General features: G+C 47.3%; 2 protein-coding genes across 2 annotated transcripts in view; both read right to left on the bottom strand.

Moving 5' to 3' along the window:
- Window positions 1–8,753, bottom strand: part of LOC108500713 (claudin-8-like) — a 12,444-nt gene extending 3,691 nt beyond the window's left edge. The window contains exon 1 of the mRNA XM_017821889.1: window positions 8,662–8,753. The gene's annotated coding sequence lies outside the window, so the exon portion shown is untranslated. The remainder of the gene's footprint in view (window positions 1–8,661) is intronic.
- A 15,534-nt stretch (window positions 8,754–24,287) lies between these two features.
- Window positions 24,288–106,985, bottom strand: TIAM1 (T-cell lymphoma invasion and metastasis 1). Its single transcript, XM_017821954.1, has 26 exons — window positions 106,851–106,985; window positions 100,882–101,864; window positions 87,936–88,383; window positions 85,776–85,948; window positions 82,020–82,239; window positions 80,502–80,692; window positions 77,773–77,919; window positions 75,641–75,715; window positions 74,467–74,637; window positions 68,553–68,657; window positions 66,433–66,514; window positions 61,588–61,674; window positions 58,262–58,486; window positions 49,031–49,134; window positions 40,117–40,296; window positions 39,617–39,685; window positions 39,205–39,330; window positions 37,012–37,120; window positions 34,469–34,648; window positions 34,245–34,363; window positions 33,108–33,216; window positions 31,407–31,465; window positions 30,511–30,613; window positions 29,610–29,697; window positions 28,590–28,762; window positions 24,288–26,688 (listed from the first exon to the last, which is right to left on the bottom strand). The coding sequence occupies exons 2-26, from the start codon at window positions 101,851–101,853 to the stop codon at window positions 26,225–26,227; spliced, it is 4,779 nt and encodes a 1,592-aa protein (XP_017677443.1). The 5' UTR covers window positions 101,854–101,864; window positions 106,851–106,985; the 3' UTR covers window positions 24,288–26,224.
- Window positions 106,986–144,057: the final 37,072 nt, after the last annotated feature.

Raw genomic sequence — 144,057 nt, 5'->3', positions numbered from 1 at the left:
TCCCTTCCCTTCCCTTCCCTTCCCTTCCCTTCCCTTCCCTTATTTTCCTTTCTGCCCCTAAAGGGATTTTGGAATAAAATGCACCAGGAAAATACATTTTAAGCACAATGTCCTTCCTGAGCATGAAGCAATTTTTAATTTCAGACTTATGAAGTGCCAACAGCAGCCACTGATGCCAAGGGGGAGGTGGGGAGAGGAGGAAGAAGCGGTTGCTCAACACCTCCAAAAATCTCACCCTGCATGAGCAGCAGAGTGAAAAGAATCCTGATTATTGATGCTGCTCTGGAAAAGCAGAGGAGTGTTGATGTCAGACGAGTTGTTCAGCATTTTGTGCCCCGGCAGGCTGTCATTACTGTGTCAGTGATGTGCACTCTCCACGGCTTGCCTCGGGTACGCCAGAACCTGGCACTTACTTTTCTCCAAGGTCTTGTACCTAATGCAGCAGAACACGAAAAGCCAGTTCCACATATCTGTTGCAGGCAGGAGGAGTCACAAACACCCCTAACCAGCTCCACTGGAGAGCCACTTCTGCTCCACTGAGGCAGCTTTCACTCCTGTTCTTTCTCTCCCCACTGACCATTGTCCAGATGGCAAAAGGGACAGTGACAGAACTGCAAAAATAACAGTCCTTGGCTGGTCATGTAACAGCAGTGCAGGGAATCTTTTTGCCTAATATCCCACATAACTTTACACTTTTGCTTCTCTTGCTCCTCACTCTTTAAATCCCCCCCTGCAAGAGAGATGACAATGTGATGATGTTCCCCTTGGATTAACACCCCGGGCAGAAATTTCAGTTTCCCCTGCTTTTAACCTCTGCTTTTTTTGTGAGGTGTTAATGTAGGAAATTTGCCTAACTTGGAACTGGGACACACAGTTCAAAAGTAGGATTTTTGAAGATAACCAGAGGCTAAAGAGACAACAACTTCCCAGGGACTCTGGCTCTGTACACCTTGAGAGGCAGCTGAAGCCTAGGAGGGATAAAAAGAACTGCCAGAGCTCAAGGAGCCTTTGGACAATGCTCTCAGGCACAAGGTGGGATTGTTGGGGTGCCCTGTGCAGGCCAGGAGTTAAACTCAATAATCCTCGTGGGTCCCTTCCAACTTGGGGTGTTCTGTGGTTCTGTGATTCCATGATTCTAAGGGATGGAGAGGTCTCCACGTGGTGGCTTGAAAACTGGACTACATGAATTTCATAAGGAATCATTCTGCATCAGGACAGATTCACCCTGAGGAGGTTATAGGACATTTCTAGCCCTGGGCTCAAGCTTTTGGTGTGTGGGAGCTCCCTGTGTGCTGGAAAGGGTCAGAGCAGGAACATCTGACTTCACATACCCAGTTCATGCCCATGGAACCCACCACCCCTCCACTGAAATGAGCAGGAACATGTAGTATGTTGTATAAAGTCACTTTTCTTCCTCATGCAGAAAGAGATGGGAACATTAATATGAAGGTCTGAGATTAATCTGTTCCTTCATTGTTTTAGAAGAGTTTTCATGACTCGTGTGCTTGAAAGAAAATTTCCATCCCAGTTTATCCCACTGGAGTGGCTGCCTCAGTAACATCCTCCAGCAACTCCTGCAATTAGCCACGAATTTACAGGTGCCAGACCTTCTCTAAAATGAAATTCCTGGAGCTGATTTGATGAAAAGTTTTACATCTCCAGACAAAACCTATAATTTGTGGCACTTCTGCTCCAACCTATTGGAGGTTCCATCACCATATTACACTTAATTTTCTTTTCTAAAAAGTCCCCAGGCTTTTATTTTTAGCATTCCTGACATTCCTGCTGTGAAGAGCTGCCCATCCTGAATCATAAGAGTTTCACAAAGGTGACATGATAGTTCATTAAAGATAAGAACAACTGGGCAATAATTGTCTTCTGTTATACCCCAGGTGCCTAAATGACTCCAGCAGGATTTCATAGGTTGGAATTAAAGCAAAACTTCAGTTTTACCTGCTTGCCTAAAACCTACATTAAGAGTTTAGCAGAGAAAATGCTCAGAGGAGATAAGGGCTGCTTTCAATTCAATTAACAATGTTTAATCTTTTGCTGTAATAAGATCATTGTGGTTTATATTGTAGAAATAGTCTGGCATTTTTGAGGCATAACAGTAAATTTGCAGTTAAGTTCTAGTAATTGAAGGGGAAGGAATGAAAGGGGGACTCAGCCAAGCAAACCCAGAAATTCAAAATCTGTGCTGAGTTAGAACCAGACTGAAGGGGAAGAATGGTTTCTTTAGCACAGCAGTTAATCCGACCCACTGAATGGGCCTTCTTTAGCTCTAACCCCTTCTCTTCCCTCCTCTGCAGTGTCCCAAATAATCCTTATCTAAATATTTTATTCTGAGACGATGTTGCCTCTTATCTCATTACACCATGTTTTTGTATTTGATCTTAATCTTCTTCTATTTAGCTCGTACCAGCCTCTGGCCTTTTCACATTTAAGGATTTTCTGTCTGCAGAAATTTCCCATTAGGAGTAGGGGAAACAAAAAAACATTTCTGTGGGTAAATAATCACAGAAGATATAAGGTTACATTTGGGGGGGGGGAAATAAAAGATAGGGACATTTTAGCATGAATTCATTGTCCTAAAACTTAAAGACAAGTAATATAATTTATCTTTCTTATAATGCTATTTTCCATGGGATGAAAGCAGGATGAAGCCAGTGCAGGGAAATTACACCAATTTACAATATTGCAACGCATCAGATTCCAGCCTCCTTCCTCCAGAGTGTGCCTCTAGCCCCCCATAATCAGCTCTGGAGTTCTCTGGAGGAAACATTTACTTTATAATTTCACCACAAACTGGAGAGTCAACATCAGCTCTAGTGCTGCTAAATTATTCCCCGCTCACAAAAGCAGCTGTGCAAGAATATTATCATTACAGATCTCAAACACGCTTTTTTTGTGGTTGTTACAAATTCTCATTTAAGACTGCTGATGAATATTAATTCTCATTATCCCAAAATACCACAGAATGTGCACTCAATCATGAATTCCTCATAAAGACAATCAGATTTGTGGCCTTCCAGGACACGAAGGAGCAATGAGATGGAGAGACATTATTTACAAGTGCCTGGAGGGACAGGGCAAGGGGGAATGGCTTCAAAATGACAGAGGGCAGGGTTAGATGGGATATTAGGAAGAAATTGGTCCCTGTGAGGGTGGGGAGGCCCTGGCACAGGTTGCCCAGGGAAGCTGTGGCTGCCCCATCCCTGGAAGTGTCCAAGGCCAGGTTGGATGGGGCTTGGAGCAACCTGGGCTAGTGGAAGGTGCTGGATAATCTTGAAGGTCCCTTCCAACACAAACCATTGTGTGATTTGCCATAGCCACTTGAGTTTGTTTTGGTGGAGGAGGAGCTCCTTCTCAGAGCTGAGTCTGTAACTGGAGGTAACTCACCTCTGTGCCTTGCAGAGCAGAGGCAAAACCCTGGGGTTTGTGGTGGCCCTTCTCCGCTGGAAGACCAAGACAGCCTGTGTGCCAAACTGTCCTTTTCATCACGCTAATCAGAGCAGGGAGTGGGATAAATAAATACAAACACAAGAACACATTTTCTTTAGCAACTGTGTATTTACTCTGAGCTTATCACGCTGCACAAAGCCAAGCTGGACTCAGAACACAGGTCCACTGGACAGAGCTGCAGCTGCAGAGCACGTTAGGGAAAGTCAGGCTTTGTTCAACCTGGCTGCCACACGTAACAGCAGGACTGCAAGCACGGGTTTGGGATGTGTGTGGGATGTGTAGGGAGCTCGGGTTTAGTTTGGGAGCTCATCCTGAAGCCCAAGCCACTGATGGGCCATTACTTTTGCTGGCTAAGTGAAAAATCAGGATATGTCCTGGTGCTTTCATCGTGTTTCTCTTTGAGCAGAAGTGGCAATTATTGTACAGAAATATCTGCAAAAACTGTGCAAAATATTTACTGTGAATGATGAGTCCTCGGGCTTTTATTTCCAGGATCTTGGCCTCAGGTTTCATAATCAGAGACCTCCTCCCACTCAGCCACCCTCACACCAGGCTCCCTGAAGTTGTCTAAACCCAGAGAGAAGATGAAGACACCGGGGTCAGGCATAGCTGGGAGAGAAGAAAAATCTGCTCTAATGAATTCTGCCCGGCTATTTCTTCATTTTCCTCTTGTAAAACAACAAACAAACCCACTCAGGGCGTTTGCTTCCAACCAGTGCAGGCTGTGGAATTTAATTAGCCAAAAGCTGCACAGACTGAGCCCTGCTGAGTGTGCAGTGCTGCAGTTGTGACCCAAGTTTTAAGAGCAGACAGATGATTCCGAGTCTAATGAGTGTTTAGTGGTGATGTGGAAGCAGGAGGAGCATGCTGAACGTGTTCACTGCTTGATTATCACCCCCTGTCCACAGCAAAGTCAGTCAAAAGATTGTTAAACCCTGCTGTGGTCTCAGGGACCCAATCAGCCAAACAAACAACTCCACTGCTTGTTGTTGACACGTCCCAGAAACAAAAGGTACAAGCTATGTGTTGCTCCCCTCGCTAATTTTGGTTCTGCAGACCAGGTTTTCCTCATCACAGATTCATTACAACATGGCAACAATAGAGAGGCAAAGCCAAATGAAACCTCCGCATCTCCCTGGGGAAGCACAGTCCATTTCCAACTCCCTTTTTTTTTTTCTTTTTGTGTTGGTGTTATGCAGACAACCAGGGTAAACAGCCATGGCAGAGCTACAGGCTGTTCCCAAATTGTGGTTAAGGAAGGCACAGTTTATTGTGCAAGAAGAGGGAAAGAATGACAGCAGAGGTGGGTAGAATGACCACTCCTCTCACAAAAGATGGACAATCTGTTCTCTGAATTATGGAAATATCCGGCTTAAATATAATAATTAGCAGAGAATGGAAATGAAAGTTTCTTTTGTAACAAATAGTAATTACCAGGGAGGCCTGGCTTTAGAGGTTAATGGGAGTTTGTAATGAATGGAGAACTCCAGAGTGGATGTACAGAGAGCAATTTAATCAGCCTGGGGGGGTCAGGGGTCATGGTCAGCTCCAGTCAGAGCAGTGGAATATAAAACACATGTATTAAAATACCAATAAAGGAAAGAATGAAGCCAAAGTATAGGCTAGAAGTTAGTCACTGTGTTTCTCCAGACTGCGTGGTGCCTCCAAATCAAAACCTATTCAGTCCACTTACCCAGGAAGTCCAAACAAAAAGAAATTACTTGTCTATATACTGGAAAAGCAGGGAAATTCTAAGGCAGGCAGGGAAAAGGGATGGTGGGGGAGGCCAGGATATGAGCAAGAAGAAGGTAAGGTTTGGCAGAAAGGGAGGAGAGGGTTAAATCTTCAGGGGAAGAGAAGAGTAAAGTAGAAAGCAGAAAAAACCAGTCCCACCGAGTGGGAGGAGGAGGGTGGTGCTCTCACGTGTTCCAAAATCCCAGCAATGTGAATTAGTCTTGCTCTGAGATTTTTGGACTCGATCCACTTGTCTGTTAATGCTTATCAGCCATATCTCATCCCTGAGCACCTGCAGAAACATTAATCCCAACACCAGCCTTCTCGGGGAGATTTGTCATGTTCTTGTCCTCACCTATAAATAGGACAGCAGAGAGGTGAGAAATGAGACCAGGCAGAAGGTCCTAAACTGTGTCTAAACAAGGTGTCAAGTGGTGTTTTAATTCATGTTAGGCAACGCTGAGGGGTTTCTAAACCTTTTTCTCCCAATACAAACAAGTCCCAACAAGCCATAATTTCTTCTCCTCCTTCCCAGCATAAACTGACATTAAGGCCAAAATTGCAATTAATAGCTGAGGAGGAGGGATCAGCCTTAATAATATAAAGAGAGAACCTTATGAAGAAGTATCAATCTGGCTGAGTACTAAAAAGGAGAGGGGGATGTCACTGTGAAGCCAGGGGTGTGTGACACAGGGTTATTGCAGGCTGGAGAGTATCCAAGGAAAGGGGAAATGAGGAGTCATCCCTCAGCTGCAAAGGGACACCTGTGTGGTTCAAGGCCCACTGCAATATGGATGTGGGAGCTGCTGATGAGGAAGAGTGACTTCCCCTGCTGCAGCTGAGCCGTGGGCAGCAGCAGAACTCACACTTCCATCCAAATATTTCACTGCATTTCCCCAAAGTGCTTCCAATATCTCATCGCTTTCATTCTGAGCTGATTTGATTTTCCCATAGTGCCACCAGCTGCTTCACACACAAAAACAGTGGCTGTGAACTTCAAAGTTTAACACTGGTTCTCACTGCACTTCCATGCCAGGGTTCCTACAGGGGAAGGTCGAGAAAGAAAGTAGCTTGCCAGGGACACATATCTCTTACATCTCTCCTGGAAAGGTCCTTGCCACATGCAATACATTCTTCTGCATGTATAAGTATAGGCATAACCCATCAGACCACAGATCCACCTGATCAACTGCCCTGTTTCCAAAGCAGCCAGTGCCTAAGGGATGTAGTACTGTAATGCTGTGCCAACTGATATCCTTCCCTGGGATATTCCCAAAAGCCCCCCTCGTGCAATTTTCAGCTTAGAACATTTCAGTATTATTGTATTTAATAGCCCTCAATGGATTTTGCTCCCAATCATTTGTCCAAAACCACTTTGAGCCAGTGTTAACCAGCTGTAACGTGGTACAGCTCCCAGCCCTACACCTGAGCTGCACCTGGATGAAGGACTGGCTCCTTCTTCAGCCAGCTCCAGGGATGGATGGATGGTTCATTCCTCCTTCAGCCAGCTCCAGGGATGGATGAATGGTTCATTCCTCCTTCAGCCAGCTCCAGGGATGGATGGATGAATGGTTCATTCCTCCTTCAGCCAGCTCCAGGGATGGATCTCTCATTTGACTCCTCTTAGCTCGTTTTTCTGTAAACCACCATTCCCTGTTCCCCCTTTCCTTGTCACTAGTGATTTAACACACTTCTCCCATATCCCTCTTTCTTTCTCAACCTGGGAAATCATTGCTCATAATAATCTATCCCATGTGTCTGATTATCCTTCTTGTCCTTCTTGGTATTGTTTCTGTGTCAGTGCATCCCCTCCAAAGTGAGAGGGCCAGATGTGACAACACATTTGGGATGCAGGCACAGCATGAGTTTGGGTGACAGCAACATTCTGCTCTGTGTTTTGATCCTTCTGCCTTTCCCAGTAATCCTTGGTTTTCACTGTGTCAGTGTGATCAACAACAAGCACTGTGATGATGCTTCCATGCAGCAAATTATTAGAAACCTAAGAGCCCAATCTTGTGGGGTAGCAATCATTTAGAGGCCATCATTTCATATATGAAATTAGGATTGTTTCTCCCAGGGACACCACTCCACGTTTCCCTGCAATGAATTTCACTGACCACTTCATGGTCACACCTTCACTCTGATGATGTCCTGCAGTTCTCACAATCAGCCTTGCATTCACTGCTCTGAATGACTTTGTGTGATCAGTGAATATTGTCACCTCGTTTTCCCCATTTTTGGGTTAATTAGGAGCACACTGAACAGCACGAACTCCCTACACACATCCCTGCAGGACTGCACTCATAACCTTCTTCTACTGTCAAAGCTGACCATTAATTTTTGCCTTCTGTTTCCCTTCAATGAATCCACGCACAGACCTTCCTCCTGACCCTTGGCTGTTCAGTGCTGCAACAGCTGAAGGTGAGGGACCTTGTAAAAACAACCTTAAAACACTATCAATTAAAAGAATCACCCTTTACCTATGTGCTTGTAAATAGAAGTGTGTAAGTAGATACATTTTTTTAGTCTTCCAAAGACACATCCCAAGGCAGGGAAGTTTCCAGCAGTGATTCACCGCATGTCAACAGCGAAGTTCTCCCTGTCCCCATGTGTGAAGCTTTACAGCTGAATTATTCTGTAATGGTAGAGTGAATCCCTGACCTTCAGCACAGTTTATGCTGGTCTGGGCACTTCCAAAGAGCTGCTTTCACAAGAAATGCAAGAATAAAATGTGAAATAACTGAATGGGTGTTGAAACCTGCAAAGAAAACAAAATTTTATGCCAAATTTGATATTTGGTATTTCAGTTTTGGTTTGGCATTCCCCTTTGGCAAAGCATTGTCTCTTTGCAATTATTTAAAGATACATATATCACAACCTTCTTACTGCACTGACGGTGGTTCATTCGTGTTTTAATTAACTGATTTTTTTTTTGTCGGTTCAATAAAACTCCTGTAAAGTCTGGGTTAGTGTAATTTAATCAGCTGCCTCTTTTTATCCAGCTTTTGGAAAATAGCAAGTAAAAGTAACACATCAGTTCTCCAAAGTACATAAGAAGGGGATCTGAGCTGGTGATTTGTGGTGCCAGCACTCTGGGGATTTTAAAGGCAAGGCATCACAAATGCTGGGGTCCAGCTCCTACCCTTTATTAAAGAGTGGAAAACAAGATTTTCTGCTTCTTCCAATACCAACTGACTGCCACGTTGGGAGTGAACCAGACATTGGCCTGAACTAGCTGAATAAACTAAAACGAAAAAAATAATCCCTCTACTGTTGGAAAAGACTCCTCTTGACAGGGATTATTTGGAACCTCAGCAGGTTATTTGGAACCTCAGCCACCCCCCGGCTCAGCTGTCTGCCTTTGGCCTAAAACCTCGGCACCAAAAATGTGCTGCTTTGTATTATCACCTTAAAATCTGGTCTGGCATCGTGAAATAAGCGTTTAAAACGTTCCTTAAGCTTTACCTTGCCACTGATTTTTCAATCAGTATCACAGAGTCGTGGAATACGCTGAGTTGGAAGGGACCCACGAGGACCATCGAGCCACCCTGGTGAGGTCTCACCTCAGGCTCTTCTTCTCCAGCTGAGCAAACCCAGTGCCCTCTTGTGGCCCCTCCAGACCTTTCTCCAGCCTCATGTCCCCCCTTCGGACACTCTCTAATAGCTTTAGATCTTTGTGATATTGTGGTGCCCAAACCTGCACCCAGTTGTTGCAGTGACCAGCAGCAGACAGGTGAATAAACTTGACAGAAAACAGAGCAAAAAATTCTTTTCAGTGCTTATTTCAGACCAGACAACACTTAAAAACGTATTCTTGCTTTATACAAGTTCTGGGCAAGACCAGCAGAGGTGATGAGCAGACATGGAGCCCTCTCAGATGAGTTTGACACAGTGTCCCTTACACTCCTCCAGTGCAGTATTTAAATGTTTTATCTCTTCCCTGCACTCAGGATTATGTATTAGGAGAAGGAAGGATCTGGAAGATTGTTTTCCTGTGTTCTTGTTAAGCTTCTCTCTCTGAAGCCCGATGCCCATATGGCCTGTTAATAATGCAGCACCATAATTTAACACAGTTTGCCTTCAAATAAATCCCAAAGTAAGGATGGTCTGGGATAATGCCCAGTTAATATAAAGTGCACGGCCCAGAGGGAACAGAGAAGCAAATCAAACCATAAATGGGAAAAGATGAAGGAAAAATACAAGGCACCCCAAGCACTTTAGAAGTATTGTTATTATTATTATAAATAATAATAATAATAATAATGTTATTATTATTAATTTTTATTACTATTTTGAGCTTTCATCCTGTCAGCTTAAATTAAAAAGAATTAGATCTTAGTATCCTCCAGCAGTTCCAGTGGCTTCCAGTGAGGTGCAGAGTTTTAACTGGAAAAATAAAGTGGGTGTTTTTTTAAAAAAAAATTTGTAATTTGTTCTAATAGATTCTGGGAAGATGCCTCAAGGCAGGTGGTGAATCCTGAAGTCCACAGGGTTTAGCCCACCAGGGCTCTTCCACAGGCCTCCAATTTTTCAAAAGAGAAAGCAAAAAGTTTTACTGAATGTGAAATTCAATTCCCTTCATGTGTTTCCAGGGATTAGCCCCCAACAGGAGCACTTTTTATTTGGTTTCTGCCCACGGCACCCCAGGTAACATAAATGCTTAAGTATTCCAGAGGAGACAGAAATAATTATGTGACTCTGTGATATCTAAGCAGTAATAATAAAAAAACTCCCTTTCTATTACCATTATAGAAAAACAAGACCTATTACTCACATAACATTTAACTCTCTTTCAATGTGGCATAAAGCTCTTCTGTCTCAGAGCATTAATAAAATGTAACTGCACTGCAGATGCTGTTGGGAAAGCAGATTTCCAGAGATTTCCTGAAATATCTGAACCTTTCTGCTGAAGCAGGAAGAGGTAACTGAAATATTATTGCAACAATGAAACTAATGGCTTTCCAAAAAAACCCTCTTCCCAAAGAGCACATTTGGCCTGAGAAACAGATTAAAAAATATGAGGCTCAGAAACTCAATATCAGTTTTAGTTCCTGTTCAAGAGAAATAAGGTCATTCTCTCCCTTGAAGGACAAATGTAAGGAACTTTGCCCTTGTTTTTTGTCCCTTTTTTGGGAATTACACTCCAGGAGTGCCATAGGAGGGATGGAGGGAGCACAGTGGCAATGCCTGTAATAGGTTGTTTGGTCTGCAGGTCTTTGTGAGGAAACAGTAAAGGAACCTACTTCTGCAAACCTATTTTTTTTTGTAATTTATGTACTTGTACACACACCCCACATGTCTGTTTGCTAAGAAAGTGCCTCAAATCAATGGCAGTAGTACACAGCCCAAATTTGGGGCCTCCTGAATGCCAGGAAACAGCTCACATCCTAACGAACCAGCCCAGCACTTCACTGCAGCTTTCCTGATGAACCATTTGCTGTATTGATTACATGGCAACCTATGGAAAAACCTACATTAGCTATCCACAGAGAAGCTTAGGTTTGGGCTGAGGATTAATTTAAGAGTTTTTATGTGATGCAGGCAAATCTACTTTAGCTTTGCAAGACTATAACATTCCCAGGTTTGAGAGAATTTACTGTACAAAAATCCGCTTTTCCCCATACTTAGAGCGTGTACAAGAATATTATAAAGCATAATTCTTCATGATCTACTCAATGCTGTCGTGCCCCAGTTACACCAGATTTCAGAGATTTCAACTTTGCAGTTCCACCATTGCCAATGGACATATTTATTTCTGTTTATCCTTCAAAGTTTCTTCTAAAAGAAGCAGTGGCAGCAGAGCATCGAGACAGTTGACTAGGGAAGGAAGTCTCCTGTGGACTCCCACAAAGGATTTGCACCCTTAGCGTTTTCATGGCTGCTGACTCTTCAAGTCTCACTTTTGCAGATTTTAACTCACTGAACTGGAAGAACTTCAGGACAGGATGGTTTGATGCAGACACTGATTTTTTTTTTTTTTTTTTTTCTGAGTACTTTTTGCAGAGAACAACAAGGAGAGATTTTAAAAGTACCTACAAATCCCTCAGATGGGACTGTATTCCACAAAGATTTCCTGTGCTACATCTACACAGGAAAGCAGCTAAAGGGGGTTTACCCATATATAATTAAACACTTTTGAGGCACAGAGGACATTTCACACAAGACAACTACCAGATGCATGTTTCTGTTAACTACATTTCTGTCTAGTAATGGCTTATGGTTTGTAATATTTATGTGTTCTCTTGTTTGCATTCACATCCAGTGGCTGTGAGCAGCAGAGGTTACAGCACAGCTGGAATGAGTGTCTCTTCTGGAAGACCTCCACACCAATCCCATGAGGTTTGGTAGCCCCTTGCCCACGGGGGCAGGTGGTGGAGTCCTCATCCCTGGCGGTGTCCAAGGAAGGACTGGATGTGGCACTCAGTGCTCTGGGCTGGGGGACAAGGTGGGGATCAGTCACAGCTTGGACTTGATGGTCTCAGAGGTCATTTCCAACCCAAATGATTCTGGGATTGTGAAATCCTAATCCCAGCAAAATGGATCCCACTTCTTGCTTTCCTTTTATCCATCCCAAGTAACCAATTTGTGTGTGAGTTCTGGGTGGGTTTCTGTTGCCTCCTGTGCACACACAATTTTCCTCAAAACACATGTTTCTGCTAGGTCTGAATAGAGGTTTTGTTAGTGAATAGAGATACTTGAATTACACAGTTTAAAGTGTGTAGGTGTTGCATGTGTTAATTCATGCTTGTGGTATGTTTGGTTTGTGCCTTCAGTGTAGGGTTTGTGAATACTCTTTCCACTGGGTGCATTCAAAACAGGGCACTGCTATTTGCAAGCCTTCTGGAGCTCCATTACATTGATTATTGTGCATTCCCAATAAATAGCACCATATTTTAAATGGATCAGAAGGCAGTTGTGGGGTTGTTTTGTTTTGGGTTTTTTTGCTTGCCAGGAAACAAGTTTAATAGAGATGTTCATTAAAGGCACAAAGCCAGAGCATGTTGAGGTTGGTGCCAGATGTTTGTTGCAAGTTAAATTCAGGCAAAGGACACAGCAAAAAAACCAAAAGATTCCCTCATTTAAATACACCTGCAAAGAACTGCTGTTTCCCTCAAACCCTGACTGGCAAACACTATTGGGATGCAGGACCCAGTGATTTTACCACTCCTCACAACCCTAGCTATTGCTCAGGGCATGCCCCAGTTGCTTTCACTTCTGGTTATGACCCAGCTAAGAAAAAATGATGGTCGTGGCTTTCTGAAGTTGCTTTCTCCATGAGCCACTAATGATGGCTTATGTGCACTGCCTTTTTATTTTATTAAGAGGACTGCATGTAGATTCTCAGGCACTTTCTCTCTTCATGCTGCACAGCTCCACAACAATGTAAAACCCTAACACATGGAAGATTAAATTAGATTTGAGAGATGCAAGGTCCCCAAAAAGAAAAGGGAAGAAAAACCCTAATCAGCGTATTGTGGTCATGGAAGGCACTCTAAAGAAATTTAGTGCCGTGCAATACATATTTATAAGGCAGCATTTTACAGTCACACATTTTTTCCTGTTTGCTTACGTGGGATAACAAGTAGCACTGAGACATAAAATGCGTTAGGAGACACCACAGAGCACAGAAATGGCAGATTCCTGCAGCACCAGCCCGAGGCAGCTGCTTGTCCTGTGTCCCTTCTCTCCTCCCACTGGGATCTACTCTGCTTGGTCGTCACTCTGATGCTTTGCTTAATCCCCTGCACTTTTCTTTCTCTGTGCTGGTAAAATAATCATTGTTTTAGGATGCGCTTTCTGTGACAAGGCAACCACAGGGGTGTAAATGTAGCTTCTTCCATGAGTCAGGGAACTCTTTCTGTTCCTGGTTGTTAAGAGAGGGGCTGACCCAGGGCCAATGTGACCAAATGGTGTTGGTGACACAGTCCTGCTAATAGTGTTCAAGGCCAGGCTGGTACTAAACCCATGCAGTCCTTCCAAATTCACGTTGTGTGGATACCAAACCCCCAGCCCTGAGTGTTTTCAGCTGCACATCTGTTCCCACTGGACCACAACACTTGCTGATGGAGACAAAAGCACCAGCATGATAATCCAAGCTGTTCAGCCACATTATCCTCCCTCTGGGACTCAGGAACCCCGAGCTGGTTCCTACACAGTCCCTTCACTCACGAATCACTGGCACAGACAGGGCTGTGAAACAGCCACAGGTCTTTCACCATCTTTCTCCTGAACACCCAGTGCCCACTGGGAAAGCCACAGGTACACAGGAACTTTAGATCACCCCAGAAAGGTGAGCAAGGAGTTGGAAGGTTTATTTTTAGCTATTCATGGATCTGTTTCCAATACAGAAATCTCCTTATCTCTCCAAACTGAGCTCTCCCTTCTGTGCCTTGATACCACTGGTGTGTGTTAAGCTCTGGGAGATGTTACACTCTCTCCAAGAGACAAGAGCATTCTGCTCACAGTGAACAGTATTTCCAAAGGAAGGCCAGGCTGTTTCCAAACTGGATTGAGTCCAGTGAATTGTACTGTACTCTGCCTTTGCAGAGCTTTGCCTCTAAGTGGGTAAAAGATCATGTTAAAAATTCATTTCAGTCCCTACATCCACTGTCAGTGAGAGCCAGGAAAGTCATGCTTTGGAAATTGTGAGGACTTCCATCAAATCACTTACTGCTGCCAAATGCATAGAGTAACTTCATTAAGGCTGAAAAAAGAGAGCAATCATATGCAATCAGGGTCCTATTAGTATGAGAGAAACTCGTTATTGCAGTGACCCTACACCTTTCAGAAGGCACCAAAGTTTTTTCTGCAGAGAGATGGAAAAATAGCCTTTAATGAGTCACCTTTTGGCAATAAAGAACGAAACCTATCTGGACTTCAAGAATTCTGAAAGTTTTTTAAAAAATGTTCCAGTTTTAGAGAGTTTCAGACTCAGAATTGTTACCCATACTTGCTTGTTAAAGGAACAGGGTGGAATGGGCTGAGTGAGTAGGCTGGGGCACCTCTCTGAGTTCTTCCCAAGAAGCTGTGGATCTTTCTGTGACAGACTGTTGCACCCTGAAAGTGTAAACCAACTCCTCTTGGACAAAATCAATGGAAATCTTGGTGAAACGTGAGTTAGAGATGGCAATTGTCTTCCTCTTGAAAAAAACCAAGCAGTTAAGAGGCAACTGAGGTTCCAGCATAGTGGAAACCCTCTTTCTTTATGACAAAGGAGGGTGTTGGTGAAACAATTCTGTTGCATACATCTCCTCTTTCTTGGGGTCCCTGCTCAGAAAACTCTGTCTGCTCCAAAATGTGATGAAATTCTGGAATTTTTCCCTTTGATTCAGTTGTTTTCAAGAAGTCTCTGTCTAGTAATACTTTGGGGTTTGGAGGTGATGTTGTGCTGATTCTACAGTTCACAGAAAATAGTGGAAGCTTTGAATGGCTTTCCTTGGTGCAGAGCTCCATAAAATCATCAGAATCTGTAACATTTGTAAATCTTTTCCAGCTCACCTCCCTTCTATCCCTAGCTGAGGAATCAATAAGGTTTGTTGGGTCAGATAACCTAGGCTGGACTCTTCCTGTGCTCAGCATCTCAGCAAGGTTAACGGGTTCTGCAGGATGTAACTGAGAGCAGAGTTAAGGATACTCCAGGCAGAGTTTAACTCTCTGCTGTGTAGCCACTGTTACAGATTCCTTTAGTTCATCCCTGAGTAAAGAACTTACTGTGAAAAATCATATTCCTGTTAATTCACTTCCTGACGGTTTGTCCTACAATATTCTTGCTCCTTTATGGAGAAAAAAATTGAAGCTTTCCACCGTATGGGTATAAAAATATCTCAAATGCCTTATTATTTTATAGCACCCACAACGTGCAGAATGTACAAATGCAGAATGAAAAGGCAGTCTCTTCTTCTCCCTGCCAAAGCTTCAGTCATTCTTATGGCAGTTTCTCTCTCCTGATTGTTTGTCAAGAAAAATCCAGCAAAAAAGGTAACATATTGTGGAATAAAGATAATATAGAGTGTGGAGAGGGGAAACACATGTAAAAAATATGTGAAGAAGCCAAATTATTGCTAGTGTAAGGTCTGGAGTCAGATTAGTAGCTGTGGCTATGCCACTGCATTTATTTTGTATCCCCTCTGGGTGCACCACTGGCTACATCTTCGGAGGGCCTGATTTGCTCAGTGCTGGGAAATGAAGTGAAATCTGTGTCTGGAGTTCGTGCAGCTGCTGATCCAGAGTGAATGGCTGACATTATTGCTCCCTCATCCCTGTGGATGTGATGAGCAGAGTGAACTGACCGTGTGCATGTTCCAAATCTGTTATCATGGGGGGTAGAATAAGTAGCTTTTATCACACTTGGTCTATTTCTGGCTCCAGTAAATGAAAATAAATCTGTCCTGTCACCTTAGCAGGCATGATTTTCCCTCCCTCTCATGGGCACTAAGTGCTTTTGACAAGAAAAGTACCTTATATTTGAGAAAAAGGGGAGGAAGCAAAAATAAACTTAGTGCAGTGTCTCAAAAATTCAGTCGACCTCACAATTCCAAATTAACCTGGGAAGCAGCAAAGCCCTGCATCCCTGGCCAACCCAAAATCCTCACCAGGGACCTGTGAGACACCAGGGGACCAGAAGGGCACCCACCTCCTGAGTGAGCCTCCCCCCAAGTTCCATCAGCCCGACTGGCCCATCCAGGCTCAGCGATAATGGCAATTTTTCACCTCCCTGGATCTAATAATTTTCCCCCTCAAATTGAACCTGATGCTGTTTCTGGCTCTGACCCTGCTGGGTCAGGGCTGGCTGATCCCCAGGGACTCCCAGTGCCAGCAAACATCCCTTGTTTGGCATGCTGGGCAGGTTTTCCTTGCCAAAGCCCCCCGTGAGCTCAGGGTGATCTGTGGAAGGCAGGTCCCCTCCTGAGTGACCTCTGTGCAACCACAGCAGCACGAACCAGAGCATCAGAACAGGCAAGCAGGCTCTGGGGAAAGTGCTGGAAGCTGTGTTTGAAGGACTCCAGCAGCTCACTGCCTCACTTCGGCTGTTTGTCACAGCAAACACCACCAATTCCAGAGCATAAAAAAAAAAAAACACCTAAAGCCAAACCAAACATTGGGTGAGGAAGGTTGTGCTTTATGTAAGTAAAATGAGTGAAGGTCATGAAAGTTGGGTCCCCCACACGAGCAGCCAGCGTGGGAAACAGTGTCAAAGCTTTCCTGAGGTCTGGGTTGGCACATCCACAGCCTTTTCCTGCTCTCAAATCCTGACTGTAGGCGGGTCTGACAGGTTTCTGGAAGGAGGATTTTCACCTTTCCATGCAGGGGTCTGTGGGAGCATATGGTCTGTACCAGTGGCACCTTGCTCATCACAAAATCCCACAGGAACTCTGAAATTTAATGCGTTCTTTGTGTATTTCTGGTGACCACTCACACCTCTGGGTCATAGACTCTCTGTTTTCCTTCATGTTGCCTTTTATGATAGTGGCATTTTATCAGGCTGATAATTCAGCTGTATGAGAATCCCCTGATATCAGCATTAGTTTTGTCAAATCCCTTATCCACCGCGTGAAAACAGACAGGCATTTTGCTGAAACAATAAATCCATTATGTCAACACAATTAATTCTGTTCACTGACTAAAACAGTCTGTCGAGGAACAAAAGGCATTAGCTTAATATCTTTATCTAGCTGACAAAAAGCAAATTAGTTCAGAGTCTTTGATGTCATTGTGGTTTACGCCAAGGAAAATCCTTCCTGTCGACATCCCATTTTGTCATCACTTTGTGAGCAGTCAGGACACAGGGGCTTTAGCAGGGCTCTGCTGAGTGGCACGGGGACAGTCACTGCATCTGCCTGTCCCTGTATTTCCTTCTGTCTGTCTGGACTAGGGCTTCTGCAGAGAAATCTTTATAATTCTGTGCTTGTACCAGGCTGGTCTGTCCCCTGGGCCGGGGACCACCATTTGTCTCTGTGTTTATTTTTATAACACAAAAGGAAAGGAAAGGGTTCCCCCCTCTGCTCTTGCAGCACCAGCAGTAAGTGCTTGATTTCTCTTGGCACCACTTAATGTCATTATAGCCCAAAATCACTTTTAAAGCCATTGATGAGCACAAGGGCTTTTGGGGCTCCGGGCGACTAAATGAGATCAGCTATCCCTGCATGTCTCCATGTGCCTTAAGGAAAGTCCTCCTTTTCTCACATGTTTTTCCTACAGCCATTGAAAATTAGAAGCTCAAATTTCACAATATTTCCTCAGGGAATTACTTCATTACAAAGAGACCTCAGGTTTCACTGAAACTCTTAACAGTGGACTGCATATGCACAGAGAAAGGGAGTTTTACACTGTGGTGATGTTCTTTTTTTTCCCCTTTCTCCTCAGAAGAGGTGAATTATGTTAGGAGTTTTTAAACCAGTGAAGCAGTCAGTCCTGCCTCCAGGACTGAGTTTCCCTCAGCTCTGGCACTGGGACAGGGTTTGTGCAGCCCCTCCAGCACCTCATTTGGCCGAATAAAATCAGAGGCTGCTCATTGTCTCCTCTGAGGAAGGTTCCCCTAAAGCTGCCCGTTTTATTTTGTACACAAGCAGATCAGCTTTGTCTTTTTTGCTGAATGGAAAGGTTGTCATGGAAAGGATTCTGGCTGCGATTTATCAAATCTGGGATTTAGCAGGTCAAAGCTAAACCTCTGGTCTGCCAGGGTGTGTGTCCCAGGTTTCCTTCTCTTCAGTGTCCCTCTGGAAATGGCCACAGTGGCATTTCTTTTCCTCTCTGTGAGAATAGAGATCTCTTGAGGGTGAAAAGGGCTGTGAAGTGCAGGAACTTGAGTTAGAACTGAGCACAAATACACTTTTAGAAGATGGACATTTCACAGTGGTCACTTGGCATCCACTCCAGCTTCCCTGTGTATCCTGAAAGGAGCAGGACACCACAGCCTTTGGACTACTGTGGGTCCCACACACAGGACTTCAAACACAGGCCAGGGCCATGTGAGAGTCACCCCAGCTACACTTGCCTTATCTATGGGACTAATACTTGGCAGCAGATTTAAGAGCTTCATTTTAAAAGAAAAAAAATAGAATTAAAAAGGTGCTTACAATAAACATTCAAGGAAAGTCCTCAAATTGTACTCCATCATATCTAACCCTCCTTCAGAGAGCATGCCTACGTTTCCTTTCCAAACCCCCAGAAATGAGGTTTTTCTGCTTACACTGTCTGAAAGGCACCAGTGCAGCTCCACACGATGCAGATGGAATGATTGTGAATTGTGTGCTTATCAATAGACTCCTGATTAGCAATTTTTCTTCCCTTTATGCCTGCAGTGATTAAGCAATATCCAGCTGTTTCGTTCATTTTTTAGAAAAACTTTTTTTTCCCCCCTCTTCTGCTGGAAAATGAAGTGTCTTGGTTGGTCTGTGATTTGGCCCTCTGCTGTGGCCAAGCATTGTTTCAGAGGAGCTTGTGAGCCACAGCTGTGAGCTGAATTTCTAATTCAGCTCATGCATGTGCTTACCTTTAGGATGGCAAGTGATCCCTGCAAGATCAATAACTCTGTGTTTAACTCCGTGCTCAGGGGCTCTGCTGGGCTGAGGCCAAAGTGTGCAGAACCTCCAAAGCTGAATTCCTGGTGGGTAAATTCTGCAATCTCTTTGATTTTGTTGCAGTTTTAATTTAACAGCCAAGGCTTTCTCATTTATTAGGTGGCTGGTGTCCTCCCAGCATATAGGCCGTGGCATTTTTTGGAGTGGTTGTCTCTACGCTCCCACAGACCTCCCTGTTGGATCAGCTCAGGAAGTCAGTCCCTTTTCTGGATTTTAGGAGTAGCACAGAAGTTGTCAGCAGCCTCAAATTATGTGAAAGCTATTTTGCTGATCTGGTTAATGAGATGCTTTTCCAGTGTGAGACAGATGTTGCCTGTACACACAGGCATGGAGAGGAACCAGGATCTCTGGAAACAGAATTACTGCCTTTGGGGAATATTCCACTCAAAGCACTTAGGAATGGCCCTGGGAAGCTGTCCTGGCTCATAGAGCTGAACTGAGGTGACTGGCCAGGGATTTTCCATCTCCAGTTGGAAACGTTCCTGGTATTACCTGGAATGCTTCAATACTCTGAGGTTTTGGAGTGTTTCTGAAACTCACTGAAATCAGCTGTAAAATCTTGCTAAAACTTGAAATCATTCAATAGTCAATAGTCTGAGGTATTGCTGTACTATTTTACATGGCATTTGTACAGAGGCTTCCTTAAAAAGAAATAGTCTTATTTATCTAGTGTCCCTTTATTTTGTTTTTCCACTTATTTGCCCGGTATATTAAATCTGCTGTACACAAACTATGCATTCTTCCTAAACAGCAACATTAAGTTACACTTTTAACACAAACCATTTGCATCCCTGTGGATTTCCCACACCAGAACAAGCAGAGAACTCGCTCTGTGCTGCAGATCCAGCCCAATGCAGGGTTAACACGTGTGACTGTGGGAACCTGGCACAGCAGTAGCAAAATGGAAAACCCCCTCTGGAGCAGGTGAGGCCCCGTGCCAGGACAAACTGGCTCCGTAATGGGGGAGGGGGGTCTGTGCTGCCATGACCCACAGACCTCCCTGCTGCAGGACAGCGGGGCTATTCAGCTTAAATATCCCAAATAAAGTAGCCCTGCCCTGCACTAACTACCCCACAACTGAATAAGACTGCACTTAAATGTTTCCTTTCCATTTCTCTCTCCAGCTCCCAACCACACTGCCCACCCTCCCACTCTGATCTTCAGTCTCCACAGTGATGCTCGTGACCTTCCAACCCCTGCTCCTGCCCCAACACACTGGAACATCTTTTGGGGCCACCTACAGAAATAATGCCAATTATTACCATGTCCTTGCACTGCCTGGAAATCCACTCCTGCAGCTCCCTGGGGAAATGCAGAGAGCTGAGCCCACAGCTCCAACTCGTCTGTGCTTCGCTGGGGTGAAGCTTCCCAGACCCAGCTGCTGCTTTCAAAATGCATTTGCTGTGCAAATGTGCAACTTTAGCCCCACACAATCAGTGCTATTTTACTTTTAACAACAGCTCTTTCTCTGCTTTTTAAACAGGAGGCAGGCAAACAAGGGTCATTAAAAAACCTTTTCATTACCAGCCGCTGGCTTTCTCATGCTTTGTGATGTTTACAGGGGGCAGAGGATTGGATTTTCTTATCTTTTCAAGTAACCTTTTTTTTTTTTTTTTTTTTTTTTTTTTTTATCTCCTTTTCCTGGAGTATTCCAGTGAATAATTCAACTAATAGTCTGGTACTGCAGTGACCTCGAAGAAAGCTGATGCTCTTCCTCTGGCTGAGTCTTTTAGTTTCTTACTGGGGATCTAAAGACCATTTTTAGTGCTGTACCAGGAACTTGTGGCAGAGGACGAAGTGGATTCACTCAATTGCATTTCTAGCAAAGCTTGCTTCCACATCCCTCTGCCTTCTCCAGCAGTCAAGTTTTTCCCCAAACTCTCTGGTATCATGGAGAACTGCAGAATGCTCCCCATGGCCATTTTTAAACAAACTTCAGTGCCCTTGTCGTGACCCACCCAGCCACTGCCTGGCCAGGGCTTGCCAGGAAGACTCAGCAAAAAACTGTAAATGGTCTTGGTGAGAGGCTGCCGGATCCCACACTGCCCTGCAGATCCTGCAAAAGCAATAGGGGAGGTGGAGATCAAGGTGGAAATCTTTCAAGATTTGCAAGTACAAAATCTGTTTCTTCTTTGTACAGTGTTTGCCTGCTGTCTGAAGCACTGGCACAGGTGATGGTGCAGAGCAGCTGGATGGCCTTGACCCTTTTACCTGTTAGGAGGTGTTATCCCTGTCCTGTCCCTCCTTCCTAAATCCTTGATGCGATCCTTGGGTCCCTTTGGAGCACAAAATAGCAGAAAAGACTGAGGGAGAATCCTTCTTCCTCCACCGGAGGAGAACCTTCTGGTCAGGAGCATCACTCCCAGTCTCAGTAGGGCTTAAAGGACCACAAAGTTACTCGGCTCCCTAATATCTCTTGAGGAGTTAATTAAAGGGGTTTAATCTCTGCTGAGACGAAGTGAATCTGAGTCTATCCCTGGAAATTACTTTCCCTAATGGAATGACGCAAACCCCAGCTCGGGTGGGATGGGATGCCTCCAGAGGATGAGGATGCTGCCTCCGGAGCGCGCCTGCCTGGGATTCGTTTTCTCTTTATTTGCTCCATCACAGCGGAAATCCCCGGTTTTCAAGGGAGCCGAAGCCCGGGAGCGCGGCGGGATTTGCGGGAGAAGAGGGACCCCCGCTGGCCGCGGCTGGAACGGAGATGCAGCCCCGGGGTTTTGGCCCAGATCGACCCGGGAAAAGCACCTGGGGGGCAGGAGCTGCTGAAACAGCTCCTCAGCCCCCTGCCCGGGGAGCCCGGGCCCTCGGGGGCAGCGATGCTGCGGGACCGGAGGGCAGGGGCGCATCAGGAGGGGCAGGGAGAGCCACGGCGACCTGGAGGCCCGGGCAGGGGGGCTGTACTGCCTGTGCTGCCCTGGATGAGCGGGGCAAAGCCTTCAGCTCGTCTGGGGGAAGCACACAGGGCAGCCCGAGGAGACCTTCGAGGCTCACGGAGCTTCCATGGAGGAAACCCGAGGAGCCACGACCCGCCCGGGACCTCCCCAGTGACTGCACAAGGCATCAGGAGTTTTCTCTGGGAACGGAAGGGAAAGCTGCTGGAATAGGGTTTAAAATGCAGTGCCAGAGGCTACTCTCTGGCCCTGGCAGCAGCTGATCCTGGACAGCCCGTGTGTCTGTGCTGATCCTCAGTGTCCCCAGCGCTGTGTCCGTGGGCAAAGTGTTCCTGTGGCCGCGCTCCGAATTCACAGGGGGCAGCCTGGGCGGTCTGAGCAGCAGGAGAGCACCTGGTGCCCGCGGTTCTTGCAGGCACAGGGAGTGCAAAGGTTCATCCAGCACTTATTTAGGAACATGGAGCTGTGTGGAGAAGAGTTTGGCTTCCTCCTTTCCACACTGAGCACCCCAGGTGTGGATTGGGAGCCTGCTCTCCTTCCACAAGCAGCCTAGCACATATTTAATATTCTATTCACACCCCTCTGCAGATTTATGAATATCAGTTTCCTGCTTTGATCTGGTTCCTGAAACATTAATTAATTTCAGGCCCTCTTGCTCCCTTTTTTTTTTCCTTCAATATGCTATTTCTAATTATTCCCTATTTCCTTATGTCACTTGTTTCAAACAATATTCCCCCCCAAACAAGATATTGGTATTTCTCTCTCCAGACTGTGCATGGAATTGCAGGAGCACATGCAGGAGGAAGTTTCCCTCTGTCTTCCTCTGTTTCCTGCTGGTGGTAGCAGAGCTTGAAAGCCAAAGCAGTGGGAAGGATTTCAGATCTGAAGCTGGAATACACGTGTCACTTTGTCACCTCTTGTGTGCCTTCTCTTGTAGCTGTGTGCTCTTTTCTGATTGATGCCCTCACTGCCTGTCTTCATTTCACCACTTCACTGGCTTCCTGAAGGTTTTGGATTAGTCTGGCAGTATTACAAGCTGAAAATAATCCTACCCTAAGTAGCAAACATTAAATGGCTGCAGGAAGTGCCACTGCTGTAGGAACTGCTCCATACACCGTACCCCATTTTAATGGCAACAATTATTCCCTCCCCCTCTTATTAAATTGATTGGAAACACAGAACTGAAAGGAGAAAGCAAGCTGGACACCACAGCTGCACGTCCTGGACACAGAAATCCCAGCTGCTGTGACTTTTCTGCCCCCTTTACAAGAAACGATCCCTTACCACAACTAATTATTCCTTTACATTAATGAGGAGGAAACATCGACCAGACTCATGGCTGAACATGTGAGCCCTCCACCAGCACCCCAGGCCTGCTACAGGACCCTGAGTGTACGCCTCCTTTATTTGCCAAGCTTAAAATGGGAACAATTTACCCAGGCCCTATGGCTGCTCTAGGATTTCATCCTTATTTCCTCCTTGCAAAACCCTCAGGCTCACACCCATGTACAACACAGAGCTGCTACATGTTATTAACATGATGTGGCTGAAAAAAAGCAATTTTTGAAGGCTTTCTTTCACCCTGCTTCTCTCTCAGAATAAGGCAGAGTCAGATTCATTCGGCAGTGCTGACACACTGACAGTCTTCAATTAACATGCAGGGCAGGTCTGGTGAGGGAAAGGATTCAAAAAGACAAGTCCAGTGTTCAGCAGAAACACCTCAGCAACTGCTGAGGATAAAATTAAAAGGAAAGCAAGTTGCCCGAGTGGCTGGGAGCAGGAACATGAGCTGTGGCAGGGTCACATCTTTGACCTGTTCTTTGCAGAGACAATACCTCAGAAACAAAGTCCTCCCTGTGCTCTCCTGCAGCCGGTGCAAGGAGAGCAAGTCTGCTGGAGGAGACAACAAAAGCAACTGGCTGGTAAAATGAGAGTTAAAGCACCTCCCAGACCTCCATGGTACAGGGTGCCTGTGCTCTCCCACTGTTGTTCTACTGCAAGACCCAGGCGCTGTGCAAGGCTCTTCTCGCAGCTCTGGCAATGCCTTGTCTTCTAAAAAACCACTTCCCAAACGCCCACCAGCCCACCTTTTAGGGACAGCCTGCCAGAAGCCAAGCACAGAACCCACCTGCCTGTACACCAGCAGTCCTAGTTCCCCTAAGGAGTTCCCCTAAGGTGGGAGTCAGGGTCTCAGCTGGGGGCCCAGGAAGCTCCTGCTCAGGCTGCACTAAACACCAACCCACAGCACACTCCTTGTGTCTGGGCTAAAATTCAGCACCCCGAGAGAAGAGGGGTTGGTCAAAGAACTGGCCATAGACAGAGTTCTTCTGGTGTAACTGGAATTCCTTCTGGAATTTGCTGCTTTTTATCTTGCATTTTAAAATGCACACTGAAGGTTCCTCGTGACCAGCCCAGAAGAAGAACTAGGCATGACTAGTTATGGATGTCATAAGGAAAATGGCAACACTGCCCTTGGAAAAACACAAGCTCAGCCTTACCTGAGGGCTCCTTCCTGAGCTACGGCACCTGGCAGGTGAGGATGCAGGAACTCCTCCCTGTCCCACCTTCTGTGTAAGGCCTGGTATGTGATAAATGAGCTGCAAATACCTATAATTTTTTTTTTCCAGTATTTTATTTCTGACAGGCATTTACAACGTTCCATTCATAGAACTAAAAACATAAAAATAGACCTTCTTTCAGCTTATAAAAGAAATATATAAGAACCTTTGACATAGACATGTCATGACATTATGTACAAGAGCCACGGTACCTTCCCAGTACCAGCCTTCCAGTTATGTGAGCTCTGACTGTACCCACTGGGAACAGCCCAGGGCAAAAACCGCCGCTCCTCCAGCACGCTGGGACACAACTGACAGGTGGATGATATAAAACAATGCTGTGATCATACAAAGGGCATAGAAACTCTTCTAAAGCTTTTAGGAAAAGAAATGAGGAGATAGCAAAAAAGTTGATAGAGAAAGCTTTCATAAGGTCAAGTATAGTGCACCAGAAACCAGGGAAGGGAAGGGGGCAAGGGGAGAATGCTAAGTGGGACACACAGACAAGTGATGGATATTTTGGGGGGATAGTTTTTGTTATGTTTTAAAATATAGTCAGAGTGGATTTTATAAAATATAATCCTAAAGCTATTATAAAATTTCAGGTTTTCAAAGTACCTACTAATGTGTCAAACATCAATAGATACCATCAAAACAAAACAAAACAAAAGAGAATTTCATATAATCTTCCTTTTTTTTTTTTTTCCTATAGGTGAAACTGCAGTGGGAAAAGCTATATAAATCTTAAAAAAAAAAAAGTGCTATTTTGTGTTTCGCATTTGGAAGTCTACTTAAAAACCACGAGATTTAAGTCACATTTTACCCTGTTTTAGATGTTTAAATAAAAGATTTCAAATGTTAAAGGTTTGCTTGTGTAGAGCTTGTTCGTACTCTATTGCAGTGGAAAAGCTTTTATAAAGGAATTAAAATACACTAGTTTCACCCACAGTAGGAGAGTGGATGAGGTCAGTTTTTTGGCCATGAATTCCCTGTCCCCTACGCCCAAACTCTGCCGGAGAGAGTGGACCAGACGGATCTGAGGCTCCAGAGAGGTCCCACCACGGATCAGCTTGGTCCACCACAATTCAGTCATGTCATTTTATTTATTATTCTTTTTATTATCTAACTAAACTCCAGTCTCAAACATATACAATAATCCTTTTCCTCAAGAAAGTTATACCTAAATAAGAGTTTCCAGTTCATATTTTAATATAAAACCACCGTTCCTAACCCTCTGCAAAAAGCTAGTCCTGTATCCTAGACGTGGAGCTACGCTAACGCCGTAAGACTTTTATCCCTTTGTGCCCCTGCATCTCAGGTAAAATACAAAAAAATATTTCTTCAAGTGTTAAATTTGGATCTCTTTCAAGAGAGTTTGGCATCTTTATAACAGTATGTAAAACTAGAGCTTCCAACATTGACATTAAATTAGACCAGCCACAGACCGAGAAGACTTAACACAACATAAATCCCAAACCTTTCCTCACACATTCCTAAAATACATGTATATTTCTCTTACATTTAAAGAGGGAAAAAGTAATAAGAATACTGCAACTGTACAGGTTAAAAAGGCAGTTTGCTCATGAAGGAGATGAACCTACGACCGACGGCTTTTACGGCTATAAACCCCTCTGTCCTTGTGCTCTTGTTTTAAGCTAGTTCGCTGCACGTAGGTTAAGACATCCAGAGTAATTTGTTTTCCAGTGATTATGTTTTCTCCCCGTATTTTAATTTCAGCCCCTGATTACTTCAGAATAAATAAAATAGTGTGAAAGCCCTTGGTAACGTAAGACAGGACCTTAAGCTTAACCCGTTCCCGGTTTTGAGCGTTTTACAGTCGCCTAAAGTGTGGCCGCATGGCTTCGGACCGGTTCAGCTGCCGAAATGGTGTGTGCAAGTGTGCAATCTATCGGGATCAGCTCTCCGTGGGAGCGGGGAAGGGAGGGAGGGAGGGGTGGACGGGGAGACCTACGCATCCAGGTGGGGCAAGGGGGGCTTAGAGCTCCGTGTTGAGTTTCCTGCCGGGGACAAAGTCTTCGCGCCTGACCCAGATGACCTCCTCGCCGTGTCCGCCCTCCACGTCGCCGTTGATGCCGGACAGGGCCGCCTGCTTCTTGAGCTGGGTCATCCTGGCGGCGTGGGCGTCCCCCCGGCAGGGCTGGCCCGCGATGGAGGCCGCCTGCAGCCGCTCCCGCAGGTCCCGCTCGGCCGCGCCGCCCCGCACGGCCTCGCAGTACTCGTCGTCATCGCTGAGGATGTCCGTCTCCTTGATGTCCTCCTGCTCCTCGTACTGAGCGAGGTCAAACTGTTCCTCGACCCAGCGGTCAGTGTCCCCCCCGTGCGTGGGCTGCTGGGGCTCTTTTTCGGGGCTGCTCGTGTAGACGGCGTCTGAGTCAATGGTAAACCTGTTTCGGGCCAGCCGCCGCCTCCTCCTCCCAAGAGACTTGCTTGGGGCTGACACTGCGCACACACAAAGATAAAACCCCACAGGCTTTTTACACACGGTACAAATCCCTCGGGAAAGTTACTCTTCCAGGGGCCCTTTATTTAGCACCGCTGGGCACAGAGCAGGCAGACTCCCACGGATGACCTGGTCACTCCCTGCGGGCGAGTCACGCTCCGCTCGGCTCCTCAGCACAGGTCTCTCTCCGGCTGAAAACACGGAGTTTCTGCTACTCAGATCCACGGTTTGGGATAATGGCCCACAAGGACTGTTCCTCCTGAGCGGTGGGCAGGCAGCCAGCACCAAGTGCATCTGTTCAGCTCAGCTTCTCACACGCAGTGCCTGCTGCCAGCACACCACAGAAACCAGCAGGCTCACACCTCGGTAAAGGAAATTGCTTTGTCTGGGGTGAGAGCAACACCATGGGTTTCCAAGTGGCTGCCTCAGTGCTGAAGATGCTGCAACTGCTGTGTTATTTACGGGGAACTACATTCCTTGTCCAGGCTCTGCTACTGCCTCCCCCCACTCCCTCCCTACTGGGGGAGAAACCAAACCCCAAAACCAGAAAATCTATCAGAAGTTCCTTACTCAGCATCTACTCTACTAGCTTTTGCAACTGGCCCAGTTAGCAAATTCACATATCCTGTGTTGGAACATCCTCACAAGAGGCTTGTGAGGCAAAGCAGGGGATGAATCCTGCAGCTCTTTATGTGCACACACATGTAGCTCCATGGCCAGCAGTGAACTCCCAGGTTGGAGTTTCTGCCCCTCCACCAAACAGCACCTTAGCACTTGGCAGGATGTATTTATCCAACTCTGCCTTGGGGGTGGGGTTACCTTTTAATGTCCCTGAGCCTCACAAGGTGCATTAAGTATGACAAAGCTCAGTAGTTGCAAATTTTATCTGTAGGGAGAGGTCTGGACTTTGAGGGCAGGTTTTAATCTCTGCAGAACTCATCATGCAAATGATGAAAGTGAAAGAAGGTTTGGCATCTACAGCAGGGTGGCCCCACAGGCCCAGGGAAGCATTGCTGTGGTTTCTAGCCCTCCTCTGACTCTCCCTGCTTGGGATCTGAAGTGCCTGTGAGGCAGATTCCCAGCAGCACCCTGAGTGAGAAGCCATGCTGAGGATGGTGTTGGTCTGGCCTGCCCAGTACAGAAGAGGAACAGAAAGCCTGGTTGTCTACATTGCTGGATCTAATGAGCAGAACAAAAAGTAAACAACAGACCAGAACAAAACACGCAGCGGTGCCGTGTGCTGTTCACTTGGAAGTAAATGTTTTCTTCCCTCCATCATCTAGTGTCATGAAAATGAAAACCTGCTTCCCCCTGGCATTTTCTCATTGCTTTTGCCTGAAGTCAACTGAAAAGGAAAATCCACGGTTTAGGACAGGCCATTACAAAAATAATAGCATCAAGTGCAAATGTGAGAAGTGGGAGCATGAGCCCTTCAGCAGTGGAGCTGAAAAGGTTAAAAGGGAGGACATCCAAAGTTGTCCCTTCAAACCAAGCCACTCGCTCAGGGGAGCTGATTTTTTTTTTTTTGTGCATTTTAGTTTAAAAGTGCTAGGGTCACCTCAAAATTCTGTACATGCTTTTAAGGAACAGGCAGCAGGGCTTCTGCTTTGTCCAGCTGAAACCCAGTTGCAGATTAAAGTGCACAGCCAATCGGTACCGACAGGAACCCCATTTCTCCCTTCCATGCCAGAAGGGCTGCTCTTGAAGCTGAGCTTTGAGTGCAAAGCAAGGGAAATAGAGGCAATTTAAGGCTCTCAAGGAGGTGAAGCATGGAAAACCAGCAGTTTTTACATACACAGGAGAGAATGCTAATCCTAATGTACAAGTAACAGACACCACCACATGTCCTACAACGGTGCTGGGGTTACTGGGATCTTGAAAGTCTGTAGCCCTACAGTACCTGCCCTGTTCATGGCTGGCCTTGCACCTTTTAGAGCACACAATCTTTTTCCACCAAAAGGAACATATTGCTGGGAGGAGGGCAAGCTTTCGGTTTTAAGAAGCTGTCTCCTGTGTTTGTCCCGCAGGATGGAGTGCACTGCCTTCAGAAAGTCCTTCCTGTGTTCTGGTGAGCTGAAAAACAGGTGAGAATGCAAAAAAGGCAGCGTTATCCCCTGGGAACTGCTAAAAGCTCGCCAGTAAATGAGATAAATAATGAGCAGTTCTGTGACTTAAGACAGTGCAAATCGACTGGCAGGCACTTCCCCCAGAGAAGACTCCATTTAACACAGTGTTTTCAAAGCAAAGCTAAATCTTTGGTCATTGCAAGGGGCATCCAAGGAAACCAATACACAGTTCATTAACAAAACATTTAGCCTTTCACCCTTCCTGAGGTTTCCTTTTCCTCCAGCGCCAAGCAAGCACTTCCCTGTGCCTGATACACACCGAGCTGACCTGTGGGGGCTCATTAAATCTGTCTGGCTCCTGGGAACACACACCAAGCACAAGTCCTGCAAGTCCCTACTACCTCACAGTAGGGACTGGCTTGGCATCAGCTCTGCTGGATCCTGATGAACGTGTGTTCCAACTTCTTACTTGAATTCTTAAGCCACGTCAGGGCAACCACAACAACAATAATGGATGTTTCCTTAAGGAAAGGGCAATGCCCCAAACTGGCAGATTTTGGAACCTGGTGGCAGGAAACATACCAGCTCAACACAACACACCAGCAGGATCCAATGCTGGAGTTTAACTGGATGTGAATGGAAAATTGTAATAAGGATATTCCCATAAAGGTACCTGGCCGATCAAACACATGCCTTTATTTTCAGAGATTTTACAGAATTCCGCCATCCAGAAGGAAGGTTTTTATACCCTCTCCCCACTTCCCCTACTGGTTGTTCCCAGAGTGCCTTAAAAGAAAGACATAGGCAAGCTGGGATCCAGAGGTGCCACAGAAAATAGGGAAACACACACTTACCTACAGCAAAGGTGAAATGTCCTTTCTGGCCTGCCCTCAGACTCAGATTTAACGTGGACAATCTCACACACAGAATTGGTCTCTGCATCTAAAGGGAAAAGCAAGCAGAACTTCATGTAACAGCTTCTCATGTTTAACTTGGAAGTATTTATTCCATAATCCTGAAGAAATGGTTTAAGACCACCCAGGACAACAGACAATACGCTGCAAATAATATTAACTCACGGCTGAAAGGCAGCAGTGGGCAAGTGACTAATGAAAGAACAGGCTCTTAAACTGGCAGTATTTTATATGCACCCACTCAGTTCCCATAAAAATATTTTAAAACCCCAACCCAAACAAACAAACAAAACCCACCAAATAAAAAAAGGCAAACCAAACAATTAAACAAAACCCAAAAAAAACCCCAAAACAAATGAGCAAAAAACAATCCAGCAATTCAGGTGTTCCATGAAGTACTGTCACATTTTGGGTGGTGATGCCCTGGCACAGGTTGCCCAGAGAAGTTGTGGCTGTCCCACCCCTGGAAGTGTCCAAGGCCAGGTTGGACAGGGCTTGGAGCAATCCGGGATAGTGGAAGGTGTCCCTGCCCATGGCAGGGGGTGGGACTGAATGGGCTTTAAGGTCCCTTCCAATCCAAACCATTCCACGATTCTACGATTTTACAACTACCTCCAATGTTCTTTCCACTTACGCATTAGAAAGTGAGAAAACTGTATAAATTTGTGAAATTTTTCATACTCTAAGCTCCCCATGAAGCTGGCAGCCATGAGAACAAAAACCCACCAGTTCTGGTGTCTCACAGCTGCAAACTGCCTTCTAATCTCCAGAAGAGGAATAGAGTGAACCAGAGTCAGCAACTACTTTGCCTTGTTTTTCCAGAATGCAGTGGGAACATTACCTGCACTGGCCAAGGCCCGAACCTGCAGGGCTTCCAAAGGTATCATGTGGCGAAATCGGAACGGATCCCAGTCTTCATAAATTGAAGCTCTATGTGATCCACCCTGGAAGAATTTCAAAACACCATTAGGAAACCAGACACCCTGGGACAGTCAGACACAAGAATCTCCTGTGCTCTGCACTGAGAGCTTCCAGCTACAGACCGGCTGCCATTCTGATTTTCTCACTGCAACACCTCACTGAGTTTCCTCTCTGTGAAGATCTTGCTAAAATCTAGACTGAAGCACCCCATCAGCCTTCCAAAGTCAGTGAGACCAGTGCTGCATTCTCTCCTCCAGGTGCACATACACTCAGGAACACATTTTAGTTTTGCTTTGGCCCCTCTGAAGTCATCCTGTGGCCAGGTGGCTTTACCCACGTAAGCATTTCAAATCACACCTTGGTCTTTGCCACAGAGTCCCAAACTCCAGTGGGATCCCTGAGCCATACTGCAAGCACACCTAATTCAGCTGAGAAGAGCCAGCACTTGTTTGGTGGCACAAAACACCCAGGGCACTGTGTTTCACTGAGCAAGATGACAGACATTAAATATTTGCTTCACATACACTGACCAAAGAATCAAACACAAGAGAGATGTTCACAGTATCTTGATTCATGACAATCCACTCCCCAGCGTGGAATGGATGTGGCAGGGACATGAATAACTAGTCCAGCAGAGAGCTGAGGATAAAGTAAAGGAATGTTTGCTGCATTCAGGATGAACAGCACATTGCTCAGCACACACCAAGGATCACACATGGAAAAAAACAGTCCAGCTCCACAGTTGTATGGAAAGCAGATCCCAGTCACAGCCCCACAAATGCCCACAGCATCACCTAAGCAGTCCATTCAACTTACAAGTTTCTTCTTCTGTTTGGAGCCATCCTTGTATACGAGGACCACGGCAGTTTTGAACACTAGAGGAGAAAGTTAGAGACAAGAGCCATGTTGTCAGAGAATCACAAAATCACAGAATGCCTGGTTTGGAAAGGACCCCTGGAGATCACCCAGTCCAATCCCCCTGCCAAGGCAGGGTCACCTGGAGCAGGTGACACAGGGACACATCCAGGTGGGTTTGGAATGTCTCCAGACAGGGAGACTTCACATCCTCCCCTGGCAGCTGTTCCTGTGCTCTGCCACCCTCCATGGAAAGAAGTTCTTCCTCATGGTGAGGGGGCACTTGCTGTGTTTCAGTTTATGTCCATTGCTCCTCATCCTGTCACTGGCACCACTGAGCAGAGTGTGGCACCTTCCTCTGACAGTCCCTGGAGATATTTGTATGGACTGATGAGATCCCCTCTCAGCCTTCTCTTCTCCAGACTAACCAGGCCCAGCTGTCACAGTCTCTCCTCAAGAGAGTCCATAAGGCTGGGAATGGGTCTCCTGAATGCCCCAAGCACACAGGCCTTTCAGCTCCTCAGCCCTCACCTGAGCCAGGGAAGGAGGGCTTGGAGAAACCACCAGCCCTCTTGTATATTCTTCCCCAAAAAACTCCAAACTCAACAGCTTTTACCACACAAAACCAGGCTACTTCAAACTCACTTGAAACTTAAAGAGTTTATGTTACCAGTTACAGGAACAACTACTCAAACAGCAACAGTTCTGTACAAATATTTGGAAAACTTAATTCCCCCTGGCTAATTTCACCTCAGACTAATAAGCAGCATCCAGCTACACGGGGTCAGTCAGCAGGAGAGGCTGCACAGGGACAGGATGTGAATTAAAAAGTGAGCACCACTGGCTGGCAGAGATGTAATCCCAGTTTCTTTTTGCCACACCAAATCCACATGGAGCTGGAATTTGCCTTTCAAGACTCCAGTTTTCCTTGTGATCTCTTTCTTCAGTCCTCAAGCACACCCCCTTTGTTTTCAGACTGAACTGCAGGGACACTTAATTTTGGACATTTTATGAAACTAATTTAAAGATTCTGGGAGTAATTAAGAGTTGCTGCACATTCCTAGCAGCTTTCATGAATGGTATGACCAGGTGCTTTCCCAAATGACAGGAAAGCAGTAAATTTTTATATGCTCTTCCAGAGCAAAGCTGAAAGAGTCTCCATTTTTTATCTTTTTGGTATGTTAAAAAAATAATAACAACTATAATCATCATCATCATCATCACTGGCTTCCTAACCAGCATCACTTTCTGGAAACAAGGTAAAAAAACAGTTGTGTGAGAAGAAATTTGGGAACAAATAGAATTTAGCATATTCTGCAGTACTTGATGTAATTTTTGAAGAGAGAGGCTGGGTTGTGAAGCAGAGTTACTTGGCATCGACTGGACTATCAAACCATATCTTTCCAGAGACAAATATATTAATATTAATACAGAGCTCACTATAGCCTTGGACATGAGTTTAAGAAACTCTTGCACTATACAGCAATCTCCAAATTCCTCCCCAGTTTTAGATCACCACAGAACAGAACTGACCATTGCAGCAAAGAGACCAACACAGTTATAATTTCCAGCCAACCTTGCAGAAGGCAATGCTCAGTTACCTTCAGTAAATATCTGCTAAGGCACACGTGACATCTGAAATGAAAGTGGTAGGATACAAACCAAATGCTGCCAGCTCAGGTTCCTTCTTCCACTTCCCCAGTGAAGCAGGAGGATTCAGCCATATCACTGTATTATGCAGGAGCAAATCCCCCATGGAAAGGTCAGCAACCTGCCAGCACGAAGAACACAAGCACAGAGACACAGTGTTTAATGAGTTCAAGGAATCTTATGGGAATTTCCAGTTCAAGAAACTTGCTTGAAGTTTAGTCCTGAACAAACAAAAAATACCCCACAAGTAAACCTTTGGAATATTTCATCAGATGGCCACAAGCATGTGCAAACAGAGTGTGACACTTAGCAACAGATCCGTGTAGATCCTTAATTGGTCAGCATAAATTAGGATAAGTTAAACTCACAGAACAGCTCTTGCAATTTGGTGGGAAGTTAGGGCAAAAAACCAGATGTTTTCTTTGCCTTTTCATTTCTCCTTTGTCCATCTTCCTCCCAGGAAGATGGTTTGAAGATGTAAGCACAGCCTCTAATGTACATAGTCAGTTTGGGGCAAAGTTTAGAGGTCTTTCTCTTTCTTTATGGTCCCCCAGAGTGATAAACTGAGTGCTACCCCCAGTCCAGGGGTCTGGGACTTTAAGACCCCTTCCAGGGGTCTCAGACAGTCAGCCAAGACTGAGCCACACCAGATTTTCGTGTGCACCACATGAGACCTCCAGCCCACAGCCCCAGGCTCTCTCTCATGCACCAAGCCCCCTAAAATGCTTTGTAAAAGAGAATCAGCAGTTTCTCACACACCACACCTCGCAATTTCATCTCTTCCAAGCCATTAAAATGCCAAGGACAGCCTTGCCTCAGCAAGTCCACTCAAACTGGTGGGGCCAGATGACTGATGTGAAAGGCGGAGAGTCAAGACAAGGATATCAAAATAGTGAAGGGCAGGTTGGGATGAGATTTTGACCTAAGCACAACACTGAAGGTCGATCATCCACTACTTCTTTACATTGGTCCCACTCACTGAACCATACATGGAAAAGCAGTTCTAGAATTGAATAGGGATTTATCTGTTTGCACCAGGACCTACTTCAGTGGAACAACAGGAAAGGTAAATATCGGATACAGTTTAACATGCACGCTCCAGGCACCACAATAACAGCCTCTTCCTCTCCAAATCTGGTCGTCTGTTACCTCTTTTTTCTCCCCTGTTTGTTCTGCTATGAGCTGGTCAAACACTGCCCCATATTCCTCATGGATCTTCTGCATTTCATTAATGTGGCTGGCAACCTTGTTCATTGTTTTGATGGCCACTAGAAGAGAGACAGGATGAGAAGAAAAGGAATTTTAAGCCTTTGAGAAGAAGGATTCCAGGTCAGAAATTAAGCAGGGCGAAGCACATGGGGTTAACCCCTTACCATCGAGGTGATAATGTTCTTCACTGTCCACGTCAGTGAGAGCAAAGAGCTCCTTCAGCAGGAGAGGGTATTTCAGGATCCGCTGGATGGGTTTGATGAGGTAAGACTCCAGCGTGGAGGAGTGCTGCCGTCGGGGGTTCTGGGCATCCAGGAATGCCTTGAAAGCAGTGTCTGTCTTGGCTGGAAGATTAAAATGAAGCCATTGGATAAATAAAAAAAAAAGGCATAAAGTCACTTTTCCAGCTTTAAATTCATTTATCCAGAGCCATTTTGCAAGGAACTGTAGATTTATCGGGTCCACGGAATTAGATTTATGCCCTCCAGGTTTTGAGTCATTGACACTTGCCTTGGACATGGTATTTAGGATTTCACAACAGGCACCCACCTCCACACCAATACAGGCAGGTTTTAATTTCACTGTCCACAATAGAACAGAATATCCTGAGTTGGAAGGGATCCAAAAAGATCATCCAGTCCAACTTCTGGCCCTGCTCAGGACACCCCAACAATCCCACCCTGTCCCTGAGAGCACTGCATAAACTCTCCTTGATCTTTGTCAGCCTTGGGGAGCCTGTTCAGTGCCCAACCACCCTCTGGGGGAAGAATCTTGTCCTGATATCCAGCCTAACCCTCTGTGACACAGCTCCAGCCGTTCCCTGGACCCTGTCTCTGCTCACAGGGAGCAGAGGTCGAAGTTGCCCCTCAGAGGAAGCAGCACTCAGTAACAACCACTTTTGGCCTTGCAACTATTTTAGAGCAGCTCAAATTGTTTCCTTTAAGCAAAGGCTCAAATTGGGTATTTATGAAAAGTCGCTGCTCCTAAGCCCAGTCTGACAGGTGTACCTACAATATTGACAAGCCTGGTTCTTGTTACCTCATTAAACCTTAAAATGCAGCTCTGAACAACCATCAGGAGCCAGTAAGGAGGCAGAAGAGGAGTACACTTATGCTAGGACACCAGATTTTGGGAGCACAGGCACCCTGGACACCTGATTCCCATCATCTTGCTACCTGACTGCTACTGAATTTGTAAAAATGTCATTTTCTCTGTTGCTCCCCCTACTAGAACATAAGGAAGGAAGCAAGGAGGAGGTGGTATTTTTAGACACACAAGTTATTCAGTGTAGGAACAATTCCACACAATTGCTTTTATTAGAGTCATGTCCCCTGCCAAGGCTGGGTGGTTTTTTTGCAGACAGTCACCTGATTGCAATAAAGCAACTTCAGTTTCAAACCCAAAAGCCACCTGCACCTCAGCTGAGGACACCGAATTACACCTTAAATACACTCCCAGCTTTTTAAGAGATTTATCTCTGGCATGAAATTTTATGTTCTGCTTATGCCACAATTCAAGCACAACCATTTCTCATTTATAAATACAGTCAGCAAAGAAAAATAAAAGCAAAATAACCAGATCTACCTAGTCTACAGGTTTAAAATTAAGGCCCAACAAAACGATTCCAAAAGAAAGCATGGATGTGACTAGCAACAAGTCATTAATTTATATATCCCACAGAGCTGCTAAATACTCTTTGCAGCATGGGGAATAAAAGTTTACAAGTAGAAATGAAAAAGGAAAAAGTGTGCAAAAAAAATACAACAAAAAAAGCCAAACCAACCAAGAAACAAAAACCCCAAAACTTTGATTGTCAGACATCCAGATGTTCTTTGAAAAATACGAGCTCCTCCCTGATGGCATCGCTCCTACAACTGGAACCATTTGTTTATTCAGTGTCTTGGCCAAAAAGGAATTGCATGAAGCACTGGTAACTCTTAAGAGAGTAACACTTTCACAGGGGCAAAACATCACTCTGAGGCAATTTGGCCCATGAGCATTTATAATCCAGAGCACAGTTCATTTATCTCCATCTCAGCAAGCCAAGTTCTGCCAGGAATTCAGACATGGAAACTTCTCAGGCAAGCTGGAATCAAGGCGAGAGGAAGAGGAGAGGGAGCATGGTGAAGTTAAAATATTTAGGCAGCTTCCACAAAACATTCTCCCAGGCTGATCCTTTCCTAGTGGCTGCCAACATTCAACCACATCGGCTGAGGATTCAGTGGGATTGCTACTAGCAAGGATTCGTGGCACAAACAATCCCAGGAGGATCCAGGGGTCAAGCAAGCACCACCACTCCTGCTCTGGTTTCAAAGTACACAGTGATCTGTTAGCAAAAGCCACACTGGCCTTTTAGGAAACCTTTCCCACATGACTGAAAAGTGTCAGGGGAGAATAAATTAGCATGGAGAGAAAAACTCCACGCAAGGTTAACCACCTCTTGAGATGAGCTCCTCGGGTATCATCCCATCGAGGGTGGTCCCAGAACACCCACGGCACAGAGCTATCCGTGAGCTTCTCAGGCCAGATGGACTTACTTCCCTCCTGGAAAAGCACCCAGGCATGTATGTGCCCCCACTGCTGCCCCACAACATGGTTTGGGGTGCAGTGGTCACCTCTCTCCATCCACAAGGCCAAGCTGTGCCAGCCCAAACCAAGGTGTGGCTGCGATGACTCCCCCTGTCTTTGTCCAGCACGTGGCTCTCACCTTTCACCAGGACTTTGGGGACTTTCGTGTGGCTGGCACAGAAGGCACTGTACAGCTTGAACCGGTCAGCGTAGTACAGGAAGGATCCACCCAAGGAAAACAACACTTTCTAGGATTTAAAATTTAAAAAAAGGCATTAGTAATTAAAACACATGAAAGTGTTTAGCTCTTTTCCCTCATCTGAAGCTTCCACTGAGCTTTGGGATGACAGGACAATGCATTTGTAGAGTGTTTTCACACCAGGACGTTGACCTGTTGGAGCAAGTCCAGAAGAGGCCACCAAGTTGGTCAGAGGGATGGAGCAGCTCTGTTGCGAGGAAGGGCTGAGAGAATGGGATTGCTCAGTCTGGAGAAGAGAAGGCTCCAGGGTGACCTAATTGTGGCCTTCCAGGACCTGAAGGAAGCTACAAGAAAGATGGAGAGAGACTATTTTCAAGGGCCTGGGGTGACAGGATAAGGGAGAATGGTTTCCCACTGCCAGAGAGCAGGGTTAGGTGAGATATTGGGAAGAAATTCTTCCCTGTGAGGGTGGGGAGGCCCTGGCACAGGTTGCCCAGAGAAGCTGTGGCTGCCCCATCCCTGGAAGTGTCCAAGGCCAAGTTGGAGCAACCTGGGCTAGTGGAAGGTGTCCCCGCCCATGTCAGTGGGTGGAACTGGATGATCTTGAAGGTCCTTTTCATCTTAAACCATTCTGTGATTCTGTGATTCATTCACCAAGAAACAGGCTCAGCCTTGGTGCGTGGATTAACACATTAATTAACAATTATAATAATAATTAACATCATTAGCCAAGTCCCAGTCTGAAGACACCACTAACTCCAGAGGGACTGGGCTCACAGCTCCAGAGATGTGTTTAAAAGCCTTACTGAGCTCAGTAATGGCCAGAAGCCACCGAGAAGGCTGGATGGATCTGACATCAATGGATCAAGACACTAAGGAGCTGTGCAAGCAACACTCATCCCTCTGCACAAACACACCCAGGCCTTCACTTCCTTGGACTGAGTTTGTGTTAGGGGTCAAACACAGTCCTCCCCTAAGATGTCTTATCTTTTCCTCGGTGTTTGCTCTGTTACCCACTTAGGAACCAGACAACACGGGGGAGGGGGGGGCTGAGACAACACGTGGGCAGCTTGGGGACAGGCAGGAGAGGGAACCAAACTGCAGAACTGAAACCACGGAGCCCCATAGCCCCATATTTCACACACTGCTTCCAGACAGTGCCCACGGGGCAGAACTGAAAGTGAGGTTGGTGCACTTTTTATGGAAAGAGGTGGGAGCAGCAGCACTCAGAGGGCAGAGTTCTCTCCATAAGGAGGCTTCTCTGGCACTCCTCTCTCAAAGCTCAGAGCACACAGGGATCACAAAGGCTTCTCTGTGCTCTCCATGAAGTGCACATTTCCTACAAGAGCTGTGTTCTAGTTCCATGAGAGCAGTGTTCATGATTGAGGCTCATTTTAAACAAACTCCCAATGGCAAAGACACACATGGACAAAAAGACAAATTCTTTCAGTAGTTCTTCCAGGGCTGTATGTTAGCTGAAGAGAACCCCAGTGGAATCACTATTATTCATCAAGACATCCTGTCCTTTACCAAGGTGAGTACTCAAAGCCAGAGCAAAATTCCCCAGAGAGAACACTCAGCTACTTGCCATATCTCCAGTACCAGTACAACTGCATTAGAAAGAAAACAAAATTTGTTCCCAAATTTTCCTGGGTTTTATATGAAGTTTACATATCTGCAGTTTACATTTCTACCTGTGATGATGCACATCTGCTGAGAGCTGAAAGTATTTGCCATGTAGTTCCACTATGGATCAAAAGTCCAAATACAGAATTCAATGTGCTGTTCTGATCTGCCGCCCCAGTGGGTTTCTGTACATTAGACTTGTCAGAGCAAAGATTTTATGTAACTTTCCATTTCTAGCTTTTCCTGACAGCTCAAGGCAGGAAATCTGGCAGAAGGGCAAGAATAGCACCCAGAAGCACATGGTGTTACAGGTTTCTAGTGCTCTATATGGCTAAATGTAGCATAAAATTCAAGTGTAGCAGGATAATTTTTGAACAGCACCAGTATTAGCTGAAAATTAATCCTGACTGGGACCAGATGCATGTTTTTACATGAACAGTGACAATAGTCAGAAAAATATGATGAAGAGTGTCAAAGGACTCCTCAAAGTGTAAACCATGAGATTACCTTAAATTGCTCAACTTTTTCAAGCTTTTCCAGGTCTGGAACCAGCCTTACTCCATCTTCCAGAGTTTTCAAGAACTCTACTTGGAATGCTACCATTTCAGTCAGATTCCCAAAGAGAACATCCAGCTAATGAGAGAAAAAAAAAAAGACAAAATGCTGAAAATATCACTTGGTAGCTAAATCGTATTTTCTAGAGCTTCAGTAATTCTCAGTTGTATAATCAGGGTGATGTCAGGAAAAAACAACCTACACGCTGTACATTATTGAGCACTACTTTTATACCCTCCTAAATTCACTATTTGAAAAAAAAATGGACTTAAAAATTTCAAGCAAGCAAGTCCAGCTGGGGGTGGGCAGAGAAGAGGGGCAGGTGAAAGCTCTCAGGCAAAAAGACAGTCAACAGTCAACATACCTCATCTGGTGTGAGGAACGTTTCTTTTTGTAGAGGCTTCAGGTATCTCTCCATTAGACAATTTAAGTCCTAAAAAGTCAGAAAAAGATGCCCATGTTGATCCCTCAAAGTGCCTCTGTGGACATTTACTGAAGTGGCAAAGATCACTGCTTACCCAGTGCAAAATTCCTGAGAATTTTTCCTTTTCACACACAGGACAAAACAGTTGGATTTCACACAGTTGAAGGACAGCAAAAGGAAACATTTACACAGTTTTACTTCCAAAATCATTGAGCAGTGTCCCTCTGCATGCCAGCTAAGTAGCTTCACAACAGCAGCCTAAGAATTTGGAAAGCCTGCTCATTTCAGAGTTTTAAGTTACTATTTTAGGGTCAGACTGCAGAACTGAATGCAAGTTCACTAAGAGATACATGCACGAAGCAGAACTTGAAGTGTTAGAGAAGAACCAACACAATTTTACAAGAAATAACAGACTGAAGCAAGACATGGAGCCCCCTTACTTTGACATAGGTGCGTTCTGTCTCCAGGAGCTCACAGATGACCTTCCGCAGCTTGTCTGCGTCTGTGAGTTGTCTCATGGTGGCCAGCTGGGGTCCTGCAAATTCCTGAGGGTGAGCACTGGAGTCAGAAGGGTTCATTTCATGCAGACTGCGACAGAAAGCAGCGACCTGCTCTGTGCTCTTGAAAAAGAAGGAAGAGGAAAGACCGGCGGTAATATTTTAAGTAAGAGTCACAGGAATGATGGAGCTGAGAAGCATTTGCAGTTTAGCAGTTGCAGTTTGGGGACTTTCTAACGGGCACCAAAGTCCAGAAGTGTCTCTCCTGTCTCTCAGTGACTGAGGATAAGGGGGAAAAGCAGGGGGTAACCCAAAAAACAAAACAGTTGCACAATTCAGATTAATTGAAGTGCTGTTCAATAGCATTCCTGGTTTCAGACATACAAGAATTTTAATTAAAATAGGCTCGTCCAGCAATCAAGATTGACAAACTAACAAAGAGGCCCAAGAATTGGGAACAAAAAATGACCATGCAAACAAAACACACACCCCAGCCCTCTGCCAGTTCCCTAATTGTTTGCTACAGTCCTGGGAATAGCTGTGTCAACACATCCGAGGAGACAACGCTGAGGCAGAACCCATTGAAGCTGTTTTTGGGGGAAGCAAAGCCATCCAGGGAGCCAAAGCCTCTCCAGGCTCCAAACACACGTTCTTTGGGAAACTAACTGTACACTTGATCTGTGCCTGGAAACATACCTTGTAGGGTGAATTTCTTCCCCAGAAGTCACGTTTTGCAGAGCTGCTACATCAAGCTAATTTCTTTATATATAGACATCTGATTAAATATTAAAGCCAGTTATCCTTGCCTCACCTCCTTTGTTAGATCACATTCTCACATCTTTCATTACACTGAAAAGTTTGGAGCAGGCAGGACCTCTGGTGTCAGTGACCACAGCCCCAGGCTCCTGGGGTTGCCAAAGCAGTAGTGTGCTCTGTCTCCATCCCTCCCAGAGACCTGGAGGGAAAGGAGCTGCTCCACTGGATCACACCTCTCTAATCCTACCATGGGATCTTGATCCAGATGCAGTGATTTCCCAGCACTGCCTCTACAGCCCTCCAGTTCATACTAAAAGTCCTGTGAGGAGCAGCTGAGGGAGCTGGGGGGGGGCTCAGCCTGGAGAAAAGGAGACTCAGGGACCTTCTGGCTCTACATCTCCCTGACAGGAAGGAGGAGCCGGGGGGGTCGGGCTCTGCTCCCAGGGAACAAGGGACAGGAGGAGAGGGAATGGCCTCAAGCTGTGCCAGGGGAGGGTCAGGTTGGACATCAGGAGGAATTTCTTAATGGAAAGGGTTTTTAAACATTGGAAGGGGCTGCCCAGGGAGGTGGTGGGGTCCCCATCTCTGGAGGTGTCCAAGGAAGGACTGGGCATGGCACTCAGTGCTCTGGGCTGGGGGACAAGGTGGGGATGGGACACAGGGTGGACTCAAGGGTCTCAGAGGGCTTTTCTCTGTGATTCTGTAAAACAACTGACCCAAAATTAGCCTGTTCAAACAGAGATATACAAGGGAGGAGGAAAAACTAACAAAATAAAGAAAAGAGAGAGAATAAAGCACATCACCACCTTGCAGTTTGGAGTCAGAGCCCTTCACTCCCACCAGCTGGTAGTGCCAAAAAAACTCTGCCTTTTTCAAGCTATACAGCTAATTCCCTCTCCATCCACCCACAATCCATGCTAGGGACAAGTAAGGATTTCCTGCCCTTACACAGTGGCTTTCCTTAGAGGTCTCTTATGGCCACAAATGCTCACAAGAGGTACCACTTCACAGTATATGAGTACAGAGTTATTATGCAAAGGATCATTTTCTTCAGGACACAAGTGTAAGCAAGGAACTAACTGTGACTGACTGTCTATACAAAAAATGCCTCCTGGACACACTTTTTTACAGAGAAAATATGCACCTTCGGTTTCTGAGGTTTAACTCAGATGTGGAAGAAAGGAAAAATATTGCAAATTGAGGACAGGAGGAAGCAGTGAGTTAAAAACAGTCTACTTGCAACTAACTCTGCTCCTGGTAATGGCACATGTCATAGAGTTAAGATTTATTAGTCAATATAATTCCTGTTATTTCTCAGCAAGGTTCCACCTATACTCACTGTACTTTAAGTATAAAGCACACACAAACTTTTACATTACATATGCATTTCCACAGGTGTGATTTGGATCCCAACAGCCCCAAACTCCCAAAAGGCAGTAGGTGAAAGCCTGGCTCCAGTGCAGGCAAAAAAACCCTCCCAAGTTCCCTGCTCTGCTGGAAAGGGACACAGAACTGACAGTTCACACATGTTAATCTGAGCCCGCAGAGACGCAGGATACACAAGGGTTTGCTCAGAAATGTTTAGCTTGAAAACTATTTTGTAAACAAATATTTGAGGAACACATATCCAGTGGTGTTTTGCTTTAAGGTCCAAACGTACAGATAAAACTAGTTGTAATGTGTAAAACACAATATGGAATCAAGCTCCAGAAATAAACCAAGTGTTTCAAGCAGTTCATGCTTGATACCCCACAGACTTCTCACCATGCTGTGCATGCACTTGCAGTAAGTTCCAGGGAAAGATGGGTCACCCAGAAAGAGAGAGCGAAAATCTACTTAGGGTGTGAAACACCAGCTAAGCAGTGAAGTTGAAAATTGGATAACTCACACAGGCACGCGGTCTGCCCCAGAAGGAGCAGTTACACCCATATGCCAAAAGGGAAGTGTAGAAGACTTCTCAAAGCCTTATCTCCACTTGCACACGTAACAAACCACCCCTGGGATTCAGCCACGTCCAGCTCCAGCAGCAGCTGAATGTTGCCTCTCCTGAAGAACTGCCCACCTATCACTCACCCCACACTCTCTGGACAGACAAAAAGTCTCCAGCACAATAATTCACAAACTCTTGCAATTGTGGTGTGTGACACCTCCCCCTTCCCCACTTAAGCCACAGCCACCAGTGGGGGCTGTGATGGCTCCATCCAGCTTCCCCCAGATTTTGGGGGCTGCACAGCTACACAACAGTCAAGGGCTGTCTGGAACACTGACCCAGATGTCTTGCTGCTGTGCAAATGTGACTATAAATCAACCACCTTAGTCCATAAACAGTGGACATTCCAGGGCCTGCTGAGCTGCCTTGCAGGGCAGTGAGCTGCACACCAGGATCTGCCCTTGGGTAGGGAGGGCAGGGACATATCTCAAGGTTCCTCCTGGGGGATTCCTTGGCAAAACGGATTCCCGGTTAGTGATCAGCAGCATGCTAGACTTGGAATTCTTACCCAAGAGATCTACAGGATTGGCTTTAGACATAAACCCTTGACCAAGCCTGGGACTAGGAGTGGATCCAGCTGCACCTAAACCCCTCTCTGAGAAGGAGCTTAGAAAGCAACAGGGTCCTTTCTGAACTTCAAGACTCAAAGGGAGGCCCCCCAACCACTTCATCTGACCCTGCCCTCTATGCAGTAAATAACCAAGTGTACCTTGCCATCAAGTCTTGTTAAACCACTGTCACATTGACCAACCAACTTTGCTAACTTACCAGTTTATATCAATAAAGTAAATTATTGCTTCTCTGTTACAACTGAAGTGCACAAATCCACAACTGCTGTGTTTCGTTCCTGAGCATAATCCTGCCTACCTTGTATTTCCTTTAAAAAATCAATTTCCAGATAGAAAGCAGGTGAACACTGCACACAGGGGGCTTCAGGACACAGCTACTTTGAAGAAAACTCTCAAACACATTTCACAAAAGCCTCTCTGTCCCCATTTTCCTGGAGAAAGTGGATAGAGCAGGGAAGGTCTGGAGCAGAAGTAGATCCTTTTATCTCCCTACACCAGCTCTGTTTGCCAGCTGCAACAATGACAGCACTAAAGCAGGATTTCTCCAGGAGAATTACGGCATCACACTTCAAGGACAATTCTGCAAGCAATCTCTTCTAGCAACCCCAAAATGAGACTGAGGGCTGGCACAACTGGGCTGTGAAGTGGAGTAACCCTTCCTCTGCAGGGGGCTCAGCAGAGGGGCTAAGCTCACATCTTTCCCATGCAGGAGGATCAAGTCCTTACACTCACCAGGCATGGGGCTGGGAGTTTTGGCTGCCTGCCCTGTAGTTTTGAGAGCTGAGTACCATTTCTCATGTTTAAAGATGTACAGGTGCCTGGGCATCAGGCACCTGCCCCCTTGAATGGCACAGAATACCCTCTGTTCCACCAGGGACAGCAAGCTCTAAGCAGCACTGACCTCCCAAACAAAACTCAGGCAAACTGCATCTCTTCAGGCACTGCATGGTAAGAAGAAGCCTCAGCAGGGCACACATGTTACAGCTCAGCCTCATAGTAACCCCCAAATTAACACCTCACAAAAACCCATTTAACTGCTAACTCCTGAGCCCATCCCAAAGCACAGCAGGTCTGCTCACCAGGTACAGCAAACGGTACAGGGAGTCCCCGTCTCTCCCAGCGCCCTCAGTCCTGAGCTTACGGTTCAGCCTCCAAGGAGCCGACATCGCTGGGAAGGCAGGACTGCCGGGGCTGTCACTCATCCAGCAGGAAAACCCCAGTGCTGCACACACCCAGCTGATCCAAAGGGCTTTCCCACTCCAGACAGAGCCCTTGTGCTCCTTCCTTGGCGTGCAGCTGGGATCTCTGCCGCAGCTCAGCGGGGAAGGGCAGTGCCCATCCTTCTCCCAGCAAAGCTCTCCGTGGGTGTCACTTGCCGCCCGCTCACCACATCGGTGGGAATTCAGAGCCAGGCACCAGGAAAAGCTGAGACCTCGGGGCTGTTTTCAGAGGGAAACTTCAGCAGAGAGGCTGAAATGCAGCAAAGCAGCAAAGGCAGCCTGGGAATATCAATGTGTGTTGCCTGTGGCTGAGCAGGAGCCGATTGGCTCCGAACGGCACTGCTGAGGAATATTAAACATCTGAAGGGACAGAATTAAAAGAACTTAAAAGAGCCAGTTATGCTACTGCAAAACCGACCCCTCAAATCCCTGTTTTAATCCTTTCACATCTATTTTGCAACACATTGAAGGTTTGGAGACTTAATTCTGGTCTCAAATAATGCTGCAGAGAGCAGACGACCTACTTTCTTGGAAAAGAAATACCTCTGAATGGTGTAAGCATGTGCTCACACAGCCCATCACAACAGCTCCCCCAAGCACAAGTGCTGCGAGGTAATTAGCCTTTAATGCAAGAGGCAGATGTCTTTAATTAGAAACGGGAAGAAATGAGTGTCCTACAGTATTTTGACTGGGGATGCCTTTTAAAACACATCCCCAGTAAGTTCAAAGCGCCATTACATGAAAAAATACTCAGAAAGACTGATTTTTGAGATGAAACACAACACCTGTCTTAGCCTTTGGTAACATGCAATGTTAAGAACTTGCACATATGCACAGTTTTCAGGGTGCCTCGTTTGAACCTCAGTTTATTCTACAATATTGAAAAGACTAAAACAATCAGGTCACCACAGAGGAAAGTAACCACTGAAGAAATTACGCTGGTATGAAATGTTCCTGGTATTCTGTTGAATAGAGATTGACAGAGAAGCATCCCCTGTCATAAACAGCCTGAAATTCCAGTTCACATGTTAGATGAAAACAGGCCTGAAAAGGGGGCAGAGAGCAGATTTTCCTTTCCCCCACTCTCCTTCCTCCCAGCTCTCTCCTCCTTGGCTCCCACATGAAATAGGGAGAGAAAAGAAAGCCAGAAGCCCACCCCAGAGCAAAGCAACTTGTAGAAAAACTGAAGGCCACTGCCAGTTGACTTTAAGTCACTGCCATGACTTAAAGAAAAAGGGTTGCACCCAGAAAGCTATTTGCTAGGATTCACAGAGATTTCAACCTGAGATAAGAGGGTGAAATTAGATAGGGGGTGAGTCCAGAGAGCAACAGCTATCCCACACCACTGACACCTTGGAAACGGGTTTCTAGCATTTTATCAGAACAGTTCTACAGACACCTCATTTTTCCTTATTATATATAATATATATATGTAATTATTACTTTGGCAATAGTGATGGAGAAGCAAATTCTACGTTACCAGCCCTTTCAGATGTACCTAAACCAAGCTTTGCAGAAAATGGAGGAATCCTCGGAGCTACTGCTGCACCCTCCAAATCCTTCACCACCACACCAACAGCTTGGAAGCTTTTGCAGATTAAGAAACAAATGCACCCACTACTAAGGAAACACACACCCACGTGCACACATGCTGGGCTGGGGGAAGGGACAGAGGCAGCCGGAGGGAGGAGGAGGAGGAGGAGGGGGGGGAGGAAAAGGAGGAGGAGAAGGGAAGAGGCATTCGAAGACCCATCCATCTACCTGTCACCTGCATGAGAAACGTACCAAAAAGTCCCAAACCCAGCTTTTGGTAGGATTTCCCAGCGCTTACCTTCACACAAAGCCCGTGCTAGGAGAGCGGATGGAGGAGAGCTGCGGCGATGCCTTCCTCTCCTTTTTCCATGAATTATTAATGCTCCCCTAGGATCACTCGGGGAAGCTGGGAGCCGTCCTCCTCTGCAGCCGTGGGATTGGCAGGATGCAGCCCTGCCCCAGGACCATGTTATCACACGGCAAAGGACACCCCAAAGGCTATTTTCGGCTCTTTAATGCTGGTTCTGCCCTGAAAGAAGGGGAGCTCTGCACTTGGCTGGGAGGCTCCAACGCAGGTAAAATGGATTTCCTCTGCTGCCCAGCAGTGAATGGGTGAGAGCTCCTGCCCTGCTTTAGCCAAGAAGGGCAGAAATACAAAGGGAGCCTCCCCCAAACACCAGCATCCGAGGGAGCCTGGAAGCTGTGGCCAGGATGGTGATAAGGGGGAACGTGCCCTTCCTGGGGGGATGAGGGCAGAGCCTTTCCCTTCCCACGTACAAAAATAACCCCTGTAAAACAGCGCTGAGGACATCAGCTTAATCTGCTGTGCCATAATCCCAGGAGCATGGAAAGGTGTGGGAGTGCACGGACAGGAAAACACCTTTGTTTTTCTCCTCACTTGCACCAGCCCAGTGGTGGCTCCCCATGGAAAAACACCAACTGCAGAATCCTTGCTTCCCATGCAGATCAGCTTTCTCAAGCGCACAGAAAAGCAAAAGGATTAGGAAAACCCTCCTGCTGATTGGGCCTTTTCCCCCACCCCCTCTACTATATACTGGAATTATCTATAGGCACTGCAGAATAATTTGGGGGGTTCCGTAGTTTTCATTAGAAAGGAACCAGCAAGGAAGCCCACTGAGTACAGAGCTCTTCTGTGTGAGCAGGGACAGCAGCATCCATGACTTTGCCAAACTGAGTACATTGTACATATACTATATGTACAAGTGTCCTTTTTTTTATGAGAGACCATTTCAAGCAGCTTGTCCCACAAAAAAGGGAACACTCAGTAAAATGCCTCACTCCCCTCTACATCACACAAATATAGTACATGTATCTGCATTTCAAAGGAAAACACGTAGTGATGTCAACATTTCATTTACATGCAGGCAGAAGTTCCCCCCTGTTGGAAACCAAGGCTCCTCAGAGCCAGGAGTTACTTTTCCAGTCTGTGAATATTAAGCATTAAAGCTGCTAACGTGAATTTCTCAGTTTAACTAAATCTGCTGAGCCGCAGAGCTAATCGTGTAATCCTTACGCCTTCCTTCAGGCAACTACAGCTCCGAGGATGCAGGAGGCAGGATGCAAAATGGAACCCCACAGCCTGTCGAGCAGCTCAGAAATAGAAAGCCATGGGAAACACAGCGAGAACATTTATCCCCCGAGCAGCCATGTGTTATGCTCAGTGCTCTGCCACAGCTCCGGCATTTGACAGAAGAGGCTCTGCTCAGAGCATATGAAAATCCCAAATGTTTACAGTTAAAAATCCCGAAGTATCAACAAACACTTCCGCTCACTGAAGAAGAAATTATTTGTACTTACAAGAAAAAGATCTGTAATAAACCCTGGTAACAAACGGCAGGAGTAATCACCTTCTCTGCATGCATTTCATGCACTGGAATGTTTTCCCTTATCTGACTTCCACTGTCTGGCTATCAAAGACAAAACCACAGGCTGGAGGACAGACGGGATCAGGAAACAAGAGGCCAAGGTCTTTTCCTTCCTTTCTCTACCGTAGAGTAGCACAGGGACCAACTCAGAGCTCACTAGAACACATCTTAGTTAAAATAAGAGGAAACATCCACAAGCTGAGATCTGATTCTCATTAAATCATTAATTATGTAGAAAAATGGCTGTAAACTCTTACCATCACCTACGCAACAAACACCTAAAAGCAATCAGCACCTTCAAGACAATCTCACTCGATTCTGCCTCAAAAGCCACTAATCATCACACCTACTGTCCTGTGAAGGACCCCAGCAGTTCACCCCAGAGTGTGAACTACCAACCACTTCGAAACCATCCCTTAATCGATGGCAATTAGAAACCCATTTGCACAAGCTCTTAGTTATAACTGGAGGGTTTTGCTTCAGTTTAAGGTAGATGATTAGTTTGCATTTAAAAACCAGCATGTGTGCTTTAAGGAGATACAGTTTAACTTACATTCCTCCTATGCCTAGAAATCAAGGAAGAGTAAGAAATCGTAATAATCCAAGTGGTCTTTCGGCTTAGCAGAGGTGCCCTGGTGAAGGAGGTGATGAATCAGCCCGTGTAAAAACTATGTGGGAGCATTATCACAAGATACTGGAGACATGAACCAACCCTGGAAACAGGGCACAAGTCTTGCTTAAGAGGGAGCAAGTGATGTGCCATAATCAAAGCTGTAGTTTGTTCCATTCAAGCTCATCCGTAAACACCTTGAAAGTAAGATCGATCTTCCCAGGAGAGGTGCTCTAACCAGCACCTGGGCTGTGGCTGCACTGAGCTTCCATGTGAAAATGAAAGTTTCTCACCTTGCTCATCTTATCAGCCTCGTCCGACGACTCCAGGTCCTGTGTTTCTGCCTCCTCTGGAGCTGTGTCGGCAGAGCTGTCCAGGTCACCACAAAGGGAGTGCCCTGCCAAAATGGAGATGTGTGAAAACACAGCCAGAAACCCCAAAAAATCTGGGTGCAACCACAGAGCTCCCGTGGAAGGCCAGGTCTCATCCCTCACACAAGCACATTCCAACAGGACATTGTGCCAGAGGCACTCGGTGACCTCAACGGAGGGTTTACAGCACCAGGTTTAACAACAGGTGTAAAAATAAACAGGTTATGGCCAGACACACTATTTAGTCAGAAACTACAAAAGCCAGTTCAGAGATAAGGCTAAAATGTCACATTGAAATTCTTACATTCAGCATTTGTTTCTTGGCTGGTGAGCAGTTGCCAAGGACCTTTATACCTCAGTGGTTTCGAATGGAAACTCTGGTATGCAGTGCAAGCCTTGGTCAGCCCTTCCCCTGGGTTAAAGTCAGACATGATGACTCTAAATGGCTTGCAGCTTCGGCCTAAGACACCCACTTCTGAGTCTCTGCGCTGATTTTTAAGGAAGCAAACCCAGTTTTAGCAGTTTTAGGAGCCCATTACATTAACTGAACACTAGATCTCATTTCCATCACTACATGGCAATACCTCTGCACCCCTGAGCACTCTCCTGGAGACTGTGTTGTTGATACAGCTGGTTACTCCTTTGTGACTTCTTGTCACCTCCAAGTGACTAAAGAAGAAAACTAATCCCAGCCCCAGAGCTCTGTGCACAAGTAACTTTTTTCTTACTTTTTTTCTGGCTCAGGTAGCTGTGAGAGGCAGTGTTACTACACCTTTGCCACTTTTCACATAAAACCAAATTTTATATCCATCCAGCTCCCAGCTATGGCAAACCACACTGACCAGTGATGGACTGAACTCTGCCAGGAATCTCCTGTGGGCTTCAAGCCAACATAAAGATATTTTACAGCAGCTGAGTCCACGCACTAATTCCTTTTATCCAGAAAGAGGGAAAGAGACTATTTACAACGGCCTGGAGGGACAGGATAAGGGGGAATGGCTTCAAACTGACAGAGGGCAGGATTAGATGGGATATTGGAAGAAATTCTTCCCTGTGAGGAAGGTGAGGCCCTGGCACAGGTTGCCCAGAGAAGGTGTGGATGTCCCATCCCTGGAAGTGTCCAAGGCTAGATTGGACAGAGCTTGGAGCAACCTGGGATAGTGGAAGGTGTCCCTTTTAGACCCCATTATGAAAAATGACTGTGCAAGATTTCCACTTTTTTTGTGTCCAGAAATAATTTGGAAAAATTGAAATTCAGAAACTGAGAAATAAATTCAGAACATATTCTGCACACTGGGATGGAGCTAAACTGGACTTCAGTGAAATGAAAAGGACATAAAAGGTAATTCAGAGCTGAGCTTCTGGAAGACAGGCTTCTCTTCTGAAAAGGCAGGGTTTACTATTGAAAAAGATGTGCCTGTAGGGGTTGTTTGGCAACACAAAATCTACCTGAAGAAGTGGAGTTTTTTCTGTAAGAAGTTTGTTTTTCTGAGCCTTGCCCAGATTTTATCAACTCGCACTATCAGCTTTCTGTTCTCCCTATTAATGTGTGAAAAAGAATTCTTAAACCCATTGGGCTGTCCATTTCAAAAATAAGAGAAAAGAAGTGCTGTGTGTCATAATCTCTGTGGGGCAGTCTGTTTTTCTTCATTGCAATTAGTTTCCCATTACAAGCTGTGTGAAATACACTTTACAGTGGTTTCTCAGCCCAAACCAAGGCAATTATTTTGGGGAGGTGGCTGCTTTCTGCTTTTAAGCAACCACTTTTTCTCTTCCTGAATGTTAAAACACCACTTAATCTGTTTCCTGGAGTATAAACACTTTTACCCAGCAGACAGCAATCTCTCACTCTAGCAGTCACACAGCACGTGTGCTCAGGGTATTTCTACTGTCCACAGCTGCCAAAGCCAACTCGACTTTAGCAGCTTTATCTGCTGGTTGTTAAACGCAATCAGATCAATAATGCTGCACGTTCCTGCCTGTTAATACCTCCCAGTTACCGTCCCACTTCTGTCAGGTTCATTACATCACCTTCTTTTTGCCCTGTAAATCTTTATTTAGCTCTGCCAGGAGCTCTGAGGAGAACGTGCTCGTTTCCTTCAGCAGCCCCTGAGTGCTGCCTGACCACTGCCATTCGCTGCCTTCACTTGACATTAAGGAATTAGAAAGGGAAATCCAAAAAGCTGCAGGAAAAGGGGGTCAAATCCACACGGCCACCAGCACAGATGCAGGTCACACAAGCTCCCAAGTTGCCTCAGCAGCGTAATATCCATGACATTGTGACTAATGCCCATTAAATAACTCCCACTTATAGCCAGAACTAGCAAAATAAAAGGAAGTCTTATATCACCGGAGTAAAGGTGCTGGGGCTTAAAGGCCTGGAGAATCATGGAAAGCTTAAGCACCAGGCCAACACCTGGCTAAAATTTTCCACGGCTGCTGTTTCCAGTTTGCAGGGTTGGAGATTTTAACGAGACCTCTGTGATACTTGGTACCACTCTTAAAGCCAACCTGCTTCTTAGTGCCAGACTACATTTTTTTTTTCAACACAGTGGAAATGAAAACCCCGAGGCAAGCTCTGCCAGCTGTGCTGCAAGGCTCAGAAGTGTGAGCTCCACTAACCCAAAAGGCAGCCCACAAATCAGGAACCCTGCATCTAATTCCCGAGGGTGTGGAATGGGCAACGCTGGATTTAGCCCTCCCGGTGGCAGCAATGAGGATGTGCTGGCAGGGGCTGCCACGTGCCAGCAATGCCAGAAGTAAGACGGCTCAGAGGGTTGAAAGCTTTGGTTTGTACCTTTAAGGTGCCTCGGTCTCTTGAGCAGGTTGTTTTACACAGCTCAGAGCCCCACACAACACCGAGGCAGAGCTCTGACCATAAGCTAAACCACAAGTTCCCCCTCACCATGAGGAAGAACTTCTTTTCATGGAGGGTGGCAGAGCACAGGAACAGCTGCCCAGGGAGGATGTGGAGTCTCCCTGTCTGAAGACATTCCAGACCCATCGGGATGAGTTCCTGTGTCACCGGGGTGACCCTGCCTTGACAGGGGGGTTGGACTGGGTGATCTCCAGAGGTCCCTTCCAACCCTGACTACTCTGGGATTCTCTCTGCCATTAAACAGAACATTTTAATACAAATTGTTAGGGAACTGTAGCTCACATTAAATTTTTATTTAAGGTGACATTTTGCTATAAATCCACAATAAAAAAGGTGAGTGTACATTTTTTTCTTTCATGCAAAAGAATTCTAGTTAGCTCTGAAACACTGAAACATGAAAGAAGGAAATATCATTTTTACACTGGGGCATTCTGTCCCATTGGGAAGTCCCACAGAGCTGATAACTTCTCCAAAGACCTGGAAAACTGAGCTACAGCTGCCATAGCTTTAGTCAGCCAAGCTACCAGGAACTAACTGGGAAACTCTGCAATTCACAGAGACCTACAGAACAAGCCCCATAAATCTCTTTCCATTTTGAATCACAGAATCATTTAGGTTGGAAAAGACCTCTGAGATCATCGAGTGCCCCCTGTGCCCGATGCCCACCTTGTCCCCCAGCCCTGAGCACTGAGTGCCACATCCAGTCCTTCCTTGGACACCTCCAGGGGTGGGGACTCCACCACCTCCCTGGGCAGCCCCTTCCAATGCCTGACCACCCTTTCCAGCAAGAAATTCCTCCTCATGTTCAACCTGGACCTTCTCTGGCACAGCCTGAGGCCATTCCCTCTCCTCCTGTCCCTTTTCCCTGGGAGCAGAGCCCGATCCCCACAGCTCCCCCCTCCTGTCAGAGAGTTGCAGAGCCAGAAGGTCCCCCCTGAGCCTCCTTTTCTCCAGGCTGAGCCCCCCCAGCTCCCTCAGCTGCTCCTGGTGCTCCAGCCCCTTCCCCAGCTCTATTCCCTTCCCTGGACACGCTCCAGCCCCTCACTGTCTTTCTTGAAGTGAAGGAACTCTCTTGCTTCTCTTTCCATTCCAACGGTAATAAATTGTCAAATACAGAAAAATCTACAGTGAATGTCATTCAGTTCAATCCCTCTCCTTGGGAAAAATGCAGATTCATTGAAACTTGCCCTGTACCAACTGTACTGTGGCCACTTTCCACCCTCCCCAGGCCAGGAGCTGAGTCAGTGCTTGAGGAGTCCGCTGGGAATAAACAGGAGTTTCCATAGGCATACAAATGAAGTGTGTGGTCAGAGACCTTGGGACATCAGGAATTCAGTAACACCATCCTCACTCCGGCAGGGGGCGCAGCAGCACCACAGGAATTTTGGGAATTGGGGATGAAAAATGTAATTCTAATCCCCAAACCCTCCGATGGCTGCGGCAGGAAATGCTCCTGGAACTGTTAAATCAAGCCCTGAATGAGAATAGTACTTTTTCCTGAAATTATCCGTCTTCCTCATGAAAATAACCATGAAGAAATTAAGGTTATTGTTGGCCTCAGCTCATTCTGAAATCCAAATTACTTATCCCAAGGGGACCTGTGACAGAACAAGGATGGAATAAAAAATAGTGGCCATCCTTACAGTGCAAAAAAAGTTTGTTTCAGCTTTATACCACAGACTTTAGAGCGTGTAACTTCAGCCTCTGGGTGCTTTGTAAACAACAAAATAACAGATCCTCAGAAACAGCTGGGTGCTTCCTATCTTAAATAGAGCCATTCCAAACGGGGGGCACTTTCTTTTTTAGCCTTTATCCATTCTGCACGGTGATTTATACACTTCATAGTTATCCCTGCAGAGTTATCCCTCATGCCAAACAGTCTCCAAAATACAGGAGTATGCCAAGCCTAAACCGCAGAAATTCTACCCTAGAGTTAAAAAAAAGGGAGTGAACTGTGGGGAGACCACAAACAAATATGGATACTACTCCCATTCCCAAATCCCTTTCTAATAGCAAAATATCTTCTTGATGATTTGAGGCAGATTTGCTGTATTTCCAGCTTCCAGCTTCCTCTCACTCCCTGGACTGAGGGGAACAGAGTGGGGAGACAAAACACTCCTCATGGGAAGGGGAGACAGATCTCACTGTGCCTTTTAGGCAATAGGGAAAACATGCTGCAGGGCTCCAGACAGAATGAGAGCTAATCCTCCTCAGCCAAATTTATGCAGGAGGGAAGACTGAGAGCCAGGAAAAGCAGTAAGAGATGAAAGGAATAAAACTTGTGGCTCTGCAAGCCCGATGCAGCACAAATTCCATGGGGGAAGTACAAATCATACCCAAGACAATACTTTTCACATCAACGAGAGGTAAAAAACCCAAGGTCATCTCAAGAATAACCTGTTAAGTAAAGTCACAGTGAAGTAATTGCTTGCCACAGAGCTGATTTGCAGCTCTAGCCCCAACCTCTGCATATACAAGGGAGCTTCAGATGATGAAAGAGCTGCAAGAGATGTTGGATTTAACAGGAGCACCAGCAGCCACTTCAGGGAGGTCAACTCCCAGAAACACAGCCCCGCTTTGCTCCTGAAGACCTCACACTGAGTAGCAAGGCAACGGGAAAGATGCCTTAAAAAAAAACGTACAGCATTTCAATAGCATCTTTCTATTGAAAATACACAATATGATCTGCCTCATGCCCTTTGCTGCCTTCACAGCTGATGAAGAATTGCCAGTGAGGAAGATAACGATAAGGCAGCACGATCAGTCGACTAGATCCTGGATTTCTGGGGAATGGATGTGCCTACAGGTGATGTGTATCTGCTGGCACTCTGGCCTATCAGTGTTTCACCCCCCTGATGAAAGGGAAGCTACACTGCTTGAGGACCAAAGACAGAATCTGTGTGCTAAAAATAAAGCAGTTCAAGAGAAATCACAGAGCAGATCTGCCTGGCCAGCCAAACTGCTGGAATCAACAGGGACACAAATAAATAGGTCAGTGGGTATTTCATACTTGACTGCTCTCTGCACGAAGCTGTGTAGCTGAGACCAAAAACCTAAGACACAGCCACGATGTCTCAAATAAAAGCATTTTTTAAGTCTTCTTTTTAAGATTTTGTGTGGTAACAAATCCCTGGCAAAGCAGAGGGACAGAAGAAGAAAGGCTTCAATAAATCACTGTGTACTACAAACACCTCAGTAGAGGGAAGTGGATGGGGAAGATCAAAAACACCTGCCTCACAACTGCACACTTGGGTGCAGATCCTTGATTTCACTCCCCCCTCAGGTTAAGTCATCCCACATGAGAGCACTGGTGCAGTTTAGCTTTAAGCACCACCTGAACATGGTCCTCAGAGGCCTATTTCACATGGCAACTACAGATGCTTCCAGAAGCTGCCGGAGACACCCCACACCTGCTGATGAGCTATTGCTGGTTGAAGAAATATCCCTCTCCCTTTGAGGAGCAACAAAGGTGAATCCCACCTCAGTATCTGCTGTGTTTTGAAGGAAAGCAAATGTCAGGAGAGCTCCAGCTTCTGTGCCGCCCGTGGCCTCAAAGGGAGAGTGAAAGGAGCTGGCTGAGCACACCACAAGTGAAGGGCAGCTGCAGCCAGAGAAATACAAGGGAAAAGGAAGCCTTGAGGCTTAGCCCTGTTCCTGGGGAGCTATTCAGGAAGGAGGTGGTTTGGCCCACCAGAAAATTCACATGGTCACAGCAGGACACGGGAAAACAAGGAGCTGTTCCACACCACTGCGACAACTGCACAACCCAGCTCAGGAGAAGGTCACAAAGGAGGACGGGCATGACTCAAGTTGAGGGCAGCACAAAAGGAGTGTGTCTACAAAGCAGCAGAGGTGGGAGGTCTGGTTTTGCCATGAAATTCCCATCAGCCATGGCCTACATCTTCATTTCGCATGGGGCACGCAAGGATATTGCTGTTCCGAAGGCACACGCTGGGATGCTCGGACACATTTGGCAAACCCTGCACTATCTCACCCTCAGCAAGGGAAAGGACCCTCAAAGACCCTCCAAATAATGCTGCAGAGAACTGACAGTGGCAGAGAAACTGCTTGTTGAGACCTGCTGTTGAGCCCCTGTGTTCTGGAATGTCACTGCTCTGCCTCAGGAATCACTACATCCCGTAAATACAACAGATCTAATTCCCCATTCTTTGCACCCGGGGCAGACACTCAGTGAAAAGTTAAGGTGTGAGGACTCAACGCTCAGAGTTACAGTGAAAAAGCCCAGGCAAGGACGAGAGGATGGGGCCTGTGAGGAGCTGCTGTTAAGTAGTGAATGGGGGCATCTTGTGGCCGTCTATAAAAATGTACACGACTACCTCGATTTTTTCAGCACAAAAGCCTAACTGGGAAAACTTCCATTGAAGTTAAAAGGGGAAAATGTCCTGAAAATGTTTAATTTTAACTGCCTTTGGGGGTTTAGCCCACATTCTTACGTGAGGTTGCTTTTATCAGTCCCCTCAGAGGGATTTGCTGTTTTTGAAGCTTTCTTGTTCCCACTATTCCACTTGCTATGAATATCCCACTCCCAAAGCCAGCCTAGCTTCCAGCTTTCCCTTTCCCCACTACATGTTCCCATTAGCAAAACATTTTTGCTAGGTCACTTTCAGGAAATACTACAGAATCCCAGAATCATTTAGGTTGGAAAAGACCTCTGAGATCCTTGAATCCAAATTTTGTCTGATCCCTACCTTGTCCCCCAGCCCAGAGTGCCACGTCCAGTCCTTCCTTGAACACTTCCAGGGATGGGGACTCCACCACCTCCCTGGGCAGCCCCTTCCAATGCCTAACCATCCTTTCCATGAAGAAATTCCTCCTGATATCAAACTGAACCTCCCCTAGTGTGGCTTGAGGCCATTTCCTCTTGTCCTGTCAAATAACAGGATTCGAACAATAGGTTTTTAAGGAAAACCAGAGCAGCATCCTGAAATGTTGCAGCAGGCTGTAGCTCCCTGACCCTTTGCCTGCAGACATGACTCAGCTTGGTCCTGAGCCCAAGCAAACTGTCTTTCCCTGTGGGTCCTCCACTCGGGCTCAGCATCATGTTAATGCCATCACAGCATCCTGGGTTAGCTCCAGTTTGCACCTGGACTCATCCCAGAAGCCCCTACACCAGGTGACTGCAGCAGTTGGACATGTCCTGGGAGAAAGCTGACTTAACACCAGTGAAGTGCATCAACAGCCCTGCGCCTGCTCCAGCTTTTTATTCTAAAAAGTTTCATAGTTGTCAAGACAATTATTTTGACATTTATGAAACCTTTGGCTTGAGGGAGGAAAAAAACACCACAATTATTTTGACATATCCAGATGCTATTTAGTTTTGGCTGAAAGTCAGAATTTACCTCAGCTCAGAATAGTTTTAATTAGCTAGAAACAACTTCATTTTGGCCATTCCATTAATTTTTCCTGCTTTTTAAATTATTCCAAAAAAACTGAAGCAAGGAGGTATAACCAGTGTCCTCTTCTGTTTTCAGGTACAGGGGGACATTTAGAAGCTGGGCAAGTAAGACTTGACTAAGCAGGCAGGTAAGAGGAGCTTTCCAGTTATCCCACTGCAATTCCCAACACTGATGCCTTACATGCTAATGGCTAGCAACCACTGAGGAGGCAGTCCTGCTCTTCCTCAACCGTTTCTTTTATCCAGCCTTTCCCTCAGGTCCTGTCCCTGGTCACAGAGAGCAGAGATTGGAGCTGCTGCTCAGGAGGAAGCTGAAGATCCCACTGAGCTCTGACCCCAGGCTCTTCTCCAGCTGAACATTCCAAGTGTCCTCTGCTGTTCCTCGTGTGGCCCCTCCAGACCCTTCACCATCCTCATGTCCCTGCTCTGAACACTCTCCAATAGCGTTTGATCTTTCTCACATTGTGGTTCCCAAAACTGCACACAGAATGCTTATACCCTCTTCCTTTCCTTGCCATGGGCAAGGGATTTTCCTGTGGGCAAATCCAGAGGTAAAGGCACCTCCTGAGCTGCTCAGAAGCGAGCCATTAGTTCTCTGTGGGCACAGCTGGAGGATGTGACACGCATTTGGTGACGGCAGATGTGTCACAACCTGACCACGAACACAGCCATCCTTCATTGGTACCACTGCTGACACCTTACAGCTTCCAGAGCCCCCCTGCATTATCTGCCCAGTGCACTCAGAGTGCAGTTCCCCTCCCTCCCACCACGGAATTCACACACAGGGATCAACGGGGCTACACCAGCACGTAGCAAATGTGAATCCTCCTCCCGGTGATTTCCACACTGAGCCCAGTACCTTGGCTGCCCCCAGCAAACACCAGGGTGCTGTCACCCAGCTCAGGGGGGTTCTCCAGGCGACGTGGGGGCGGCTGCAGCAGCTTCTGCCCTTCCTCTATCTCAGGGTGGGTGCGCACGGTGAGACACAGCGCAGGCTGCACCAGGGCGTCCTTCAGCAGGGCCGAGTCCAGCTCCTCAGCAGCTCTCTTGTTGATCTCCACAATTTCATCACCAGCTTTCAGGCCTGTGACAGAGAGGAACAGGTAAGACTCGCACAGCAATGCTCCCCACAGACATCAAGGAGCTCAGCTGGGTGCGTGTGAAGTGCCAGTGCCTGTCTAGACAAAAAGTAATAATTTATGACTGCAAATGTAGTAGAATTTGATGGACTTTTGTGAGATCTGTTGTCTGATCCCTCCCGTAGGAAGTCCCTCACAATGTACCAGCAACAAGACCCCCTTTGTCTTCACTCTGCAAGGGAACAGCTGCTGTGCCACACACCTCCCTACACCACACATCACTCCTAAATGAAGAGATACAGAAGGACAGTCAAACTTGTGAGGTAGTGCACACAGGATGGGAGAAGGTTGGAGCAGCTGGGCTGGCTTGATTCTCGCTTTTAACTTTCTATATAAGCTTTTATTTGAAGTGGTCACTGAGGAGAAGGGAAAACATGTCCTCCTCTGCCAAGGTGTAGGACTTTGGCAGGGTAGGACCAGGGTGTCCCCCTGGCCTTTCTTGAATCCCATCCCAGCACATGGATCTTCAAAAGGCAAGTCTGAGCTCTCAGTAAGTTAGTCATGGTTTTTTTCCAGCCTGATTTCAGGAGTTATTTATAGCAGCAGCGGCACCCAAGGGAAAAGGGGATCTGCTGAGGAAACAGCTGACTCCTGCACATCCAGGGACAAGGCAGCGATGCTGATGGACAATGTGCAGCCCTCAGAGGGGACACGGGAAACCTGACCTTCCCCATGGCCACCTGGGCCCACTCTCTGACCAAACACGCTGCACCAGGGTTTAACCCCAAATAAACTTTAGGGTCAGGCAGGCAGCAGCAAGTCAGGGTGCACAAGTGCTGACAGGCATGGATGTTGGATCATCCTGGTCACCGTCCTGGCATTTACAGGGATGAGAGCTGGAATTCACAGGGTCCAAGGTGAGCTGCCCTCATGCCACCCAGTCCTCTGGCAGGACAGCCATGCAAAGGATGAGTCTTGCCACCTTTAAAGCCTGGATGAAAGGCCAGACTCGATGAGCCTGTGCTGTGAGCAGAGGCCTCAGCTGCATCCTCCAGGAAACACGGTACCTACCCACATTCATGGAAGAATGTGGAAGGGAGGAGGCTAAAGAGCTTCAGCCTTCTCTAGGAAAATGGAGACCTTTCTAAATAGGTGTAATTGTGTCCAGAAACTGTAGTGTGGAATGTGGTTTTGGAGAGAATACAGTGAACTAGATAGAATAGCTACAAAGTAAATGGACTGTAAAATCATATTTGAAAGAAGGACCAAACAAGGCAAGTCAAGCATTTTGCATTATTTCATTTATTCTACTTAGTGATTCTGTGGCACAATAGTAGCACACTAATAGGTCTGCAACCATAAATATTGTATCTGGGGCTTCATTTACCCTCTGTAAACCTTGTTTTGAATTATCTGGGATAAGCATCATGTCTGTCTCAGTACAGTTGAGGACCTCAAACTCCAACAACAGAATGTCTCGCTAACACAGACCAACAGTAGAAACAAAAAGATAAATCATAAAAATTACCAGGAGAAAGTAAAGTTTTCTAATTGGAGAAAAGATTGGGAATGAAATGCTGTATCTCATCTGGTGAGACTTACTGTAGGAAGTGCAGTCAAATATAGACATGCATGTAAATAATGGGAGGCAGAGGGAGTTTCCCCCCCTGCTTTCAGTGAACTCGGGGTATCTTGTCACAATATCCTGCCACGTGCTGTTCATAGAGAAGTGGCTTTTCAGATCAATTCTGAAGAGCAACATAATCCTGAGTTTTCATCAGATGCTTTAGCGCTCCAGCCCCACAGGAGGCAGTCTGTGTTCACACATCCATTCAAACTGTTCTTCAAACAGTAACTAAAAGCAGAACAGGGAAGCCCTGCTGAAACTCCCTCCACCCTCACCCTCACATTTGTTTTGCTCCCCACAGGAAGCCCCCAGGGTTTCATTTCCCTGTGGCAGGCTGGCAGAGAGCCCCCCAGCCCCCTGCTCAGAGCTTTTGGCAGGATATTCATCCTGTTAGCCAGGGACTTATACGGGGCCAACCCAGGGTGATGAGGGACAGGAAAGAGAAAGATGGTCTTGTCAAGCTTAACAAACACACACAGCAGCCTCCAGAACCACCTATGTGGTTTTCTGAAGTTGAGGTTAGAGGCCACAGCTGGGTGAAACTCCAGGCTGTTCCCCATCCCCTGACCACAGCTTCTTCCTTCCCCATTTCTGCTGTCCCTGCACTGTGCCACTTCTGCCCCTCGCTCCCTGCCACACAAACCAGCTCCACCTGCCAGGGGGTCACAAAAACTGCCACAGCAGTTTTCTACCAAGCCGGGGAGCTGAGCTGGCTCAGAGTGCCAGAGTCAGCACAAGGCCAAGGGATGGAGCAGACCAGCTTTTGGAACAGCTTTTGGCAACAGCCAACTGCTGAATAAGCGCTGCGAGACCATAAAACCTCTTGCCAAGAAAACCCTGAAGGTGTTTCTGAGGACTCTGTGTCTTCTCACTCCTCATTCTGCCCATGTTCTACTTCAAAATCTGGTTAGTTTTCAGCTGCCCGGCTCCCTGAGCAGCCCAGCCCATGCAGCAGCACTGGCACATCGGGAATGGCAATGAATGGGAAAAGCAGTGAGGGTATGGCAGTGTCAGGGCTGGCCTCAGCTTGGATAAAATGCAGTTAAACCATATCCTGCTCTGCCCCAGGATGAGCTGGCAGCCTAGTTATCCCTGCTGGCTTCTGGTCCAAGCGCGGCCATGCTTACTGCAAAGACTGGAAGCAGAACCAGAGGCAGCAATCCCAATCACTGGGAGCACTGTGATGCTTCTACTGTATTTGTTCATGCTGCAGTGACTCACTTGAGAGGGCCTCTGCTCCTCTTTCTGGCTGGAAGGGACACGCTGACCATGCTACACACACAGCAACTCCAAACTGAGAGGGTGACCGTGCAGCACAGCTGATCCCAAGAGCCGGACAGCCCTGTATCCGGCACCAAAGGTTCTTCCCCGAAGTCCCTATTTGCTTTTGGACTGGGACCCTTGGTGTGTTTGTAAAGCTCCCATTCCTACAAGCTCATGGTCAATACCAGGATTAAACCACTTTGGAAAGTGTTTTACCTTTTTTGAAAGCTAGGCCTGTCTCCTTGACGCCGTTCACATAAAGCCGACGAATCCCTTCTTCTTCCACGGAGGACAGAGAGAAACCTGGGGAGATACCCAGAGAGCTGGTCAGGAAAAGCCTGTCCTAACAACCAGAGACACTAAAGCACAGGCTGTGCTTCCCTGCAGCGAGCAGTCGGGAATCCCTCCCTTCCCCTTTCCCTTAAACCTTTGCAGACATTACGGGAAAGTCAAACAATGAAAGCGGCTTGAACAAAAAACCTGAACTGAATTTCTGAGTTTATATATAAATCAACTACAGCCTCATTTGAGGATACCACAGCTGCAAAACATTGGAACAGACTTCCAATTCTGTCGCCACAAAAGGTCTCTTCAGGAAGTTTTGGTGTCTGCAGACAAAAGCTGCACAGAGCTGTGGTTTGGGACACACACCGACAGCAGCTGGGAATGGGAGAGCTCTGGCTGATGTGCCACCCTGAACTCAGACAAGGCACACCACCTCCTGCTAAAGCACAGGGCTGACTTCTACTTTTTCAGATTCCTGGGCTGGACAAGTTGGTAAAAATGCTACTTTCTCTTTTCCCCTTTATTTTCAGCTGCTTATGGCACGAGCTGTTTTTTGCCAAGTCGCAGCTCAGTGCACGTTTTGTGCTACACAAGAAACCCAGAGAACAGCTTTATAGTGGAAGTACTGACACAGCCTTAATTTAAACAGAGCAAATGGTACTGTTACATTCTGTTTGGGTGACTTTCCTGCCATTTGTGTGTGACACTGTAAGATAACAATGTGTAAAGGAAATACAAGGAGCCTGGTTAAATGTGGGTTGTTTATTTACTGTTCAGAGTTATCTAAAGCAGAACACTTGCCTTTCTGAAACTTCATTGCTCCCTGAATGAGTGCAGGCAACCATTTGCTCTCTGTTGTTCTGACTAGAAAAACATTTACAAACCTCTGGGGGGAGTCCCTTGTTTGACATGGAATCAGCCACCAGCCAAGAGGTGCAGATGTACTGGGAGCCTATTCTGACCTTAGGATTCCCTTCACGTTGATTCTTATGGCTGAGAGTTATTTTTTTATCCATGATTTAAAAAAAAAAAGGGAAGAAGAAAAGAGGGGGAAGAACGTGGCAGCCTAGAAGTGAGAAGCATATGGCCTTCCATGACTTACTGAGCTACTTGGAACCCACATGTGAGCTCCTCGGGCTGAATCAAATGAAATTTGTGAAGCTCACTCAGCACTCCAGCTTTGGCAGAGAGAAAACCCCTCAACTAAAAGAGCAGCTGTAAAATATAGTAGTTACTGGCTGTCATCACCACAAAGCCTACCTGGAAAATCCTTATCCAGAAGCATAGCAGAGCATGCCCAAGACAGCAGTTTGAGTCAGCTCAAATGATCAGTTCCCAATACCACCATCCTTCTGCCACTGAAATGCTGGTGTGGAGCCAAACACCACACAGTTAAAACCAGGCTGAGCTGCAGCTCACTGGGGCTTAACTGTGAGGAGACCAGAACGCCCAAGCAGTCCCAAGCTCCACCTCTCCTATGGGGAAAGGCTGAGGGAGTTGGGATTGTTCAGCCTGGAGAAAGAGAAGGTGACCTAATTGCAGCCTTCAAGGACCTGAAGGGAGCCCACAAGAAAGATGGAAAGAGACTATTTCCAAGGGCCTGGAGAGACAGGACAAGGGGGAATGGCTTCAAACTGACAGACAGCAGGGTTAGATGGGATATTAGGAAGAAATTCTTCCCTCTGAGGGTGGTGAGGTCCTGGCACAGGTTGCCCAGAGAAGCTGTGGCTGCCCCATCCCCGGAATGTTCGAGGTCAGGTTGGACTTGGAGGGCTTGGAGCAACCTGGGATAGTGGAAGGTGCCCCTGCCCTTGGTAGGGGGTGGGACTGGATAAGCTGTAAAGGACCCTTTCAACCCAAACCATTCTGTGATTCTATGATTCCTCTGTGATCAGACCTCTGCCTCCTTCAATCCATCAGGTTTAAATGCACGTGTAGTTGCTTCTTAATTCATCTCCCAGTCCTACCCATAAATCCTGAGCAGTTATTCCTGGCAGAAAGGGTGTAAGGAGCAATTAAACATGTTGTGCTCAGCTTTAAGGGATGAGAGATGGGCAAGGATAAACTGTTTTATTTCCACAGCTGTGGCAGTGGCTGGGTCTCAAACACAATTTGCAGCAGCAGCACGTCTGTCTCACAGCAGTGCCAGTGCTTTTGCTGCCACCCAGATGAGAAACACCTCAGCCAAGTGTGTGTGTGTGTGTGTATATGTGTGTGCAGTTTGTATATACACATGTATAGTAGGAATGCAGAGTTTCCATCTGGCTCAATTCCACAGGGGCTCCACACAAACACGTGAACTGGCATCGCAGGGAGGAAGGGCAGGAGTGGGTGGAAGCAACAGCGATTGCATAAGCTGGCATTCCTGCCAAAAACATTATTATCAAACTGTGCATGGACTCTGAAACACAGGTGGGAAGAGATGGGTGGTGACCCAGACAGAGCCTTCTCTTCACTGCAAAGTTTTGATGACAGGAGAACAAAAGTCTGCAGCTCTGAGTGCTCGTGGCCTCACTGAACCAGCACAATACCTGAACAAATCCGCCTCCAGATAATCCCCTCAGCCCCCTGTGAGAGCCAGCTGCTGATAAACATGCCAGCACCTTCCTGGGACTCAGAGGAGCTGGAAACCACTGGTTCTTACTGCTGGTGCACCCTGATTTCTGCCTGTACAGTCTTGGCAAAGAGGGAAAAAGTACCAGCAAAAGAGGCAAGAACATACATGCCCAGGCATCAGCAACAGCATCCCACTGAGAGATCCAACACTGGCAAGGTCCAAAACACTGGCCACACACTCCAGGACACAGGCACACTGGTGGGAGTAGAAACACTACAAAACATTCCCAGGTGGGCTTGCCCTGTGATGTGGTGTTGGAACAAGACGATCTTTATGGTCCCTTCCAACCCAAACTGTTCCAGGATTGCGTGATTTCAGCACCAGCTTGTCACTCTATGGACACACAGCACTGCTTCTACGAGAAACAGATTACAGAAATTCCTCTGCCATTTAGAGGCAAAGTAAGTTTCGCTATTTTCTTCCAATGAGAGAAAATCCAGGTTTTTAGGGTGCTTTTAGCATTCCCTCCCCGCAGGGTCAGAGCCACTGCACAGCCACGTCCCACGTCTCACAGGGCCGATCTCATTTCACAGGACATGACAGTGCATTTCACGGTCTTTCCCATTTATCACTTGGAAAAAAAAAAGAAGAAAAAGAAATAAACAGGAAATGCTACAACACCCCCAACACTCACAGTGCTTTCAGGCACAACATAATTATCAAACCTGGGGGCCATCCCTCCACTGGTTAATACTTCTTTCTTAGGCCTTCAATATTCAAGCCACAGTCAGAGCCACTGCTTTTTAGCAGAGCTCAGTGTTCAAATGGCCTGCAGCTGTATAATATGCAGTTTGGGGACTCAGAATTATTCTAGTCATTGAAACAGAGTATTTAGATAAACAGCAGAAAGATGCAGATTGGCTTCCTGCGGGGTAGGCTGCACAGATAACTTTAAAACACACCCCAGAACTGTAATTGCCAGACCAAAGGGCAAACTCACCAGGCTGGAGGTCTGTAACCTGAAATACTTGAAAGCTTAAAAGGAGTATGAACAGCCTACATAAAGATGAGAGATTTTGCTGAAATTACACAGGGAGGACTTCTCCTGCTTTATGTTTTGTGCACAGATTGGTCGGATGTGTCAGGTTCCGGCTTCAGGTGTCCACAGCACATCCTTGAGGGCTGGGGCCAGGCTCCACCAGCCTCGGGAATGTTGGGGTGAGGCAGGAACCCACCTTGGCAGGTGGGGAAAGAGGTGGAAAGCCTGTCTTGGGACAGCCACAGACCTCGAGATGCCTCCTACCCACAGGGATGCTCCCAGCCGTGTCCTTGTCATGATGCTGGGTGGAGGGAGTGAGAGGGTGGGAAAGGTGGAAGGAGTGAGGGAGTGGGAAAGGTGGAAGGAGTGAAAGGGTGGAAAAGGTGAAAGGAGTGAGGGAGTGGAAAAAGTGGAAAGAGTGAGGGGGTGGAAAAAGTGGAAGGAGTGAGGGTCTGGGAAAGGCGGAAGGAGTGAAGGGGTGGGAAAGGCGGAAGGAGTGAAGGGGTGGGAAAGGCGGAAGGAGTGAAGGGGTGGGAAAGGCGGAAGGAGTGAAGGGGTGGGAAAGGTGGAAGGAGTGAAGGGGTGGGAAAGGTGGAAGGAGTGAGGGGGTGGAAAAGGTAAAAGGAGTAAGAAGGTAGGAAGGGGGGAAGGAGTGAGGGGATGGAAAAGGTGGAAGAAGTGAAGGGGTGGAAAAGGTGGAAGAAGTAAAGGGATGAAAAAGTGGAAGGGTGAGGAGGTGGGAAGGGTGGCAGGACCAAGGGAGAGGGAAGCCCTCCACCCTGCTGGCACTGCTCAAAGCCCCAGCGCCAAGCCCACGGCAGGGCCCCGCTGAAGGCACTCCCGTGAGAGGTGGCAGCTGGCAGAGGATGCCATTTGCCACCTACACCTTCTGTGGGTGGTGTTTTGGAGAAACTACAAGAACAAGCAAACATTTGTCCTTTCTGCCACCATAGCTCTCGTTGGAGAGCTGCACATCCTCCAGCTCCAGCACCGGGAAAAGCTGCGCTCGGTGCACCATGAATAAAACTGCCCTGCTCCGGGGCAGGTGGGTGCTTTCTGTACAGGCTCAGGAATCAGATGTGCTCTTCCTTCTGTGCTCAGCAGACCTTTCAGGTGTATCAGTGAATAGCACTGGAACTGACTTGGGAGAAAAAGAAAAACGAGCCAAGGAGAAACTCACCATAAATATCAGAGGATGCATCAGACTTCTCGATCTGAATGTGCTGTGTGATTTTCTGACAGATTTCTATCTCTTTGTACAGCTGAACAGAAGAAAAACAAAAAAACACACGCAAAAGTATGTTACTGTGGGAGGACACATCAATTGAAATCGTTTGGAACAGCTTTTTGGTTTTTAATTACAGATGGAAAAAAGGCACCATGGTCATTATTTATCAAACAGTTTTTCTCCACCTGTGTGAGGTGCATCAGTAGCATCACTAAGCTTTGCTGTTAGAACACAGCTAAAGAAAGGGAAGCAGTGTTTTACTACCATCATCATAACAGCAAGGGTACATCTAATTCCCTCAGTCAGTAACATTTTGAGTGCAATTTCCCAATTTATGGGTAGTGATAATTTAATATTTTTCTATTATTTTAATGAAGACATTGCAGGAATTCAGTTATGAAAGAGTATTAAACTCACAAGGAGGGATTTTGTTTCTTAAATACATTTCCTCATTGTCAGAGGACAATTTACTATGTCTTAGCATGACATTTCACCTTTAACACCTCAGTGTTTATTTGTAACCAAACAAAGCCCCCAAGTCTTTGAAATGGTCATTAACATCCTTCCTGGGAGCCCAGCACAAATTCACACTTAGGTAAGAGCCCAGAAGCCCCTCCACCCAGGTGCAGTTCCCTCTGCCTTTCAGCACTTAGGTACCAAACCACCCCTTTGTCTTCAGAAAAAACCATACCCCAGGTGAATGAGAGCCCACAGGTGAATATTAATTCTGCTTCCACACTGCTGGGAGTGTGGAAAAAAGCAATTCACAATAATTAACATCTTGAAACTAAGTGACATCAGCGCTTGGACTGAAGTATGTAAACCATACCTTTAAAAAGAAGAGGAACCTAAGTTTCCCTAATAAAAATACAATTTTATTTTATTTCCTTCTTCTATCAGCACTTACACATCTGTTCAGCCGCAAAAATCAGGTGTTACAGAACAGCTCATGGAAGTAACTCCAACTTTCTCATGAAACAAGCACACACATACAAATGTGTGTTGCTTTAATGGTAGTAAATTAGACATATTCCTGCAGCACTCATCTATCCAGTCCCAATGACTGATTTTGGGGTTAATTTCATTTTACCAAAACAAACAATAAGTGGTGACTATGTCGATCCTACATCCTCTCAACACAAGACAAGTCACCAAAGTCCTCCCAGGCAAGGAAAGCTAAAATCTGTCTCCTCTGAGTTTTAATTTTTCCCAACTCTATTTCACTTCCCAGTCTTAGCACTCCACTAGCACTTTCTCACACTTTTTTTTTTTGTTGCTGTTGTTGACAGTGTTAATGGAAAATCCCAGAACTTCTTTGCTAAATGAACAAAAGCCCCCATAACTAGCAAAGTTTTACTTTTTTATAAGTAAAACAGCCACCAGTGAAAAGGAGTTTAAAAAGCTTTACAGCGTGCATGTGTAAAAATCACAGAGTTAAGCATGACACTAATCCTGTTTGGTCTTTTTTTTTAATCTCTCATGGCAAAATTCCTTTGAAGTCTGCTTTTGAGATGAATGAGATGAAAACAGCCGATTGAAGCAATTAAGAAAGTATATTCTCACACATAACTCCTGAGCTTTTTAACCTCGGTGTTTATCTTCCCATTAAGAAAAATAAAACAAAAAAAAGAACACCAAAAACCCACCAAAAGAAAAAAAAAAACAACAACTTGTGTTTTTTCCCCCTCTTTAAAAATCAAAGTGACTGTGACAACAAGTGCTCAGGTCTCAACACTATGTCTTTAAAACCCCCATGGACAATATGAGCAACAGGAAAAGACAACCTCGAGGGAAGTTAAGCTTAAATGTAACATTAAAGTGACTTTCACACATTACCTGTGGCTGTTCCTCCTCTCTCTCCCCCACACAGACATATAACAGCACAAACATAAACTAACACCAAGGCAAGATGAAATGTTTGCAGAGATTACTGTAGGCCAATTTGCTATGGTCTGCAAAGCACCATAATTGCAAGCTAAAAAGCATAACTCTGTGTTACACAATGCCAGATAAACACTAATTAACAGCGTCCTACCAAGTGCCATTTAATTTTGCCCAGTGGGTTGCATTACCAGTTCATAGATCTCCTCCTCTGGCTTTGGTACATAGAACTGGAGCTGGTTCTCCACGAGGAATTTGAGCCGCAGGTAGTGAGCAGAGACGTCCAGTTGGTGGGTCTGCAAGAGACAGGGAACAGGCTTCAGAGGGGAAAAAAAATGCCTTAATCACCTACTCAGAGAGTGGCCTGACCCTCACAGGCACAAAACTGCCCCAGCACCACCTTCCACCACGACCTGAATAAGACCCTGGACCTCCTCCTCTTCCTCATGAATGAGCATCCATTCATTTATTTACCAAGGGAGCAGGGTGTTGAGGGCACTCTGAGCAGCCCCTGCTGACCTGGCAGTTCTGCTCCCTCCCAGGGTACTCCAGAAATAATCAGAAGCCTCAGAGCACACCTTTGAATAAAAGTGAACTGTAAAAGGATATTTCAAATCACAAGGAGGCAAATAAATGTTCTGCTAACAGAGAAAAATGTAGCAGGAAAGCTGTTTTCTCTTTGGTTTGGGTTTTTTAGTGTCTTTATAATATAGTGTGTAAGTAGGATGTGGCAGATTTCAAGCAAGATTAATAAAAAACAGAAAATCTGCATGTCCTCTAAATTCAAACCAGCCCAGGATACACTGGCTTTATAAGGCCAAAAGAAGCCAAGAGTTGCATCCTGGATTACATCCCAGTGGAAACAGGTCACACCATTTTAATGAATTAGTTATAATTAGCTGAGGATAGAGCATTTGGTCTGGGAGATGTTAACGACCTTTTCTCAGCATGATTAATAAGCTTGATTTAAGCAGAGGTTAATGCAGTGTGTAATCAAAACACATTAGAATTATGATAAACACAAAGGATGTCATTCAGAAGTTACTTTCAAAGTTCATAAAGTGTTGGCTACACCTAATGAGAAACCCCAAAGTGATTCACCCATACAGGAGGCAAATTCTCCTCACTGTCACTTCTGAAATCCCATTATTAAATGCTTTTATACATCAGCCTTCTCATTTTATACTAAGAAACTGCCAACCTTTCCCAGGTTGTGCTAAAAACAATGGCTCATCTGAAAATTCATGCAAGAACTTTGTTACTGCCTGTTTATCATGCTTTTTAAAGCCAGGCTTATCCAGTTCAAGCAAAGATGATGATACACCAGCACTCAGCTGACTGATCACAGGTGATGAATAATGTACTCCAAGGGGCCTGTGGAAAAGATCCCAGAGTGACCCTTCAGCAAACAGAGGATGGTGAATGCTTTGGAAAGTCTAGATTAGCCCAGGAATAAAAACAGCTACCAATACTAATAATTAAAAAAAAAAAAAAGCAGACCTATTGCTGCACTCTACAGTGCTACATTCAAGTATTTCCTATTCAAAGATCAAATTATCCTTGTATGAAATTGAGTATCTGAAATGGAATAACCTCCGTAATCCAGGCAAATTCCTAGTTAATTAAATAAAGAATCTGAAATCTATCAAGGGCCAAAAGAAAAACAGCTGAATGTAGGAGACCCTTACTCTCTCTCCTTTTTTCTTTTTTTTTTTCTTTCTGGAAAGCATTTTGAGTGCTTTGCTCATTGATTAATGCTGTTTTCACTAGTTTCCTCTCTTCCCAACACATGTACAAGCACCCCAGAAATTAAAAGGAAGCAGAATTGGCTTTAAGGGTTCAGAAATGACACAGAGGAGTCCTAGATTCTTTTCTGATCAGCTTAGATACAAACTGAGGAGTGCCTTGCACACCACTGACTGCACACCCACATCTGGGGGGAGAAGTCTCTGGTAAGCCTCTCTGAAAGTCCATGAAATGCTTCAGCCATTTACAGCAACACCAGTGGGGAAAAATGCTCTGTGGAAAAAACAGTAGCAGAGGAAGGAGCCAGGCAACCTGGTAGCTCCTGCTGCCACCATGGGGCATCTTCTCGGGGTCTCCTGTGCCAAAGCTCTTGTACATTTGCTGCATTTCACAGAATCAGGGAATCTCAGACTGGTTTGGGTTGGGAGGGACCTTAAAGATCATCTCATTCCATTCCCCTGCCGTGGGCAGGGACACCTTCCACTATTCCAGGTTGCTCCAGGCCCTGTCCAACCTGGCCTTGGACACTTCCAGGGATGGGGCAGCTGCAGCTTCTCTGGGCCAGCACCTCACCACCCTCATAGGGAAGAATTTCATCCCAATATCCCATCTATACCTGCCCTCTGTCAGTTTGAAGCCATTCCCCCTTGTCCTGTCACTCCAGGCCCTTCTGAATAGTCTCTCTCCACTGGTTTTGTTGGCTCTCTTCAGGTCCTGGAAGGCCACAATTAGGTCACCCCAAAGCCTTCTCTTCTCCAGGCTGAACAATCCCAACTATCCCAGCCTTTCCTCCCAGCAGAGCTGCTCCATCCCTCTGATCCTCTTGGTGCCTCTCTGGACTCTCTCCAGCAGCTCCATGTCCTTCCTGTGCTGTTCCCCAGGGCTGGAGGCAGCTCTGCAGGGGGGTCTCACCTGAGGGGTCAGAGGGGCAGAATCCCCCCCTTCCCTGCTGCCCATGCTGTGGGGATGAGCCCATCAGGCCAGGCTGGTCAGGCAGAGCTGTGCCAACCCCTCCATGGCACTGAGCAAAGCCCAGGGTGGGCAGAGACCCCCACCCACAGTCGGGTATTCGCGTCACGTCCAACAGTGACTCTGAACGTCCTTCCCTTGCAGAGGAGACCCAAAGGGATGCTTTCCAGCCTGCCCCAGGCTGGCAGAAATCACCACCTGCTGTAGAGGGACGGGAATTTATCCAGTCTGGAGCCTCCAGGCACTGGGCACAGGCCAGGAGCTGCCTTAGCTCAGCCACCCCAGGCAGAGCAAAGCATCTGCTAGAGAGGCCACGGGATAAAACATACATATTTTGAGCACTCATTTCTTCCAAGAAACACCATCAGCTGAGGTGGATGCCATCAATGCACTACACTGCAATCCCACCCAATCAGGAATGAGAACCATCACCACTAAAGCTGTGATGGTACAGCCCATGGGCCACCCCATTTAGTTAATTGACATTCCCACAGCTGCCCCAAGGCTTTTGTCTACCTCAGAATTTGACATTAAAGTGTCTCAAATAGGGGCACGATTTTCTACTGAAGTGAAAGGAAAAGGTCCCTGTAAGTGGACACAGCCAGTCTGCCCTAAAAGCCAAACCATTAACCCACTTTTTTGTTGCTAGGAGCTGCATCCATATGTGGGAAGGTGGGAGTAGAAACAGGGCAGCTTTAATGATATGAATATCCTTTTGAGACCACCCAAAATACCTTTTAGCAGTCCAAATAAGCTGCTTGGTTTATTTATTTCTCTCCTAATAACTCTGGCTATGTCTGGACTAAATTAAGCAGCAAACCCAATTTAAAACACAACCACACAGCTTAACCAAGGTGCTCTTGCATAAGAATTTCCAGCCAGGGGTTTGATCAGATTCAAAAGGATCAGATGCTGTCATGGGCTGGCACACAAAGCCCAACTGCTCCCCCATTTGGGCTCCTTTCTAGTCAAAGAGAGGGACAGGAATGTTCTTTCAGCATCACAGAAACACAACAGCCACCCCACTGTATTACTGTGGCTTCACATTCCAGCCCAAGCTTTTCCAGCAGGAAAACACCAGCTCAAAATCAAAGTAAGCCCACAGAGCAGCAGGCTCAAGTAACTTCTCAGAGACTTTGAGCACAAATCCAGAGACCTTGGGGGAATCTGCTTCTTGCCCCTCACACAGGTCTACTGGAACATGTAAACTGTGAGGGGAAAAAAAACCCTTTCTTGCCTCTCAATTTTTTATGCAGTCAAAGGACTAAATGCCATGTAGTCTTCTGTTCCTGATTTTTGGTGTTATTATCTCCATACTAGTTTTTTCTGTTATTATCTCCATACTGGCTCTGCCTAAATCCATACAGAATGTGTGAGTTTCCACTCAATTTTAAGACATACTTTTATGCAAATGTTAGTAATACATATACACACGTTCACACTGTATTATCACAGAATCACAGGATGCTTAAGGTTGGGAGGGACCAACTATTTCCTATCATCCATAGAAAAGCAATTTAACTCACATACACTGACTTTCCTTGCCTGCCAAGTGATGCTATTAGTTAAATATTAGGAGAAATCTTTGAGATACCACTCTAAAATATGCTTTAAACACTCCTCCCACCAATCTTGAAATCATGAAAGTGTCACAAAGCATCCTCCAAAGCCTAACTCGCTGTACAATAACAAGCAGCAATGTTAGCATAAGAACACATTTTCTACAATGACTTGAGTGCACTTAATGTTCTCCAACAGAATAATCAAGCTCAGTTTAACAGCACAGATAGATTTAACCACATCCACAAACATGAAGAGGTTTATATGAAATGTAGAGCTTGAAACGTTTACTGTACCAGAACTTGACTGGTTCTCAGATGGCAGATGGCAAACTGATGTGAAATGATGTGGATCAGATATTAAAGGGGAAAAAATGAGCTGAATGCAAGAGACAGAAGAAAGAGATTGATTATTAAATGCTACAGAAAAGAAGGCATCCATCAGTGTTTTCCAGGCTGAAAACTCTTACAGAAAGGAAAGAAACAGATAACAGCTCTTCAAAAACACTCACCCACCTCCCCTTCTCCTTATATACCCCCCACCCACCACAACAAACACACACTGAGATACCAGATCCTCAGCAGGCACCTGCTGGAAGGAGTGGAGCTACACCAGCTTACTCCAGCTGAGGATCTGCTCCCCCCGAGTTAATCGCTCTTACCCAAGGGAAAACATAAATCCTAAAAATAAATCATTACTAACAATGTGTCATCCAGCTTCCCTGTTATGTCTCTCTCCAAAAATGTCATCTTTTCCTGAACACAAAGCAGAGCTTTCACAAACTCTTGAACAGCACACCTGGCAGAGAGATGAGCGCACTGTGTAATTACTGGAAACAAACGCCTTTCTCTCACCTTCCCTCTCTTTGGAAGCACATGCAACATGTTCTAAAAGCTCCCAAAGTTAAGTTCTCAATAGTAATAAATATTTTCTTTTCTTTTGCTGTTGTTGCTGTACAAAGCAGCCTCACTTTTCAGAGCAGCACGTGAGACGAGTCGGGTCTCGCTCCCAGGCAGAGCAGAAAACACACATTATGTAGCTGCCAGATCTGAAAGCCTGAATTTAATTTGTCAAAGTTTCCAACTCTTTAGAGATGTAACTCTTTTTAATGGCCAAATGTCTCTGATACTTCATCTGGCAGAGAAATCCAGGTGGTTTTTCTTCCCCCCCCCCGACTCAAAAGCAGATAAAAGCCTTCCTCTCTCCCCTCCCGCCACCCACACGAGGCAAGTCTGACTGCAATGCAGGCAGCAAACACAGGCCCCTTCTCCTACTCCTGGTGCTGCTGCTTTCCCCAGTGCCAGCCAGAGGGGAAGGAAGGGGGAATGGCACGTGGGAACAGGCCACCCTGGCACCTGGGAAGGGGTGAGATCACCTCACTCGCCTGGCAGAGGAGGGAACAGGCTGTGGGAGGGGTGGCAGGGGTGGGGACACCAGGGTGGCCAGGTGGCTGCACTGCCACGGTGTGGGGTGTCCAGCGGGCTGGGAGCCAGGGTGTTGAGGGTCCCACACACAGCTTGGTCTCCACTGGAGAGGTGGGTGGCCCCTGACAGGCAGCAGCCAGGGTGTGAAGGCACTCAGAGGCTCTTGCACAGCAGTCAGAGTGGGAAAGGCAAAACTGAGCCTGCCTGTCCCTGCACCCGTGCCAAGCTCAGCTCCAGCTGCAGGAAATTCTCTGCTGCGGTCCCAGCACGGACATTTCAGTTTAATTCATGTTCTTCATCCAACACCGAACTGATCTCCCAACACAGAGCAGTGCTGAAGCTCCACAGAAAGGGCTCAGGGTCACAGGTATCTCACCCCACTCCAGGTCACACTGGCAGCCTTTACCTTGCAGATCATCTCCAGTACGTCCCTCGTGGTGTCCCCAGGACGGATGACGGTCAGGGCAGGCTGGTTGTTGGGCAGGCAGAACCACGAGGGCGTGAAGTACTCGTGAACCCAAATGTCACAGTCAGGGTTGTGCTGATGGACACTGCTCAGTGCCACTTCTTTCTCCCTCTAAATTACAGACAAAGTCCATGATGACTCTCCCAGCCAAACACAACTCCCTCTTCATCAATAACAAGTGTGAGGAGGAGCATTATGTGCTGTATCAAAGAGCCCTCTTAGAGAGAAGATGTTTTGTTCATAAGCCCAGGTTGAAGGCTTGTCTGGGCAGGAACCTGCAGTTTTCCCTGAGCAGAAGAAAGTGTGCCTTCCCATGCCACCCACACAGCTACACTGGTGCAATGTGCTTCTCCTGGGATTTCACCCTATGGCTGCTGGGAATGCTAGGAATGCAACAAAAAATAATAGGGATAAAAACATATTTAAATTGAAAACCGAAATGCACTGTGTTTCTGGGTAAACCAATCCAAGGCCAACAAAACTGTTGTAGGTACTGCAGTTCCTATACCTGGCAATGGCAAAATAGCAAGTCTTAGCATTTATTTTGAATTTACTGCCTTTTATACACCTGAGTTGCACTCCAAGCTATAAATCCCCAGGAAGTGATAGGAGCTACAGAATCCCTGTTTACAGCAAGTGGGCTCATGTGGCTAAACCCAATATCCACTACATGAAGAATGTGCCTCAGCACTGTGTTAAGGTTGTTTTACAGCTGACTTTCTCTGGGGAAAGAGAAACTAGCTGCAATTGGGGTTGCAAATGCAGGAAGTCACGGAAGCAAATGCAGAAGCTCAGGGAAGCACTCAACAGAGAAAGCCCTGTGCTTCAGAGTTGTACCAACCCTTAATTATGAAAACCCCATATGGCCACCAAAAGGAGCCATCTTCCAGAGCCAGAGACATCCAGGTCCTCCTGTGGGCAGGCATTTCCCTGGCTAACAGACCTCTGGGTCTGGCACCTCCAGCTGCCCTTTTGGTCGTGGGCAACCAGCTCAAAGCCTCCCAGAGAAGCTCCAAGCCCTCCAGAGCACAGAAGGTCCTCTCCTCTCTCATCCCAGAGTCAATCCCTGCATGGAGACTGGCTGCAAAGGAGGCAGCTGGAGAGCTGGGGTTACCTTGCCATCCGGGACTGTGTCGTCAAAGATCCCTTCCAGGGATTTCTTTACTGAGTCGACTCCTTCACCAAACACCTGAGGGAAAAGAGTGAATGTGCTTTGAAACACAAACGTCTGCAGCACAGGCTAAGGGGAGAACAGTCTGTCTGACACCTCACAGAAAAATCAAACTGAAAAACACTCATCTCCAAACACAGCGAAGGAAAACAGCAGCTTGATAAAAGAGAAGGGGAGGTGAAAGACAAGCTGGTGATGGGGCATCATGCTGGAAGATTAGAGCCCATTTCTGCTTAGAGGTCTGTCTCCGACTTCCTTGGTGAAGCTGGACTGATTTTATCTCCTTTTGTGCTCGGTTTCCCCACCTGTAAAGTGTGGGAATGAACACTTTCCCACTTCTGCTAAGGCTGAGAAATCAGAAGGGCTCTGCTTCTGGCTGGCTTTGTAATAACCCAGCTGCCAAAACGTACTTAGCAAACATTCAAGCACCACAAGTCAGTGTAACCCTTCTCTAATGAAATAAGAGCTGGTAACCCAGCACGAGCCACAGAGCCAAAATCAACAGGACTCCATGCAGGAGGAACGGCTGAACGGGAATATTTACAGGCTCCACCCCAAATCAGCACAGGACTCCATCAGATGGGCAAGCAGGGTTCTTACTGCAGCAGAAGCTTGTAATTAAAACTGAAAAGTTAAGTTTTACAGCTCCACATCAGCACCACTTGAGGATCAAGTTGCTGGTTTGGCTGTTAACTATTCCATGGCTAAAACGAAGCAGGGCCATGCAGGATGGGAGACGGTCTCTGCCCTTCAGGGATTTACAGTTTGCTCCTTCCAATGGGCAATACTTTGCAGGATGCAAAGGAAATGTGTGCAGGCACTGCATTTAGACATTCTGCCACTTCCCCAGAACTTTACATTTTCTACAGCTCTCTCAAGTATGACTTTCCTTTAACCTGGAACAGAACCCTTTCCATGTCTGTGCTTAGTGAGGAGAGAGGGGGGCAGGGGTGGGGGAGGCAGCGTGAAGAATGCAATTATCCCCCCTGAAAGGAAAAACAAAAGGGTGAGATCAGGGGAAAAAAACAGGCTTGCACACACAGCATGGGCAGGATCTTAGTTCAGGACAAGGGGCTGTGTTTGATTTGGGGCAAGTAAATACAAAGCAACAGGGATGCTGCAGCATCAGAACAAGGAATTGGGAACGCGCTCATGGGAATCATCTGCTGCATTCCAGATAAAACCCTGAGCTTCTGCTCAGCCACTAAATATTAGGTGAAGTTTTAATGTCTGGCTGAAAACAAGCTCAACAATTCTGCAGCATCCATCCTCTGCTGAGCAAAACAAACACCCACTGCTGCCTTAACAAACGGCAGAAGAAATCACGGGGAACAGAACGTGTGTCCCGAGCCTCTCTCCCCACAAAAACTGAGAGAAAAGAAAGAAGAGCAGAGCCTACATTTCCTGCAATTAGATGAGGTATGGCTCTCAAAAACTGAAAGCTATAATTAGGGATGTTTGGAAAGAATAACAGGGAAGCACCTTCCTATCCCACTGAAACACGTTTTCTAGAGAAAGATCTGGGCAGTGACTGGGTGGAAACATTGCAACTTTTGCTTTTTTTATAAATCTGAGGCAAAACAAGGGCTGTCCCTACTAAATGTAAAGCTTTTTGTCACTTTAGGAAGTTTTCACCCAGCTCAGCTACATTTAAAGTATTGTACAAACTTGTAGTTTTAAATTAAAAATAACCAAATAAGTCTGCATTATTATTTTCCTTTCAAAGTTGCACCTGTTTTACACATGAAGCTTTGTTGCTCCTGAGATTAGGGACAGCACCTCCAGCAAAAGCAGAGGCAGCGAAAATGCAACAACAGGAAGAATACAACCAAATCAGCTAAAGAAAGGGCAAACTCCAAACCTTTGACAGGAGCTGCTCTACACTGATCTGCAATTACAGTCCTGATTTCTGAAGAGGATGAGGAATGAGATGACTACACACTGTGAAAGATTAACCAGGCAAGGCTAAGGCTGGGTGTGGAAGTGCTTGATGTAAGTGACTCTGTGCGAGCTGCATTCTGCACACTACCAAACAGCCTTGAAAATATCAGTATCACAGGCTTCCCCACCCTTACCTGATTAATGCTTGGCCTCCCTTGCTTTTTCTTCGAGGTAGTATCCAGCCCCCAAAGAGAAGAAAACCTGCTTCTCCGTTTGCTGGCAGATCTGGACATGGCCTGTGTCCTTCTCCTCACTCCCGACTCCCCTGTGCGAGCCGCCACCTGTCAATGCCACATGCTTTTAAAATCAGAGGTTACAGCATCCTACCTCTGCCAAACAGTAGAATCTGGTTGGAAAAAAAAAGTAAATCCTATGGCAAAAGAGTGTATTCACTCCAGGCACAGTGGTGATGCTGCCAGGCCACTGCCTTCTTCTTGCAATTTAACTCATATCTCCCAACATCAAACATCAAAAACTGACATGGACAGTACACCCCCACTCCATTTTTTGGCATTTAATCTGAGATATTTTAAAGCAGCCTAATCATCACAGAGCAAAGCCTCAACACCAGTGAAGGGGTTTGGTTTTTCATTTGCGGGTTGTTTTTTTTTTTTTCTTTTGTTCTTTTCTTCTTTTCCTGACAAGGTTTCAAAGCTGGACACGTGAAATCTGAGATACCCAAACTTATCTGTTGCTTCCCAAAAATTCAGTCTTCCTCTCTGCTCTTTCCTGTGGAAACACTCTGGGCATCCTGGAACTGACTCATAACTGCAGCAAGGCCAGATAAAAGCTTGCAAGGAGGTCGTGGCATTTAAAAACCTGCACTTCCTTAAAAGACAGTGACATCTGAAGGAGTGAGCAAAACACGGGAAGGGACAAAATGACCCTTTCAATCAGAGCCATGTTAACTGCTGGGGTGCTTCAAAAATGGCCAGTGGCAACCCCTTCGGAGCAAAAAGACATTTGCCTTTGCTGAGCCCAACTCTCTGAGGGGTGGTGAGGAAACTCTGGTGGGAATCAGTGTGACATTAGTCAGAGGGGAAGTGTTTGGGCCCAGGTGGAAGCAGATTTCCCACCTGGTGGCCTCAGGAGAGAGAGCTCCTCTCCTGCCAAAAAGGGAGTGGTAGGGGATGGCAGGTGTGAATGTGAGGCAAGGCAAAGCCAGACAGACAGACAGACCCGCCCTGCCGACTCGGCCATAGCTTCCTGGAACACCTTGGGACGGGGTTCCCACAGCCGAAACCGGCACAATGGGACTGTCAAACATTTGGCAGCCCCAGAGGGAACACCCAAATCTCAGTGATGCCCCGAGCTACGGAGCTGAGGAACTGGTTGTTTGGGTGCAGCAGATCCAAGGCCTCATCCAAAGCTGGGAAGGACGGAAGGCTGGCTGGTGTATCCAGGGAACTGCGTGAGGAATGGTGGTTCTCCTTGGGAAACTTGGAGAAATCAAGCGAAAGAACTTAAACACTACTGCAGGTGTCTCCATTTCCACAGCCTGGACTTGTGAGATGTTCCCTAGCTGTACCTGGGACATCTGTGCACAGGCACCCGGGATAACTCGGCACATCCTCAGAGTACAGTCCTCAGGAGAGTTAGGGATGCCACACTACCACCACGCAGCACCCACTCGAGTCACAGAACCACAGACTGGTTTGCGTTGGAAGGGACCTTAAAGATCATCCAGTTCCTCCCCCTACCACGAGCAGGGACACTTTCCACTATCCCAGATTGCTCCAAGACCCATCCAACCTAGCCTTGAACACTTCCAGGGATGAGGCAGCCACAGCTTCTCTGGCAAATTCCCTTCCTGAAGTTTCAATTAGGGCTCGCAGCAGCAGAGGAGCGCGGAGTTACATTTCTCCATGTTATTGAGGGCAAAGGAGGACACAAGAGTTTGCTGAGAGGAGAAGAAAGCACGTGTCTTTTCCAGCACAACATACTCAAAACATAATTTTTTTTCCCTTGGCTCTCAAGAGACAGCAGCATGAAGAGGCAGACTGTTTTTCAGGCTAACGCTCAGTGCTTTGCTAGATGCAAAAAAAATAAGCATAAATGCTAATTACAGCCCGCCACTTAAAAAATATAATAAATCCACCAGCAATTAGCAGGATGATGACGCTAATCTTTTCATAGAGGAGAGAATAAAAACACCCCTGCCTGAATTACAGCTCTGCATTCAATTGAAGGGTACAGCTGACAGCTACAAGACAACAGTGGAGCTCAGCTATTTCTGTGAACCTCCAGGAGTCCAAGCCGAAACTGCAAGAACTTGATTTAAATTCATTAGAATCCCAGCACTTTGCAATGCATTTCCCTGTACTTTCCTGAGCTGGGTTGTTACAGCATTTAAGTTTAAGCAACCACTTGAAACATCATTTGCCACACTGTGAGCAGGAGGGAATGACGTTCCCCCTCCTTTGTGGACCATCAGGTGTCGATCAGCGGAGACCGGATATTAGACTAATTGGTCAGTAGTTTCAGCCATATGGCACAAAGTGAGCCATGCCCAAGAAGGTCTAAGCCAACACATGCTGAGGGCCTAAGAAGGGCTCCCATTGACTTCATGGGACTTTTGGATCAAGCCCAAATGTACATGGACATTAACCAGAAAATCTGTTTATAGTGCAGGTCTGGACATCCAGAATCCCAACCTTAGGAGAAACATGGTTGTTCCACTTCCACAAGGCCATGGCCTGCAAGCATCTACTTTTTAATGGACATCTAGGAACACACACCCCTTTCAGGGAGCAGAATATCCTGCACCCTGAGGTGAGGGCTCACCCCTCACTGCTGCTGGTCGACGTGACCTCGGCGCCGTGCAGGCTGGCAGAGGTGAGCCCTGCCCTCTGTCCACACTCACCAGTGCATGGAAGGACGAGACCGAGAAAATCCCAAGGCGGCCCATGGCGACCTTGGTGGGCCGGCTGGCGAAAGCCAGGAGCCTTTTGGGGTTGGGGAGCTCCCCTCCCTGGAGACTCGCCAGGTAACAGCGGTACCGGAACAGGTCCATCTGGAACTGCTCCAGATTCTGCTCCCAAACGAAGATCTGTGCAAGGGGAAGATTGAGGAGTGATGAGCATGAGAAGAGAAGGGAAGAGGAGGGAGAAAAGAGTGGTGAATGCCTTGAAAAAATTTATGCTTTTCCCAGTAGCACACCTTTTTTCACCACTGCTGGTCTCACCCAAGAAACCCCGATTCCTCATTTTTCCCACATCCCCCCACTCTTCCAACCCCTCAAAGGATACAAATAATAAGAGTTTTCATTAGATGGAAAACAACTTTTTCTACATTCATGGTAGAAGCCTTCTCCTGGGACAACTGCTCCTTTGATACAATGCTAATTAATAGGATTAAAATTTCATTTTTAATTTTCCTTGTATTCCAGGATTCTCTTTTCAGCAGTCCCTTAAGAGGCTTCTTTCATGCATCAAGAGCATCTGAGAAACAAGAAGACCAAACCCCACCAAACTCCATACACAGAGCATCCCAAATCAGCAGGAGCAGCATTGCTGTGAGCACCAACAGAGTGCCAAGCACTGGGGATAATTAATCTGATCAGTGGAAGAGCACTGCAATCAGCCCATGGAAGGATTTATCTAAATAATTCAAACAGCTGATAGGAAACAGTTTCAAAGCACCCAGAAAAACTCAGTTACATAAAGAGAGAGGCTGTGACTGACAGCCTTTGAGTGGAGCCCTTTCAACAGCCATGAGCATCTTCCCCCTTTTTCCCCCTCCATTCCCCCTTCTCATGGGCTTCCAGGGGATACAAAATCTCTTCAGCTTAGCCCTGGCCACTTCCCATGTTTTGCATTACAGGCACATTTGGCAGCTCTGGTAAAAGAGCTACAAATGAGTGAGGCAGGAGCCATATGTTTAGTTTCCTAAAATAAGGTGCTGCTGCGGCAGTGGGAGAGACATCTGCTCGAGGCTCCCTGCTCCTGAAATCCAGCTACGTTGTCCACTTGGAAGTCAGAAGGAGCAGGGCCCAAGGGGAAGCCAGGGCTGCAGCCACGAGGTCAAGGCAGGCCCTTGTGACCAAGGATGGCTTCTTCACCCCATGTGCCAGCCAAGGAACCAGCCTCTGGCACACCTTAAACAACAGCAGCAACATTTGTGAGCAGCTGTTCCCTAAGGAATTCTGCTGCCATGACCTTCACTCTCCGCCTGCTATCCACATCCTGTGGGTGGAGGCCAGGAGAAGACAGCCCATGCTGTGCCTCAGTGCACACTGCTTGGAGAAATGGTGCAACTAAGGCAGCCAGCCCATCTCTCCTGCCAACACACCCCACCTGCTTCAGGCACAGGAGGGCAGGACAGAGCTACCACTGATCCCAGGGAGGCCTTAAACACTTGCTGGGGACTTAATTCAACGTGAGCAAGAGAGATTTCTTCTTCTTGGAGTCTGTGACAGAGGACAGCTGCATTTCACCCATTTTCTTCATCTTCTCGTCCATGTCGATCTTCTGCTCCAGCTTTTTTATCTCAGTCTTGAGGAGCTTCACGGTGTCCTCCTTGTGGTGCTGCCGCGCCACCGCCGTCGCGCAGGCCGAGTGGATCGCTGTGATCCAGTTCTCCAGCTCTGTCTGGCTGCAGGTCTGAGGAGAGCAAAACAGAGGGAAAAGAAGTCAGGATCCTCTTTAAAATCGATTGGAGACTAACAAATGCAATTCCGAGGAGTTTCCTCTCCCTTTGATCTCAAGATTCAAAGCCCTTAAATCCATTTATTTCTGTGGCAGTAATAAACGCCCCCTCATCCTTAAGGAGGCCATTTTTAACTTGGCACCAGGCCCTCAGCACTTGGAATTACACCTATATCTGTGCCTTGCAGCTTCCCAGTAAGGTCTCAGGAATCGCCTTCCTTGTTCAATGCCATGCTGCCATAATTTGTAGCTCAGCATTTAATGATGTTTTCTAAACTCCCAGTTCCTTAATGCAGTGAATGCACCAGCCTCTGTGTTCTTCCTAGGAATGGAGAGTTTTTCTGGCACGCAACAGTTAGTAATAAATCAATGGCATAAAATGTGACCATGATAACTATGAGCAGCTTTAATATGGTGCATAGAGCTTTCAACTTCTGAAAGTCCCAAAGCCCTCTGAGGACAACGCTGTTACCATTAAGAGCAGGCTCATCCTAATTTTTACAGCTCTGCTACTGTCCCTTCCAAGCATGCATGTGACAGCTTGGGAAAAGGGAACACTTTCCCTCCCTAGAAGTGTCCAAGGTCAGGTTGGACAGGGCTTGGAGCAACCTGGTCTAGTGGAAGGTGTCCCTGCCCATGGCAGGGGGTGGGACTGGATGATCTCTAAGGTCCCTTCCAACCCAAACCATTCCATGAGATACCAGGGACATCAGTACATATTTCTGGAAAAGGACTATTCTGATTAGAGGCTTTTGACACAGAAAGAAGAATATTTCAAAGTATTCCTTTTCCAGACCTTCCAAATAAAAACTCAATCCTTTTAGGCTTCTTACTAAACTCTATTCCTTTGTACAGTAGGTTGTAAAAAAACTCAGGGTTGCAGAGGACTCTGAGTGTCAGCCTGTAGCAATAGTCACACTGGTATTTGGCTCCTGGCTGGAAAAGTATCAAGGTGCCAAACCACCTTGTTCTAATTAAACTTCCTGATGACACCTGATCTATTAATAGAGAGCACAGCATGACTTCTCCAGTTGCTGGCATAGATGAGGAAGGTCATCCTTGCTGCGGTCACAACCAACAGCAAAGGATGAGGCTCACTGAAGCCAGGGAGAGATTCCCAGAGAAGCCTGCTCTGGAAATCACATATGCACAGGCTGGACTTCAGGCTGCTGTTCCCAAAACTTTTGGGGACTGAAACAAGTAAGACACAAATGTCCCAGAATGGCACCACTTTCCTTAACTCAGGTTAGAAGTCCTAAGCAGCACACAGGGCCTACACAGGAATGACTGACTTCTTACTCCCAATTTCCTTGTCTTCAGTTGGCACTGGATATTGCTTAAATTTGTCAGGCTCCCTGCCCAGACAATACCATTAACAAACTCTCATTCACAGACAGGGGCTTACAATGTCTTATCCCCATCACTGAGCCCTCCTTGATGAGCAATTTCTGCTGGAAATAGAGGAATTATTTGCAGAATGGGAGGCACTTTGCCTACAGCCAGTTGGTGAAACATCATCCCCAGCAGAGAAGAGAGCAGCACTGGACGTACAGTGAGACAGTTTTATTAATTCCTAACAGGAAGGGGTCGTATTTTTTAGCTTAATGAATTTCAAAATATTATCTGTATACCATTACATTCAGTTTTCTTTTTGGTTTCCTGGGGAGGGAGGGGGGAAAAAGAATCTAGAGTGGATTTTAGGATCTGAAGACTCTTCTGGCAGATCAGCAGGCAAGAGGAATCACTGCCCTTCCCAATGGAAAGGACCACACAAACAAGCTGCAAACACCTGACACATAAATACGTGGTATCACAAGTTCCTCTGAGCTCCTGGAAAATTCATGTGACATCTGCAAGTACTGGATCTGTGTAGGCACAATCAGAAGTGACTGAGCAAGGCATGGTTGTGTAGGAGGAATGTGATGTCTCTAGGTGCAATGCAGTGGGAAGGCTTGTTACAAGATGTCCAATATCTGTGGGCATCACAAAGCAACTCTGTTTTTCTCCCTATGTACACATTCTCCATGGGACAGAAATAGTCTTCTGCAGGTCAAACCCGCTACTACAGCACTGTGCTGTGTGTGGGTGGTGTGTGGGACATGAGAAGGAAGTACCACTGCTGTGAGGGCAGCAGGGCCAGCACATCCCTCACGCCGCTCCCACCACTGCAGCTGACCCCCTTCCCTGCGCCCCAACTCATACCTTCCTTCCCTTCTGCTTCACTAGCCATGCATGGTTTCCATGGCAGAAGGGATACATCGTGAAACATTTCTGCAAGGCAATATAAATGACTGGTTTTCATCTGAAAAGGCTGGTTTTTGCTTTTTCCCAACATGAAAACCTACCCATGGTATGACAACACAGGGCTTTTAATGGGTAAGGCCCCACGTGCCTCAAACTGTGACCTTTTCAGTACTTCACATCCACTGGCATTAATCCTATGAGAATGAAGGGTTTTCCTTAGAAAACTGCGTGGAAAAGATCCTGGGCTGATCCCACAGCATGGGCAGCAGGGGAGGGGGGGATTCTGTCCCTCTGCCCCCTCAGGTGAGACCCCCCTGCAGAGCTGCTTCCAGCCCTGGGGAACAGCACAGGAAGGACATGGAGCTGCTGGAGAGAGTCCAGGGGAGGTACCAAGAGGATCAGAGGGATGGAGCAGCTCTGCTGGGAGGGAAGGTTGGGAGATTGGGATTGTTCAGCCTGGAGAAGAGAAGCGTTGGGGTGACCTGATTGTGGCCTTCCGGGACCTGAAGGGAGTCTTCAGGAAAGACGGAGAGACTTCTTACAAGGGCCTGGAGTGAAGGGACAAGAGGGAATGTCTTCAAACTGACAGAGCGTAGGTTTAGATTGGATATTAGGAAGAAATCCTTCCCTCTGAGGGTGGTGAGGCCCTGGCACAGGTTGCCCAGAGAAGCTGTGGCTGCCCCATCCCTGGAAGTGTCCAAGGCTGGGTTGGACAGGGCTTGGAGCAAGTTGGGACAGTGGGAGGTGTCCCTGCCCATGGCAGGGGGAGGAACTGGATGATCTTTAAGGTCCCTTCCATCGCAAACCATTCTGTGAATCCATGACTCCAAATCAGTAGATCATCACCTTGAGGAAGCTCTCCAGGTGGCAAAATACATGTCCCCTTCCCAGGAAGGAACCATGTGGCAGGGCAGTACTACACTAGAAGCTGAGGAAAAATCCCACTGAGGTGGCAGAGAAGCTGGTCTGCAAAAACATGATTTTTTTTTCAGCATGCCCTCAGATACTCAGTCTCTTCAAGATGTAAGCCAGCACCACTCCATTTGGGTCAGAAGGTCTTTTTAGTTTTGCACCAGTTTGAGAATGCAGCCCTTTGTTTATGTGAGCTGCAAGGACCTACAGGACAGTGCAATTATATTTTTTGCTCTGGGGAGTGATGCCATGGGGGCACATCCTACCACAGAGAAGCTTCTTCATCAGAGACAGAACAAGAGAACAACTTTGTAAGCCCCTTGAACCAGACCCACCTGGAAGAGGAAAGCATCCCCAAGGGAGTTGCTGAGACAGAAGACGAAGTCCTTCTTGGGGTGCTCTGGCACAGCCTGCACGATGCTGTTCTCCACCCAGACAGCGTGTTTTGGGATGCTGTTGTGGTCAATGCCAGACCTGCCATCAGTCTCATAGAAGAACAACGTGCACCCTGCAAGAGACCATCCTGTGTTAGCAAGTAAGACATTTAAATGCCACCCTGCATCTATTCAGCGCTGAGACTCAGGACTGTAAATAAACTGGCACAGGGAAGATTTGCCAGGGCCTGTCCAGGTTTTCAGCCTCACAGTGGAGAGCACCAGCAACTGCCCAGTTTTCAGCCCCACAAGGCAGGGTTTCCATGACACGGGGACACCAAGCCCTGACCCAGCAGGTCATTTTGTTCTCCCTAGGACTGCCAAAACAGAGCTGAGAAAGTCATGGGCAGTAAAATACAGCCCCAGACGAGAAACTTCGTAACAAATCCCAAAGTGGGGGTCGTCCACTGCCACCCCGTGTGTCCCCTGAGGGTGACAGCCAGCTGTGAGCCAGCCCTGGGAGCAGACAGGCCTCCAGGCACAGCCCAGCCTCAGCCTCTGCAGCTGCAGCTACAGTCCCTGCAAGGCAAAGATCAAGCGATTTAATTACTGGATGCAGACAGTAACTGGAATTAAAATGGGCTGGAATGAGCTGTCCTCACTGACTGACAGACAAAAAGCTCAAAGAGGAACACATGTTAGCTGAGGACAGCAACCAACCTGCTTGGTGTTCCAAAATAATCTTTACAATCCTCTCAGGGAAGGAAAAAAAAAGTATACAGCAAGCCTAAAATTTGGGATATTCCAGAAAAAAAAAAAAAGAAGAAGAAAAAGGGTCTCCTCTCCAACCTTCCCACATTATCTCCAGTTGGTTTTATGCTGGCACACACTTTCTGTGCCACTGGAATCAGCCGTCTCAGTGCAAAGGGATGGCCGGGTACCCGGCCTCTCAGAGAAGTATTTGCAGCCAAACAATGGCAGCTGTTCACTTCAAAGCCTGGGTTAAACACTGGCAGTATTAAGGCACAGCAATCCAAGGCGCTAACACTCCACTTGAGTCAAAGCACTTCAAAACAACATCTACTCCTGCTCATCCTTCCCCTTTTTCCTCCCAGATGGCCCTTTGTTTGCCTGCTCCTCACAGCAAGACCTTCCTGCCACAGGGCCCCCCTCTCAGGGGATTAGGGCTGTCCCTTGCCCCTCACCTCCCCTTCTCCTCTTCCATTTCCCCATCCCTCTAACCACCCCAAGGAAAAGCTGGCTCCTAACTTTGCTGTTGCTTTTAAAATAGCGCTGCAAATTAAAAACAAACAAGTGCTCTAAGTGTAGGGAGGACGGGGTTTAACCATGCTGAGCTTTCTGGGTGATCCCACCAACAGCAGGAAACACAGCTCTGCCTCCCCCGTCTTGAGCTGTGGTGGAAGAGAGCGAGGCCAGTCCCCAAACTGGTTTCCTGCTGATGAACCACATGAAGATTAATTAGAGGTCACACCAGGAGGTCAGCTCCTGAGCTCCACTGCTCCATTAACACCTCTGTGCATTTATGAGCACGTGCCTTGCAGGAACTGCAGAAATTCTGGGAGAAAAGGGTCTGTGTCCCAGGCAGCTGAGGAGAGATGCTCAGGATGGGTGACACAGCCAGAGCAAACATCCACCAAGCCACACTCCAGCCTCAGTGACCAAACCATGGCTTTTTGTCTATTCTGTGAAGCCCAAGAGGTGCAAGAGGAAGGCACGCCACGGCAGAGCCCCTATCTGAACACAGGCCACTGGCACCACCAACAAACTCACACCATCACATGCCCACAGCTGCACATGGTTATTTAGTTTGTCAGCAAGCCATGGACAAACCTCCTAAAGGAAACACTCAGGGAAGCCACCTTGGGTGGTGCCAGCAGGGCATGAACCTCAGTGCTGTGCAGCACAGCCACATGCCTCGGGCTGCACACACGGCACAGGTGGGAGCACATCCACAGCCATCAAACACAACCTCTTCTGCAAGGCAGCGGGACCATTCCTCAGACTTTATGTTAACTCCCCTGAAGCTCACAGCAGCTTTTGTAAGGCCACTGGTTTCACCATCGGCAGCAATTCCCAACCCACAGGACGCCTTCCCTGTACCTTTCAGGGAAACCCAGTAGTGCTTCCACTTCCTGCGCGTGGCCGACTCCACTTTCTTGTTCTTCTTGTGCACCAGGAAGTTCTTCACGGCCAGGGCTCCCGCTTTCCTCACGGTGCCCTGGGCAGCCGTGAGCAGGATGTCGGACTGGCCGGGGGAGCTGAGGGTGCCGCTGCTCTGCTCGTCGCTGAGGGCAGAGCCGGCCTCCTCCAGCTCCCCGCTGTTGGCCGTGCTCATCTCCAGCTCCCGGCGGAAGTTCTCGTACACGCCCTGGCGGAGCCCATCACCCGTGGAGCTGCTCCCGCTGTCGCTGCCAATGAAGGCCCGGCTGGCTGTCGGGGAGTAGCTGGAGGTGGTGGCATTGGAGCGCCGGGACAGCAGGTCGGTATCGGTGGCCGCTCCCTCGATGCCGCTGTCGGTGAACTCGCTCCCCTCGCCGGCGTTGACGTCCTGTTTGCAGGAGAGACACAGGGTGAGACAAACCCCTTCTGGAGACACCAACCGAACCCCAGACTGAGGTGGCACCACAGCTCTTCACACCCCCATTCTGTCTGGCACTGGAAATCCCTCATCTCCTTCTGGAGACAAACCACTGGAAGAAAAGGTGGGGTAGGCAGAGCTTTCAGTTTAGGACAGACCAGTCACACATGCACGATTCCAGGTGGTGCCTCTGCAGCCTTAGCAATTTGGAACATAAGATGCAGCATCATCTGTTTACATCAAGCCAAGTTAACAGTGCTAAAGGTTTTGCAAAAGAAGAACATATGGCAGCAAAAACTGGCAGTGTCGAGAAAAGCAGCGACCAGCCTACGCATTTTGAGAAGAAAACATTGATATTGTGCACTCACACCTACAGCTGAAGACACATTTTAGACATCCCAGGACTGCCCTTTGCAAGTTACGTAACTAAAAAGGCACTTTTTTTTTTTTATCCTGACAGGTTAATGTATTTAGGGATTATTTCTGTTTTGCATCACTTGTACATCGAAAACCCTAACGGTGGGCCATGTGATATCCCCTGCCAAACCCCCTGGTGACAGACCCGAGCCTTCCTGGTCCCCAAGAACATGCAGTTTAAGGATCAAAAGAGAAAGAATACAGTCAGTTTGAGCAAGACAGGAAAATACACAACTGAATTGGGGTTTTGAAGGCTCAGTGACTCAGCCTGACCCCTGCTACAAGGCTACAGCCCCAAGGGGGATCACCACCAGCATCTCAGTATCTACAGACATTTTTGGCAAATTTTGAAGGAGAACAAATAAAGGCCAAGCCCTGTAAGTGGAAAGAAACAAGTCAGGTACTCAGGAGAAGAGAGAGCCAGGGAAGAAGACGCAAAGAGGTGAGAAATAAGGCCAAAACAACAGAGATTTCAGCCTCTCTCTCTCCTGCAAGCTGGTGCTTGATTTATAAGTTAAAAAAGAGGAGTCTCTGAGAAGAGGTAGCAGAATGAAGTATTTATTTTGAGAGAAAACAAGCTTCCAGATGTTGGTTCAAGCACCAGTTTTCTATGCATCCGAAAGCAGCCCTGTGGAAACAAATAAACCCTCCACCAGCTCTGTTTGAAACCATCCTCCTGTGGAGCAAGAGCTGGATGAGGAAACCTTAGGGGAGAGGAAAGGATGACCAACTTTTAAGGCATTAATTTGTAATGGATGAGCCCGTTCTTCCTAAGAGCCACCTCTCAAGGGAGACTTGGAGTCCAGCTGGAAGAATAAGCACTTCCTTCCCTGCTCAGTGAGCACAGCTATCCGAGTCCAAGCAGCCTGGTCTAGTGGAAGGTGTCCCTCTCCATGGCAAGGGGTTGGAATGAGACGAGCTTTAAGGTTCCTTCCACCCCAAACCATTCTGTGATTCTATGCCATACAAAAAGTAAAGAGTTAATTCTACAATCTCAGCTGATGTAACTTTTAGGAAGCATATCTCATGCTTTAATTAAAATTAGTTGATTTAAGAAAACAAAGAGCTACTAAAACAGATGACCAACCTGAGGGAGATACGATTTGTGATCTTGTCAGCCAGTGCATGCATGAAACTTTCTTGGAGCTTTTTAGCAGAGAGAGTATTTTTCCAAAAACTGAAGTTCCCTCAGAGCTATTTAGGCCCAGTTCTGCAATGCAGGCTCCCAGTGTGCCACAGCCTTCCCATGTAACCTTGGTGAGACACTGCATTAGTTGCCTCAGTTTCCCTGTCCACAAAGGGGGATTACACTCTGTAACTAATATATGGCCATAACAGTTCACTATTTATAAAAAAACTCAAGGATAGAAGACTCAGAGTGACTGTTATATTTGCTCACGAGCTTACACTGTAGCACATTTTGCGAACATCTTGATAATCTTTACCACAATGATGGCAGGATGGGTCAAAAGATCCTTTCAGTGTAATGCTGCAGCCCTGCTCCCAATCTCCCTCTGCTCCCTGCACTCCCTCTTCCACTCCTAAATATCCCGTATCAAAGACTTCGGGACAACCCATTCAAGGCCTACAGTAGGAGGAGGGTCTGAGCACACAAAGGTCAGAACAGTTCAAACCCCACAGTTTGGAGCCAATATTGTTCGGGCTCGTGAGTTATGAGGCACAGCACTGAGGGAGCTCAGTGCCTTCGGAAGTGTGTGTGGCACGAGGTCGGGCCTGGGGTCAGGGGGGTTAAGAGTGTTCACTGCACAGCTCTCTGGCTGCCGAGCTCCTGCTGCAGCGTCAGCTCCTTTCTCATCGCAGGGTAGGAAAAGCTCTGCCCCAGCCTCGCAGTGCTACACTGAGAACAGACAGTTCAGCAGAAAGCACAGAGGTTCAGTCTTGTGCTTCCACAGGGATTTGAGGGGGTAACAGTCCCAAGCCAAGAGCAAACAGTAGCAGGGTTTGACGAACACATCACTGGGGGCACAGAACCACTCATGCACACTGGCAAACAAGGATGCTGGAAGTTGAGCATCCCAGCTCCTACCATTGGCAGGATGGCTCTGTGCTGGTGAGGTGGCTGAGGAATCACAGAATCATTTCACAGAATCATCTAATTTGGGTGGGAAAAAGGCCTCTGAGATCATCGAGTCCCCCCTGTGCCCCACCCCCACCTTGTCCCCCAGCCCAGAGCACTGAGTGCCACATCCAGTCCTTCCTTGGACACCTCCAGGGATGGGGACTCCACCACCTCCCTGAGCAGCCCCTTCCAATGCCTGACCACCCTTTCCGTGAAGAAATTCCTCCTGATGTCCAACCTGACCCTCCCTGGCACAGCCTGAGGTTGTTTCCTCTCCTCCTGTCCCTTTTCCCTGGGAGCAGAGCTCGAACCCCCCCCAACTCCCCCCTCCTGTCAGGGAGTTGCAGAGCCAGAAGGTCCCCCCTGAGCCTCCTTTTCTCCAGGCTGAGCCCCCCCAGCTCCCTGAGCTGCTCCTGGTGCTCCAGCCCCTTCCCCAGCTCCGTTCCCTTCCCTGGACATGCTCCAGCCCCTCAATGTCCTTCTTGTCCTGATGGTCCCCAAAGTGGACACAGCACTCGAGGTGCCTCAGCAGCACCAGCACAGGGTGGACACAAAAGCTTTGATGTCCAGCTTCCAAGTACCTGCTGACAATGCCACCACAGGCCACTACCTGGAAGCAAAGCCAAGATTGTGTGACCTTGATGAGAGGTATTTAAAAATTACTCACGTTTCCTGCTCGGGTTCTCAAAGAGCCCCACGGGCAACAGCAACACCTCTCTCCTCCAAGGAAGACTTATTCCAGGTCCAGGATGGGATGCACCACAAGGGCTTGCTAACCCAACAGGCTTTTCACTGCTCTGCAGAAGGAGTTTCTAGGCAAAGACTGCTGAGGCTGAACTACAGCCACAGCTCAGCCTTCACTGCTCACCCCTCTGACCCCTGTCCAGTGTCCCTGCGGCTCTCCAGCACGATGGCATGTGCCAGGCACATCACAGGAGCTGGGAGACAGCTGAAGAGAGCAGAATGCACATTCCTGACACCCACGGTTTGGGGCACTGTACCCACATTATAACAAATCATCAGCACTGGCACTGCTGCCATCAAGGAGCTCTGCTTCATTGCACTGGTTTAAAACCCCAGCGAGGACACTGCTCCTGATATTTTGCACCTTGACAGGGATCTTGTTTTGTACTGTCAGGTTGGCAAGCAGCTGTCTCCACACAGAGGAGTCTTTTTGTCCAGAGAGATCATTCCAGGTTGGAACTAAAACCTGTGCTGCCCTGCTTGTCCTTCCCACTGGTGTTTCCTCAGTGTCGGGCCCCAGGAGGACAAGAGGGCAAAGCAAGGGGGGAGGTGGAGATCATTCCATCGGTCACACCAAGCAGAAAGCATGCAGCAAAGAAAAGAAAGCACACTTCCTCCAAGACACAGAGATGGGGGAAGCCGTGGGAACAGCAGGTCTTGGCATTTTGCAGACACAGCAGGTCTCAGTCCATGGGGAAAACAGACGGAATAAACAGGGGCTTTGTTGCTCCGACTGAAGATTGCTCTGTGGAGAGCAGGGAGAGACCACTGGCTGGAGGAGGGAACTAACCAGGCCCTGGGACTGTGATGTGATGGGGAGATCGGGAAGCACAGCTCCCACCAGGATCTGGGATCCCCTATGCTGCTGAAGGAGACAGAGCAGCACCACTCCTTACACTGGCAGTGCCACCGTATCGGCTGTAGGTGCCCAGGGTTTATGAAAGCAGGCTCAGCAGACAGGGATGAAGGGAAAGGTGGAATGACTGATGCCAGCGAGAGAATCTGAATGGTGCCATTGTTACCAACAAGGGCACAGTGAGGCCCAGCAATCAGGCCACGTGCCAGGGCAGCTACCACAGCCCCCAGAGCATCCGAGTGAAATGAACTGGAACAAGTTATCACAGCCCCATCAAACTGCACAGAACAATTCAACTGATGAACCAACTGGGTAAAATGCTAGTGGAAGAATTAGCAACCCACTTAAATATAGGTGTTTTCTCCACATAAACACTGGGTTTCAGGCAAAACAAGCCAGTAGGCAATGAAGCTGTAATGCAAGCTACATCAGGCTAATGTACTTGGTGTTGTACCTTTTGCATACTCACGTGACACTCATACACTGTATAGAACCATAAAATATGCTGAGTTGGAAGGGACCCATCAGGATCACTGAGTCCAACTGCTACATAACATTTGATAAATACTTTTTGCTAGATTTAGAAGATATACGGGGGGAAAAAACCTTTTGCTTTAGAAAAAATGCCTACTTTCAGCTAGCAAAAACCAGGAGAAAAGTTTTGGGGCATGTTCCAAGTGTCTTTGTCCCCTTGTTGAACATATTTGGTGCTGGCCTCTGCTAGAAAGAGACCACTGGATGGGATAAGCCTTGCCAAACTCTCTGGCTCATGACTGGACACAGAGCACTTGCAATACACCAGTTCACTTCCCAAACTTCCCACCAGCAGCCCTGCTACAGACACTACTGAAATGCCTTGGTGAATCACCTTCTCCTGCCCCACTGACAGCAGTGATTCATGGCCACTTGGGGGCTGATTTAGCAGGGAAAAAATCTTACTTCCCAAATATAAACAGCTCCTTACATGGTTAATGCTTCTTTCTAAATTAATCATTAGATTAAAAGTATGACTGAGTGGGTTTTTTCCTTGGAACAGGGTCCCTCCAAGAGAATGCATATCCTTTGTTCCCCATCCTGTTTAGCAACAGAGCAATCAGGTGCTCACGGCTCAGCAAGAGCCTGAGATTGCACACAACCTGTCTGGCTGCTCCTTAGGCAAGAACCACAGGATACATTTCAAACGGGTGAGCAGCCTGATGGTTTGCATGCTTTTATGTGACTGTGTCCCTTTGAAGCTCCCATGTACAAAAAGATTGGCCTGATAAGTGTTTTTCCTTTCTTTTCAGTACTGACTCCACCATCATTTGCTGGTCAAGGAATGGCTTGCTGAAAATCCAAATTAAATCCTTTCTCCACAGTCACATGAGCACCTGGTAATGCATGAGGAGATTGATCTGTCTTGAAAAGATGCAAAACATAACAAGAAGCAAAAATCATAAATTGCAATTGAAACCTGAGTGGGAGAAATGGGTTGAATTGAAACCCGAGTGGGTTTTAAAGTTGTGGTGGAGAAACACAAAAGCAGCTCCACAGCTCAGTTTGCTGTTGGATTGGTCAGGTCTTGTTTACACCTCCCAGGAGGGCTCCCAAGTTGAGTGAGGTACAGCTACAAGCCAACTCCAATTTGTATGTGGACACCAGGCTGAGATGGTAGGTTTGTTTGGGAATTCAAAGAGATGGGATACTGATATGGACAAGCAGCTTTGGTTCCTACTTCTGTGCACTCACTGCACTGGGCAACAGCTCTTTAGATCAAGAAATAAACAAAAGAAACAAAATAAACAAACAAACTCTTGAATGTGTCCTCACAGCTGCTCAGAGGGGTTTAATAAGCAAGGAGGTTTGGGTCATGGTTCTCTGAAAGCAAGTTTGCTCCCTACAGAAAAGGTCTTAGCCTTTGGATACTTCTGGATACTTCTCATAGCAATGAGCTTCAGTCTTATTACAAAAGGATGAATCACAGTCACAGGTTTCTGGGCAATAATTGCTGGGAAAATCTTAAGGCATGGATTTCAGTGGATTTGGTTCCAGGATTCCTTCGTGAACTTGTCTTGGTGAGTGCTGTACAGAGTAATTTGGCACCACAGAAGGACAGACAAGGTACCAGGCACCCAGAAGATACTCAAATATGGGAGTATCCATTCCCCTCCAAGGAGCCTGGTTTTCTTACCTGACTTAGATGCCCTAAAAAGCAAATTATGGACCCACAAGGACTCCCACAGCAGTCAGGAAAGTACAGCCCTGGAGTCATGAGATAGAAAGGGTTGAAAATGAAACTGTCCCCCACAAAGCTGCAGGGAAATGCATGTGACAGCTTCACCCTTCTCTCCAAGGTGGAGATCCAAAGTAGATAATTCCATGAAGGAGAATCAAGCTCTAACAGAATTAGGTTATTTTTGTTCACTGAAGCCAAGAAGAGGCAAATCTTCCTGAGAAATGCAACAGAGAGGGCAGATATGGGAAAGGGGCTACTAGAACAGCACCTTGAAATCAAAACATATCTGGGAGGAGTTCACCTGAACAACCACCCAATTTAAGGGAGCAGGGAAATGCCTGTCATCTGGGATGATAACTAGTCACAGGATCACATGCTGAAGCTCTCTGGAAGAAACATTTCGATGGAGCACTTCACTGGAAAGGATCACTCCTGCAAACTGCATCCATCTAAGTAAGCACAGCCCAGCAAACAAGCAGCTGGGACAACCTGTCTGTGATTTTTGAGTGCAAAATACTTAAAACTGAAAACATGCAGCGTGTATAACTGTACTGAGAATACAATTATTGCCAGTGGCACAAGCACTTCAGACGTATAAATGACAAAGTATTACTGTTTAGAAACAACCCATGCCTGAATGGAGCTAGATCAAATATCAGGAGTGGTGACTTGCTTTCCCTTGGCTTTCGACCAAGAGCGAAGGAAGAAAAACAAATTAAGATCTTTGAGGGAGTATCAAAATATTTGCCAGTGAAGACCAAAACACCAATTTTCACATGCTCCTTTCCCTGAAAATACTGGGGCAGAGTTGTGTGCTCTGAAGGGAGTGACTATTTGCTTTAAAATACCTTGAAGAGGAAATACCTGATCTAATCTCCTCCATGTGGGAAGGGCAGCCCAGTGACAGAGCAGGGAAGACCTTCCTCCAGGCTCACTCTGAATCCACTTCCAGTCAGCCAGGCTATTTGGTCTAGACTTTAAATGGGGCTGGTCATTCACACCCACCACACCAGCACCCAAGATGTGGATTCACAAGGAGTTCACACTGGTGCAAGCTCAGGCTGCCACAAGAGCCTGTGGTTTCCCCTTCCCCCAGCCCATTCCCAGCCCTTCCTTCCCTGGGAGCCCTGTGGCTGGTGGCTGGAGGCAGAGACATTTGGGTTTAACAGGGCTGTTTGCCTGGGGGCTCAGCACAGTGACCTGTGCTCCCCAGGGGGATTCAGCTCCATGAGCCACCTGAGCCAAATCTTCCCGCTCACAGATCTCCAGCTTCTGGGAGATTTGGCTCAGGCTGCATCCGAGACCTTGGGAACAACCTCTGTCTGAAAGGCACTGCGGGAACCAGGGCTGGAATCAGCGACATCCACACTGCAGCTGCAAACCAGGAACAGCCTGATTTTAGCTACTTACTAACCTACGTGTCATTAATTATCATTTAACGATGCACGACTTTGTCTGTATTTCTTTCCTTGATTCCATCTGGAGTCAAACAACTAAGATTAAAGGTCTGTGTCAGTCTGATTAGGAATCACACTTAGGTTGAAAACAGCCCTGTTTTCCAGACTACAGACAGGATTGCTTTAATAGGAGCAGAGCTTCAGCTGCTAGAGATGCTCTGCCTGGAAAAGCCATGGCCAAGGAGGGCTATAAGAGCAGGCTGGAAGGTCACAAGTGCTCTGCAGAGAGTGAACAGGATGCAGGGGAAGCCAGGAGCAGAAAATTATTTCATAAAAGAGAATTCATGGGGGACAGGTCAACCCAACAGCCTTGGATGCATTCCTTGCACAGGAAGCTCAAATCTCTAATCTTCTGCCCTAAAGGAAAGTTCACCTCGTACTCTCCCAGTTTCTTTCTTCTTTTCCTGGGCAGTTGGTAGTGGGGGATCAAGGTATTAGGCTGGATGCTGCTTTCATGGAACTGACCCAGTGTGGTATTTGTACATGTTGAGGTGACATCCTCTATGCCACAAAACCATTTTGTGAAAAAGTTTCACACAACTGAAACCCAAGTATCAGCTCTCTGGAGTTCAGCCATCCTATGGAGCATAATGGGACACTATTACCTGTTACAAAATTCCCTGAGATAGTAAAATAAAATAATATCGACTGGAAAGACTATCTATATTTAGACTGGTTTCTCTGTATGCCCTGATCTAATTCCCACAAAACCCCCTGGTTTCATCTCCTGCATATTCTGTAAAAAATTTTTTACGTAGGATTTCATTTTTTTTTTAAGGTTTGAGGATCCCAAATTCCTTCAGGCTACCTAGAGAGGCCTAAAAATAGTAATAAATTTGAAGAAAATTGGACAAAAGGGGATTTAACATGCCAAGGATGCAGCCTGGGGCTGGCGCTGAAGCCGGTGCAGTTTCCAAGTCAGTCGGACAGGAAGTTTGTTCCCTTTCTCCCTTCTCTGTTTCACAACTAACACTGCACTGGACACAGTAAAAAATCCTTTGTTTTCCCTGCAGAGCTGTTGCTCCTTCTCAAAAGTCCTGTAAACAAACTGGAGTGCCCCATGGGAACACTGGAATTGAGCTTTCCAGAGGAAATCAAAAAGCTCGGAGAGGAACGAGGGAAGGAGCCATCCTCCTTGTGAGAGGGGACCACGGGGAAACACTTTGGCCACTGTGTCCCCCTGGATTTTACAGCACACAGGGTCCTCACCATGCTCTAAAAATGCTTGTAAAACACCATCAGTCCCCCGCAGACATGGAATGGAATAAGGAGGTGGCAAGACAGGCTTGGAAGTGGCACAAAGCCATATCTCAGTGTTCCCATCCCCTAATTCAAGGAATCATAGAAGGGTTTGGGTCAGAAGAGACCTTAAAGACCATCCAGTTCCACTCCCTGCCATGGGCAGGGACACTTTCCACTAGACCAGGTTGCTCCAAACCCCATCCAACTAGGCCTGGAACACTTCCAGGGATGGGGCAGCCACAGTTTCTCTGGGCAAATTCCCTTCTTGAAACTTCAATTAGGGCTCGTAACAGCAGGGAAACAGCGGGTTACATTTGTCCCTGAACATCTATCAGGAGGAGCAGGAGGAGGAGGAGGGAGTCTCCTGCAGGCAGATGTTTAGCTACAAACAGGACACAACAGGACCATTTCACAAAATCTGGATCCCAACAAACAGGCTGTAGGATCCTGGGGATCTCACAGCCCACAGACGGAACAAGCCGTATCCAAACAGTGTTTGTCTCCCTTCAAGCAAAAATGGGTGAAAATGTCAGCCAATTAAGCCCTTTCCACCTACATCACATCAGCTCCAAAAGCCCAACATGATCCCAGCAGAGCTCTCTGGGAAGTCTCGCTCAGCAGATCCAAATCCCTAATGTTAAAATGTTAGGAAGCAGAGCTGCTGCGTGGGTGCCCCAGAGCCACCCTGTGAGCACTAATCGCTTGTGCACATTGAATGTAATTATCTCTCCATAAAGCTCTCCTCAATTAGTGGAGAGTGACTCCCACCATTCAATTTAAGGTTTAAATTTGGAAGGGAGAGATTTTCTGCTGTGTTTTGGGGTGGGTTTTTTTCCCCTTTTAATGTAAGCCACGTACTTGCAAAGAACCCATGGATAAGGCATTAGAACAAGACATGTACAGCCATGATTCTGGCACCTTGTTTCTGTGACACATTCCAGGATGAATTTTTCCAGTGGTCAGCACAGCACAAAAAATACAGCTAGTCACAACTTCTAGTGAATTTAACATATAGAAACCATGGTGATGCACAGAACTAGACTAGTCAAAAGACACATACAAGTGACCATCAGGACCTTCCAGGGCAGCTGAGACTAAAAAACTAGGCAAATATCCAAGCTACAACTTTCCAAAAACTGAAAAAACACCCCACTGACTAACACAACCCCAAATTCTTGTGAGGACTGGCAACAGAGATCTGGGCAGAAACCTCACCCCTGGCTTTGAGGTTCCATGAGGTGACTCTGAAAAAGGAAGCTACCTCTGCACTGAAACACCAGAGAGGAGTGACAGGTCACTGGCCTGGAGGCCAAGAGGGAAAACTGTGTCCAACACCACATTACACTTGGCTCTGGGTCACCTTTGTGTGGTGCCCCTGTGGCCCTAAGATGTAATTCCTATTTCGTGACATTGGGATGGGGGAGGCAGTTCAAAAGGCTGATAAAAACACAAAGTTTTTGCCTCAGTGCACTGAGTTGTTTTTGCAGCATGAACTGCTCCACAGCCTGATGACACACACACAGGCTCTGGGGCACTGCTCAGCGTGGTCAGCGAGAGTGCGAAGCTCGTGTAGAAAGTGTTGAAACTCTGGGAGGGCAGAGAGAGATAAAAGGTGCCAACACAGTGCCAAGGAGCGCATTAACAGCAAAGCAGCAAGGCCTTCAGCTCTGCACCTCAGCTCCCACTACCATCACTCTCCACTTCACACAGGGGTGATGAGTAAAGAGGAGGAAAGTGCTGAGACACTGTTAGACTGGGGACCTGGCACAGACACAGCTTGGTCACTTCCCTCCAAAGCCACCTCATCAGGTTCACCAAGGAACTACTCCTTTCACTTTGTGTGCAAATTTGGACTTCCTTTTCGCTCTATCAAACACATAATGACAGTCATTTCCCTAAGCTTGCTAAAGGGAGGCTTGGGCTAACATGACTTCACTGCTGACAAGAATCTTATACTTACTGGATGCTGCTGGGATTAAAGACTTGAGAGGAGGAATTTTGACCTTTCCAAAGCTTTAATTTTGTTGAATTTATCCGTGGTAATAATCACTGCTGAGACTCCTTATAGCCACCATCTGCAGTCTCAGGAGAGATACATCTAGTGAAACCAGCCCCACAAAATTATTTCCCTGGGCATGGCTGAGGCCTCACAAAATACTACTTAAATTCATAACTTTCACTACCTGCCTCAAAGGAATCTTCTGAATGCCAGGACAGGCACCAAGACGATGAAAAACAAATGCTTTGCTGTTCACCACCAACACTGTTCTCCTTTTCTTGAAAGCAGGCTGGAGGCAGCAGTTGCACCTAACAATCTCCACAAAAGCTGTTACCTCCAAGGCTGCCAAGTAACATCTTTTTTTTTTTTTTTTGCTTGTTGTTGTTGTCTTGGTTTTTATCCTGCTGGTGCACCAAGGGGCTTTACCTCCAAAAACCAAGAGCTGATTTTGAAGCACAAAAGCTGCTGTTGTGGGATGCTGCAGCATCTGTCCCAGCATGTCATTTTTGTATTTGGAAGCAGAGCATCTCCACAGGTCAAGCACAGCCAGGAAGTCACTCAGCAACCCCATCCCAGCAGCTCCCACGAGTCAGTGCCAGCCGAGGTGGGGGCACAGGCTCCTCTCTCCTGGTATCTCCCTCTCTGCCACTGATCTGCCAGCAGAACCACTGTTTGTGGTGCTATGTAACTGCACCAGGCCAAGAAAAGCAGGGCAACTAAGAGTAAAATCCCAGCAGCAGGATTGCAGGAGTGGTGTTTGGAGGGGCACCCAACAGCAAAGCTCCTCTTGGCTCTGTGCTGTCTGTTGGAAGGATGAGGGCACAAGTCCTCCCTGGCTCGGAGAAGCAGCATCTTCCCCCTTCATCTCCATCCCCCACCATTTCTCAGTTTACAGCAGCCCCCTGTGCAGGGACAGCACTGCTGTGGGGTGACGTTTTGCACAGATGTGAATGTCAGCTAACTGGAAGAGTGAAATTTCAGCCCAGCCAGTGTTTACTACAGAGGGGAGGGGAAACACTCACGGGTTTCTTTGCCTCCAGCCACGAGTGCTCACAGGGTGCAGGCAGGGGAGGGTGACAGGGCAGGGAGGGCAGACAGGGGGGACACAACACGCACAAGCTCTGCAGTGGAGTGATGCAATTTGGCAGCTACCCTGGGAAAAAAGGCATTGTCAGCACTGCAAAGCATGCAGGAAATACTTTAGCTGGCAAATGCAGATTTATCTTTTCCAGAGGCAGCAGAGAGTGGAAAAGGCCCAAAGAGAGCTGCAAATAAGGAAGGAAGCAGTGATGGGATCAAGACAGCTCTGGAGATCGGCTAGTTCAGCTCTGTCCTGGAAACACCCCTCTTCTTGGAAAAGGGGTGTTGAAGGAAAACAGAGCCTGGGAGAACCTGGAAAACCTTCTATCTACAGACCCAGCTCAGCAAATGCCACATCATAGGAGAAAAGTATCTTACCTGAGTGGTTTTGGCCCTCCTGCCCTGCATGCTGCTGCTGTGGCTGATCTGGGGGTTGGTGGCCCCTTCGGAGAGGCAGTGTGACTTCCTGCAGGGCAGCGTGTTGTAGTTGCTGTAGGAAGAAGGCGCATCCTCGGTGGTGACCGAGGCCATCTTATGGCTCCCGATATCCGGGATGTCGGACACCAGGTTCCGGCAGTACCCTCCGAAGGCGTTCCGCGGGCCCCCGTTCATGGCAGCACCCGGGGTTTTGGGGGAATACAAGTCACTCATGGAGTTGGCACGTTGGCAGGCGACCAGGGGCTGGGGGCTGCCCCCGGCCTCCGTGCCCGGGGCGGCCTCAGCGTCCTTCTCCTCGGCCAAGCCCAGGATCTCCTCGTTGCTCGTCAAGTGCTCCTGGCTGAGGTCGGAGAGCGAGAACTCCAGGCTGTCCTCGCGCCAGATGTCGGCGGACTTGGAGCGCTTCTTCTTGAAGCTGGCTGTGTCCATGAAGCCGGTCCCGTTGGCCGCGTACCGGTGTCCCCTGCCATCGCCCTCCGCCAGGAAGGGCGGCTCGTCGCCGTAGAGCCTGCTCTCCTCCGAGCCAGGCATGCTCTGCACGGAGGCGGCCGTGAGGACGGTGCTGCTGTCCACGCTGGGCGTCACTGACGAGTCAGTATGGTAGGACACGGGCCGCAGGCCCATGTCCACGCGGTCCACCCACATGGGGCTCCCAAAGTCCTCCAGGTTGGCCTCTGGGGCGAAGGGCTCCAGGCCGTTCTCCGCCAGGGACTGGGGGATGCTGGGCGTGCTGCTGGAGCGGGTGCTCACCTCCGAGTTGCGGTGGATGATTTTGCCGGAGGAGGCGTGGCGGGAGCGGCGGGAGGCTTTGTTGGAGAGGCGCAGGGAGCGGGAGGTGTGCTTGCGGCCCAGGCTGGTGTGCTTGTCCCCGTAGAAGGCGTGCTCCACGCTCTGGCTCTCCGCGTTCCCCATGGCGTCACAGTCTGCGAGGGGAGAGAGCGGCACCGTTACGGGCTGTGGCCAAACACGCGCAGGAAGGAGACACATAGAAACACCCACGACACCAAAACCAGCCTTTTTCTTCTTAATTACTGAACCTGTCCCAAGCCCTGCACCACAGAGTCCACCGGGTCTCACAGGACCCGCTGTAACTACAGCAGCTAATCCCACAGAATTAATTAAGCAGCTGTACCAGCAAACTTAGAAATACAACTCTGTTAAATGAGAATGTAGGAAACAGCCCTGCTGGTGTAAATGAAGAGTGTAGAATTCTAGAGGGAAAGATTGAGCCTTGAAGCCTGGCGTGAACTGGAACCAGCTTAGCACCAAAGTGCAATCTCAGCTCTGCACACATTCACTCGACTCTCAGCGTCAGCTTTGTCATTCCAGCCAACAAACTCAAAAAAATCAACAGCTCTTGCTTATCTGCATGTAACAAGATGCCGAAAAGTAGAGGGATGTACACCTTTATCTGAGATTTCACTTTCTTTTTTGGCTAGGAACAGCAAGCTAAAGCACCAAAGAGCAAACTACAAATCCTACCATTTGGCAGCAAGCTAATGACAGGTTTGATTTCTGGAACAAAAAAAACAGTGCAACATTAAGCAGGTACAGAAAGCCCCACACAAGAAAGCCATATTATGAAAAATAAATTAGCATGAGTGACTCAGACTATACAAAAATAACCTTTCCTTCCCACTCCCTCTGAAGCAGATAGCTAGATCCAAGTGCTTTGATCTGAGCTGGAATGCAGGGACTGGGTTTCTGTCCCCATCCCCATCCTCCTGCATTATTCACCCGTGCACATCCCGCCGGGAAACAGGTTTCCCATCCAGAAGGTGGGAGTGATGATCTGGTTCAACCTTTGGAAAACACTTTGAGGTCTGTGATCTCACTCAACAAATGTCAGAAATATTTTATAAGTAGTACTGGGTCCTTCTGGCCAAAGAGCAAGAAGAATAATAAGAAAAGTAAATGCTGAAGTTCACAGCCATTCAAAATTAAACAGGAGATCCCGAATTACACATGAGACAACTATATAAACAGTCCATCAGTCTTGAACAGAAATTCCAAGGCAAAACATCTTTTTTTTGAGGTATTTCCATTCGTCTTGGCTGAAGAGAAAAAAGCTCCCCCAAGAGTAAAACAATGGAGTTTTTAATTTCTTGGGGCATTTTCCTCTCCTTTGCCAGGATGCCCTGATGGGTTCTGAGCCACATGCTGGTAGAATGAATGTGACCATGCATTTTCCCTCTAAATATCTAAATACACACCATTGCTGCTGCACAACACTGAATTAGCCCTACATAAATTCCATGGAAAGTGAGGAATCAATAGCATTAAACACAGGGACAGCACTTCTGCCCTAGAGGTGTACAGCAGGACTGAACTCTGCAGTGACACTTCTGACTACAGCCAGAGGACTCTGCTTCTGCTCCTCTAACCAGGGAAATGGGTCATGGCTGAGGCTAAAAGTCTGTTCAGTGCTGAAGCAACAGACACCTCCATAAATATCTGGACATTTCTGTATCTAAAATAAATAAAATCTCATTTGAAGTAAACTCCACCAGGAAATTCCCCATGTCTACTGAAATGAATGGCAGAACTCCCTTTGGCTGCCATGACTTGGTTATCACACATTGTTTAGAAAAATAAATGCACTGAAGAGAGAGAAAGTTTAAAAGAAAAGACAGCATTATCAACCCCTAAACATGGTTTATCCTTTAAAAGCTACAGCCCTTCGATACAGGCCAGACTGAAACAAAAACTCAGCCAGCTTTTGCTTCTAGAACACTTTAAAGCACAAAACTTGTATTTTTTCTTCCACAGATATCTAAAACCAGGCCTTAACACTCCCCATGCTGCAAAAGGAACCCTTGGGGCAATGCTTCTAGCTGCCTCAGTTCTGAGCTCCCTGCTAACCACACTTCCAGTCGGCAGGATTTCCAGGCAGGATTTCCATGGGCTGCACAGCCCAGCAGAGCCTGCAGCCATTTATCCCCCAGTCTCCAGCCACACCATCACTTCTCTACCTAAGGAGAAAAAGCAGTTTTTAAAGTCCTCTTGAAACCCGGAGAGATTGAAGAGTGACTCTTTACCTTCCAAACCAAAGCTGCAGAAGGGCAGGAGCATCCCCCGGCTGATGGAAGCAGCTCTGGAAAGCTGCCCTGTGCCACCACCCTGACACAATCTCCATCCACACCAGGCAACACCTCACCCAGCCAAAAAGCAACAGAACCACAAATGACCAGCAAAGAAAGGAACAGCAGCTCAGGAACCCCTGCAGACAGCAGCAGGAATGTTTAGGGAGTGATTTCACACAATGAGAAGTACCTGCTAAGTAATTGCAAGAAGTGTCAGACTTCAAAGTAAAGAGCTGTCCCTTTTTAATCCCGGGGATTGGCACTTCGGGTGGATCTGCCCTGAGATAAACCCAGACCTCACTCCTGCCCTAATCCCACTGACTTCCCTGGCATTACACTGCAGGTTCGTAGGAATGCTGGGCGGTGGGCGGGTGCCAGAGGGCTGCAGGCAGAGGTGGTGCACTGATCCAGCTGCAGCAATACAAGACAGTGCCATCCCCGAGGCTTGTCACCATCCCCTGGCAGAGCCCATCTGCCCTGGGAGATGCAGGACACACCCTGGGTAGGGACAGTCAACCCCATCAGGTCAAGCTGAGAGGGACTGTTTGTGGGGTCCTCTGAAAGGGACCCCCACCCTACTTTCTCACCCCCATTTCTGCCTCCCCTCCACATTTCCACCAGTTACCCTGAACCAATTCAAGTGGTTCATGCAGCAGAGTCCACTAAAACAGCAGAAAATAAATCCAAGGTTAAAAAAAAAAAGTTTATTAGTTAGTTTTTGCTGAGCTAATGAGCTGATCTGGTACGTGCCAGGGGCAACACAAGGGTGCCCATGTGGGGACACAGCAGGGAGAGGAAGGGGCAGCACCAGTCAGAGGGGCCAGGGAAGAGGGGACAGTGGATGGCACCCCTGCATTTTCTGGCAGCAGTGAGCTCTTAGGTGAGCCCAAGCAGATGTGGAAAGCCAGCCCTGAAACATGAATTGGCACTGGAGCAGATGCCGGAGTCCTCAGCTGGCAGGAGCTGGGCAGGGGAGGGGAGCCTCAGCCTCCCCCTCCCACGGGCCACAGCAGACACCCTGAGGCAAAAGCATCTTAAACTGCTCCAGCTACGACTGCCAGATGCTGCCTGTCTGTGGCTTAACTGCATTTAGCACACTCAGTGAAAAAAATCTGTATCAAATTAAGAAAATGAGTAATATTAATGGGAGTTGCACACAAGTGCTGGGAGGACAAAGGCTCCCCTTGTTACCTCACCCACCAAACCCAGAGGTGACCATTAAAGACCTATCAAGGGTACCACCAGGATACAACATAAATCAAGTGTGACACATCTTGATGCTTTAAAACAGGTCTGTCTCTCTCAGCCGAGGGTTGGGACGTGTCAGAAATCTGCTGTGAATTACTCAGAGGCTCCCAGACATCACACAGGCCATGCTGAGAGCACGACTGCTTGGATACTTCTCAGCAGAAAACGTTGATTCATCAAAACCCAAACTTTTTGTGGGAATACGCTGCCTTTGACTAAGGGCTCTGAGAGGGAGGGGTTTGAAAACCAGAGCAGGGAGACAGACATCTCCTGGAAGAGGCACCAGCTCAGTGACTCAGTTGCTCACTGAAGAAGATTCAGATTTGTATCTGCAGCCCAAGTCAGACAAATGAGGGGTGGCAACTTGTTCCTCCATGTCCTCAAAGAGGTGGCCTGACCATCCAGCTCTGGCTGTGCTGGGAAGGGGCTCTCTTTCCCAGAAAATCTGCTCCTTCCTGCTTCAGAGCAGGGGAAATGTCAAATTTGTGCAAGTCTTCAAGGGGCTGGGAAAGTCATCTTGCAGCCAAGCTTGCACATCAAGAGGGGTACAGGGGTTTGAGATGTGTTTTTTGAAAACCCAACACTAGGCTGTCAGCAGGGAGAACACAAATTCTGCAGGAAAGCTTTGGGAAAAGCTGTGTTCCCTGCACCAGGTACCCTAGAAAAGCATACTGACCTCTGGCTGAACTGCTGAGGTTTTGCTGGATGAGTCTAACATGGTTACACATAAAGACTATCACATTCCAAATGACCACCGATGATGGCCCCCTCAAAGAACACAATTTTCTTTAAAAATTTTGCCTTCTCTTCCCTTACCTCCGATATTAAATATTTGTTAAAACAATTACAAACAAAAATAATTGAACACTCGTTTCAATTAAACCCAAGTTACTAACTATTACACTTGCAAAAGGCTGGACCACCAGGTTCCAGAAGAATTTATCTGAAATATATTAAATTTCCAACCAAATTTGAAGAACCTCACAAGACAACAGATTGCAAATTCAAAATTAGATTCTAGTGGGAGGCCCTGGTGACAAATCTGTATTTTTCTCCTGGAGCGGAGCTTGAAGGCTGTGAGAACCAGAACAATGATCAAATCCACAGCGGGCAAGGAGCCTACAGAAATAAACTTCTGCTAAAATCTGCCAGCTAACAACAAAGATTTTTTTACTGAACTCACCAGAACCACATAGAAAAATGTACAACACTAATAACCAAGTGTGAACGCACACATTTTATTGTAATTAAAATGTGCTTTTTCAAGAGGGCAAGAGCGGGGCTGGAATTCCACAGAAAGCCTTTGAGTTTCTCGGAAACTCCAGCAGCATATTCCATTGTTTTCACATCAGAACCTTTTAAGCAGCCATTTCTTCTTTGTAAGCCGCTCTCACACATGTTAAAACACGGGATGGACTCCAAAAAGGCCCTGCAGGCAAATCGAGTAAGAGGAGGAGAGAGGGAGGAAGGGATGTCACCAGGAGCCGCTTGATAGCCATTGTAACCACATTTTGCCCTCCCATGAACATCACACAGCACAGCAAACTCCTAAAGAAAAACACAGGGACACACATGTACCTTCCGAGGCAGTACCGGTATCCAGCGCAACCTTCCCCCAGAGAGCTGTGGCATTTAGAGGTACAGAATTGCAAATGACACCAAAATGAGCAGTTACTGGGACTGCAGAAGCTGTCAGCACCTGCCACTCAGCGACTCCATTACTCCCTCGTCAGAGTCTATGACTACATGCCAAAAACCTGGGGAGAAAGAGGGGAGAAAAACAAATCAGACAAAGGGTCAGCAGGGAGGGCTGTACAGGAGGATCTTCTGCCAGGGCCTGTCACCATCACTTACCTAAGAAACACTGGGCAGTACAGCACGAGAGTGCTGTGCTCAAATTCCAGTGATGAAATCTGATGGTGGCAGAATAAATGAAAAACCCAGCCAGGTACCATCAGTCCCAACAACAGAACGTGGAGGGCTCCTCTTCCCACAGTCAAAATCCCCACAGACACCAACGTGCCCTTGTTGGGGATGGTCTGTCTCAGGCAGGGCTAGAAAACCTCAGGTACCAAAAACACACCTGGAGAGGCACCTTCCAATAAGCCAGGACTGAACTGGCAGCAAAGGGGAGCCCAGCAGCCCGGGGAGGAACTGGGAGGCCTCCCAGGAGATTTCTCTGTGCAGACTGTCTAATTTACAGAAAGGGCGGTTTTCCAAGCAGGGATTTCATTAACATTTTTCAAGGGCGAATCAGACAATCAGGGCAGAGCATTTACATGTGTTTTGTGTGTGGTGAAAGGATTGTTGGGTTAATTGCACTCACTAAGGCACGGATACAAGAGACCAGTCTGTGCTTATTTAGACCTAAGGACTGTCCTTACGACTTCTCTTAGGTTAGACACACGTGTGCACTCCTGTGGGTACCAAATTCCAGCCCTTTCTCGGCCTCATACCACTGCTGAGCTCCCTTGCAGGTGCTCCAGGCCTGGAGATACAAACTCACCAGAGGGCTGGTTGTGCTTCCCAATCCATCTCCCATCAACTTCCCCTTCTCCCAGCCAAGCACCGGCAGCAAAACACCAACTCAACACTGCACACAGAGTGGTGAGAGTTATAAACTTCTCCTAAAGTCCCAAGGAACAAAAACCTTGGGAGAGATTACTGATGCCCTTCATGTCATTAGAGCTGCTTGGTGGGCAAAGGGGAATCCTTGCTCTTGGCTGGATTCTCAGAAGAGATGAGAGTCACTGGCACCTTTTTAAACTAAAAATATTCTCATTTTCTTTTTCCTCCTTCACATTCTCCTCTTTGCTCCCCACCTCCCTCTCTTCCCCCAAGCTGTTGGTTGAGATCTGAAAGCAGTTCATGAATTGCTCAGGAGCTGGCAGAAATTAATAAAATGAAGCTCATTTATATTGAAATGGACTCATTACCATGCCAGCTGCCAATAATTTGCAGGAGGGGAATCTTGCTGACAAACAAGGTCCTACAGGCAAGAGGCTCCCCACCTGCATCCACCACATGGAGAGCATGAGCACTCCTCACCTCCTAAAGAAAAGGAATTGTGAGCACCTTTGTTCAGATCCACCTGCTACTGCCCCAGAAAACTTGACCGAAAGAAGAACAACACAGATTTTATCAGATTTTCCATCCTGAAATAGCTTTTGAGGAGGTTTTTTTGATGCAAACTCTGGTCACTTCCCACACCACCTGTGCTCATTCAGCAAAAATCCTTCTCTCCTTGCAGTCCTTTGTTAAAAAGTGGATGTATACAGCTGGATGCTGCATTATCCAAATCCTTGCTCCCCTCCAGGTACACTTGAAGGGCTGGCAACACCCTCTGCCACAAGCAGATGAGTACCATGCACACACAGCTCCTCCAGAAGAGAAGGCTTTATCATTACTCATGGACCCTTTCCTGAAAAGTTTTGCTCCTATCAACTTTTATGACTCAGACAGTCTTTCCTGAGTGTCATGCTTTTCAAGAAGAACATCAGTTTTTCATTTTCCTCTTTGTCCGATATGCACTGGATAGGTCCTTGTTCTGTTGCTTCCTAGTTCACTCCAACAGCCCAGGCTCTGCTGCAGCAGAAATTCTGGAGCTCTGAAGCAGCCTCAGACAAGGCCTTCTCTCCAACAAGGTCTTGGCAAACAGGGATGGCTGTGCTCCTCCACCAGGAGGAAGGGCTGAAGCAAACACAGCCTCATGGCTTCCTTCCCAGCACAGAGCCCTGGACACATTTGCTCTGCCAGAGGGGCCTGGCTGAGGGAGAGGCTGACCAGTAACACACCAGGAACTGTTCTCAGGGGAGACAGACAATTGGAAACACTCACATGTGGAACAACAACTCATCTCATTATAAAAACAAACAATCAAATAAAGATTTGCTAACTTCCATGCTCAAGACAAAATATTCCATCTTAAACACACACACATGTACATCCATGGTGTGTGTTTGCCAACCTTACACACAGCAGTGCAAGCTCCTCATGTTCTTTGAAGGTCTGGAAGCAGCACAGCTGTATTTATTCCACAGCCACAAAACAGCGCCTTGGAAAACCAGGCCAAGGAGTTCCCACAGGGCTCATCGCCCAGCAACTGAAGTCAATCCCAGCCCAGGGAGCACGGAGCAAACCACCAGGGATGGGTTAAATGCACAGTAAGGAAGCAGAATATATTAAAGGAGCACCTTATTACTCACATCTGGTACCTGTGATTCCAGGGACAGCAAAGAGAGCCCTGACTGTCACGTGCTGGGGGCAGTTTGCAATGCCAAGAGGGCAGCAAAAAATCCATCACACCTTTTGCTCGTGGACATTCAACAAGAACATCAACAGATGAAAAATATGGAAGCTGTAGTTTTCTAAAAGCCTCCTTTTCAAAGCAGAGCCTTTCCTTTCCAGCAAGAAAAATTCAGTTTGCAGGTATATCCTCTTGCCCAGTGAACAGGAACAGCTGGTGAGAAGGACGACAGCTCACTTTCTAGTTTTACTTTTTCATTTTATGATGCATCATTTTTGTCAGATTCCAAATGCAACTACAGATGTGAGATCAGCTGGCCATTAAGCAAATTTTCATCCTGTAGTAACTCCACCATAACCCATCAGGATGCATGTACAGAGACAGAAAGCAGGAGTCATTCCATACAGAAGCTACTTACTATTCATCAGTGGCTCTGGGCTGTATTCCCCACCCACACTCCCAGTCCCACGCCATTGTAACTCCAGCGTTCGATCCCATCTCCTGAAATGGAGAGTCAGGCCCTTTATTTGTAACTGGAGGCCACATTTTGTTGGCCTTTATTACCTCTAGTTAATATGAATGGCTGCTGAAATCAATCTGTCCCATCACCTCCCCTGAGACAAAGCTAAGAGCTCCCGAGTGCTCCAGGGTTCTGGTGGCCTGACAGCCCTGGCTCTCCCCATCCCATACCCCTGGGCTGCCCTTCACAAAATAAAACCCACAAGAAATGGATCATGGAATATCCTGAGCTGGAAGGAACCCACGAGGACCATCCAATCCGACTCCTGGCCCTGCCCAGGACACCCCAACAATCCCACCCTGTCCCTGAGGGCATTGTCCAAACGCTCCTTGAGCTCGGTCAGCCTTGGGGCCACTGAACCTTTGTATGACACTGAGCTCCAAGACCAGCTTCTGTGGATTGCAGAAGCTGGTTGACTTTTAAACCAGTGAAAATAAATGACAAACACGCTCCTCTTCATGTTTTCTTTCTACGCCATATAAAATGTCATTTTCGTTCGTGACAAAAATCTGTTTTAAACCAACCACGGCTTATACTACCTGTTGAGGAGAATGGCTGCTCCTGAGACCAGAGTCTGATGACAATGACCATCCAGACAAGGCTGGGGGGACCATCTGCACACCCCCAAGAATTGGCCAGCAGACCTGGAATTGCAAAACCTCTTTGCAAGCGTCTCGCTAACACGCAACCTCCGTGTCTGTCACAGCCGGGAGAACAATGCTGGTGATTGCTCCAGATGAAGAGGAGGGGAAAGAAAAATAAACCCACATTCCCTTTGTGAAGAACTCCTAAAGGGAAGGTGTAGGAAGCCTTGCTCTCCTCCAACTGGAGCACCACCCCGGTGAGAATTTCTAAGGGAGGGAAGAAAAGGCAAAAGGAGAGGGAGGCAGGAAGGTTTGTCAAGAGACCTAAAACCTCCATGTAGCCGAAAATCAACCATCCCCAAATCCCAGCTAAAAGAAACAAAACCGGGAGCACTGACAGAGCACTGAGGGGCCTTGGTAATAAATTAATGGAAGAGCAGAGCAGTTAGCCCAAGGGAAAGCCCCCTCTGCAGGGTTTCTATATTTATACGAGGGGATGTGAATAATTGGCACTGTTGTGGGATTGTTTGTTTTTTAATCATTTTTACAAGTATCTGAGCATGTTTTAACTCTTTCTCCTTCCCTTGCCTTTCATTTTTAATGGTGGGAAAATCCCCCTTTCTTCCCTAAGGGAAATCTGCAAGGTTTTACACGTTTACAGCAAAGGGCAGAGAAGGGGAAGGATTCTAATTTCAGATCATCAGACATAAGCAAATCTATGGGAAGCCACAAGGGCAACTCCCTGGAGCCTGTGGGGCAGACAAAGCCCAGCCACGAGGGAGCTGCAGGGAAGAAGGAGCCCATTTGGCCTCCATGGAGGACAAGAAGAAGAGAGGTGGCTACAAAGACTGCATGTGCATTTATATGTTACTTAAAAAATTAAAAATAGTTCCCCAAATGCAGCTGAAATAAAAAATAAGGTGTGGTTTGTTTATTTACCTTTAGCTGCTATGTTATTGTTATTACACTTTGCTTCAAAAGGACTTTCTGGTTGTGCCAAAAGGAGCTGGAAAACTGCTGATACACAGCAAGGACAGCACTTGCCAAATGCACTAAAAGGAACTCAGGAACTCTACTGAGGAGGAACAAGAAAATGTTCAGACCAGGAGACGGAGCTCCAGATGGATCCATGAGAGCACTCGCTGCACAGCCAAGGATGGGCAGCTGGAGGAGGGAGAAGCAGAGCAGGACGTGGCAGACCCTGCATGCACAGAAGAACCACCCAGCACCACAGACTCCAGCAATTAAAACAGCAACCCCTGGCTTGAGTGACCCAGGAGCTGCTGAGACGGGATGTGAAGGATTAAAACGTTGTGGAAAAAAACCTGGGGACAATAATTGGGGTAGGGGGAATTGGAGAGGAAATGTTTGGTGTATATCCTCATTTAAGCACTGAGGTAAGTAATCTGATTTTCAAGCAATGCCAAAGACCTCACACAGATCATTAAGATGGTGCCTGAGATATGAAGTATCTAATTTTAGATCCCCTGACTTAAGTGTTGGGGAGGAATTCCACTGGTCTACAGAAAAGGAAAAGCTAGTGTCAAATAAAACTCAGGCAAATACACAACCACAGCAGCTCTCACATTTGGGTCACACACTCTCTGAGGGAGCATGAGGAACCTCACTGAGTACCAAAGCAGTACAAAACACCTCAATTATTGCTACAGAATTAGTAGGAAGGACCTCAAAGCAACAACTTCCGTGCTGGGGCCACAAGGGAGGTATAATAAGGAAAAGTACTGAAGCAAAGGATGTCCTTTTAAGATTACAGCATACCTGGCAGAAGTTTTGGCACAGTATCTCTCTCTGTGAGCTCTTGCTTTTAAGTCAGTACCTCCCAGACTCAGCCTTCACTGAAATTGTTTGCCAGGCTGTGCTGGGCCAGGACAGAGAGACCAGCAGCTGCAGCACTGCAGGGCAGGGCTGGATTCCTGCCTGGCAGCCTGAGCAAGCCAGGGAGACTCCCCATAGCTCTGCCAAGTATGAATATAGAGCTCTCATCAACTGCAGGAAGGCCCAGCATGGCCATATCTCCAACTGAACGGGGACTCCAAGGAGGAAAGTTGTGTTTAGCCAGCAGAAAGCATGCACTGAACATCCTGCACTTCCCGAAAACAAGAGTTTACTGCCTCATGTGCCAGAGACACCATGGAGGGGTCACTCTAGTGGGACATGGACAAGGGAAGATGCTTGGGACAGCTATTCACCCAGGCCCAACACCAGGACTAGCCACAGGGCTACCAGCCCTGTTGCTCCGAGAGCCTGCCGGGGAGGGTGCGAGAAACAAAAAGGAGCCTGAGGTGAAGGGGCAGCCAAGCTTCATGAAACTCAACACTAGGAATCTCAACTCCTGTTTATCCAGAGCCTGGGAGGACGCAGATGAGCCCAAACGGTGCTGTTTTCCCCTGGTGGGACAATATGAGCCACAGCAGAGCTGGTTCCTCAGCCCAGCACTACCACCGTGTGACCCCGTTTCCCCAGCACGCAGGAAAGAAGGAAACATTCATGTTTTCCTTAATGCAAAGCTTGGTCTGGTCTGCACCAGCTTGGCTCTGCCAAAGTTAAATTAAGCATTCAGATTTTATCCTGCACGTCCTGACAGAACCCGATCACAACGTATCCACACCGAGGTTCAGCTCGTCTGGGCCGACCGGTTTCAGTCCCGACTCGTCCATCCCATCTCTTGATACAGCTCCTGCCCAGAGCTCTTCCCCTTGGGAGCATCACACACCACCACAGCCACCCACTGGGTGTTGCTTCTTCAGGACAAAACCTACAAGGGATGGGAATTCCAGGAGAAGATGCCCTTGGGGCCTCAGAGATGAGCCCCCACCCCAGGAAGAGGCGGGCAGGGAGCAGAGCCCGACCGTGGAGAGGGAAAAAGGATGGATTAGCAAATGGTTTGGAGAGGAAAAGCTGGAATTACCAAGTCAGGCTGAGGCAGTGGTGATGGAAAGCTGACACCCATGAGCTCTGAACATAGCCTCCAAATAAAATGAAGGCTTTGCCTGCTCTTCCAGTGAAGGCAGAGGGGAGCAAGGCATGTGAATCACCACATCTGAGGCATCAGGAGCAAAATTCAGAGAGTTTCAAATGTGCCCCTCGGCAGCAGTTTTCCCTCTCCATCCCAAAGCTGTGAGAGAAGCAGTGCAAGCAATCACAGGGATAGGGACAAGAATTTTTATATTAAAACCTGCGGATCAGGATCCTGCCTGGGACTGGAGAACAAGTGATCCCAGCAGTGACATAGCCATCTGGCCATTTTCCAGGGGAGGAAAGGGCAGGATACAGCTTCCCAGGAAACTACTAGTGGAGCTGAAGATGACAAAAAACTGGCACAGGAATTATGGTCTGCATAAGGAAACTTTGCACAGAGGTTGTGCTGAAAGGAGAATTATATGGCTCAAGGGACCAAGGTTTTTAATGTTTTTAATGACGACACGTAAAAATGAAATGTGCCAGTGACTTGTGCTGATGACACAAAGCTGGAAAGAGTCACAGCACAGACCTTTTGTCTCATATTGATCCCAGGGGACCACAAGCAGTGATAGAAGTCACAAGAAAAGCAAATGTAACCAAAATATACACAAAGCAAGACTTGCCCAGCAGGAAACAGGAGCAAATGATGCTGCAGAAGACGTTGACCTCATCTGAAATAACATGTGCAACCCTCATCACCCATGGCCAAGCTTAATACAGGCCAGACTACCTTCAGGAGAAGCAGAGATTTTCAGTCCAAGAGGAGTCGGGAACAACAAAGTTCTTTTCAAATGGGACACAAGCAGAGAGGCAGCTTTGTCAAGCCCAGTGGATCCAGCTGGCTTGTTCAGGAGGTGCACATTGCCCTGGATTCTATGAACTGACCAGCTCGGTGACATCCATGGATCACAGCTGCACCCAGGGAGAGAGCTCATCCCTCCAAAACTCAAGCTGTTCCTGAGCAGTATGAAAAAAGCAACGAGTTGATGCTGCTGGACTAATCCTCCCCAGTCTGGCAGCGCAGTAGTTGGTTCAAGTTCTCCTCTGGCTTTGCAATCTGTGCTCAATAACAGGGAAATGTTGCTGGCACACAGAAGCTGCCTGTGATTAGTGCACAGCCAGCACTGCCAGGTGACCAGCTGAGGGGCTTGTACCTGTGAGCTCCCAACATCCTGCAGGTTCTGCCAAAAACAGCTTCAGTTTTATTCTACTTCTGAAAATGACTCGAAAGGTATTGCCAGAGAAGCAGCAAGGAGAGATGTTCCAAATCCTAGGAGGGAATTTTCCAGCACCAGGCTCTCACTTTCTTTTAGCGCCTCAATATTTGAAAAGCGTAAACAACTAATTACAACACAAACCGAGGACAACTGTTCCAGGAACATCTGATAATGCAGTAACTCAAAAAAAAGCCCCCTGTAAAGGTGCCTCCCACAGGAGAGGTCGAAAATGGAGATTTTAGGCTCACCAGGCAGAGGACTTTGATCAGGACCTGCCTGGTTCAGAGGAGTGACATCCCTCTTGGGTGCAGGATGGAAAGCAGCATGTGGGTGCACGTACATGTGCAGGGGTGAGGGTGGGGAAGCCACTGTTTCTCTGTTTTATTAGTCTATTTGGAAAATTACATTTTCAGCAGGAAAAAATCAAGTTTTCAGCTGAAAACACTGAGTTTAAGTCAAATCCGTAGTTGCAGCGATGGCTCAGCACCTCAGATCCCGCCATGTATCTGCCTCTGACAACACAGTGTCACTTCACTGAGGCCCTCTGCAGCTTATAACCAGCTCCAGAGCTTCTCAGCTGTCCCAAACTCCCAAACCACTTCTCAGTGAATAAACTATTCACCAGAAAAGGAAAACTGATTGCCCAGTTAGTGGAATGTCACCCAGTAGAGCAATTCGTCAGAGGGAGCGCTACAGGTGCTGCCTGGCTGAAGCACAAACAGAGTGTTGATGGAAACCAGCTCTGGTTCAATGCCTCTTTTTTTGGAAAAGAAGGTCACCAATCAAACATTCTGCCTTAATATTTATAAGAATATTTTATATTATAAGAATTTTATATTACAAGCATATTTTCTTACCTGCAGCAATTACAGCCAGGTATAGTCGCATTAACGAAACGTTATGATTTAAAGTGAATTTTTTTTAGGCATTCTGAAGTCTGCATCCGAAATGCAAACTTCTCATAAAACAACAGCTCTGCCTCCTCCAAATGCCAGGATGGTGAAATATCAGCCACACCATCAAACAAAGACACAGTAAATCTACAAAGCACTCGATATTTTCAGCAGCAGTAAGTGCCATTCCATCATTTGGTACATGGCCCAGAATAGCCCTGAAAGAAAATAACCAGTTTCCTCTTCACATTTAAAGAGTAGTAGATGATTTTTAGTAGCTGAGAAAGCCACTGGTATTTTCTGTGGCATCATTCCCAGGCCAAATGAAAACAAACCTTGCAGTAGATGCTCACACAGTGTATTTGCAGACACACTGACCACAGTCACCTTGCCCAAGTGATTTATTCAACCCATTTGAGCTCTCAACAGCTCCTGAATTCACTTGAATAGCATCTGTCCCACAAACTGAGTGACCCACAACCTGCAGGGATGTCCAGATTTTCCCAGTAACTTCCCAGCACTGTTTTTGTCCGTGTGCACACTGGTTGAAAGTAATTTTTACTCAAACAGGTGTTAAAAATAGCACCAGGGAGCCTGAATTTCAGTCTCCTTGAGAGACACATTTCCTCCCTCCCAAGCCAAAGCAACCAGGAGAGGTGACTTTCCTGTGCCTTCCACTCACTTCACCAGCAGCCACGTCTCCACACTGATCCTGCAGACCCAGACCAGGAGCAGTAATTTCATTTTTGTAGCAAGTGGATGTAGCACAGAGACAAGGAAGACAGTGTGCTGCATTTTTCAAGAGAGCAGCAAAGGACACCTTTACAACTGAGCTAAACAAGGACTGTGATTCTGCCCTGCTGCACCTCTTTGCACCTCTTTTCAGGACACAATAACTTTTGTGCCAGTTCAGAGGGTTTTACCATTGAAGTTTTCAGATCTCTAGTACAGAGTCTGCCCTACAGGTGCTCTGCAGACCTCTGGATGTTTTGCCATCAGAGACAGTCTTGCCATCTTAAAAACATCACCTTATCTCACATCACTGATGGGCTGCACATCCCTTCAAGTCACCCATGAGTGAAATCCAAATATTTCAAATGCAAATCCCTCCTTCACTTGTTTTCTTGAGGGTTTTTTTCCATCACTTTTCAGAGTTGGCATGCCTATGTTAAAGGGTTGACATACCTACACGAAAGAGTTGACACACCTACAAGAAAAGAGGAGGAGGAGGTAAAAAACCCCAATAATTCGCACTTTATAATTTACAGTTTTCAACCAACTCCTACAAAATCATTCTCAAGAAGTTATCCCCTTATTGAAGAAGGAAGGACAGCTCTGTGCAGTGCAGGATCTAAGCACAGTCTAAAAATTAAGGCCAGATCTACATTGCAAATATTTGCCAGCACAGCTATAGCCACCAGTTTGATGGAACATGACCTCTGACTGTACCTGCAGAGGCCACAGCAACAGTTAGAGGAGTAAAACTGCAGCATGACTTACAGTAACACTTTTTTTTTATTATTATTACCATAGAAAATGAAGCTTAAAATAAGCTCTTCCAGCAGAAGCACTGCAGAAACACAAACAGTCCCAGTTTCTGCGATCTTGCAGCCGAGGGCTTCCCTCTGTGAGGCTGCACCAAGAGTGGGCAGAAGCCTCAGGTCTGTGAGGGGAAGAAAAGGTGTCTCCCTCCCTGCACAGTGCTGACACCATCCTTTTCTTCAAAAGGAACCTGTCAAGCGATTGCATATCGGCCTCGCTCGGAACAAGCTGCCACATGAGCGATCCCGCCTGCAGAAATAACAGATCCCCTGAACACCTTGCCCAAAAGCCACAGTGAAATCAGTGGAAAATTAATTCCACGGGCTTTGGATCAGGAGGAAGTAACGAGGTTTGAAGAGTCACACACGGAACCCAAAAAGCTTAGCCCGGCATTCCTGAACCAGAGTGGGAAATCCTTCCTTGCCTCACCCACAAAGCTTTCACACACCAAAAGGGAAAAGGCCACGAGGAGCAGAGAACAGAAGGAAAAAAAATGGCAGAGAAAAAAGGAGATGTTATTTCTATAGCTTCTCTACAAACCATTTCCTCAGCAGGCATTTCCAGCAGCTTCTCTTTGGCCCACGGCCCCCTCACCGGCCGGGCTGAGCCTCAGCCACGGGATCCACGAGCCCCTCTCTCAGGGCTGTCCCACCTGGGTTTGGCTGCAGTGAAGGCTCTTTCTCCTCCTCCTTCCCTTCTCCCTGCTGTGGCCCAGGGGACCTGGCAGCTCCAGTGAAGAGAAGGAGGAGGAAGCAAAGGCAGTTCCCTGCTGCTGTCTCTCAGCACCACCCCAGCCACACCCCAGGGCAGCAAATCTCCCCTTCCCCATTTGAAACAAAAAAAGTGTCCTTCGAAGGAAACACAATAAGTTTTGAAAACACCCTTTCTAACAACTTACCTATAATTTTTTGAAACATCTGAAACACCCAGCAGCTACATCCAGGCAATGTACCCAAAAAAGCAACCAAACACTCTCGTTCCTCTGCAAAAAGTGTTCATTGCTCCAAACTTCAGAGAGCCAAAGGAAGGCAGCACAGGCTGGAGAAAAACCATCCCTCCTGGTGCCATTTGTAAGGCTGTAATTAGCTACCAGTATTTCTGTAACCTTATATAGTGTAGCAAACAGAAAGTCCATTAACTGGGACATTTTTGTGGGATTTCTGTCGGTTTGATTGTTCTGGAGGCTGATGTTTATAAAAGATACAAAAACTTGACAGGCTTCCTTTGTTCTCAGTGTTTCACACAGAATCACCAACTTTCAGGGTTCAATTCAGGTTTAATTATTAGATTAATAATTATGTAAACAGGCAGTAAATCCCTTTTAAAGACAATAAAAACATTTGCAGAGCTAAACCAAGCTAAACACAAGAGCAACGCTCCTCCAAGCATCACCCAAAATCCCACTGCACCAATTAATATTGGGATATTGTTTAGCCTGACCACTTACCAGCACAGCAGGTCACGAGGGAGGAGTAATTTAAACCAGCTGTGTCTGCAACGGCTTTGAAATGAAACAAATAAACTACAACAGCGATGGCTGGAAACACACTTTGAGGCCAGTTACTACCACCTCCATTCACTATGAGCTCTGCTTTACCCTGAGGATCCTGAGTGATCTCAGTGGGCAGCAGGACAGGGGGAAGAAGGTGGCTCTAGGCACAGACCTCATTCTCTAGGATGGGGTCGTGGAGAGGGGAAAGGACCCTGTGCACCCCCAGCCTGGCCATTTAGGGGTCAACAAGCACCGAGGTGAGAGGTGGGCACAGGGATGTGGAGACCAGAGGTGGAGGAGAAGAGGCCCCTCGACCACCTCACCCCTCTCCATCTCCAAGCAGAGGGCTGTGAACACAAGGAGCCAGGCACAGAGCTTTGGCACGTCCTACCTACGCCCAGCTGTGGGAAAGGAGGGAGGCACTCCATTATCACTTCTAGCACAGGTTTTAACATGCCTGAACGTATTCGCTGCCTCTTAAAAAAAAAAAAAAAGCCCAAACAACCCATGAAAAGGAATGTATAATCACTTTTGCAGGGCTCCTCTCTGCTCCAGCTTGCAGGCTCTGCCCCACCAAGTACTTTTCCCAGCGCAACGTGACTTGCGAAACATTTTACACAATGGGCACCTCCAACTTTCCAAGGGAAACAACTTCCCCGGCCCCACCAGCAGAACAGGCCTTTGCTGAGGGCTCCTGTTCCAACTAGGAAACATGCCCCAGTGGTATCTGGACATGGAGGTGGAATTAAAAGAAACAAGTGTTTGTTTACATGGGAGACAGCCAAAGGGGCAACCCAGGGTGCTGGGTGGTGGAAGCACACACACAGCCTGCTGTGACCATCTTTAGAACCTACTGAAACGCCTCACAAACCCACCTAGATGGCTGTGCCCAACATTGCAGCACGGAGGTGGGGAAAAGCCTTCCCAGGAATGGTTGAGTTGTGGGCAGGCAGGAAAGCTGTGCCAACGCTCTGCCGGCTGAAACAACCCCATCTCTCAGAGCCATACACAAAAGTTGGTGCTTCATTTGAGGCACAAAACACTGAGGGGAAAAAACCAAACTGTGAGGCAGATAAGGAGATCTGGAGTATCAGAATCATAGAATCCTGGAATTGGGTTGGAAGGGACCTTAAAGCTCATCCCCCTCCCATGGGCAGGGACACCTTCCACTATCCCAGGTTGCTCCAAGCCCCGTCCAGCCTGGCCTTGGATATTTCCAGGGATGGGGCAGTCACAAGGAGAGGAAAGGGATTGCATGTAATCTTCCTAATGAGCAAAAGCACTGGGAAAGCTCTGGGAAGGTTTAGTGTGAGGGTGTGTCCCTGCTCACAGGGGCTCAGCAGGGGTAATAAACTGCTCTTCTCACAAAGACACACGTAAGTACACAATTTTGGGGTACAGGGCCCACTTTGTGAGCTTATGCTCAATAGTTCCACTTCAATATTCCTCCTTAAGGCCTGACTTCCAACTGTGTTCTGAAAAGGAAACGAGTCCTAGACTTGTTTGAACAAGTGGGCAACACCTGCTCCAGCACTTTTGGTTTTACTGTATTGTCTGGGGTTTAGGGGTTGTTCTTTAAAGCCCAACATAACAGGCTTAGGGGGGAAGAAAAAAAAAGGCCCATAACCAGTTTCAGGAATAAAAGAGAAAAAGGACTGCATTCATTCCCTCCTTTGTTTTCAGGAAACTCACCCCGACATTTCTTTGTCAATACATCATGAAAAATGTGGAAAATGCAAACACAGGCAGGATGGTGCTTCAAAGGGAGAAGGTTCAGCCCTGCTTTGGCTCCCAGTTTCTCCTGACCCAACCTATATTCTGGGATACTCCTGTATCAGAGAGCCCGTTTTACTGGAACTTTTAGCAAGCAGGGAACAACACGGCAGCGTCCTGCTTGCCAAGTGTAATTTGTTTATGCAAGATTTCCAGAATCCGTCTTTTCCTCCACAGAAATCTGCTGAAAAACTCACAAGGAAGACATTGAAATGCCACAATATGAGACCTGAGCAGAGCCTGACACTGCTGGAATGGAAATTGGCTCCCACCAGACCCCAAGGACGTTTTCATCCGAGCACTCACGTAACTGAAGTTCCGTCATTACTTCCGACATCACCCTGACAAGCAACTTTATTAAACGAGCCAAGATTTAAAAATTATGCAGAATTTCAGGCAGAATTAGCCCATAATTCAAGTGAGCAACTTGGAGCTTGGATCAATGCAGGGCAAGGGTTGTTAGCACACCTATCAGCAATGGAGCCATCCCCGGGCTCATGTTTTTTTCCAGGGAACATTCAGATGAAGATTAATGGAGATAGGAGGACAGCTCCCAGTCTAACCTGCCAGCCAGGGACTTCAGACTAAACTGAATTATGAACTGGCAATCCCACAAGAACACTATCTGGACATTTCCCTTTAGCATATGCCACTTAAACACAATCCATCCACATGAAACAGAAGAGTCTTTTATCTGCCATAGGTGATTTTTCCCAATTAATTCATTAAGGGAGCTTGAGGGGAATATTCAGAATGCCACATGGTGTGAGCAGATAAATAACGTGTCCCACTGTAGATGTTTTCCAACTTAGCCTGTATTTATCTCAAGCATTAAATAACAACACTTGAGCAATGGTGAACATGGTTCTTAACAGCAATATAAATTCAAGAAACCCAAAATGCTGTTAATTTTGTTGATTCTTTTGCTGTGCCAAGTGTAACAGGCCGGTAAATTCCTACAGAGAGGATCTAACTCACAAGGACCATGCACACCTCTGCTGGAATGATTTTTAGGGATGTACTCACCAGAAGATGATGCACAAGAGTACACAGGCCATGTGCAATAGAATGGGTTGGAATTTGCATACAGAGAAGAATAAAACAGAATTAATCCCATTTACTATCATAACAGCTAACTATAAATTCTAATTTAGCTGATGTGATACCAAACATTGATATCTTGGACTAGACTGACCATGAAGTTGTGATTGATGTCATGCAAACTAACTTGATCCTTCAGCAGCAGCCCTAAGACATATGCTGTTAGTTAGACCAGCCTTAAAATGTTAAAATTCTACCAACATTTTCCCAATCCATTTAGGTGAAGAAACATGGACACAACAGCCATCCAGCTTTTTCAAGGTTACACTGCCTTTCATGAAAGAAACCAGGAGCAATTCCACATGCCAAGTCAGTAAATAAAACTAGATTTAGAAGAGTATTAATTCCATTTTTAATCAAGGAAAATGGAAGAAATAATTAAAAACTAATAATCATTATGGAAGCCCAGATGAAATATTTGTTGGGTTTAAATTAAAATGGTCTTGCAATGGACTAACAAAGAGTTGTATTTCGAGTATTTTTAACACTTTCTTACCAAAACCAGCACAGTGCAACGTGTACACTCCTCCCTGATGACAGCCCACAGAACATGGCTGTCTGCAAGAAGCTGGAAGAACAAATGGTCATTTAGTCCAAAACTCCACTCAATTTTTATAGGAAACCACAACAACCCAGCCCAGGCATGTGGTTTGTATCCCTCACGCTCTCAGGGATCAAGCTCTTCATATACATTTATTCGTAATCCTTTGAGCACTATTACAGTGTCACAATGGAAATTAAATAACAGCTTGCAAGTGTAGCTATTGAGATAATCACACTCAGCCAGGGAAAAAAACAGCAAGCCCCAGCCCTCAAATCCCCAATTCCCAGTGAAACAGCCAATGCCAACAGGTAGCATTTCAGATCCCACTCTGCACTGCTGAATAAATTCCATGTTATACAATGCTGTCCCATGGGGAAGAGCCATTTTCTGTTATTAGTCTGATGGAATAACCTGCAGCACTTACATGGGGCACGTTCGTGCTCCCGTTGTTCAACGAGATTTTCGGAGAACGCTCGGCTCAGATGTGGGGGGATGTTTTTCAAAGAAGGGCATGTGTATTTAATGCTGAGGACCCTTTTTTTTCCCCCTGAGTTTCTGAATTCTAGAGGATTCTGTTCAACTGCAAGCCAAGAATTTCAGCAGGCAGCACCCCGGCTGTCTGACAGCTTTATTAGTTTATTCAGTTGTGAAGCTTAAGCAAAAGCTGTATCTCACAGAGAAGGTACTAGATTAGGGCTCCGCTCTCCAACTTAATTTCACGGATTCACAGGCAAGTATCTGAAATCTCCCCTCATCTCAAATCTCCTTTTACAGACAGAGAAATTCCTTTCATATATCACTGAAATAGAGCCAGAATAAATTACAGAATCACGGAACGGCCTGGGTTGGAAGGGGCCTTAAAGATCATCCATTTATTCAGGTGAGGTGCTCAAGCAGGGGACATGGTGGTGACAAATATCTCCTTAGACAGCAGGGACTGAGCTCAACAAGGCATAATTTCATCAGAGCATCACAAACCACGACGTCACTTTGCTTCACGGAAAAGGCCTCTCTGAAAATGAAGCGAAAGGAATCACATGCACCTCCTTAAGAGACGGCCAGAATTCAGCTGATACACAGACTTGTGGGGCCCACTCAATTACTTGGAGATAATATTGCAATAAATTGTAGGTCAGGCATGGTGGAATATGAATCCCTGGCCCCCGGCGCTCATCTCCTATGTTTAAAAAAAGAGAGGTTGGACAAAGATAATCCTCTTATTGCTCTGCCGATTTTACTAGCAGAGACTCCAAACATGAAATTTGGTCCAGCTTGAGCAATAAAAAATTATTTTCATTTCCCAGCCTCCCAAATCTCTGTCTCTCAGGAGCTCTCCGAGCTCCAGGAAAGGTAGGCTGGGTCCAGCCCTGAGCACCCACCAGCCCTCCTGGCTTTTGAAAGCTCTTTGAGTGGGGAGCTGAGAAAGAGGTTGGAGAGGCCTCCACACAAATATATTAATTTCTGAGACCTCTGCAGAATTCTGTTAAAAAGCCTCACCAGTGTGGTGCTGTTTGGTGCAAGTGGGGTTGTGAAAAGCAGGAGCTGCCAGGAAGGTGTGAAGTTGCCGTCTCTCCCTTCTGTGCCCAACTCTGAGTAACACAGAGCCATGACTAACATCTCAGGGCAGATTGCAGCAAGGCAAGACATTTTATTGCCATTTAGGCAATGAATCAGTAGCTCTGGGAAGACTAAAAACCTCTACAACTTGCTATCTTCACATATCCAAATACAGATTCTTTTTTTTAAAGAGAGTTTCATAAAAGGATAATTTTATATACCCGTTGAAAGTGTGCTAATCCTTAATTCCTTCTCATCAGTATTACACACTGCTAAAATCCTGAATCACAGAGCCAGAGAATATCCTGAGGTGGAAGGAACCCACAAGGATCATCCAGTCCAACTCCTGGCCCTGCACAGGACACCTCAACAATCCCACCATGTGCCTGAGGACAACCTGTCCTCTCTTGGATTTGTTCTCTCCATGAATAATCCAGGACCTAAGCAGGTTACAGAAAAGTCAGTGGAAGCAACAGGTAGGCAGAGGTTTCAAAAGTCTGACACTGTTCCCTTAAGTGACTCATTTTGGGGTTCAATGAGCAAAAAGTGCATTAAAATTTCACAGGATCCCTGTACAGAAATAGCTCTCCACAGCTGGCTGGCTTCAAGTGAGATGCACACTCTGATGAGCAGGTTCAAGATTGCTCTGAAAAAGCTGAGTATCTGCTGCTCATCTGCAATCTTGTGTAAGTGCCAGGTGAGCTGTGCTGCTCCTAAACCCGCTGTGCCATCTCAGGCAACACAGGCTGGGCAGCCACCTCAAACACAACCTGAAACCTTTTGGGATAAGCACAGCACAGCTGAAGCAGGCTCTGGTGACAAGCAGGATGTAGCCCCTCATCCCCAGGAAACCCTGGAGCTCAGACTAGGACCAACAGTGACTGTATTTACAGGGGGTGGCAGGTCTATGTCAGCTGGACCCCAGATTAACTCCAAAGGTAATTCCTAAGACTTCTTGTTCCTCTTGCAGACAACAGCTTTAGGCTAAAACAATCTCAGGTTAAATGCACTGGAAACGTGCAAACTTTGCGGGAAGGTTCAAATTGGGGGTAGGAGGAATTTCTTCACAGAAAGGGTGGTCAGGCATTGGAAGGAACTGCCCAAGGAGGTGGTGGAGTCCCCATCCCTGGAGGTGCCCAAGGAATGACTGGACGTGGCACTCAGTGCTCTGGGCTGGGTGATAAGATGGGGATCAGTCACAGGTTGGACTTGATGGTCTTAGAGGTCTTTTCCAACCTCAGTGATTCTGTGAAACCCCATGATCCCGATCACAGCTTCAGGTACACCTTCCCTCCAATGCCTCTATTTCCAAAGAATCCAGTCCCCTTCTCTCAAAGATGCAGCTCCAGCAGCCCAAGCCCTGCAGACAGCTTTCCTCTCAAAGCCATGCTCCCAAAGAAGCCTTGATTTCTCTCCTTCTGCTTGCCCAGAAGCACAGATCAAAAGCTGACTGTGGTAGGCACCACAGTTTTCTCATGCTCCTGGACAGCCACGTCCTGCTTATTCCCTGCATTGCTTCATGTTCTTTGGAAATACAGGCTCCAGCTGTTGGAGCACCTATGTGGATGTGCAATTTTGCCCTTCTCTTGCCTCAACCTCCTGCTACAGAAAGGCTGGAGGCCACAATTCAGCAGAGAGGTAGAGCTGGGGGGGAACAGACAGCCCATCAAGGAGAGACAGGGGCTCCCAGGGACACTGCTAGTGAGTCCTCAGTCTTTGTGGAGCTCTGGACATTATATTAATTTACCAGCTTCAGGTGGCTCAAAACAACTGACTGGATCTGCTGCCTCTTCTTCTTAATTTCCCCTTAAAAAAACCCTCCATAAATTCTAAACTTGAAGGTACACTCAGGTAACCATGTCAAGCATAAAGACCTGTTTGAAACAGTAAACAGGAGCTGAAATGTCATGCATTGATTCAGATGCCTCCAGGAATGACAGCTCAAAGGAACATATCACATAGTATGACTTTTCAAATTTTTAAAAGCCAGGCTGGTAAATTACAGTGATTTATCACTCCACAACAAAGTACATACACACAAAAGTGCTTCCCAGAAAAAGACTGCCAAGCAATCATCCAGATGTTACTAAAGCATTAAGATTAATTTGAAAAAAAAATAAATGAATAAAATCAGTGAGGAAGTGACTCCCACAGACTTTTTTTTTGTCATAAATTTTATCCTGCAACTTCCAACTCAATTGACTTCTGGATTCTGCCTTGAGTCTTACACCTAGGCTGTGTGTTTCTGATGCCTGCTACTGCCCATCTCACATCTCTTATACAAAAATGCAACTTTCCTCCCATTTAATGGGAAAAAACCCCACATTTTTATTGTTGCAGTAGTGCAAAGATTAAAAAAAAAAAAAGGGCTCCTTTGTTACTGCTAAAAAAAGCACATGAGTCATTTTTTACCAAAACAACCTTTGGCACATATTACACATCACTTACAGCCAAAAGTCATCGGATGCCTGACAAAAGTTCTCAGTCACCACTTGAATTCAGTGCATAAACCTGCAGCAATCACTCAGCAATCACACAACCCCACCTGGAAACCTGGAGCAGAAAATGCTTCAATTCCTGCAGCGCCTGGTGAGCAGGTTCCTCCCTGCGGAGTCAGATGGGCCTCACCAGAGGGATCCCCCCACCAGAAGTGGGAAGTGACTGGCAAAGGGAAGTGAGTGGCCTCCCCACGGCTGAGCAGCAGTGGGCAAAGCCAGAAGGCTCAGGCACAACCTCTGCTTTGGGTCTCCAGGTTTTCCCAGCGTTCATGCAGAACCAAGGCACGGGCGAGGACGTGGAGTCCCCATCCCTGGAGATGTCCAAGGAAGGACTGGATGTGGCACTCAGTGCTCTGGGCTGGGGGACAAGGTGGGCATCGGGCACAGGGGGGACTCCATGGTCTCAGAGGTCTTTTCCAACCTGAATGATCCTGTGATTCTGTGAAGTAGGTGCAACCAGCAGCTTCCCAGCTCCCTTCCCAGAGGTGGCCTTGCGCAATGGAGAGTCTTTTGTCTCTATTTCAATGTCTGAGGGCCTGGGGCACACTCTGAGTACACCTTCCCCACCCAGGTTAATGCAAATGAATAGCAAAGCAATTCCCAGCTGGGAAGCAGACAGCAGAAGGTTCTCTGTCTTCCCTCAGCGCTGAGACTTAGAGGGACTTGACTGCAGGACCACAGAGGGATGTTTGCTCACCTAGGAAAGTCACAGCACTGGGTTTTCTGAGTGCTACAGCATTTTCCAATAGGGGTTGCAAAGCCCCCCCTCACCAAAAGCCCAGCTTCTGTGAGGGTATTTCAGCAGCCACAAGGCAATGTAAGGTATGGAGGGAAATTCTGACAGGAGGGCCTCTGAGCATCTTCCAAAAATGATGGAGGCAGGTATTAATGCAAAATCTACACGCTTCCCTTTTCACTCCCACTTCTGCTACCTCAAAGACTTCCAAAAACTGCTTTCTGGCTTTGGACAAAGTGCTACAGAAAAGGTCTAGCAACTCTCCCGGTCCCTCCAGCTGCAGCTCTGACTTGCTGCGCCCTACACTGCCTACCTACAGAGCCTGATCCTTTGACAACACCCCTGCTTGCAGACACTCACACCATTACAGCAGCACCTACGTGAGCAAGGTTTGTGGTCAGCCCCAAATCAGCTTCCAGAGGTGCTGCTCACTGCCTGTAACTCAGGTGCACCTTTGGCAACGCAAGGTAACTCAATTTATCCTGTGCCAGTCCCAGTGAAGTGGCACCACAGCAGGCACACGATGCCTGGCCACTTATTAAACCCCGTTAACATCACTGTGAGTCTGAGCTCTTAATTACCTCGTAACGTAGAAATGTAGAATCATTAAGGTTGGAAAAGACCTCTAAGACTATCTAGTCAAACCATGGGGCATCTGGACCAGTTCTAGACAATACTAGAACATGCCAGAGTTGAACAACTGTCCAACTTCCAGCCCCAGACCTTGCCCTGGGAAGACCACCAGAGGCTGAGAGGAGGGTGGGAACTGCTGTGGGCACGGACAGCAGCAAGGCCACGGAGCCTCCTGAGGCAAACCAGGCACAGAGCCCCTTCCCAGGACCAAACTACATGGGACCCCTCATCCTAGAGGTGCCCAGATGTACATCCTGCCTAATGGGCACCCCCCTACCCTGCTGGGATCATTTATTGGCTTGGCTTTACCAGGGCACTTTAAGCAACCTGAGAACATCACATCCCAACTCTCATGGAAAGCCTAATTGGAAGTCTCAAAAAGCAATTACACTAAAAGCACTGTGCAGTGAATCAACAACTACCTGTCTGCCCACAGCACTGGCCCACGGGGCTGTGAGAGAAGCTTCACACGTGGGAACAGCACAACAGCTTCCCCCTGGAAGGAAGAGGGGCTTGGTAGTTCTCACAAACTCTCCCCCTTCCTCAAGTCCCCTGACACCACCCCACCGAGAACACAAACAGTGAGTCTGCTGAGCCAGGGGAAAGGACGTTCGTGTTTGTTTCCAGTTCACTTGGAATCTGAGATGTCATAACCAATAAAAACTACAGTCTGGTTCTAGAAACCCCTGCATCTTACGTGACCTGTGCCTTGTAAGGCACAATAAAAACATCAATATCTGCGTGGTAACTTCCCGTTTCATCCCCTGCTTCTGCACTGCTCGCGGCACAGCTGGGCTAATCCCATTCCCACTGCTCTGCATCCTGACCTCCTTAAACAACATCATGTGAGGATGTTAAAACACTCTAATCTATAAATAATGTATTCCCCTCATCCAGCAATGGATTACTGGGCCATAAAACTCACTCCCATGCACCGCGCAGTCGCCAGTTTAACGAAATAATACCAAGAAAGACACATCGGTAGAGAGTCATCCTCTGTCTTGATGAATTCTTGTAAAGATTTGACGCCACTGTTATTTTTACACTGGATTTTTCTTTATCATTAATTATTTAGAAGCCGGTATTTCATTCTAGAGACCTTTTTTCTGCCCCCCACCAAAGACCCTTTGTTTTTTTGAGCTCACAACATGGCAGAAGACCAGCACTGGGTAATTAATCAGAGCCAAAGTGAAGGGGAAGCAATAAGGTCTCCCTGCCGCCATTCACCACAGAGCCATGCTCTAGACCCAAGCCAACCTGTCGTCCCAAGCTTGGAGTTCTCATTTCTGCCCCCTCATCCTCCCACCCCAGCTGCTGGCAGGAGGATACCCAGGCATTCCCTGGACCCTGTGCTGGGCCAGTCCGGGTCACTGATCCTGCAGGAAAATTAGCTGTATTTTCCTCAGGGTTCATTTTCAAACAACCATTACCTACAACTCAAGCCATAGTGTGTAACTTCATTTAAAGATAAATGAGTCTGCTCCAAACACTGATGTCTAATAGACTCACTGCCACTGCTGTGATGGTGTAAAATCAATGCCTCTCCTCGACACCAATCCCAGCAGGAATCCTACCAATGATTTCCCTGAGCAAAAGCATAAAGCTCAAGCAAACGCTTAAATGACGCAAATTTGCGGTTTGGCAGAGTTTTTCCCAACAGGCATTCTGGAAACATAAAGTATTTCTGCCTCAAAACAGGTTGGAACCCTCCTAAAACCAGGCACGCACCCTTTAAAGAGCAAGTTCCCCAGGAAGTGTAACCAGGCCTGCCACACTTGATCCCTCGGCTCCATTTGCCCTGTTTAGCAGACCAATTTTCCACACCTTTTTCTAAAGCACAGCTCACTTTTAAATCTGAAATGAGGGGAAAAACAAGCAACCCACCAACACCCACCAAACCTGCTCCCTTCGTTCCATGGCACCGATCACGTGTGGAAATTTAAATCCCTCCTGCAATATTAAAACGCTTGTCAAAGGGATTAACAGCAACCTTGGCAATGGGGATCTGGGATATTAAACAAAACTATTAAAGCACCAATACTTCCAACAGCTAGAGGGTGACTTAATTCCCCAAAAAAGGTGCACATTATCCTTCATCTCTGCCCCGGAGGATTACTCATGTCTGATGGGTTTGCAGTGTGTCGCTGAGTCAGGGCTGAACTCTGCCCATCAGAAAGCAAGCCTGTGTCCCTGAGGAAGCAGGAGCCATATCTGACATTCCCACAGCAGCCCTAGAGACAGCAGGTCAGGTTGGAGAGCCAGGAGAGGATGGTGAGGATCCCCCCTGACGGCAGCACGCTCCCCACTTGGTGATTAGTCCTAATGCTTAGTCACAGTAATTGCAGGGCCAGGGCTCTGTGCTCACATTTCCTGTCACCAACCCAAGAATTAGGCAATTTAGATTTCAAGATAGCAACTGGTATATAAAATAACTTGATAAGCAATCGCAGGAGTAACAAGGAGAAAAATGAGCAACTGGATCCGGAGGAGGTTCCCCTAGTCCCTGCTCTGCAGCATTACCAGATCTTCAGCAAGCATGGGACCCCCCCAAACCAGCCTTCCCACCCTCAGCACTGCCTTCCAGCTCTCCCCACCTCACACAGACACCCAACAGAGCGTTCAATTCAAGTTGAAACCTTCCAGAGGGCTCATTTTCAACAATTAAAGAGCATGGCAACCTGTAATTACTGAAAATAAAGCCAGACAGCTGGAGAGGGGAACATCTTTAGTAGGTAATACGATACTACATTTTCTCTCCTAGGGAATTCAGCTGTTGAGTCCCCAGCTCCCACTCAGTCAGTTCGAGCCCTGGGTGTCTGCAGTGAACCCGGGTGCTCTCTCGGAGCAGTGCAAACCCTGGAAAAGCAAACAACACTTGACAGCCCAACCCAGAGAATGGAACACCTCTGTCCACACTGAGGAAAGACAGGAGTTAGGAGAGGAAAGCCTTAGGGGGCTTTCTGGGCACACAGTGCCTTAGACAGCACAACGGCGCTACACCCCCAAACACGTTTTCCAGCTCGAGCCAAATTCCAGCTGCTCCTACTCCCCTGGCCCGGCACAAACGAGGCAGGCAGGGCTCCTCTTACCGCTCATCATCAGCAGCACAAACATCTTCGCCCGCTGTACTTCCCAAGCCCCAGCCGCCGGTAAGAGAAAGGAGGAAGCGCCAGCGTTTCATTCCCCTTCTGCTTCAGAGTGGGTGTAACTCCTTAAGTTTCATGCTAAAATGAGATGGGTCAATTGGGTGTGTTTGAAGGTTTGGGGTTTTGCCATCCCTCCCTCACTCCCTCCTCCCCTTCTCCCCTCCCTCTCCTGATTAATTCCTCCCGTCACAGGCTTCAGACGAGCTGCCACTCAGCCCCGCTGGCTCCTGAAATCTGAATTCCTAAGGACATCCCTCCGGGGTGGCTTTAACTCACCAGCCTGACGCGCTGCGAGAGGAGCCAGGAACTAAAATTCCCAGTCAGCCCACGGGGCGACTGCACCACGTTGTCCTGGGGATTCTGTCCTGCTTGCAGGGAACAACTCACCAGCAAGACATAAAATAAAAGACTTCTTACCTACTCTGAGCCTTTTACCACTGCCCTCGACTCCCTCCCATCCCCAAGGATTCCCCCTAGTCTGTATCCGGATGGTGCTTCTGTAGAGGACCAGCAACTGCCTCCCACTAAGCTGCTCACAGGTGCAGAACAGTTTCCAGGATCAGGAACTACAGGGAATTAAAAATTACACACAGATCTGGTTTTACTCAATTCACTACTTCCACATAACTGTTTCTGGATTAGGATTTGAGCAGCAGCATCCTCCAGACCAGGGTTGGCTAATGGTTGCTATAAATAAGAAATACCAACACCAACACAAAACCCAAACCATCTGTGTTTATTTCCCCCAACTCCCCCCACTTTGACTCTGCACCACTTATGCTGGGCAAGAAAAACAGGTATGAAACTACTCTGGAAATGAAGCAGAAAATACAGTAAATATTTTTTACAAGCAGAAATCAAATTAATAAACAAATTAACATGTACAACTCTGCGTGATATTTCACAAACACAGAGTACTGAGCAATAACCATACCCTTGCAGTCCCACCCTCTGCAGCCCAACAGGGACCGCAAGTTGGGAAAAGGACAAAACCATTAGGAGAACAAAACAAAATGGTAAAAGGTACATGCAGGAGCCCAGTTCTGACACAGGGTTGGATTAAACAGCTGTAGTGAGGCTCCACACGCCCGGGTGCTGGAGCAGAGCAGGGGAGGAGATGATTCTATTTTGGGACAGGGATGAGATAGTCGGGGAAGCGATTTGATGCAGCACAATCATCCTCACACCCCCATTATCAGGAGCAGACGTGCAGGCTGAGCTGCCTGGCACCGCAGCGAGTCTGAGCCCACTTCAAACAGCACGCTGGGTTTAACTTCACATCTCAGATGTTTTTGATATACCCGCCCACGCTCAGAGAGCACCAGATCTCCCGTGACCAGGGGCACACCTGATAAGCACCAGAGTCCTGCCCCTTGACAGCAGAAAAGGGCTGAAGGAGGGACGGGATTAGATGTACTGTTTGGACTGGAAAGCACTGAAACAATCCATCCTCAGCACTATTAATTTAAACCCCATATGAGCAAACCAACAGTTCCCACTCACAGGCCAGGCAGGCCAAACAAACGGGAGGGAAGTTTTCAGTGCTGGGAACCAGCAAACCCCGAGCAGGCAAGCAGGTTTGGCGAGCCACGAGTGACTCACAAGGCGACGGGGGCTGCTGCTACCTGCCCTGGGGTTCACTCGGGCACGGCCACCTCCAGTCCATTCCAGCAGCCCGACAGGTACAGCCGCCCACCCGCCATCGATCCCACCGGCGCGGACACGGCATGTACGTGCACACAGGTGTGCAGCACACCAGCTCCCACAGACACACCACAGTCACAGCCCGTCCTGGAGGAGCAACAGGTGCTTACGATGGCAGATTGCACTGATTGTCTGGAAAGATTTTCGGCTTCAGAGGTCTAAAGGCTGCACACGCCCTTTTGCCGCCAGCCCTGGGTCCGTTTGTGCTCTGTCACAGCAGTTTGGGGCATCTTTTCCTGCTATCTGGCATGGCCAGAACTCCCAGGAAAACATGAACTTCAGTGAATCCCAAGTCTGACCACCTGTGGGTTTCAAATCCCAGAATCATTTAGGTTGGCAAAGACCTCTGAGACCATCGAATCCACGCTGTGCCCGATCCCCACCTTGTCCCCAGCCCAGAGCATTGAGTGCCACCTCCAGCCCTTCCCCGGACACCTCCAGGAGTGGGGACTCTACCACCTCTCTGGGCAGCCCCTTCCAATGCCTGACAACCCTTTCTGTGAAGAAATTCCTCTGGATGTCCAGCCTGACCCTCTCCTGGCACATCTTGAGGCCATTTCCTCTTATCCTGTCCCTTGCTCCCTGGGAGCAGAGCCCAAGCCCCCCCCGCCTCCCCCCGCCTGTCAGGGAGTTGCAGAGAGTGAGAATGTTCAGTGCAGATGGGAAAAGCAAAGCAGTGACTTCCCCAGCACCAGAATAAAAACCAGCCAGCAATAAATATGAAACCTGAAGTATGGAGAGAGCTGCTCAGAGGGAGAGGCAAGGGAAGCCTTCTCCTCAGCCCTCCTCCAAAACTCCGTGAGAAACGAGACACCAGGCCTCCAGGGAAGCTTGGCTGGGGCAAGCGAGCCGGCAGGGCCGGGGATGCTGGGAGCAGGTGGCCCTGGACACTCGGGAAGGTGTGGAGCAGCCACCCAACAAGAACCTCAGCGAGAGCCCTCCCGGGCAGTGCTGTGGCTTGTCAGCTCTCGCCTGCCCGCTGAGGGAGAACAGGCATTTCCAGGGCCTGGCCCGGCACCCCGGCCCGGCTGACGCAGTTGGATACATGCCTTTTGATGTGGGCTTCCCGAGGGCACACGAGCCAGCTTATATAAACCTCAGTGCTCTCCTCACTAAGCGATTAGCGAAGACCTACCAAAACCTGTTTTAAGACAACTCAGTGTATTCTGCCTGGAACAGGCTGGTGACAACCAGGCCAGGACCTCCGCTGGGTGACTGGAGGGGCCTTGCCTCCAGGAGCTTGAAGAAGTGGCCCTCAGCTAAATCCTGCAGCTGGACAGAGCAATTAACCCTCAGCTGAGTAAAGATGATACTACTGGGAAAAGCTTCTTTTTCTTACAGTGTCAGCAGGATGAATCCCACCAGCCTGGAGGAGACTGAGGGCAGAGCTCATCGGGGGCTGCAGCTCCAATCTCTGCTCTCTGTGAGCACTGGCAGGACCTGAGGGAATGGCCTGAATTTGTGTCAGGGGAGGTTTAGGTTGGATATCAGGGAAAGGTTCTTCCCCCAGAGGGTGGTTGGGCACTGACCAGGCTCCCCAGGGCAGTGACAGAGCTCAAGGAGCATTTGGACAACACTCTCAGAGACAGGGTGGGATTGTTGGGGTGTCTTGTACAGGGCCAGGAGTTGGACTCAGTGATTCTTGCAGGTCCCTTCCAACTCAGGATATTGTATGATTCTATGAACCTTCCCGAGAGTCCACAGGCTCTCCCTAATATCGAGCTGAGACGTGGAGATCCCACCACGGAGCCCAGAGGAGAAAGGTCCCACAACACAGCACTTCTCCATGGTGAGAGGAAGGGAGAGGGAGTCCCATCAGACACAGCCTAGGTCTGCATCCTGCATAAAGGTATGTTTATCAACTCTAATTAACATCCTGGGCCTCTCACACCCTGGCACACCTGCTAATTAGTGCACATGAGTTAATATCATTTTAACAATGGATTATCACTTTGGGCAGAAAAAAGGGAGTCACTCCAGCACAGTGACTCACCTTGAGCACAGCAGGAAGGTGAGATACAAGGAGCATCAGCCACGCTCCCACAGGGATCTCAGACCGTATCTCTTTAACTAAGGCTTACCTTACAAAGCCAAGGTGCTTCAAAAATTCATGATTGTATCTGTCTTATTTTTCACCTGTGCATGCAGGTGGCCTTGGAGAAGCATCCTGTCTCCATCACCCAGACAACTGGAGCCACTCCGGTCTTTCTGCAAGTCCTGGTGGAGTTCCCAATGTGATCATCACCTACTTTGATCAAGCACATTTCAGGACACGACCTGGGTCCCAGCAGCCACTAATTATGTGCAAGGAATGACCCCAGGGGAACACCAAGATGCTGATGCCCAACCCCAGTTTTGGTGCTACTCCAAATATTCCATAAGCACAGACTAATCTGGCAGTGCTCGCAGGCACCAGGCACATGTTACTGGGACATCACAGCCCTTTTCCAGGTAATGCTGCAAACTGCAGCCCTACAAATGTGACCTGGGCTTCTAAGTTCAAGCCAGCTCTGGCACATCCCTGTGGGTAATGTGGCCAAGCCATATGTTCACCCTGGGAATCCCTCTCTCCTGGGAGCAGTAGCTGCGCCTGTGCAGCCTCTCACACATGGCAGGAGCAAAGGGTTGTCTCTGTGTAGGTGGGGACACAGTTTGACTCATGCCATCTTGTACTCAATCATAAACTGAAGAAGAAAGCTGACTTAACTTCCATTATTTTTTATTTTTAAAACCTCAGCTTTCTAACTGGATCTCTGTGATGTAGCAGCTCACAAGAGGGCACTGGTGGAAAACCATCACAACACCATCGGAATCACTTCTACCCCCTCAAATTGATGTTCTCCCTGCCTGCCTTCCCCTCATCCAATAAAAACCTGCAAACCAACCCTTGGCAATTACAGAACGTTAATGCCATGAAAAATTATCCTGAGTTGAATGTATCCATACTCCCTGTTATCAGAAAGATTTTCTCAGCCTCATGTTTCTATTTGGGATTAGGAAGGGAGTTGTGAAAGGCAAGTATTGTTCAGTCACAAATAGTTCCCTTTCAGCCTCTACAAAAGTCAGGTAATGAATTACAGGAGGTTTTTTTTCCTTTGGAGAGGTCAGCAGATATATCAGCTCACGGGAAAGCTGATCCCCGTTGTTACGCTACAAGGGTAGTTGAAAAAGGTTTCTAATGAGCTCCAGGGAGTGGATGCTGGCCATGAGCCAGCACCCTTGCCTGCAAATCCAAGACAAATGACAAGAGACAGGAGCCACCTCTGGCTCGAGCACAAGTTAAAATTTAAGGCTTGTGTTTCATGGCGTTGCTTGTGGCTGGAAGCTCTTGCACCGACATGGGCACCGCGCTTGCAGACACTCACAGGATTCCCTGAGCTGGAAAGGCCCTACAAGGATCATCCAGTCCAACTCTTGGCCCCGCACAGGACACCCCAACAATCCCACCATGTGCCTGAGAGTGTTGTCCAAATGCTCCTTGAGCTCTGGCAGCCTTGAGGCTTGTCTTGTCACTCAGCATGTGTCAGCTCACATGAAAGGGCAGAGCTGCTTCTCTCTCTCCTGGGACCGTGCAGGTCAAACACACACCTCTGGGTGTACAGGATCAGTATCTGTAGAAGAGCCCTGTTTCTAGTCATCCAGCATCAAAAAGACACCTGCAGTGGTGAAGCTCTTCTGGACATACACGTGTACCCAAAGTCACCATGAGCTCCAGCACCTCCCTGGCACCGGGGTGGATTTAGAGGGTGCCCAACACCAGCAGGATGTTCTCCAACCCAGTTCCCCCAGCCCAGGGATGTGGCTATGGCTGGCACACCTCACGTTGCACAATCCTCAGGGCAGCATCCACAAGCCCACTCAGTCCTTACCACAACAGCCGTGTGGTGCAAGGATAAGCCGGAGTTTAACAAAACAGGGACTGTTTCCCTTTTTTGATGAGAAGCCTCAAGAAGGAACGTTTTATTCAAGACCTCTAATGCAAACACCTCCTCTCGCTTCTCTGAAAGAACTTAGGCAGTAGCTGCTGTCATCTTCATGCAGAGTTCTGACACACTTCCACTGCATCCCTGCCAATAGATTTAATTTGATTGGAAAAATCAGCTCAAAGCGAGAGTGACAAGCTGCACGCTGATGACGGTGCTGTCAAATGATGGATAACGTAGGTTTACTTCAGTTGTCAACATTTTTCAACACTAAAAATAGTCATCACAAGCTTCTGGACTCACTGCACTGAAGTATTAAACACACAGGATATTGACACTCTCAAAAGCGCCCGAAGCCACTCACAGACGGGGAGTAAAACCAGAAATGTGTGACGGACAGCAAAGGTCTCTGAGTGTTACTTATTTTGAGAATTAAAAACAATACACTACAGCAGGAGATCTCATAACCACACTGGCCAAAGCAAAGACAAGATGCTGCACACACCATCAAACAGAACAGCACAATATGGGCTGCAAATACAAGCAAAGATGGAGAGAAAGAAAGAGAAAAGCTTACAGAGAAGATTTTCTCTCTTGTTACCCAGCTCTTGGTCAGGATCTCAAGGAAAGGAAGGGTAGAGACTTTCCCACGGTAGCTCCTCATTTCCCTCTTGTCATCCATCACCTGCCCAGCCCAGCAAGAAAAGGCACAGAGCCATGAGGTTGGGGAGGATGGGAAAGCCCAGGAAAGGCAAGGAGTGCTGCTGGAGGGCTGAGATTTCCAGTCAAGGGATGAGCTCTCTCCAGTGGACACCAGCCAGGAAGCAGCTCACCAAAGGGAACAGTGGTCTTATGGGTAAGGTGGCAGAGGAGGACAGGGGGAAAGAGGGACCATTTACAAACCAAATCCAGCTTGTTATTCCCTCTGAGGCACTGGGATGACGAGCACAGGCAGGGTTGTCCCTACATTAGGCCATTATTTATAGCAGAAAGAAAATGAAGCATCATAAGGAATTATTAATTAGATGTTACCATAACCTTCTGTAGAATTGAAGCAGCACTCTGATGTGCTTTGCAAGTAATTAGCAAATTAACTTTCACAATGCCCCTGAGAGGCAAGTATTATCCCCATCTCCTGCACAGCCCTGATGGAAAACAAAAGGCAGAATTTGGGCAGATTGATCCCCTGCCCTGGCCAAGTGTACAGCTGCCTGAGCACAGGGAGGGGACATCAAAGAGGAAGAGGGAACTGGGAGCACACTGGTTACATCTCCCATGTCATCAGACCACAAGTCACACTGCTCCTCTCTCCTAAACCCCAGCTCAGGCCACCCAGCCTGAGCTCCTTGGTTATCATCCCAACCCTGCACATCTCCAGGCCCTGCAGGAGCTGGATTTCCCAAATCCTTGTCCCCAGGATGAAATACCCTCACAGCCATGAATTCGGGGGTTGAAGTCAGGGCTGACTGAGCACCTGATCCTACATTATCTGGCACAGGCACAACTCCTTTCACTCCAGGGATAAATTCCAGTTCACACCAGCACAAGACCAAGTCTCTGTCTCTTCCCTCGCCCTCCGGAGGAGCATGACAGTCCATATGCAAAGCCCAAAGTTTACTCAGTGGCTCAGTCTCCCCCCAGTTCTTCCCACAGGAGGGAGGCATCTTCTCTTAGCTCATAGAGAAACCTCTTCTCAGCTCCAGAGCCTCGAGAGGCCACCTGGCAGAGACTGGACCATCCCCATCCATCCCTCCCACCCTGCCTGTGCAGACCCCAGCCCATGGTCAATGATCATGGAAGTTTTTCCCAACCTAAATGATTCTGTGATTCTTCATGTGTTGGCAGCAGGAACTGGGAGGGGAAATGCTCTCCACCCCCAGCAGATCCAAAGGACACAACTCTGAGCAACTGCTCCTTTCCAGGCTGAGCAAACAGCACGTGGCTGCAAGCACAGACTATCAATGTCTAACTCCAGGGACACAGCAGAAAGCATCCTGCCAGTAATTCCTCTGTCTTGGCAGTGCTTCCAGCTTCCCCCTTTCAGCAGAGCAAGAGGGCTGCACAAGTGTCCTTGCTCCCTCCCTCCCACACTGAGCTTTTTACTGGAGAAGGGGGACCAGAGCAGCATCAGTGTCACCCACACACTCCCTCCTCCTGTCACTGCCACCTTCACCCCCGTGTGTGGGGGTGACTGGCACATCCAAACCAGAGTCACTTCCTGAACAGCTCACTGTCAAGTGGTGGGAGAGCGGGAAAGTCAGGGAAGGGAGCACAAAGTGCTGCTGTGACTTTCTGCCGGATGCACGTTCCCAAAGAGGCAGACTGGCATCTATTTTGGACGTGCTGCATAAAAATAAAAGATGCTGGTTGACTGCACATGTTCTCATTTTTAGAAAACAAGCTCCAATTTATTTCTTCTATTACAGCCATATGGTAAAAAAAAAAAAAACCAAACAAAACAAACAAAAAACACAAATCCAAAACTTCCCTTCAATGTCACCTCAATGAAAAGAAGCCCTGACCTGGTTTTCAACCTCCCCAGACCAGAGCACGGCACAGGAATCACACTGTTCAGTTAACACCCCTCTGGGAGACCCTGACCCAAAGCCCTCCAAACTAAGCAGAGATCTGGATTGCAGGCTCTGCCCAGAGAGCCACCAGCACTGACTTTCACAAGGTCACTCAAGGTTATAAACACCACAGCTGGCAGACAGGGCTGGCACAACTGGACTTACCACACATGTCTGAGTGCCTTCCCTTTTTGTCCTTTTCTGTTAACTTGTACATTGGATTATATCCACGAGGCTACACCCTCACCCTTGGAAGACCTGCATTAAGGTCTGACCTGAGCCTCCAGCTTCTAATGCCACTGCCACATGACCCTGCCTTTATACTGCCCAAATGTGTCTCTGAAGGCTCAGAGATTCATAATTTCTGAGTGATCCCTAAGACTAAGAGTTCATACACAGATTAACTGCTTAAGCAAGCTCAAGGGCAGAGACCTGGTCTTCTTTTACTGGCAAAAGCCTCGCATTCTAAAAACCATAATAGTTCCAGAACTACTGATTACTTTTCCTCATTTATAGTTGTGTGGGTTTTTTTGGGTTTTTTGTTTTTTTAAAGTCCTGCCTGTTCCTTCTACTTCTTATGAGGCTTTTCAGTATTTGGCTGTTACTTGAATGCTAAAGCCTGATTTGGGATTAAACACAACATTTGGGAGGTGGACTCCAATGCTGCCTGCTGTCACCGTTCCAGCTCTAAGAAGTTCGGCGAGATATCAGCACATCAGGGCAAATCCTCCTCTGCAAAAGTCTGTGTGACCAAAGTTATTTTTCCCTTATTCTATTCCATACACACACACAGATGTGACTGATACACAGTGGGACAGCTGGATGGGGAGAACAGTGGTGGATATGTATTAAAGTGGCAGCAAATAGAGCGGTGGCAGGGAAAACACAGAAATAGGCCACTGAGCAACAAAACAGCTCGGTTTCATCAGCTGCATTAATTGCCCAAAAGCAGAAATGGGTGTGCTTAAGCAAGTCTAGAAGGCTGCACGCAGTCACTTGGAGAAATGACTTTTAAAACTTGGCCCACTTCCCCCACTGCAGCCACACTGGGGAGATAAGGGAACTCCTCAAACCCGTTCCGCATTTCGGGGTTCTGCAGAACCCAGCTGAGCTCAGGGCCAGCACAGAGGGTGTGAGCATCAATCCTCTCTCATCCCAATAATACAGCAAAAACAGAGCCTCCTACATCAGCCACAGATGAAAGTCCTGGACAGACTTCTGCAAAAGCAGAACAAAAAGCACAGAAAGACTTCTGCACTACTTCCAGTAGGTGATCCTGCAGCATGAGCTATCCAGAGCCTCTCCAGGGAGATGCCTCCTCCTCCTCCTCACTCTCCACATGGACCTCTGGCTGGTCCCTAAAGCAGCTCTCTCCTGGGACATCATCTTGCAGGACACAAGTGAAGAAGCTCTAAAATCCACAGCAAAGCAGCACAACCCCATAGCTGGCAAGGAAGGGTTTACCAAGAGTGTCCATCTATCCCTGGGCTTTGGAGTGAAGGATCCCAGTGACACAGTTTATTGGGACCACAAGACAGCTAAACAGGTTCTAAGACCCCTCTTTTCTCCTCAAAAGTGACCACATCAGGGCTACCACATCCTGCCTACCTATTCCCACCTACAGCCTTCTTCTAGCAACTTGGCTCACAAAACACAGCTGGCCAAAACACCACATTTTATTTTCTGGCCATTTTGGCTCCCTGAACTTGCTCATTGTGCAGTGAGGAAATCCCTGGTGCTGCTGCAAGGAGGGAGCAGGAACACAAGGCCCTGATTAGAAGGATAGCTCAGGCTCACAGCCACGTCTCCACCACTGGGCACGGAAGCACAGGAGGGAAACAGGGCCAGTTTAGGGCAAACCAGGTGCACGACACATGGTTTAGACTCTGGATCAGGACCTTGGTCTGATCCACAAACACCTGCCCGTGCAGGTGTGTGACAGGGCAGGATGTTCCAAGCTGGAAGTGCTCAAGACTTGCTCTTAAAAAGCCCAAGCCACACAAAAGCACAAAAACATCACAGGTGACATTCCTCTTTCAAAACACAAAAAAGGGAATTAACTGTTGCATTTGCCACGGAAGGAGCAACAGGCTCCAAGCAGCAGCTCCTCTGGCCTGAGTCAATATTTGACACCACAGAGTGGGAGAGAAGGGAAGAGAGAAGAGAGAGGAGACCTATTCCATTGTTCTGTTATTTTTTTGTTAAATGCACTGTAGTCTGTGTCCTCAATAAATGCCTGTGCATCTCTTTCCAACAAAATGTCAGCCTTGCGGTGGATTGGAACCTTGGGATTACTGCCCTGGCAGAATTAACGTATTAGACATAAAAACCATAACATTTCATTATCCATTGTAAACCATGTGCACTTTCAACTCCAGGGAAACTGGAAATATCACCCAATTTCACTATCATTTGTTGTTAGCTAACTGCTCTGCCACGTGTTTGCACACTGGCATGTTCAATTTGATGATGTATCAGTTTCTAGTTTCATTCTTCTTTCTTTACAATGTTGATGTTTTTTAAAAGAATTTTTTTTGTTCTGTTTTTGTTTCCACAAAACCACTCAGTTGAAAAAAACAAAACCAACCAACCAAAAAAAAAAACCTTACCCTGGAACAAAAAAAAACAGATCATATTTGTCAAGCTGAAAACACACCAGAAAGAACTTAACCTGATGTCTGAAACAAGGGTAGAAGGCAACACAGAGGGAAGAAAACCTCAAACACAACAGGCAAGACGACTTAGATTTATGGGCACAGTGGGGTCTGTGGTCAATAGTGAGGCACTAAAGGACAGAACCTCTTCCCTCAGAGTTTTTAATTGTATTTCTCCTTCCTACTGCTAGACTGGCTGCAAATTCAAAGATTTGAATAAGCCACAGATTTTGTCTGTCTCTTTGGACAAAAATGAGAAGCAGCACAACCACACACACACATGATAAAAGAGCCAGCTGGCAGCAATTTGGAGTGACCACACAGAGGAAGTGTGGGGAGGGACAAGGGCAGGAGAGGAGCCTTTAAAAGCCTGGGTCACACTTACATTGCAACTTACAGGGTTTGCCACAGGGAAATCTTTTTATTTAATCACTTCTGTATCTCTGCAAAGATTAGTGACCAACTGTCCAGATTTAGTGCTGCCATGTTTCTATAAACATGTCTGAACATACTTGCTTGGATAAAACATGCAGCTGCTGACACGGTTTTTCATGTAAACACTTCACTGTGTATCTCAAAGAAGCCTTGAAGTTTTTATTCCTAAAAGACCCCCCATTCTGCTCTTGCAGGCTGTGGAGCTCTGCCCCAGGACAGAGAGGGAAGGGATGGTGAGCAGAGCAGGAGGAGGGTGGGCAGGAGCTGCAAACACACAGCCCAGGGGTCACTACTCACATGAGGGGGTCACAGCAGAAAGCAGGACGGTAGGGAAACATTGGTTGTCCCACACAGCTCCTGGAATGGAAAAGAGAGATGAACAGGTCAGCTCCAAACATCGAGCCAGATGCACACAGCTGCTGTTCACCTGCCTGAGCCCCTGCAGAGCCTCAGCCAGACCTTCATCACTGACACCACCTCGACCTACTAGTGCAGAGGGGGAAATAATTCAGATCCAAATTGCTTCTCACTATTTGTTGCAGTTCCTATCTTGCCAGAGCCACAAAGCCCAATTAAGAGTGTTTCCCCGAGAGCTCCAGGCTCTCAGGGCTGCAGGCAACACTTAATTGTTCCAAAGCAACTTTTTCCACTGGACTTGGGTTTAGCTAATTGTATTATTGATTTGGAGCTTTATAAAAAGCTTGGCTCCCAGTTGCATGCTCTCAGCAAAATCATGCTTGGGGGTTAGTCTGGATCTCACAAAACAACAACCTGGAAGCACTGAGAGAGGTTTAAGGTGGCAAAACAGAATGTGTTTTAAAAACCAATCCCTGGAATGCCTGCCCAAACTCAAGTAGTAGAAGGTGACTCATTCCCAGCAAATATCATCCCTGCACACTGCTCAGAGATGGGAAACATAAGTGGATTGACAACCCCCTGAGCACCATCCAGCGGAGATTTCTGATGGCCCTTCTCCCCGACCAGTGCTCCCCATCACCCCAGGACATGGGTCTATGGGAGGCAGAGCTGGCTGGCGGCTCCTTACTGGAAATGGTTGTTTTCCCACCACAGGAAAGCGGGAAGAGCAGAGCTCCCCATGGCCATTCAACCCACCACAACACACTGAGCCCTTTCTGAAGCCTTGCAGGTCCGAGTGCTGGGGATGATGTAACACCATCAGACATCTGCCAAGTAAATAAGCAAGCTCCAACATGCCTCACTCCAGACCTGCAGAGCAATTTCCATTCCAGAACAGGAACTTGTACTGGGCTTTAATACTCCCTCCAACAGATCCCCTTCCACAAAGAAAATCTGCGCCCGCTGCCGCAGGAACACATGTAATCCCTGCAAGCAGATGTCAGGCTCCAAAGCTGAGAAAATGACTTTGTTCTCCAGGATCAGGGAATTTAAAAAGCGAGAAGCTGAAATGTCCTGATGAATTTGGTAACTTAAACCCCAAAGAGGAAACACCTGCTCTCTGAACGGCCGCCCAACCCCACCCCCCCGTTTTATGCATCCATAATTCAATGGGAATGGGCTTTTGCTGGTTGGCAACACAGAAGGCTCAGCCAAAGTGCTGGAAAAGAGAGGAGGGAGCTGCCAAGAGCAAACAGCCCCAGTCCCACAGCACTGCCCCATCAGCAGCTCTCAGCCAGAAATTTCTGAGCTGGGGTTGCTCCGCAAGGATCCACCAAGCCCAACGCAAGCTCCACCAACCACCCTGATGGGACATCAGTTCATCCCAGCAGGGCATCTGGGGTCTGAATCCATGTTTCAAGTGCACAGTTACACCTTCCTTCTCCCAGCAAATCACTCATGGAAATAACAGCATCTCCCTTCACAATCCAGCAGGTGAAGTACAGCTCCAGCATGCTGCAGGGAAAGGAAGGCATCTGCCCATTTATTTGCTTCAGCACTGGCAGGGATGGGGAGTGGAAAACAAACAAAAAACAAAAATAAAACAAAAAAAAAATAAAATCCAAAACAAACCAAAACAAAAAAAAAAAAAAAAAAAAAAAAAAAAAAACCAAAAAAA

Source organism: Lepidothrix coronata, unplaced genomic scaffold (assembly GCF_001604755.1).
Source record: "Lepidothrix coronata isolate B3197 unplaced genomic scaffold, Lepidothrix_coronata-1.0 Scaffold93, whole genome shotgun sequence".
Classification (NCBI taxonomy): Eukaryota; Metazoa; Chordata; class Aves; order Passeriformes; family Pipridae; genus Lepidothrix; species Lepidothrix coronata.
The sequence above is the reverse complement of the archived record's forward strand: the minus strand, read 5'-3'. Positions and strand labels throughout refer to the sequence as shown.

Bases quoted from the DNA above. Each gene is read 5' to 3' on its own strand.
- TIAM1 (XM_017821954.1), bottom strand. From the start codon at position 101,853: ATGGGGAACGCGGAGAGCCAGAGCGTGGAGCACGCCTTCTACGGGGAC. The intron at 88,384-100,881 runs GTAAGATACTTT...TCCTGCAAACAG, and splicing joins GGAGGGCCAAAACCACTCAG to GACGTCAACGCCGGCGAGGG. The intron at 34,364-34,468 runs GTAAGGGGTTAA...TCTCTCTTCTAG, and splicing joins AGAACATTATCACCTCGATG to TGGCCATCAAAACAATGAAC.